Source organism: Brachypodium distachyon, chromosome 1 (assembly GCF_000005505.3).
Source record: "Brachypodium distachyon strain Bd21 chromosome 1, Brachypodium_distachyon_v3.0, whole genome shotgun sequence".
Classification (NCBI taxonomy): Eukaryota; Viridiplantae; Streptophyta; class Magnoliopsida; order Poales; family Poaceae; genus Brachypodium; species Brachypodium distachyon.
In genome coordinates, this window is record NC_016131.3 from 54,307,292 (window position 1) to 54,445,775 (window position 138,484).

At 45.2% G+C, this 138,484-nt stretch overlaps 15 protein-coding genes, 1 long non-coding RNA gene, 2 other non-coding genes and 1 pseudogene across 26 annotated transcripts in view; 10 read left to right on the plus strand and 9 right to left on the minus strand.

The window, feature by feature from the left end:
• LOC100839024 (low molecular mass early light-inducible protein HV90, chloroplastic) overlaps positions 1-79 on the minus strand; it is an 819-nt gene extending 740 nt beyond the window's left edge. Inside the window, exon 1 of the mRNA XM_003557450.4 lies at positions 1-79. This exon is cut by the window's left edge and continues 740 nt beyond it. The gene's annotated coding sequence lies outside the window, so the exon portion shown is untranslated.
• Positions 80-26,810: 26,731 nt separating this feature from the next.
• Positions 26,811-27,857, minus strand: LOC100835181 (high molecular mass early light-inducible protein HV58, chloroplastic). Its single transcript, XM_010229989.3, has 2 exons — positions 27,526-27,857; positions 26,811-27,456 (listed from the first exon to the last, which is right to left on the minus strand). Exons 1-2 carry the CDS (start codon positions 27,643-27,645, stop codon positions 26,995-26,997), a joined length of 582 nt encoding a protein of 193 aa, XP_010228291.1. The 5' UTR covers positions 27,646-27,857; the 3' UTR covers positions 26,811-26,994.
• A 556-nt stretch (positions 27,858-28,413) lies between these two features.
• On the minus strand, positions 28,414-32,053 carry LOC100835800 (heat stress transcription factor A-2b). Of its 3 annotated transcripts, none has more exons than XM_010229991.3 (3): positions 31,791-32,053; positions 31,239-31,652; positions 28,414-29,799 (listed from the first exon to the last, which is right to left on the minus strand). In XM_010229991.3, exons 2-3 carry the CDS (start codon positions 31,575-31,577, stop codon positions 28,765-28,767), a joined length of 1,374 nt encoding a protein of 457 aa, XP_010228293.1. In that variant the 5' UTR covers positions 31,578-31,652; positions 31,791-32,053; the 3' UTR covers positions 28,414-28,764. The 3 variants fall into 3 exon arrangements, with proteins under 3 accessions (XP_010228293.1, XP_024313196.1, XP_010228292.1); XM_024457428.1 differs by having other exon boundaries at positions 31,887-32,051; XM_010229990.3 differs by having other exon boundaries at positions 31,239-32,053.
• Positions 32,054-34,012: 1,959 nt separating this feature from the next.
• Positions 34,013-39,652, minus strand: LOC100837814 (ETO1-like protein 1). Its single transcript, XM_003557446.4, has 5 exons — positions 38,963-39,652; positions 37,141-38,853; positions 36,747-37,038; positions 35,726-36,035; positions 34,013-34,618 (listed from the first exon to the last, which is right to left on the minus strand). The coding sequence occupies exons 1-5, from the start codon at positions 39,085-39,087 to the stop codon at positions 34,398-34,400; spliced, it is 2,661 nt and encodes an 886-aa protein (XP_003557494.1). The 5' UTR covers positions 39,088-39,652; the 3' UTR covers positions 34,013-34,397.
• Positions 39,653-42,289: 2,637 nt separating this feature from the next.
• Positions 42,290-45,487, plus strand: LOC100837294 (protein LIFEGUARD 2). Its single transcript, XM_003557444.4, has 4 exons — positions 42,290-42,707; positions 43,236-43,349; positions 44,717-44,874; positions 44,970-45,487. Exons 1-4 carry the CDS (start codon positions 42,431-42,433, stop codon positions 45,174-45,176), a joined length of 756 nt encoding a protein of 251 aa, XP_003557492.1. The 5' UTR covers positions 42,290-42,430; the 3' UTR covers positions 45,177-45,487.
• A 136-nt stretch (positions 45,488-45,623) lies between these two features.
• LOC100836106 (protein LIFEGUARD 4) lies at positions 45,624-47,256 on the plus strand. 3 transcript variants are annotated; one of them, XM_010229992.3, is made up of 4 exons: positions 45,624-46,281; positions 46,383-46,496; positions 46,603-46,803; positions 46,870-47,256. In XM_010229992.3, exons 1-4 carry the CDS (start codon positions 46,029-46,031, stop codon positions 47,178-47,180), a joined length of 879 nt encoding a protein of 292 aa, XP_010228294.1. In that variant the 5' UTR covers positions 45,624-46,028; the 3' UTR covers positions 47,181-47,256. The 3 variants fall into 3 exon arrangements, with proteins under 3 accessions (XP_010228294.1, XP_003561356.1, XP_024313664.1); XM_003561308.4 differs by having other exon boundaries at positions 46,603-46,760; positions 46,870-47,203; XM_024457896.1 differs by having other exon boundaries at positions 46,603-47,256.
• Positions 47,257-48,077: 821 nt separating this feature from the next.
• On the minus strand, positions 48,078-58,340 carry LOC100836414 (MMS19 nucleotide excision repair protein homolog). 4 transcript variants are annotated; one of them, XM_003561309.4, is made up of 21 exons: positions 57,980-58,339; positions 57,512-57,574; positions 57,357-57,411; positions 56,760-56,857; positions 55,379-55,537; positions 55,226-55,285; positions 54,373-54,561; positions 54,224-54,277; positions 53,923-54,009; positions 53,094-53,823; positions 52,372-52,742; positions 52,189-52,262; positions 51,823-51,925; positions 50,851-51,716; positions 50,042-50,117; positions 49,845-49,956; positions 49,530-49,606; positions 49,364-49,444; positions 48,859-48,938; positions 48,672-48,779; positions 48,078-48,584 (listed from the first exon to the last, which is right to left on the minus strand). In XM_003561309.4, the coding sequence occupies exons 1-20, from the start codon at positions 58,055-58,057 to the stop codon at positions 48,764-48,766; spliced, it is 3,429 nt and encodes a 1,142-aa protein (XP_003561357.2). In that variant the 5' UTR covers positions 58,058-58,339; the 3' UTR covers positions 48,078-48,584; positions 48,672-48,763. The 4 variants fall into 4 exon arrangements, with proteins under 4 accessions (XP_003561357.2, XP_024312613.1, XP_024312614.1 ...); XM_024456845.1 differs by lacking the exons at positions 55,226-55,285; positions 56,760-56,857; positions 57,357-57,411; positions 57,512-57,574; positions 57,980-58,339 and having other exon boundaries at positions 55,341-55,537; XM_024456846.1 differs by lacking the exons at positions 55,226-55,285; positions 55,379-55,537; positions 56,760-56,857; ... (1 more) ...; positions 57,512-57,574; positions 57,980-58,339 and adding an exon at positions 54,760-55,003.
• A 1,601-nt stretch (positions 58,341-59,941) lies between these two features.
• On the plus strand, positions 59,942-66,501 carry LOC100836724 (putative disease resistance RPP13-like protein 3). Its single transcript, XM_003561310.4, has 5 exons — positions 59,942-60,661; positions 60,824-61,228; positions 62,322-65,682; positions 65,779-65,898; positions 66,016-66,501. Exons 1-3 carry the CDS (start codon positions 60,234-60,236, stop codon positions 64,288-64,290), a joined length of 2,802 nt encoding a protein of 933 aa, XP_003561358.1. The 5' UTR covers positions 59,942-60,233; the 3' UTR covers positions 64,291-65,682; positions 65,779-65,898; positions 66,016-66,501.
• Positions 64,809-66,381, plus strand: LOC100837037 (F-box protein At4g27050). Its single transcript, XM_024458489.1, has 4 exons — positions 64,809-65,084; positions 65,128-65,682; positions 65,779-65,898; positions 66,016-66,381. The coding sequence occupies exons 1-4, from the start codon at positions 64,809-64,811 to the stop codon at positions 66,379-66,381; spliced, it is 1,317 nt and encodes a 438-aa protein (XP_024314257.1).
• Positions 66,502-68,867: 2,366 nt separating the features above from the next.
• LOC100838413 (tyrosine--tRNA ligase, cytoplasmic) lies at positions 68,868-76,910 on the minus strand. Its single transcript, XM_003557448.4, has 3 exons — positions 76,349-76,910; positions 70,686-70,892; positions 68,868-69,178 (listed from the first exon to the last, which is right to left on the minus strand). The coding sequence occupies exons 1-3, from the start codon at positions 76,778-76,780 to the stop codon at positions 69,035-69,037; spliced, it is 783 nt and encodes a 260-aa protein (XP_003557496.1). The 5' UTR covers positions 76,781-76,910; the 3' UTR covers positions 68,868-69,034.
• A 5-nt stretch (positions 76,911-76,915) lies between these two features.
• Positions 76,916-81,570, plus strand: LOC104581701 (3-ketoacyl-CoA synthase 6-like). Its single transcript, XM_024457306.1, has 3 exons — positions 76,916-77,161; positions 77,470-77,653; positions 77,753-81,570. Exon 3 carries the CDS (start codon positions 79,895-79,897, stop codon positions 81,362-81,364), a length of 1,470 nt encoding a protein of 489 aa, XP_024313074.1. The 5' UTR covers positions 76,916-77,161; positions 77,470-77,653; positions 77,753-79,894; the 3' UTR covers positions 81,365-81,570.
• Positions 81,571-84,519: 2,949 nt separating this feature from the next.
• Positions 84,520-87,360, plus strand: LOC100837642 (annotated as a pseudogene).
• Positions 87,361-92,708: 5,348 nt separating this feature from the next.
• LOC100837953 lies at positions 92,709-94,392 on the plus strand. The gene has a single exon (XR_002962386.1). It is a non-coding gene; the product is annotated as an uncharacterized LOC100837953 (transcript).
• A 5,640-nt stretch (positions 94,393-100,032) lies between these two features.
• On the plus strand, positions 100,033-105,300 carry LOC100836677 (protein tesmin/TSO1-like CXC 2). Its single transcript, XM_003557442.4, has 11 exons — positions 100,033-100,207; positions 101,400-101,566; positions 101,669-102,398; positions 102,545-102,987; positions 103,085-103,156; positions 103,311-103,491; positions 103,583-103,678; positions 103,780-103,846; positions 104,322-104,484; positions 104,558-104,943; positions 105,032-105,300. The coding sequence occupies exons 1-11, from the start codon at positions 100,160-100,162 to the stop codon at positions 105,040-105,042; spliced, it is 2,364 nt and encodes a 787-aa protein (XP_003557490.1). The 5' UTR covers positions 100,033-100,159; the 3' UTR covers positions 105,043-105,300.
• Positions 105,301-107,121: 1,821 nt separating this feature from the next.
• LOC100838253 (leucine-rich repeat extensin-like protein 6) lies at positions 107,122-108,586 on the minus strand. Its single transcript, XM_010229994.3, has one exon. The coding sequence runs from the start codon at positions 108,550-108,552 to the stop codon at positions 107,440-107,442; it is 1,113 nt and encodes a 370-aa protein (XP_010228296.1). The 5' UTR covers positions 108,553-108,586; the 3' UTR covers positions 107,122-107,439.
• Positions 108,587-117,236: 8,650 nt separating this feature from the next.
• On the plus strand, positions 117,237-117,459 carry LOC112270325. Its single transcript, XR_002962717.1, has one exon. It is a non-coding gene; the product is annotated as a small nucleolar RNA U3 (small nucleolar RNA).
• A 2,581-nt stretch (positions 117,460-120,040) lies between these two features.
• LOC104581702 lies at positions 120,041-121,060 on the minus strand. Its single transcript, XR_729805.1, has 2 exons — positions 120,736-121,060; positions 120,041-120,623 (listed from the first exon to the last, which is right to left on the minus strand). It is a non-coding gene; the product is annotated as an uncharacterized LOC104581702 (long non-coding RNA).
• Positions 121,061-130,984: 9,924 nt separating this feature from the next.
• LOC100840244 (serine/threonine-protein kinase Nek3) lies at positions 130,985-135,413 on the plus strand. 2 transcript variants are annotated; one of them, XM_010229995.3, is made up of 15 exons: positions 130,985-131,170; positions 131,683-131,807; positions 131,937-132,003; positions 132,128-132,193; positions 132,353-132,399; positions 132,480-132,525; positions 132,621-132,701; positions 132,783-132,825; positions 132,929-132,978; positions 133,058-133,139; positions 133,231-133,280; positions 133,572-133,645; positions 133,775-133,826; positions 133,932-134,381; positions 134,625-135,413. In XM_010229995.3, the coding sequence occupies exons 2-15, from the start codon at positions 131,722-131,724 to the stop codon at positions 135,192-135,194; spliced, it is 1,764 nt and encodes a 587-aa protein (XP_010228297.1). In that variant the 5' UTR covers positions 130,985-131,170; positions 131,683-131,721; the 3' UTR covers positions 135,195-135,413. The 2 variants fall into 2 exon arrangements, with proteins under 2 accessions (XP_010228297.1, XP_014753033.1); XM_014897547.2 differs by having other exon boundaries at positions 134,628-135,413.
• A 728-nt stretch (positions 135,414-136,141) lies between these two features.
• On the minus strand, positions 136,142-138,011 carry LOC100840549 (probable ribose-5-phosphate isomerase 3, chloroplastic). Its single transcript, XM_003557455.4, has 2 exons — positions 137,499-138,011; positions 136,142-136,708 (listed from the first exon to the last, which is right to left on the minus strand). The coding sequence occupies exons 1-2, from the start codon at positions 137,898-137,900 to the stop codon at positions 136,271-136,273; spliced, it is 840 nt and encodes a 279-aa protein (XP_003557503.1). The 5' UTR covers positions 137,901-138,011; the 3' UTR covers positions 136,142-136,270.
• Positions 138,012-138,484: the final 473 nt, after the last annotated feature.

Below are 138,484 nucleotides of genomic sequence, written 5' to 3' on the forward strand. Positions count from 1 at the left end.
TAGAAGGTCACTTGGTTGTGTTGTCGAGAGAATGGAAATGCTGGCTGTGTGTCGAGTGAGTGATGGAGCGGCTGAAATATATAGGCTGCTCGGTTGCCTGCTGGGAGCTGGGATGAGGTGAGCGGCCAGCCAGCTGGAGCCCGTGAATCGAAATGCCCGATGGTGAGTATGTGGAGCGAGGCAGGTCACGACTCGGCGTGGGGACGTGGACGCCATGGCCACCGTTGCGCGCGTGCAGACATACGTACAGAGCTGAGGGAGGATCCATCTAGAAGAACCCAGCGGAGGGCCGGGGTGGGTGGTAGCCTATAGTAGCCAAGTAGATATTTTCTCGTTTCATAATTCTTGTCGAAATATTAAATGTATCTCGACACTTTTTAAAAATATATATTTTTATTTTTGGACAAATTTAAGACAGAAATTATGGAATGGAGGGAGTACGTCCCACACGATGCAACGAACGGCATGTCCGGGGCCACGAGGAGCAAATCTGTGTGTGTTTGGTTTATCTGAGGTGATCTCTCGTCTTGTTTCTAGTGATATGTGCTGATATGCACGATTCCTACCTTGATTCTTCGGGCTTTGTTCTTAAGCGGGGAGAGAAAGAGAAGCACACGGAGAAACACGTAGGCAGGAGTACGTGTATGTAGTAGGTATGCAGCGACTGGTCGTGATCGATTGCATAAGCGAGAGTTTCTATTTAGACTTCTCTCTTTGCATCCATTTCATTCCTTGCTGTGATTTCTCGCAAAGACTAGAAAAGGCTCACGAAGAAATGTATGTGTTCCCTTCTACTCTTCATTACGAGCATGTCCAATTGTCTTCCTAGCCGTGCCAACATTGATAGTGTACTTTCTCTATCTCTAGTGAACCGTTGCAGAGTTTTTCCCAGGAGGCCAGGACCAAGGCCTCGTTCGGTTTAGAGGTTTTATAAGAAGTCCAGATGATTGAGAATTCCATAGGAAAATTTATTATAGATGCATTCGTTTAGTACTTTGTAGGAAACTAGCAAAGTGATTCCTTAGTAATCCCATTGATTTCATGTGTGTTTTGACAGAAAATATGCATTAAATCCAATTTCTTTTCAAAATAGGAATAGGAATAAGGTTGGACAATTACTTATGATGGCAAGTGTCATCCTATCACTATCCTATGTTAGAGCAACTCTAACAGTTACCGAACCCGAGTGACCCGAACTCGGTTTTCAGTTTTGGGCTGAAAAATGCGCCAGACCAGATACCGAATCGAGCCCGTTTACCGAAAACCTAATTCGGGTCACCGAATCGCTGAGCTTCCGCGCAGTATATGTAGGGTTACGTTCGGCGTGGGCTTTTCGGTTTGCTCTCCGAACTCTCCTCCGCCGCAATCCACTCCCTTCGGCCGCCGCCGCCGCCAACTCCATTTCCGGCGAGGTCCGTAGGCAAAATGCGACCCCCAATCTCCTCCGCCGCTCGCCGCGCGAGTCTGGCCGTCAGTGCCCGCGGCCAAGGAAACCCTAGCAGCGGCCGGGGAGAGGCCCGCATTTGGGTGAGGTGGCCCTGCCGCAACGCTCGCCGGGGAGTGGTTGGGGACCGCCGCTTCAGCTATTCCGCCGCAGGGGAGGGGAGCTCGAGTAGCGTTCGCCCCAAGCCGGCGAGTGACTGGCTCCGGCTGGCTCCTCCCTCCTCTTCTTCCTCCTCCGATTCATCGGTGGAGATAGTCGGGGAGGCGCTGGCGGTTGCGGTTGGGGAGGTGGATGCGGAGGGGGAGGAGGAAGAGGATGGGGAGGAGGAGGAGGAGTGGGGGGGGGGGGGGGTGGGGGGTGTAGGAGGATGCGGTGGAGGCGGAGGCGGAGGAAGCTGTGGAGGTGGGGTTCGACCCCGAGGACACGCGCGCGCCAAGGAGGCGTTGAATAGCTCCATCGCTGACGACGATGCGCGCTGCCTCGCCATTGAGGAGAGGATGCTCGCGGAGGCCTACAACCTCTTCAACGCGGCTCCCCGCCTCCGGTGCCTGCTGCTCCCCTGGTCATCGTCCTTTCGGACGATGAGTAAGTAATTATGCATTCCGTCGAGGGGACCGGAAGCTGACGGGGCCGGCGAGGAGCAATTTTGTTTTTGGGTGTTTCCTCCTCTAATTTAGCTGTTAACTCATATATAGTTACGTGTTGACAAAAAAAAATCCGTCCTAGTTGGTCCAGATTTGTCACTCCAATCTAACCGGCCGATTCAAACAATTGAAACCGGATCAAAACGTTGGCCCGTCCCTTTGCCGTCCTGCGACAGGAGCCCGCTGCCGCAGGCCGCCTCGACGGACATCGCCGCCACGAAGCCGACCATGGCCAGCTGCCCGTTGATGCCCTCCGGCGTCGGCCCGCTGAAGGACAAGATGTCCCAGATCGAGGCCGCAGGCTTTGTGGGTGTGGGTTCCTTGTCGTTCTAGACCCTCACGATGAAGGATGTGCGTGCGCGTGGGCGGAGAGATGACGGTGTCGGTGATGTGCGCCGGGGGACCCTCTGCGGCTCCGGTCACTTGGTCCTGGCGGCAACGCCCCAGGAGCCTCGAGACGGGTTAACGGGTAAGGAAAACTGTCGAAATGGCTTAATCATCAGTTTTGGGCCATTTGAGACTATCAGACTGAAGAAGTGTGGTTTTTCGGGCAAATTAGCAAATGTGTGGTTCGTTGAAAAGGCTGACCAAGAACTGTTGTTCTTTGAAATTTACTAAAAACATAAAAAAATAAACTCAATTAGACCAAGCTATTCGATTCACTTGTAATTTAATTTTTTTATTTAAAGCGTTTACTAACAGAATGAATCGTTTAACTGTCACAATCTTCAGCAGCAGAAATTTATTGCAAGGAGACTCAAATTAGTGTAGCGCATTAATTTCAATAATTCACCAAATCAAATTTATATCCAATCTTCAGAAACTAATGCTGGAGCAAAAATTTATTGTGAATACATAAATGACCAAAAAGGAAGGTAGGTGAAATCTTCCCTATAAATACATATGTCATGATAAATCGATGGCCAAGGCAAGAATTAGCCATGGCACGCAAGGTCATTTTCATTGTGGCATCAATCCTAATAATGTCCCTCCTCGTATCTTGTGGTAAGAAGAGGATACCGAATCTCTGTTCTCCATATAAGGATTATGTGCGGTTAATCAAATTCTTTCGTTTGTGTAGATGTGGTTCAAAGAGAATGCGATGATCATAGCACCACCCTCCCCTGTGATAAGTCTGGTTCTTGTGATCCGTGGTGCCAGCACTCCGGTGACCAATATGGCTACTGCAAGGATGGTACATGCATGTGTGTGCACTGCAGGTTCAAATGAGTTACTTGGTGATGAATGGTCTTGTACTCTAGAATAAATGTGTTATAATAAATCAAAGCATTGCTTGGATGATTAATTAGTAGATTTGGTTGTCCTCGTGCTAACTAGGGTTCAAGCCCTAGTTTTGATATCGTGGTGTCGCATCGATGCAACAATTGTCGGAGTGGGACGTGAAATGTGACAGTTTGGTCATAGGGTAACAACGAAGCACCTACCATGATGGTCCACATGTGTGCATGTCTATGTTTGGACTGTATTTCAGAAAATAGAATTTGTATTAGGCTTGGTTTTCGCACCGATAAATCGACCTTGCTAGTGGCTCTTCACGCAAAAACCTAAAGTTCAGTTTGTCGCAGGGATACCTTCCAAGATTACGCTTTATTTGCAGAAAAGCCCACCTAGGCTCATTTTTTCACCGAGAAACCTACCTAGCTGGCTCTTCAAGCTAAAACCCTAAGGATCCAGCTTTCCACAGGAAAACTACCGGGAGGCTCAGTTTCTCGCAGGAAACCTTCCAAGACCACGGTTCTTTGCAAAAAAAGCCCACCTAGGCTTTGTATTCTCCCCGAGAAACCTACCTAGTTGGTGGGTCTTCACGCAAAAACAGGCTTTACCAAGCCTTGTAGGCATGTTAACCGGAGTACGAAAATGTTGACTTGGTGTTCGCCACATATATAAGATTTACGCACGACCTGACTCATAGAAGGGATTTATTTTGCTACAACAGGAAATAAGCCATTACAAAAACCATACTTTGAAATTTACCATTACAATTATTCCATACTAATTCTATAGTTCTCCCCATCAAATTAATATCCAATCTTTAGAAATTAAACATAGAGCAGATTTATTGCGTTGGGACTCAAATTAGTGCAACATATTAATTTTGTATTGTTCACCCTACCAAATTTATATCCAATTTATAAATTAATTCTAGAGCAGAAATTTATTGTGAAGACATAAATGATCGAGAAGGAAGGAACCTTCCCTATATTACATATGTCGTGCTAAATTGATGGCCAAGTCGAGAATTAGCCATGGTTCGCAGGATCATTTTCATGCATGGTGGCATCGATCCTTGTAATGTCTATCCTTGTGTCTTGTGGTAAGAAGATGGTAGTTTGTTTTTCTCCATTTAGGGATCATGTGTTGTTAACCAAATAAAAAAACTTTCTTTCAGCTGTGTAGATGTGATTCAAAGAAAATGCAATGATCATCGCACTACGACCCCCTGTCATGACTCTAATACTTGCATTTCGTGGTGCGTCCACACCAGTGATCATAGTGGCTACTGCAAGGAAGATACATGTGTCTGTGTGCACCGAGAGTGGCACGTGATGGGTTCTACTTGATCAGTTCAGATGAGTTACTTGGTGATGAATGGTCTTGTACTCTTACAATAAACATATTATAATAAATCAAGCATTGCTTGGATGATTAATTTGGATTTGGTTGCCCTTGTGCTACTAGGGTTCAGGACCTAGGTTTGATATATTATATATATCATGGTGTCACAACGATGCAACAATTGTTTGAGTGGGATGTGAGATGTGAAATTTTTGGTCATAGCCTAATAGGTTAACAGCGAGGCACCTATGATGAAGGTGTATATGTGACTATGTGTGCATGTCTGTCTTTGGACCATATTTTTTTTTAAAAGAATAAATCTTGTATGCCAATGGACTGATTTTTTGCTGCTTTTTTCCTAATTAACAGGCAGAATAAAACGATACGATCGAACTTATATACTCTCTCCGTCTAGCAAAAAATGTCTCAAGTTTCTCAAAATTTAGATATATCTAGACATGACTTACGACTTAGTGTATAGATGCATTTAAATTTAATCAAAGTTAAAACATGCTTCGTTGGACGAAGCGAGTATATACGTCACATTCTCGAGCCATGGTAATCACTAAGGCCCAGCCCGCTGCTTTGCTTTTCATACAGGGAGCAATCCAACTCTGGACGCACAGTAGGTACGTCCCACGATGGGACGCTGAACGCATGGCATGTCCTGGGCCACGACCAGCAATCTGTGTGTTTTGATTTATCTGAGGTGATCTCCGGTTGGTTTCTAGCGTACCGCGTACGTGCGTGATTCGTTTGTTGACTATTCTTTGGGGCTTTTGTTCTTAAGCGGGGAAGCGAAAGAGAAGCACACGGAGAGATGTTTCGACTTCTCTTTGCATCTTCGTTAATTCCTCGTTTTCTACTGTGCCAACGTTGATATGTAGTGTAATTTCTCTAGCCAAGTCTTTTTTTTCTTTAATTTGCTTTCAAATCCCTATTGGTCTTCTACGTGGGAGTCCGGCTGGACACCGAGCCATCTCGGCCCGAGCTCGCCGTTGGCGAGCCGAGCCCGGCTCGACCCGAGACCTGTGCGAGTCACTTTGTCCGGCTCGGCTCGGGCTCGCTCTCAGCTCGGGCTGGCTCGGTCCGGCTTGGTCCAGGAGCCATAGCAGGCAGCAGCTTAGCAAGTTAGCACAGCAGGCCAGCAGCTTAGCAGCGATCAGCACACAGCAGTACAGCAGTAACAGCAGAGCAGTAAGAGTGTAAGACAGTAACAGCACATCAATAACAGCGATCATCACACAGCAGTACAACAGTAACAGCACAGCGATCAGCACACATCAGTTTAGCACAGCAGCACGGCACGCAGCAGTAGCAATCAGTTTCAGGCTTTCACAGCAATCAGTTTCACAACAAACAACCAAGCACAGCAAGCACAGGTTAGAGTACAAAACACATCCACATTACTGGTTCAACCACATGATGAGTTAACAACTAGTTCAACCACGTGAGTACATGACGACAAGTTCAACAGCATGAGACAAGTTCAACAACATGACGACAAAGTTCAACCACATGAGACATGACGATAAGGTCTTCAACTTCCATACAATTTGACCTCCACTCCGAAGCTCCAAGCCTCCAACTCCAACCATATGCAAGGTCTATAATACATTTGTGAAATACTGTAAGTAAAAGTACCAACAGAATGCAATTTTGTGTTAGAATTTTTTTAGCTTTTGTTTTACTTACTAGTAGTTTCTTGCCATAGTGCTTTTGGGGAGTTTGATCTTCTCCACATCCTCCTCCTCATCTTCCTCCGACTCCTACATTTTGTGCAATTTATCAAAGAGATTTTGTAGAAGTAAATCTTGTAAGAAAATGACAAATTATATGAAACCATACCATGGCATTCAAGTCTTTGTGAGCCCCTTTGATATAATTTGCTCCACACACCAAGGCCTCAACCATGACCGGTTTTAGAGAGCTACGGAAGTCATCAAGCACCCTTCCATCGGTGCTAAAGGTAGACTCCGAAGAGACCGAGCCAGCGGGAACGGTTAAGAACCTTTTGGCCATCTTTGCCAACACAGGGTATCTAAGGGCATTCACCTTCCACCACTCAATAAGGTCGAAGGAAGCACTCATTTCCACATCTGGATCATTGTCGTGGTGGTGTCACGGCAGATGCCATAGGATGGCTTAACTTGGGGCCGATGGACGAAGGAGGAACCGGAGAAGGGAGGACGTGAAGAAGAACACGCACGATTCACATAAGAACACACAAATTTACCCAGGTTCGGAGCCCTCTTGTAGAGGTAAGACTCCTACTCCTGCTTTGCTATATTAGTCGAGATAGACAAGCTCTACAATGGTGCTCCTTGAGCTGTATTCTTGAGGAAGAAGAAGAAAGAGAAAACCCTCCAATATCTATGTGCCCCTCTCCTATCCTTTATATCGAGGGGTAGTGCTCTATTCATAGGCCAGACATGTCACACTGACATGCGGGCCGAGTCTAACATCACCTTGCTTGGGCCCCGCCGAGCACGCGGCTCGGTTCCCTCCAGGCAGTACCGCAGGGGACAAGACAACTTTACTTTTCCCTGCCAGCCTGCAACGGGTGCAACTATCCTCTGCCGGCTTCCGTCAAAGATTCCCTTTCGGTGCTTCTCTAGCGTGGTCACCTGACACCGGTACGCAGGCGCTGACTGCTTTTCTGAGATGATGATGGCGCTGCTTTACTTAGCACCGCGTGGTCAGGATAAGACCATTGAGGAATCTCGGCACCGCCGAGGTCGAGGGGCCCGTCCTTATCCTGCAAACTTATAAGATAAGAAAACTATGCTGGCATATGCCTGGGATGCCGGCTTATCGTTAGTTTAACTGTATGATGCCGGCATTCGTTGCTATACCGGTTTTGCCTCCGTTATCTCGGCTATAGTTGTGTCGCCATGACCCTACCCAGGGTCATCCCCCCGACACTAGTCCCCGAAGCTGTTGTGGTCCGGCATAAAAGGATGTCGGGCTGCGACAGTTTCCCATAGACAGACCACTAACATCTACGCTGGTCCAGCCGAGAAGGATGCCGAGACAACCCCAGGTCTTCCTAGCTGAGATCAATTCATTCCGGGACTCCGGGTTGGCGTGTTTATCCAGCCCTCAGCGTTTATCCAGCCCTCAGCCCAGATTCTTTCTTCCTCATAACCGACAATTGAAAACTCCCTTCCGTCGATATAGGCGCCGTCCGTGACTTGTACTCTTCACTTCTGACGGGAGGATAAGGCTTGAGTTACTGCCGTTGCGCTTTTCGGGACGAGCGTGTCGTCCCGTCAGGCAGTAAAGCCGACAGAGCCATTAAGGATAGAACTTCGGTTCCCACGCGAACACTTATCCTTCGGATCTCGCGGGATTCTTGGCGGCACGCTGCGCAGTAACCGAGCGTGCGCCTTGATGGGAAGAACTGTCCCAAATTGTGCGCAATTTTCCCATTAGCCACTAAGGTGGTGGGCTCGGGAAACCCGCGCCCCATTACTTCGCCTCGGGTATAAAAGGAGGAGGAGGGCATGGGCAGAAAACCCTTCGCACTCCTCGCTCTCCTCGCCCCTTCGTTCTCCTCTGCCTTCTTGCTACTGGCGCACTTCACTGCCATTGCTAACACCAAGCTTGCTTGCCGCCGCGGTTACTCGCCTCCAAGCTCGCAGCCGCCGGTTCGCCTGCACTGAACTAGGCTCCCGCTGCACCTGCCTGCGAGCTCAGGCCTTCACGCAAGTGCTATCTCGCAGAAACACAAACTCTAGATCTGCTTTTCCCCGATGGCATCTTCTTCAAGCAACCACGCCGTCGACCCTGCTGCTCAGGCGGAGGAGAGGACCAGCTTCGAACGCGCCGCCTGGGAGGGCTCTGATGTGACCCAGGCGGACATCCAGTGGCTCCGCCGCTCCTGGCGGATCCCGGAGGAGGTCGAGTGCCGGGTTCCCGTCGGAGAAATCGTGCCTAACCCCGAAGCTGGTGAGCACGTTGTCTTTCTCTCGCACTTCGAACGCGGGTTTGCCCTTCCGGCCAGTGATTTCTTTAGGACCTTCCTAGATTTCTTTGGCCTCCAGCCGCACCACCTTCCGGCGAATGCCATTCTCACCCTTTCGGCATTCGTCACCTGTTGTGAAGGCTACCTCGGCCTTTGGCCTTCCGTTGAACTGTGGTCCCGGTACTTCATGTTCCGGCCACAAGTTCTCCCGGATAAGGACAATCCTGGTGCCGCAAAGCCGATGACCCAATGCGGCGCCGCCACCATCGTTCCTCGCCGAAACTCGGCTTTCCCCAGGATTCAGGGTCTTGAGTCATGCAAAAAATGGCTCAAGACCTTTTTTTTATGTTAAGAAATCCTCTATGGCCGACAAGATCAATCAACCGGGATTTGAAGTTGGCCCCCCGGAAGAGAAGAGGAATTGGTCTTTCGACCCGAAGGAGAACAACCCGGGGGTCAACGAGATCCACGCCGCCATCCTCGAGCTGAAGGAGGAGGGGATGACGGCCGACGATCTGTTGGCAACATTTGTATACCGGCGGCTGTGCCCGCTGCAGTGCCGGTCACAAAAAATGTGCTTCTATAGCGATCAGCTCGACCCGGAACGAGTGTCTACAGTCCGGCTTGACCAGACTAAAGTCCGGCGCCGGGTTAAAGCGATTGAGAAGACCAGCCTGCCGGAGCAGTGGAGCTGGGGTATGCCGGCATACAACCGGAAGCACCGAGCGCCCTTGGTAGGTTTTTCGTTTATATGTAGCTTCTCCTCTCACCCGATATAAGATTATACCGGCCTTGCTTTAAAATAACTCAGCGGCACCTGATTTTTCTTTGTAGAGGTTCGCCCGTCAAGGAAATGAAGACGGGAGATCCCCAGACAAATGCTTTGCGGCTCCGTGCCTGACCATCGACCATGAAGATCCGGATTCGAAGGACTTCATGCCGATCGCTCATGCCGGCCCTTGCCGTATGGAATGTAAGAGTCTCTACCATCTTCTTGTAACCCTTATAATTCTCGTAACCAAAATGCTTATTCCTGCTTTATCCCTGAAATAGCCGACTCGGGCGAGCATGCCGCTAAGGCGCCGGAACCAGCTGCTGCTGCGGCTCCGATTCGGGAAAAATGCGCAGTTGCAAAGCGCCCCGCCGAGAAAGACCTTCTGCAGAACGTGAAGTGGAAGAAAACTACGGCGCGTGGTCCTAAGCCAAAACCCCTGATCGTCGGGTAAGGCTCTTATTACCTCAACCTCTGGTACCGGCTTCCTTCTTCAAAATCATGCGAGCGACTAAGCTTTTTATTTCTGCAGGGAGGTTTTAACGGCCACGCAATCTCGGACGTGTATCGCGTTCGAGATCCTGGCGGATCCCACTTCCCACGCCGAGGTTTCAAACCCGACTATGGGCGGTACTGAGACTGCTGGGGATCTGACATCCCCCGCCCGTGATTTCGGCCCAAGTGCCGACGCCACAGTCGTCGGCGAGACCGAGACTCCTGCGTCCGGGATCTCGGCAACCGAGGCTGCAACCGAGGTTGCCCCTTCCTCGGCCGCAGTCAAGACGTCGACGGAGCCGCCGGCCTCCAAGATGCCGCAACAGCGGGCGGCGGGTTCTCAAGAACCCCAAGGGCCTCAGCCGACTCCGACGCCGCCTCCGTCTCTGTCGCGGCAGGAGGACGCCCAACTTGCTACCGCACGGGCCAAGAAGACCAAGGGCCCTGCTGCTGCAACAAAGTCGGCAGCCCCAGGCTCCTCTGGCCCGCGGCCTTCGGGCAGGCCGCAGGAGGTTCCCCATCGGACGGCCAGCGGGCACAGCTAGGGGTCACTGGGCCAGTCCGTCATGGACTGGAAGAGTGCCGATCACTATGAAGTGAGCTCCAGCAGCGTGTAGCCAACGCGGCAGAGCCCCTTGGTGGGGCCACTACCGGCCGCGACTCCGGAGTGGATCTCGACCCGGATGTACCAAGCCAGGGTGGCTTTGTTCGAGGACGGCTGAGCCACCGAGGTATGAACAATCCTTCAGAAAACTTTAACTTCTAAATTTAGCATAGTATCTATATTCCTAGTCCCCGAGGTTTAGGGCGAGTAGGAAATAGTCGGCCTGAAGCTTATCCCGAAGAACTTCAAACAACTATTCCCCGAGATTCTGGCCGGGTTTAGAATAGTCGGCCTGAAGCTTAGAATACTTCAAACACTTATTCCCCAAGATTCGGGCCGGGTTTAGAATAGTCGGCCTGAAGCTTAGAATACTTCAAACACTTATTCCCCGAGATTTAGGCACTAACTTCCTGCTGCAGTAACCTTAACTGTGAATCACTGTTTTGCAACTCTGCATGAATAAGCGCACCGCCATCTTCAAGACTTTGCCAGTAAAGTATAAGAAGTTGGAGGCGGAGCACGAGACGCTCAAAACTGAGCGTGAAAGCCAGGGTAAGTATCTTTTACCAGAAAAGAATCTTTGTCCGAGTATCAATGTTCTGCGAGAACTAACACCTGCTCTTGTTCACAGCTAGGGACAGCGCCCACGTAGCAGAGCTATTGAAGCGCGTCGCCGAAGTCCAAGGTAACTCGTCGTCCGTATCCCGGGTTCCATCCATATTAGATATCAATCTCTGTAATATATGTCTGTTAAATAGATGAGAAGACTCGGCAGGCCGAACAGCACCGGGAAGAGGTGACCCGGGTGCAGGCGCATATCGTGGCGCAGGCCGAAGCGCACCGAACCGAGGTGAATCAACTCACCTCCGCCCTCTCTTCCCAAGCCGATGAGTAGATTCGGCTGGAAAGCAAGGTGAAGAAGGGTAAAGATTTAGCTGCCCAGCTCGAGACCCGCGCTACTGCCGCGGAATTGGAGGACGCCGAGAAGACCGCATTGTTCCGGGTCGTTCGGCGTGAACTCGTCAAGATCGACAACATGCTGACGAGTAAGTTATCTTGACTCAAATTCCTCATCCAATTCCTTGTCTGAGTAGCAGCGACAATGTGCCTGGACTCACTGCTATTTTTTTTGTTTCTGCCAGAGTTCTTCCCCACATCCCTCGAGCATGCTCAAGAAGCCGTGAAGGTCGCCCGTCGGAAGAGGGATCCGGCAGCAGCGGCGGGGGAGCCGCTCGAGTACGACTTGGTGTATTACCTGGTGAGCATCGTGAGCCGGGTTAGACCGCTCAAGTCGTTCGGCGTCGACATGCTGAATGCCATCATCCGGGCCTTCCGCGCGCTGTGGCTGGGAGAAGAAGCTCCGGCGGACATCCCGACTCTGGCGAAACGTTTGCTGGAGACGGAGTACCGGCTAAGCGACTGGCGGGAATCGGCCGTGCGCATTGGCGCCGACGAGGCGTTGTCGTTCATACTATCATGGTACGACGGCATCAACCTTGACATGCTGCAATCAATGCGTGCCGGCTCTCCCTATCTCACGGACCCGGAGCTGGTGGCAAAGCGTAAGGAGCGGGCCTATTCCTTCATCCAGTATGCCGACGTGCATACGTTTGTCGAGGGCCCAACCTCTAAAGCTGACGTCGAGATGATCGACGGGGAAGAAGAGGCTGCAGACGAGGAAGATGTTGTGGAGTCGGCCTCCACCGGAAATGCTGCACCGAGTTCCGGCACCAATCCCTCTGTCTCCTCTTAGCTTAGTTATCAAAAAACCTTAGAAATATTAGATCCCCGGAATGCCAGGCGCATATGTAACCGGCATACTTTTGCTTGTAAGACAACTTGCTTTTAATTCAATTAAGCCTTTTGCTTGTCGACTTCCCGACCGAGTCCCCGAGTTCAGTTTTTCTTTTAGTGAAATTTTACAACTTTGGTTATTTTGTCTGCCTTGCCGGTGTTCGACGTATGAATCACAAAGTCGTAAAACCACTCTCTCGAAAAAGTAACTCGAAGAATTCGCTCGGCAATAACCGAGTTAAAAAGAAAAGCCGAATTAAGATAACATGTATCTCGGATCGCCTCTTTGCTTGTTTCCGCAGTCATCTTTCATGTGCTCGGTTATTTTATACCCATCTCTAGCTGGCCATGAAGCCAGGTTGCGGACAGCAGCGAAGTCATACAGGGGTTTTGTCAATACTGACACAGTATTAGATTATCGTAAGATTACGCAATTAAGCCATGCTGACATACAAAAGACAATTGCAACAAAGCAGTTAAATTTAACTCCCTGAGTTTCTTTTAAGAACCCGGCGGATAATTTCATTTTCTTAATTAGAACATTCAACATACTGATAAAATGATACAAATACTCAGCTCTCAAGTATAGAATGGACAAAGTAACGCTACATTCCACGGCCGCTTGGTCTCTTCGCCTGACCGGTCCATCCTGTTCGCCTTGGGATCTTGTGCATCTATAAGATAGTAAGAATCATTGTGGAGTGCCTTGCTCACAATGAAGGGTTCTTCCCATGAAGGTGATAATTTGTGCATGCCGACTGTGTGCTGCACAAGCCGGAGGACAAGATCTCCTTCCCGGAATACTCGCGGGTTGACCTTTCGGCAGTGATAACGCCTTAGGTGCTATTGATAGATGGTCGACCGAGATAGAGCCAATTCCCGTGCTTCTTCGAACAGGTCGACATCATTTTCTCGGGCCTCTTTCACCTCGGCCTCTGTATACATGGTTACTCGTGGAGAGTCATGTTCAATGTCAGCTAGTAGGACAGCTTCCGCCCCGTACACAAGGAAGAATGGCGTGTAGCCTGTAGAGCGATTGGGAGTCGCCCTGAGACTCCATAGCACCGCCGGGAGTTCATCTAGGCAGCATCCCGGAGTACGCTCCAATGGTTCGATTAGCCGGGATTTTATGCCAGCCAATACCATGCCATTCGCCCTTTCAACTTGCCCATTGGACTGAGGATGTGCTATGGAAGCAACATCCAGCCGGATTTTCTTTTCAGCACAGAATCGCGCAAAAGGTCCCTCCATGAAGTTGGTTCCATTATCCGTGATGATACCGTGCGGGTACCCATATCTTAAGATGATATCCTTCAGAAATGACACCGCGGTTTTGCCGTCACACTTCTTTATCGGCTTGACCTCAATCCATTTGGTGAATTTGTCTACCATGACCAAGATATGCGTCATGCCTCCTCGTGCCCGCTTGAATGGTCCTACCATATCCAAACACCAGACGACAAAAAGCCAAGTGATTGGAATAGTCTTGAGTTCGGACGCCGGCATGAATCTTGCTGGCATATCTCTGGCAGCCGTTGCACTTCCTGACTATGTCTTCTACTTCTTATAGGGCACTCGGCCAGTAAAAACCATGCCGGAAAGCTTTGCCCACTAGCGTTCTCGAAGATGCGTGGTGGCCACACTCGCCTTCATGAATATCCTAAAGTATTTCTTGTCCTTCCTCCGGCTCGACGCACCGCTGTAGGACGTTAGTAACGCTCCTCTTGTAAAGCTCACCATTGATGATGGTGTACGCTTTCGCTCTTCTCTAGATTTGTCTTGCCGACATTTCCTCTTCCGGGAGACTCCCATCATTGAGATAAGACATTATAGGTTGCGCACAGGCCGCCACAGGACGAGTGGTGAAGATTGGCTCATCCGGCTCGTCTATCTCCATTGGCTCAACTGCCTTTTTTTTTGCTGAGTTCAGGCGCTCAGTCCCCGGGTTACCGGAACCGCTGCCACTATCAACGTCCATGGGAGTGACGTCGGCTTCTGAGCTCGACGGGATAAATATCGACTCCGATTCTGGTGAGGGTTTGATGGATGGTTTACGTAAATGCTCTAACGCCACCCCAGTTGGAATTGCCTGTCGCGTCTAACCGAGTTTCGACAATGTGTCGGCTGCTTCATTTTCCGCCCGAGGTATATGATGAAACTCACATCCTTCGAAATGGCCATTGATCTTCTGGACATGAAAACGGTATAGGGCCATGTTGGCATCCAATGCATCCCAATTACCAGAAACTTGCTGGGCGACCAGGTCGGAACCACCAAAGCACTGAACCCGACGGATTCCAATTTCTTTCGCCACTTTCAATCCGTGCACAAGTGCCTCATACTCGGCAACATTGTTGGATGCTGCGAAGTGAATCTGCAATACATATTTAAGTTGGTCGCGCTTTGGCGAGGTCAGAACTATGCCGGCACCAACCCCAATTTCATCTTAAAACCGTCAAAATGTAATTTCCAGTAGTTAGTTTCCGGGGGCGGTGGTTCATACTCCATCTCGGCCCAATCCACCAAGAAACCCGCCAAAGCCTGAGGTTTCACGGCATCCCGTTTGTCGTACTGCAGTGCATAGGGTGCCAGCTCGACAGCCCATTTTGCGACTCGAACGCTTGCGTCTTTATTACTCATGATTTCCGAGACAGGTGCCTCACATATAACTCGGATCTGATGTGCCTCAAAGTAATGCTTTGGCTTCTTTGCCGCCATATATACACCATACGCCATCTTTTGATAGTGGGGATAATTTTGCTTGGACGACGATAACACCTCGCTCAAGTAATATACCGGCCTCTGCACTGATTTGCCATTTTCATCCCTTTCCACTACAATGACAGCACTGACAACTCGATTTGTCGCTGCTATGCATAACAACATAGGCTCCTTCCCCATCGGCGAAGCTAATATAGGTGCCGTAGCAATCATCTTCTTCAGCTCTTGAAAAGCTAGGTCCGCCTGTGGTGTCCACACGAATTTGTCGGTTTTCTTCATCAGCTGGTATAAGGGCATAGCCTTTTCACCGAGCCGACTCACGAAACGACTTAGCGACGCTAGGCATCCCCTGAATTTCTGCACATCTTTAAGGCACTTTGACAATTTCATTCTTTCTATAGCAGCAATTTTTACATGGTTCGTTTCTATTCCTCGGCTTGATACCAGGAAACCGAGCAACTTTCCTGCCGGCATATCGAATGTGCACTTGGCCGGGTTTAGTTTCATTCGGAATCTCCACGGATTTGCGAATGTTTCCCGGATATCATCCAGGAGCGTGGCGCTTTTCTTGGTTTTTATGACGACATCGTCGACATATACCTGCACACTTTTGCCGAGCTAATCATGTAAGCACTTCTGCATGCACCTTTGATAGGTAGCTCCTGCATTTCTCAAACCAAACGGCATAGTGCGATAGCAATAAGCCCCGAACGGGGTGATAAATGATGTCTTTATTTGATCATTAGGGTTCAGTGGTATCTGATGAAAACCAGAATACGCATCCACAAAAGACAACAACTCACACCTGGCAGTGGAATCAAACACTTGATCGATCCGAGGTAACGGAAATGGGTATTTGGGACATGCCTTGTTTAGGCTGGTGTAATCGATACACATGCGCCATACCTTGGCAGCAGTTGGGTCATCTTTCTTCTTCTCGACCATGACCGGGTTTGCCAGCCAGTCGGGATGCAACACTTCCATGATAAAGCCGGCAGCTAGAAGCCAGGATACCTCTTCCGATATAACTTTCCTTCTATCATCGGCGAAGCGTCGAAGGGGCTGCTTCACTGGTCTTGCGTCTGGTCTGACATGTAATGAGTGCTCAGCTAACTCCCTCGGCACACCTGACAGGTCTTGAGTTGACCATGCGAAGATATCCCAATTCTCACGGAGGAAGCTGCTGAGCTCGCCTTCCTATTTCTCCCCTAGGCCGGCACCGATGATGACGGTGCAGTCCGGGAACTCGCTATCGACCTGTACCTTCTTTGTCTCCTTGGCTGCCTGAAAAGCCACACTTCCTTGAGGATTGGTCATTACTGGTAGACCAACTTGTGCTGCCTGCGCCATCGCAACAGCTTCTTGTAATTTCTTCTTCTCGCCAGCGATGACCAGCGACTCGGCCAAAGCAGATCCGGCCGCCGCGCATTCCATTGAGCGTTTGTAGTTGCCCGTGATAGTTATGGTACCATTTGGTCCTGGCATCTTCATCTTCAGATAACCAATGTGAGTAGTAGCCATGAATTTGGCGAGTGCCGGCCTACCCAACAGTGCATTGTACGAACTGCTAAGGTCCACCACCTCGAACACTAGATTTTCGGTCCGACGGTTCTCCCTGATGCTGAATAAAACGTCCACTCGGTTCTTGCCTACCGGGGCACAAGACACTCCCGGCACAATACCATGAAAAGTAGTCCGGCTGGGCTCAAGCATGTTATCTGTAATGCCGAGCTTAAGCATCGTGTCCTGGTACAGGATATTGATGCTGCTCCCATTTTCAATGAGAACCTAAGTGAACCCGAGTAATGTCGGGCCCAATGAGCGTCGGGTCGACCACCAAGGCATATCCACCAGGGTTGGGCATAACCTTGGGATGGTCTGCCCGATTCCAGTTGACTTCCTGCTCCGACCAATACATGAACTTTGGAACTGCTGGCATAACAGCATTGACTTCCATTTCTCGCCTGCGTTGACTTTGCTTGTCAGTGGGCTCAGTGATGAAAATCATGTAGCTCTGGTGAGGCTCCTTGTACTCGTTTCTCCCGGCATACCCTGGGATTTCTTGTCCCTCCACCTGGTTGACTGCATTGTTTGCCTTAGGGGGTCCTTGGATCTGTGCGTTTGCGCCTGTGAGGGGTGGAGGTGGGGTAATTCTCGGCCCGTTGCATCCAGCTGCATTGCCGCGTTGTGTGGTTCACCGGCTTGTTGGGGTTAGTCGTGTGAAAACGACAAGGCTGATCCAACATCACCTCGAAAGTATACTTCGGCTTATCCTACCAGGGCTTCTTTTGCTCCCCCTTCTTAACCCATTGCTGATTTCTTGTTTTTTGACGCTGGTTGGAACCGGCATCAGGTTGGTCCTGAACTGCAGCGACATGGGTTGGCCCATATCGGTAATCCTGCCTGTCATCCCTTCTTTTGTTGCGGTGATCTTGATGATCATTCCTCCGGAAAGCTCCAGCAGGATTGTATGTCGACTGCACCCTTTGTGGTTCCGCCGACATCAGCGATGGCTAAGTCGGATCGCCAAGCGCATACATGTCGGCGATCCTGATCATTTCAGATAGAGTGGTCGGCATCTCTCTTTGCAGCCTCTGCCATAGCATGCTGCCGTGCCGACATCCTTGGGCGAACCACGCTATGGCTTGTGATTCCACTATCCCTTCATAGCAATTGCGGAGATTGTTTCATCTTTTCAGGTAATCCCGGTCAGTTTCGTTGTCTCTTTGATTACACATGGACAACTGTTGAGGGCGGTTCGGCCTCTTGTAGGTACTAGTGAAATTGCTGACAAACGCTTCCTCGAAGTCTATCCATTAATTGATGCTGCTTTCCGGCAAATTGTTCAACCATATCCTTGCCGGCCCATGAGCATCTGGGGTACGTAACGTACTGTACATCTGCGATTGCCACCTGCCACGCTTACTGCCGTGACATAGTCTTCCAGCCAATCTTCTGGCTTAGTACTGCCGTCATACGTTTTTGTACCCCTAGGCAGCTGAAAACCCGGGGTTGCTCTCTCCCTCATGATCCGATGCGCGAAGCAATGCGGTCCCGGAGGGCCTTGCTCCTCCAGAAGCTCGGATAGATAAATTCTATCAAGCCGGTGTCGAGCATCCAGGGGCGAAACCTGCCTGTTCTCAATTCGGCCTCCGAGCGGATCGAGATTGTCGCGCTCTCGCCTGATATAACCCTCGTAAGCCATGGACGAGTATCCGTCATCGTAACAGTCATAACGGCGATCTTCACCTCGATACATGGGGTTGCGCCCGACACCCTGCTGTTCCGCAGCAGTATTGGGTGCCGGACCTTAAAGTCGGTGCCCACGATCATATGAGTAACGCTCCTGCTGATCTCGACGGTTGCCGCCGGGACACATACCACTTTGGCTATCATCAACCCTTTTGACTATCTGTCGGCCATGGCCGGGCCAGAGCGTTCCAACTGCTTATCCCGGCCAGAGTTAACGCTTTTGTCCCATTTGCCACCAGGTGAGGATGCTTGCTTGTCAACCCGGCCACCAGCGTCTGCGGCCGAATGACTGACCTGCGATGCACCGGGTTTACCGTGCACTCTCATGTATGCCTCATTCTGCTCATTAGCTGTTTGTAGCAGCTCTTTTATGCGCAGCTGCTGCTGCTGAAGTGCCTCTCCCGTAAGGTTCGGCAACTCTTCAGCCATAGCCTCGGCAACCCTGTGATTTTTGGCTGGGGTATTGTACTTTGGCTTAAGTGCTAAGGCAAAACTTGCCGATACAGCTGGCACACCCCTGCCATCTCTTGCCATCTCGGCATTGAAGTTCTTGCCACGGTTATGCACCTCCCCGACTCTGCTAGGGTTAGTAAACGCAGTAGAACTAAGACCATGAGCTCGGTTGTACTCACGAAGCGAGATCTCGATCTGTTGTCGGGTGCTGGCGACGTCGACTGCCTCTTTTAGCAGCTTCTGTCTCTCCAACTCTAACTCCGCCTGCAGCTAGGCCAGGTTAGAGTTTGATGCTACCGGCGCAGTTAACCGCTCGATGGAGGCCAGGAGCTGGGTCGGCTTCGGCGGCAGGGCCGACGTGCCGGCTTGAGCAGCGATGTTCTCCAGCTTCTCCAGGGGGAGCTTCGCCGTTCTGCCGGATTTGGTTAGGACCGCGCCGCTTCCCGCAGCGTCCCTTCCAGCGTCAACGCCATGAGCCGTCACCAAGACTTCCACACGGTCAGCGGGGCAGTCGACATGCCGGCTGCGAGCCGTGCGGATGGCGGGGGGATCTTCAGCCACACCACCTGCTCTGGGTACCTGCAAGGGCTGTCAGTAGCAACATAGACCTCGTGCATGTCGAAGTTGATGAAGCGGCCTACACATGCATGCCGAAGTTGTTGAAGCATCCCGTGTTGTTGTCGATGAAGCCCAGAGAGCCGAATCTCTGGACCAAACCGGAGACCACGCGTTCTCCGGTGACGAGGAAGCTTCCCGTCCGGATGAAAACTCCAGCCAGCGCCGCTGCTGGCCCCACAATGGGCGCCAACTGTCATGGTGGTGTCACGACAGATGCCATAAGATGGCTTAACTTTGGGCCAATGGACGAAGGAGGAATCGGAGGAGGGAGGACGTGAAGAAGAACACGCACGATTCACACAAGAACGCACAAATTTACCCAGGTTCGGAGCCCTCTTGTAGAGGTAAGACTCCTACTCCTGCTTTGCTATATTAGCCGAGATAGGCAAGCTCTACAATGGTGCTCCTTGAGCTGTATTCTTGAGGAAGAAGAAGAAGGAGAAAACCCTCCAATATCTATGTACCCCTCTCCTCTCCTTTATACCGAGGGGTAGTGCTCTATTCATAGGCCAGACATGTCACACTGACATGCGGGCCGAGTCTAACGTCACCTTGCTTGGGCCCCGCCAGGCACGCAGCTCGGTTCCCTCCAGGCAGTACCGTAGGGGACAAGACAACTTTACTTTTCACTGCCAGCCTGCAACAGGTGCAGCTATCCTCTGCCAGCTTCCGTCATAGATTCCCTTTCGGTGCTTCTCTAGCGTGGTCACCTGACACCGGTACGCAGGCGCTGACTGCTTTTCTGAGATGATGATGGCGCTGCTTTACTTTTCACCGCGTGGTCAGGATAAGATCGTTGAGGAATCTCGGCACCGCCGAGGTTGAGGGGCCCGTCCTTATCCTGCAAACTTATAAGATAAGAAAACTATGCCGGCATGCGCCTGGGATGCCGGCTTATCGTTAGTTTAACTGTATGATGCCGGCATTCGTTGCTATGCCGGTTTTGCCTCCGTTATCTCAGCTATAGTTGTGTCGCCATGACCCTACCCGGGGTCATCCCCCCGACAATCATCAATGTAGTTTCTAAATTCACTTTTTGATGACCTATTTGAGGTAGCATGCAAGAAAGTAAGGAACTCCGCATCTGAAGCTGGCATGGAGCTACTTGCTATGCTCGATGACTTTTTTGATGATGAACTAGGTCTTTGTTCAGCTTGCTTCTTTTCTGCATCATACTTTTCATACGAATTCTCCAACTCTTGCTCCACAAGGTCAATCTCAACTTTACCCCTATCAGCCCCATAGATTTGTTTTAGGCACCACTGCACATAAACCATCTTGTACCTTGGGTCAAGAAAGGTGGCAATCACCATCAGATTGTTCGGTTCCTCCCAATACTTGTCAAACTTTGCCATCATGGCTTTCCCCATAGCACGAAATGTCTCATCCGTACTCTCCTTCGCTTTGATCAATGCTATCTTCATGCTCACAATATGGGGGTAGAAAATGTTGGATGTGGGGTAATATTGACCGAAAAACACAGTGGTGACTCTAGCAAAGGCAAACAGCAATGGCTCGAGCAGCTCAAACATGGCCCATTCATTGCGTGAAGGCTCCCACTTGTAGCTGGCATCGGAGATGGCATAATTAGCTAATGCTTGCTTGTATGGAACTCCTGTCTTGATCATCCTTTAGGTAGAACCCCACCTTGTGCAAACATCAAGGTGCAAGTGCTCTCCAACCTCAATCCTCAAGTCTCTACAAATCTCAACAAACTTGTGTAGCCTTGCTGGAGATTTTTTGAAGTACTTGACCGTCTCCCTAAGATTTGAGGTCAAGTCCTCCAAACATTCTGTCCCATCCTTTACAACCAAGTTAACGATGTGAGCACAACAACGGACATGGAAGTAGTTGGCCTCAAAGTTCACCCTCCTCCGAAAAGCAAACTTCGCCTTCAAATCTCGGACAGCAACATCATTGTTTGAAGCATTGTCTAGTGTGATAGATACTACCTTATCTTCTATCTTCCATTCAATCACACAGCTCCACAAAGCATCGGCAATGACATGTCCAGTGTGTGTGTGGGGGGGGGGGGGTCTAACTCCACAAAAGCAAGCACCCGGGTCTGCATCTTCCAATTCTTATCTATGTATTGTACCACAACACACATGTAAGATATGGTTTGATTGCCCGTCCACATGTCTGTAGCGAGACCAATGTACTCCACATTTTTCAAAGAACTTTCCAGAATCTCTTTTTCTTTCTTGTAAACCCTCATACACTCAGCTCTTATTGCCTTCCTGCCAATGAACTGATAGAGTGGATTCAAGTACCTCATGACTGCGTTGAACCACTCGTGTTCCACCATTCTGAATGAGTACTCATGGACAGCGATCATCTTAGCAATAAGCTCCTTCATGGTGGCATGATCATACCCAGGTGCCAAAAGAACTGAAGAATCTGAGGCACTACGAGCTTTCGTTGGCTTGTACCCAAGGCGTGCTTGAATTTGATGCCTTGCTACATTACTCTTCAATTTCAGGCAGCTTTTCATATGCCTATTCATGCTAGAGGTACTTGAGCCTTGAGTGTACTTATACTCCTTGTCACAATACTTGCAAATAGCCTTCAAATCCCCCTCTAAACTGCCTCCTTCCTCAAGTGGTTCCTTCTTAAGTACCCTCCAACATAGAGCATTCTCTCTATGTTTGGATTTCACTTTGACCCCTCCAACTTTCACACCCTTCTTGCTTTTTTGTCCACTTCCATGCCCTTCATCTGAACTCACAGCCACAGTTTCTTGATCTACCTCATCAGTACCACAAGAAAACCCAAATAATGGATCATCTTCGGACATGACATCGTCAGATAACTCTTCATCCTCATCATCATTCATGTGCATATCCTCTTCTGCCGGCTCATATTCCTTATTCTGTTCCTCCATGCTATCCTCAGGCAACTATATAAGAAATTGTATACATAAATGCGTACATGTTGTTTGCTGTCCTATCCATTAAATATACTAATTTTGACAAATGACAACAATGGTGTATGGAGATTTCAGAAATGAGATACTTGCTGTCCATGAAAAAAATTAATGTTGACATGCTAAAAATATACAAGGTATCCATTTAAGTCCATGAAACATATTAATTTCTCCATGCTATAAAATACACAAGCTGTCATGAAACATATTAATTTTGACATGCTATAAAACTACACAAACTGTCCATGAATCATATTAATTTCTCCATGCTATAAAACTACACAAGCTGTCCATGAATCATATTAATTTCTCCATGCTATGAAACTACACAAGCTGTCCATGAAAATTAACATGATGTTAACCTCCACTAGAACACTACTCAACAACAAAAGCATCCATCCAAGAAATTACTCATGAACATGTGCCTGAATTACTCATGAACCGCATCCATCGGAAAAAAAAAAATCAATTTCTCACCTCTTCCTCTTCTTCTTCCACGGTCGTCCCTGAAGCAGCAGCACCGCGGGCGCCGGCCCTGGAGGAGATTCTGGAACCAGATGCCACCGCAGAACCAGATGCCATGGCCTGGTCAGTGGGAGACTGGCGGTGACCATGGCGAGGAGGAGGAGGAGGAAGACCCTGACCCCTACGTCGCGTTGCCGAGCTGGTGCTGCTGCTGCAGGAGCGTCAGTGAGCACAATCGTTGGGTTCGACTTCGAGCGAATCTTGCCGTCCCCAAGCTTTCCCGCCGGCGCCTTCTTCCCCACGGCCAGCTTCTTCCCCTTCAAGGCTGCAGGCTTCACCCGCATTAACGAAGATATGAGACGCTCCTTCTCCTTCGCCGGCTGGTCCTTCTCCATGGCGGTGGGCCGGTGGCCGGCGCCTGGCGCTAGCTCGCGCCTGAGCTGCGTGCGGCGGCGGCGGCGGCGGGCACTACCTCGTGGTCGGGAGCGGCGGCAGCGGCGGTGAGCGAGTTGTTGACTTGTTGTTGAGCGGCGGCCGCCGGCGGCGGGCGAGCGAGCTCGGGGTCGGGAAGGATTGGGTTGGGGGTCGAAGATAGGGACGAGACGGCCGAGTCGGGAACTCGGGATGACCTAACTCGCGTGTTTCAGGCTTTCAGCCTCGTATTGGCACTTGGGCTGGGCCGGAATGGATCGCGGAATCGGGACGTGGGCCAAACTCGGGAGCTCGCCGAGCTGGACCGAGCTGACTCGGCTAGGCCCGAATATTTCTCGGACCGTTTTCGTGGGCTCGGCTCGGTCGGAAAAAAAAACGAGCTCGGGCCGAGCTGGCTCGGCTCGCCGTTGGCTCGGTCCAGCTCGCCGAGCTGGGCTCGAACATCCAGGCGGATGTAGGAGTGCCCAAGTCATATACTTTGAATTTACCGCAAAAAAAATATGATTCATTAAGACAATCCATGTTTTGTCAAAAATTACTCTGTTAATTATTCCATATGTTTATTTTTATAAGTTTGCAAATTTGAGAAACAAATTAGTTTCAATTTTGTATACTCCTTTCGTGCACAAATAAGTGTACATTTGGATTTAAAATTTGTCCACACAAAAGAGTATGCACCGCAAGAAAAAAAAGTGCATGAAAAAATGTGTATGCACCGCAAGCTGCAACCGTTACCCCGTAGCTTTGCAGCACGCATGCTGCTTGCTTGCAAAGGCTCTACGTACACACACGAGTGCTGCAACCTTTTACCCCTCTTTGCAGCCAGAAGAAAGCCTACACGTACACACACAAGCACAAGTGCTTTCCGATCGACAGTGCTAGGAACAAAGCCCAAATCGCACGCTCCTGTGGCTCCTGTCGTCTTCTTCTCACTGGCTCCCGCATCGTCGGATATCGGTATCAGTTGGTCCGTGGAGTCGTCGTCCTCTTCTCTGAAACTTTTCTGTCGTTTTTTGGTGAGCCGACCCGTGACGACGAGCTACCCGGCTGGCCGCGACGGTGCCCACGTCGCGGGCACCTCCCGGCCGTGAACTTTGTTCTACGTGGAAGGACCGAGCGAGGCAGCAGGGGTCATAAAAAAGAGGTAGACAAATTGCAATGTCCGTTCGTAGAGGGTTTGTTCTGGGGAGAGGGCTAATTGGAGGGCCTTATAGGAAGTTCGCGGACGAATTTAGACATCCTATTTTCGAATGGTTGGAAAAGTGTTTTATTTTGACTCATTGTCATGTTTTTATTTTTATTTTATCAACTTTTAATTTTAACTTTCACATTTTTTTTATTTCATTATAATCTTTTACAATGAAGCTTTTGGGTTTTCAACTTTTCATTTTTAGCTTTTAGTTTTGAACATTGAATAGTTTCGCAGAATAAAAAAACCTTACCCTCACCACGACGTTTACTCCCAAGCCAGCGCCTTCCCGGCGGAACCCATGGCGAAAACCTTGGTACTGACATAGAGGCGGATCGGCAGTGAGGTCCACATGGACGGATCCCAGGATGCCAAGTGGATCCGTCGAATCTTGTTGTGCCGGTCTTCGACTCGCTAGCCGGATCCCGTCGACGGTGGTGGCCTCCCCCGGCGGCAACATGGGGAGAGTAGGCTTTGGCGACTAAAGCGAACCAACTATAGGAACGGGAGGAAGGCAAAGAGTGGAGAGAGAGAGAGAAGTCGGGAGTGAACTAACCGTCTTTCTTCTGCAAATTTAATGTGTACATATACTTACAAAAAAGACAAATAGCTACTTTTACAATGTACAATGCCGTTAGTTTTTTACATTTTAGTGTACATATCATTTTTTACAAGTTTCATATAAGCTTACAATTATATGTAATATTATGTATACGATTTGAGATTTTTTAAGAGTACAGGTATATGTAGAGTGTGGTACGTGCATCGTCTCCACTTCAAAACAAGTGAGAAAAGATTCCACAGACCAGATACATGCCTATAACGTCCATGACACAAAATCAAGAGATAATAGGAGAACGGCTGGTTTCATGTGATCTTGATTTTGTTTCTAGTGCAAATTGATGAACAGCATTTACGGAAAGACATGTATGTACTAAAATTTTGTTGCCCTCCGAAATTAGTAATCTTCTATCATTTTTGAAACTATCTCGGATTTTGGCATTTGAAATTTCACCAAACATTATCAAATTGCAGGAAACAAAATTTGCCTGGCACAATTTACACAAGCCAATTACTTGGTTCTCAATTAAAAAAAGAAGGAAGAACAATTAGAGAAAGTTTATGTAACTATTTTGCATCGGGTTCAAATTCTAGTCAAACCATAAATTTTAAGTGTTAGACTAAAATTTCAAGTTCCACTAAAATTTGCGAACTTTTAAACTTTGGTAGAGCTATGCCGGTGACATATAAACTACTCCGTTCCATTATTTGTAGAGAGTTCCACTTTCAACCTCTCTATTCGTGATTTTTTTGAAGGTTTTTCTACCATATAGAAGAAACCTGTCAATTTAACTCTTTTTGTAATATACTCCCTCCGTACCGAAAAGATTGACGCAACGGCCTTCACAAGTCACATTTGCAATTAAGTCCAACAATTTCAAAATAATGATGGAAGAGATCGCCCTCGCTGCCGTCGGGTTCGTCGTCTCCGCCACCAGATCCGGTCGCGCTGCCCCGGATCCGCCCTCGCCGCCGCCGGGTTCGTCATCTCCACCTCCGGATCCCGTCGGGCCGCCCCGAATCCGCCCTCATCACCGCCGGATTCGTCGTCTCCGCCCCCGGATCCGCCCTCGCTGCTGTTGGACTCGTCGTCTTCGCCCCCGGATCCGGCCATCCAGCCCCGCCGCGCGCCCCCGGATCCGGCGATTCTTGGCCTCCTTTGTCACCGGGATTCTTGGCGAGGGGAGCAAAGCAGGAGGGGAAGAAGGAGCGCAGTACAAGGGAGGAGGCGAGCTGGTAGGGAGGGGAGACGTCTGCGAGCCGGTATGGGAGATTGGGAGGGGAGGTGGAGGGTGGCGTCTCCGAGCTGAGGTGAGGGGAGCTGAGAGAAATGAGGGGGTTTGGGTATTTAAAGATACGTACCGTGCGTGGATGATAAGAAATGGCAAGAACGTTTTTGTAAAAAGACCGCAACGCCGGTCTTTTCGGAACGGAGGGAGTATCATGTAAGGGTTTGACCCTCATTTTACTGGAGTTTTCGGAACGGAGGGAGTATCATGTAAGGGTTTGACCCTCATTTTACTGGAGTGTTTTATTTATGTTAGGATATGAAAAAGCGTAGAACGGTCCTTCGATGTAGCGAGGTTGGTTTAGTCACAGTCTTCATGCAGTGAGGTTGGTACTCCCTCCGTTCCAAAACACAACTCATATACATTTATGCACTTGGACCAAGACAGTTATCGTCTGACCACTCATATTGGATTAATAATAAATGGATACGAGTAGTCATTGGTCGGGTGCAAAAATGAGTTGTGTTTTGGAACAAATGAAAAATATGTATATGAGTTGTGTTTTGAAACGGAGGGAGCAGTGAGTATACTCGAACTATTTTTTTTCTTTATAAATAAAGAGTTAACTTGTCGCGGTATACAGTATGCAACTATTCAAAAAAAAATCTTATAGTAAAGCATTTTGTGCATCAATGTTTCGGAGGTAATTAAAAATTTCTCAATCGTCTGAGATAAATGCAAAAGAATTCGAACAAGGTATAATCACAGGAAAACATTTTCGTTCGTACGCTAATCTCAGGTTCCTAAAAATCCTAGTAGTACATCACATCAGATTCCATATAACCGGAAATCTAGACGTTGACGAAGGGCGTGCCGGTGATGAACTCGGTGACGGCGAGCGCGACGAGGCCGAGCATGGCGAAGCGTCCGTTCCAGAGCTCGGCGTCGGAGCTCCAGAAGCTGGTGGACTTGCTCTCCACGCTCTGCCCTTGGAGCAGCGGCACCAGCGACGCCACGGACAGCAGCGCCGTGGTGGTGAGGAACCAGCCCAGCCCGGCGCCGCTGCCGGCCTGCGACAGGAGCCCGCCGCCGCGGGCCGCCTCGACGGACAGCGCCGCCACGAAGCCCACCATGGCCAGCCGCCCGTTGATCCGCTCCGGCGCCGGCCCGCTGAACGCCAGCGCGTCCCACACCGATGGGCTCGCCTTCACCTTGGGCTTGGGCGCCGCTGGGCTTGGGCTCGGGGTTGATGGGCTTGGGGTCGGGGATGAGGTCGATGCGCTCGTCGTCTCCTTGGTCGGGTCCATTTCCGGCTGCAGGGCATCGTGAGTCAGCAACAATAAACAAGTTTTGGGATCCTATCAGTACTCAGTAATGCTCACCTCGGTCTGGGCCCTGACGACGAGGGCGCGGCGGCGCAGGGGCGCCAGCGCAGAACGGTTGGCGGAGCGGCCGACGGCGGCGGCGCTGGCGAAGGAGCTCAAGGCCATCATGGTCGCCATTACTCGAAGCAGCGAAAGCTAACAGAAGTTGCAGGATTGCAGAGCAACAGATGAGCTAGATTGATCGATCACACTTGGCTGTGGTGGCTGATGTTTGCTGTGTTATTTATGAGCTAGAGTGGGAGCCCATTTTATAGCGCCCGTGAGGACCTCCCCGGTGGCCGCGGCCGTGGCCACGTCGGCGAGCACTTCCCAGCCGTGAACTCTCACCGAGCCGAGGGCTTGTCTCTCCTCGACGTGGACCTCCCGGCCACCGTGCAGAGGCGCTCCGGAGCTCGCCAAAAAGTGGCAGAGAAAAGTGGCACGGGACTCCAGAAATTACTACTACTCAGCTGATGATGCTTCTAGATACTTGTGCCTGGGGCCACGTGTCAGCCACGGCACGGGTGACAGCAGGAGGAAGTCAGGAAGGAGGGTGTGATTTGTGCGTTGATTTGGGAATTTGGTTTGTAGCGACCAATAACGAGAAGCCATTAGAGAGACACGCACGCCTGCGTAGAGCCAGTGATCGAGTTTTACTCTAGTTTTTTTTTTTGGGCAATTCTTTTCGCAGTTCTGCTTTTGGGTAAAGCTACTATGCCTGTTTCTGCCTCTGAGCTGGACACAACCTTGTGTGCCTTCCATTTCTGACGGTCTCAAGTTTTACGGTCTGTTCGATTCCTGATGCTGTTTCAGCCGGTTAATGTTACAGGCGTACAGCAGCCCAGATGGATCCATCAGTCCATGCAAATGGTTTCAATCGAAACAGCACTCAGAACACTAGCGAAAGGGTACGAATCAACACACCATGTATAACTCCGGATGACCATCTATAAGACTGCAGTTATACCATCAGAATGCAATGCCACGGGAGAATATCAGACACCAGCACAGATCGAAATACATATGTTCCATCAACAGCATTACCCGATTCACAGACCGACGAACGAACAAATGGCAATGGTAAGTCAGAAGAAACACTCTCCCCGACCAAGCAAGCGATGGAGGATGACGATCAGCTTCACAGATGTCCTCCTAACGGCGGAGCGTCACCGTCGTCACGGCAGAACTCCTTGGATTGCAGAGCGAGATGGATGGAACATGACGAAAGTTGCAGCGATGTGGCACGCAGAAATGGAGCTATTTGGTGGGCGTTGGGGTATCTGAGACGAGATAACCCATCTTCTCAGACAGCAGATTCATGTCTTCCATGATAACCGGGTTGTCATCCTCATCACCAAGTTCTTCATTCAGTAGATCATCCCAGAAATTATCTTTCAACACCCCCTGGGCTCTGTTCTGCTGCATTCCACAGATACCCAGGTCAAAACCATGTGGCTCCATTACACCGTTAGTCTTGATACCTGGACCCTCGAGACCAGATGGGATCCCATCAGCAAGCAGTTCCATTGAACCTTCCAGGTTAAGTGGGATCCCATCAGCAAGCAGATCCAGCGAACCTTCGAGGTCAGGTGGGATCCCATCAGCAAGGAGTTCCACTGATCCTTCCAGACCAGGTAGGATCCCATCAGCGACGTGTTCCACTGAACTTTCCATGTCAGGTGGGATCCCATCAGCAACGAATCCCCCTGAACCTTCCAGGTCAGGTGGGATGTCATCGGCAAGGAGTTGCACTGACCCGTCAGCAAGAAGTTCCATTGACACATGGGGATCAAACAGAATAGGTGACTCTTGCTGCAGGCTGCTGCTAGCCCCCATGTGATCAGCTTCAGTTCCCTGGTCGATGCGACGCCTTCTTTTCTTGGAGATAGTGTCATGGAGTTGCTTCCTCATCTCGTTCTTGGCAATCAGTTGCTTTAAGAATTCAGGGTTCCGCAAAACACGTGCCAAGAATGTTACCATCTGCTGTTGCTTTTGCTCATTCCCATGTAGCCTATCCTCCATGGCTTTTAGACGTGCCTTGGTGTCCTGCTGTTCCTGCCTTAACTTCACCACTTGTGCCATCAACAATTCCTTGTCCCTCTTCAGCCGGTCGATCTCTGCATCATTTCCAAAGTGCCCTACCTCAAGGTATGATGATCCAAAAGACTGCTGATTTGAAGCAGGATGAGCAGGAGGTTTTCGACGCCTGATGTTCTTGAGAAGGTGCCTCTGTCCCCGTAGAAACCCCTCGTTAGCAAATTCCCATCGATCCGGATCTACCTTTCTGAAACCCTGACAAGCCAAAAAACAACAAACAAGCGAGACGTTAATCCAGGAGACTTCTAGTGCAAGCATGCATCATGTTGATGCTTTCTCAGCAGGGAAAAAAAATAAGACATCATGTTTACATTTTCCTTCTATCTAGATCATAAGTGGCACCAGAGCATCTTCTGGTTACCTATGTAGAATGTATTTCAGTTAATTTTGCATTGTTTTTCGGATTCATTATTTTCTTCACTAATTAGTCAAAATTCTTCAATCTTCATCCTTTTCTTATCTTTTTGGAGGATAATTAGAAAACCACTAATTTACTGTCAATTAGAAAAAAATAAGAACTGCCAACTCTTATAGAAGGATAAACATCTTGACTGAAAAAAAAATGGAACTTGTTTTAGAATACAATCTTTATTTGGTGACAAAAGTTCCAAACAAAAGAGGTAGAATACACATGTAACCACTGCATGTGCGGAGTAGGTAACAGCACAGTGCAACGGCTATATGAGTTATCAAGTTAAGCATTTGACAGTGACATATGACCTAAGATATCACCATGCTCACCTAATTTTTGTGCTCACGAAAAAGGGTCCAAATAAAGGGTTACGCTAGAAACATTTCCAGCTGCTACTAATTCTGGGAGAGGGAGCCATGATATGAAGGCACGAGTACAAGTGTAAACAACATGTAAGACAATGTTGCAGCTGATTGTCCTGAGAAAAAATATTGTTGAGCCATAACCTGAAGGCGCGAAGTACAAGGATAAAACACATGCAAGACAATGTTGCAGCTGATTGTCTTTATAAAATTTATTATCTTCAAGGAAATATGGCACTGGCAGGGTAAGGATAAGTGAATGAGAAACACACAGGATAAATATTTTCTAGACAACTTTGTTTCACTTGATGACAAGTTGACAACTTTGTTTGTAGACTGGCACTAGCAGTCTGCAAGGAAAGTAAAAACAATATACTAAGTTTTATCAAGCAGGTCTAGCCCAATTGTTGCAGCTCTGTGAATACCTTGCCTTGTTATTCAACTAAAATTTGCCAGCCAGGGATTTCCATGCCCTTTTCTACAAAAAAAATGTAACAGGGCACATACTATTGCAATGCTCTCCTAGTTTAGTTTAGTGCAATACCATCAGTGTTCTCAAGTACAAAATGTCCCAATCACAGAAAGCAAGATATGTCCATTATTCAACCAGGCTAGTTAATAACATTCAGCAACTGTCAACAGCCAATTAGTTATCTTTTATGTACTATCTTAACCAAATGTGGCAAGGCAACACGATCTGGATGGCTACATTGCACCAAATCCCTAAAGGTCACAGTTCCACAGCATTACAATTGGGAGCTTCAAGAATCGGCTACATTCATCACTCCTCATGATCACCGCCCAAGTTCGCTCCATTGTTAAATTTGTCAAGGGGGGAAGGAGGAGGCTTAGGGGCTTACATAGGTGTTGAGCTGCCTGACGAAGCTGGAGAAGTTGCTGTGCTTGAAGTGCCTGGGCAGCAGCGAGGTGGCAAAGGCGTGGGGATCCCAGACCACGAAGCTGTTGTTGGTGGGGCTCCACGACACGACATGGTTGCTGTTCTGGTCATCGACCATGTCGTAGGTCTTCGTGAGGAACGGCGGCGGCCCGACATCGTGAAGCCCCTCCATCGGCCTCGGTACCGCCGCCGCCGCCACAGTGGACGGTCCATCCTCCGCCGCCACTGCCGCCGGCGGACTGCCTCCCCCACCCCCATGGCCCTCCTGCTCCTCTTTGACCAGACTCAGCAGTGGGTCCATACCCTCCAGGAGGCCGAGACCACCCGCTCAAGTAACCACACTGACTAAACCCTCGTCCGCAGCCGCACTGAACCTCTGGAACCGGAAATGGCGGAGTTAATTATGCAGGGAACGGCAGGAGGCCTTGGCTTGATCGGAAGGTAGGTGGCATGGCCGTCGCCGCAGGGGCACGGAGAGAGCCTGGGAGGACAGAAGATAAGGGAGGGGGCCTACCTCGCCATCATGCCACCCCTACCCGCAAGTACACGCAAGGGAAAGAAACGGCAGAGAGATTGCTGGGGACCACGGACCCAGGGCGCGCGAACGAACCAGCAAGACGTGCGGCGAGGCGAGGCGGGGGGACGGCGGAGAAGATCTGAGCGGAGCCGACGGCGGGACGGGGGGGGTCGGTTTCTCCTGTCGGTCGGCGGCTGGAGCGGCGGCGAGCGAGTGGGGTGGGGTTGGGTGGATGGCTATTTTGGGAAAGGAAGATTTTGGGAACAGGGGGCGGTTTGGACTTCGGTGAACGGGGGGCGGTTTGGCGGAGGGCGGAGCACGTGTCGGGACCTGGGCTTGCCATGGGCCTCGTATGGGCCTGGCGCGACAAGTGTCGGCTCGTCTGGCTCGAGCGGCAGAGGGGCTCGCGTGAGCAGAGCGCCGCCCCCGGAAACGATCGGACGCGGGGGTAAAAAAGGAACTTTACGCTTTTACGGCGTGAGATGGATGGAGCGGGGGAGCTTTGGGCCGCTGACATATGCGGGGTCAGTTTGACCGGGATTCTACGTGTCAGCCAGGTTTGCGAAGAATGGCAACGCTGGCAGCCACCTAGTCAGAAGGAAGGCGGAAGGAACAATGCAATGATAGTAGTACATGAATTCGGGAGGTCTTTGTAGCTCTCTTTTTTTCGCGACAAGCTAGTAAAAAAGAACTTGACAGTGGTGTACCCAACCAATGTAGGTAGAGATGTTTGCATGTTTGAATTTAAACATTGATGAAACTTTGGATTGAACATCAATGTGTTGTATCCTATGGGCTGGGTGTAGAGAGCGGAGAAGGCTCAACCGAGCGTCGAGTCATCTTACGGTCTCCTCTCCCTCTGTTCCTTGGCAGCCTCGTTGTTTATCAAACCTGGGCGGTACGATGGACAAACACAGGGCCTCCATACAATGACCAGTAGAACACGAGACCTGGAACGATTTTCCGTAATATTCAACTGCTTCTTGTCTGTACAGTTTCGTTTTTGCATTGCAACAAGATTGAGACGGTTTTGGTTACTGGTGGGGTTGCTCCAGCGACTGAGCGGAGGTAGCGAGGAGCGTTTTATTTTTTGCTGGTGGCGGCCACAGTTAGAGCTTGTCGTTCACAAGATCAGCAACAATCGACGGTGACTTTCTCAATGGACAAGTGGACGGTCGGTGGTACTGTCGTGGCAGCACGAGGGATTGTTCAAGACGCATGGTGGAATGTTGTTGGTGACTCACCACGTGTACCTTAAAGGCCTGATTGTGAAGTTTATTCTGCTTAAGGCTTTGGCTGTGAGCCTGTGACTCGAGTTGTAATATTGTGTGCGGCTTTGTCCTCACTATTTTAGTGGAAGCAAGGACTTACAAACAAAAAAGAAACATTGACTTGCCTAATCACATGTACAATGGTTGATAAAACCATCAACTCTCTCTTCTACATCAACAATTATTCTACGTGGCAACCTTAAGGAAAGGCGGACGTCACCCCATTGTACACGTCCTAAGTTATAATGAAATATTCAGACTTTCTTGGTTTTCCGATTTTTCCAGCTAATCAAGTGCGAGAAACCTGAATTAAGGAGCAAATCTTTAGTTTCGATCTAACCAGATTTGGGACTTGTTTTTATCGGTTTGATAGATCGATTCTAGATTAATATGCATCCCTGGTTGCGGCGGATACAGTTGTTTTGATCTCAACTTGTATTGCTCTGACGAACCTATTGTCTGGTGTCAACTTATATTGCTCCCATTGTTTTCTTTCATTTCAATTGGTCTCAAGTAGGAGTAACAATGATACCATACATTAATTGTGATATATTCGCGCTTTCCCATGTTCAAAATCATTTTCTTGCTCGTATGACTATATATTGCAGTTTATAGACTTTCTATCAAACAACTCATAAAACAATACTTCCTCCGCGCCTAAATTTTTTGAACTAAAATCACAACAGGAATGTAGGAACGGAGGGAGTACAAAATAACTCATATAAACAAAGTGACACAACTTCAATCCAAGAGTACCATAGACTTTGTATCAAACAACTCAAACGATAGCTAGACTCCAGCTCGGACGCCTAGAATGCAGTTCCTCATGGGTTCTCTTCACCACGGTTTTTGTGAGCAAAGAAGCTAAAGCCCGACGTTATGACCATATGTAGGAGCATGACAGCTTAGGAAAGAACATTGAAAGCTAAATGAATAGTAAATTGTTCAGATCAGTTCTGAATTCAGATGTACCATTAATAACAATTTTTTATACACCGAAAAACTGTCACAGCACCAGGAAATTAGATTCCCAATGGGGCAAATTCTAGATATGGGGTTAATGACTAGACCCTGCGAAGTTACATATGCACGATTTTTTTCCAAGAGGGAGTTCAGCCATTAGGCGTACTTTTACAAAGGCCAAAAGCCATCAAGGGCTAATTTCAACAATGCTGGCTTCTGAACTAGTCTTTTCCCCTCTTGCTAAAAACATGATATTAAGGTGATTAACAAACAGATAAAAAAATTGAATGAAGTCAAGGCTGTCCTGAGGTGCACCTAAGTGGAGTAAAAATTAAGGTGTAAAATACACGACGTTGCCACCACAGTTTTGTCAGGGCTCTTGGCTGTTCACACGTTTCTGAAGGTCGAGCATTTCTTGGTGATTTGGGTCCAAAGAGAGGGCGGCTCGACAATCACGAAGAGCGCTAGAGACATCACCAATATGTTCATGGAATGCCGCGCGAAGATGCAATAGGTGGAGGTCTGCTTTGAACGAAATTGCCCTAGTCAGCTCTGCTATTGCTTCTTCCTCCTTGTGGGTATCCATCAGTACTGTGAACCAAAATCACCAAGATATTTTAGTTAAATTAATCACAATAAATAGCAGGGCAAAATAATCACAATACTGTATCTGCTATTCAAGAGCTAATCATGAAACATATGTGCCATAAAGGTAGAGTATGACTGAAAATAAAAAAAAAGGATAAGATAAAATCAGGCTAGATAAACAACTAAATCTCATATCCTGGCCTCCATAGGAATACTGGGACTAATGGTCGAAAGACTGAACACCAAGATAACCCCCTAGATTAACATAAGGAAATTATCATGATCCACGTGTTTCCAGAATAACATGCTTGTTGTGAATATGGAACATGACTAGCATAGATATACAAGTTTAAGTCAAATTTACACTTTGTGTGTTTGCACTGTGAAGTCTAAGTGCAGGTAGTTAAACCAGAATGCATTGGATTCTCAATCAGTGGACTGAAGAAAGTGGTGGGGGTTCAAGAACCAGGCAGGGATCTACAGATCCTAGAAATTTGAGCCCAAATACCCCACAGGGTGCAGCAGAAATATGGAATATTGAACCTCAGTTAAAGCAATTTATGTTAAGATAATTTGGAGAGTGATACAATCTGTCAAAGGGACAATTACCAACATTGTAACTGTAATTCAAAACTGAAGGGAAAAAGAGTGTCTCAAGTAAATAAGAAGCATAAACAGTAAAGTAATGAATCAAGGCAAACAGTTTACATCAAAGAGCTGTGCATAAAAGTTTCTTATTCAAAGAAAAGTATGATAAGTTCAGTATTGATGTTTTAGTGAAGCACATTATCAGCCTATCCTTCAACCAAAGACCAACAGCAGCGATGAGAGAGATGAAATTCTAGGTAAGATGCAGATTATCTCCTGTCCTTCAGTCAATAGCTTAAAAATCAGGTCTGACAAAAGAAAATAGTTAACTAGAAACATGATAGATGGGAGCTAGATCTACAGACAATAAATTGTTTAGTCCAGCATAATTTTACATCTAGCGCATTAGTTACCAGTTCTCTACGCAGAACCAAGACGATATAAAACAGAGTAATCATCATTAGTGTTAAAAAATATGGATACTATAAATAACCAAGAAGATGATTTTCAGTTTGATCTAACCTGCGGCACGATATCTGTATGGATAAACACGCAATGGGTCCAATTGGGTCACCATTTGCAAATCTGACATAGTTTGTTCCCGTTCGCAATATTCTGAGCGCTTCTCATAAGCTGAAGCATTGTTTTTAGCTTTTTCTATCAACTTTGTCATTTCATCATATGCAGCATCCCTGTTGTTCCTGAGATAATGAACACGAGCAAGACCCTGATGGGCCCTAGTGTGTCGGATCTTCAACGCACTTGTGTAGCAATCAGCAGCTGACTCTAACTTCCCGCAATCAACATAGACGCCACCAAGGTTGTTTAAAGCCTGCAGTACAATTATGCACAGGAATTATTGAGGGTCTGCCTAATTACCAAGGCTGACTGAATCTGAAAACAAGCACACATAGGACTAACATTTTGGATGTTTGTCCCCAGATAATAGTTCGCAGGGCACTGGCATTAATCATTCTGGATGTTGCCTTAACTTGCTAGATCAATATCCGCCAAAGATGACGTAAAAGATAGACCTTAGGCACACATGTTTGTAATTAACTTAAGCAGCATTTTCTACGCAATTCAAAGTCTCGAAGTTCTTTAAAAAAATCTGGCACATGCGCATCACGAACAGGCATAAATACAGCATCTGTCTGTCCAAGGTTGCAATAATGAAGCTTCACCATTAATGATTAACATTCTAGGTCTAGGGTATGGCTGCAACTTGCCACGAGGAAAATGTGATTTATGATTAACCAGACAAGGTTATGTAATTTGTTTTCTCCCTCAACTCCCATTTGTCCAAGACAACAAATACACCAGCAAGAATCATGCTACCTGTTTATTTAAACCCACATCAAATGTGTTTTTTCCTAATGTCGTGTCTAACAGAACATACAGAGTGTTCAAGATGCATAGAGTTTGGAAAACCTAAACTGCCCTCCATTATACCAAGTCCGAGTCATTTGGATACTAAACTGGTTGTGCAAAATTGCAGATGGTGAGCAGAAGTGAAAAATGGTGTGTTGTACAAACCACTAACCTGACCCTTCCGAAGCCGGTCTGAAGGGCACTTCAATGCATCTTCAAGAAGTGATATAACATTTGTAGAATAAGAAGGATCAACACCTGAGTCAGCCAAAACATAGGCTTTCAGAAAGAAAGCCTCGAACGACCTTTGAATAGAAATAGATTCCTCTGCTTTTTGCAGGGCCTCCTCACAGTGTCCAGTATCATACAGAAGCCATCCCTCATATACCAGCCGTTCATGCTCAGTTGCAGCATGTTGCCTAGCCAATTGCAAACTTCGCATTGCTGCCTCAGGACAGTTCAACCTGGAAGACCAAATATTAAGCACCACTTTTAGTTAAATTGGGGATCAAAGTGTCCATAAGAGAATCATCCGAGGGATGTGCTACAGTGCTAGTAGAGGTTACCTTAGGAGAAGCAAAGATTGCCTAAAGTACAAAACCCCTTTTGATGCATCAGACTCAAGCATCTTGTAGATCACTGAAAGCGAACCAATATCATCCACTGATGACCAGCGTTCATAGAGTTGGAGCCAGCATTCAGCTGTATTCCACTGATCAACATGTGCCCCAAGAAGAGTGCCTATTTTGGACGCAGCTACACGTCCTTCCAACATCCGGTACTCGGGAGATAAAGTAAGAATTGCATGGATATCACAAAGTGCAGACTTGTAGTCTTCAAGAGCTAAATATAGACAAATTCGAAGCTCGAGGCACTCTAGTGCTAACTTGAAACCCAAAAGTCGGTTTATTTCCTCTAGGGCAAGTCTAGGGTCCTTCTTTCTCATCAAGGATGCAGCCCGGTACATGTAAGGGTAAGTAAGAGTAGGATCCAGCTCCGTTGCTTTGTCAAGGTCTGCCAACTTCCTATCTCCTTCTGAATACAATGATCTCTCGAGATGCATCCATCCTAGTGGTACACTTGAAGTTATGACTGAGCTGAGCTTCTCGAAAGCCGAAGTCTTTTTGCCCTTTACATTAGTAATTCTAGCCAGACCAGCAATGGAGTATACATGACCAGCAGAGAAGGCAACTTCAAATAGCTGTTCAGCTTCGTTGTATTCCTTTCTCAGAAGTCTAATACACCCAAGCTGATGAAAAGCAATTTGCTTCTGCGAAGGAGTAACTGCCAATTGAACTAACTTCTCTGACAAGATTACAGTTGTCTCTGTCCTTGGATCAATGTTCATCGTGACTTCACTAAGAAAGCAGTACAATAAAAAGGAGGCATGACCAGCCATAATAAGTTGTTGCTGTTCGGTTGCACTCAAGAAGATATCAAGTACTAGCTCATCAGTTAGGCAATCTGGTAGGTCCTGTAAAAGCATTTGCAAACAAGAAGCAGCCAGCACCGGTGCATTTTCATCAAATGCCAATGCCATAAGCTCAACAGCATCCTGCTTTGATGAGACAAATGAAGCCAGATTCCTATCACAAGCATCTTTTAGCTTGTCGCAGCAAAATGTATTTGCAAACACCAGGATCTCCAACAAGATTTCCAAAGGCATATCCTCTAAGCTATATGTACAACTAAACTCAGAAACAGCTCTCATGGCCTCCAACGAAATACCATTCTCTGACAAATCAACAAGCTCAAGCTGTGACTCGGTGTATGGTCCGTTAAGCATTGAGCAAAATGGGATAGATAAAGAAGCAATCTTACACCTATCGCATGTCACCCTGCCATCCCTTATTTTGAAGGTCACCATCGAGGAAATATGCGACGACGAGCCCATGACACCTGAGCCAACTATCTCAAAATTCCTCACTGGCATCTCAGAAGCAACATTAATTGGCCCAAACTCTCGGCAGCACTTCCGACATGACGCGAGGACGTCGGCTATGATCTCCTCCCCCCTCTTCTCATACCGCAGCCATGCCCCGAATATGACCTTCTCGTGCACAGAGCTTGTGCAGTGCCAAGCAGAATGCAGGCTCCTCTGGCGCAATTTTGCCTCCCCGAGGCCCCGAAACACCTGGGACTGGATCAAATACAGCCCCGGTCGCTCACTCGGGGTGCATTGCTCGAGCTCTTCGTGAATCCTCGACAACACCTCCACATAATTCAAGGGTTTATACAGAGGTACTACAGGCGGTTCGGCAATCTTGATGAGTGACTCACTACACATAGCCAAGAATCAAAATTAATCAGGAAATGCAGTCCAGTTAGCATGACACCGAAACGAACGTAAAATGAAAATGAAAAGGTTTAGGAACGGGCTCAGCTTACATGGATGAAGGCGAGTAGGACGATTTAGGCAGCTTTCCCCGCTCCACCTGCAGCCACGACTGCGGGTTGAAGCCATGGATGTGCTGTTCATCGCAGGGTGACTCCGAGAGGATGCTGCTCCTCATCGAGCACAGGAAGGAGAACACCTCCCAAATCTCCACGCTCCCGGATTTCACGAATCCCGGCGAACCGGCACCACCAACGGTTTGAAGAACAACGGCCGCAAGAACAGCCTACGAATCAGAACCTACACTAATCCTACACATTTGAACGCAGGAAAAGGAGATTGGCAACTGATGCGCTTTCCCCACTATCGGCCAGACCTCTAGGGATCCCAGCACGGACGACAGAACCGACCAGTCCTAAGTACGAACGGGGCGGAATGGCCCGCGGAATCGCGCTGGAAAACGGCCCCTCGGGACCAAATCTCGGCGCCCGTGAGACCGTGAGCCCGTGGCGCCGCGCGCGCTGGATCGAATTCGACGGATCGAGAGGAAAGCTGAGCAGGAACAGCGCAATGGCAGGGGAGGAACAGTGTGGGTGGGTGGGCTCCACGGACAAGGCTGTGCGGGCGAGCTCGGATTTGGATCTTTCGAAAGCAACTTCTCGGGGGGGATGGATGGAGACTGGAGAGGAGACGGGGAGGAGGAAGAAGAGACCGAGGGAAGTGCTTTGGATGTGGAGAGGAAATGGGAGGAGGTTAGTCTAGTAGAGGAAAAAAAAACAATTTCTTTTGTTTTTGGGGAAAAAGACAAGAACGTGTTGCCGCGAATGCACATGAGTTCACTTCCTGCAGGGAGTATTGACGTGGAGGATATACGGATAAACAAGAGTTTTTTTTTCCTTTGCGGTAAGGATTGCAAAGAAAATTACTTTTTCTTAGTTAATGACTTTTCCTGATCCTACGTGTCATACATGGCATTGCAAAGAAAATGTTGACATCACTCATTGTACATGTCTAATTCTCATGTTAATGATAAAAATGGACACTTCAACCAATCCACGAGTGTGCACAAAAAATGCTGCCCGCTGCAAAGTGTGGCGATCGAATCGAAACCAAAGTAACCGCTAACGATGTTTTGTGTTTTTTCCCCCTCTGCTTCTCCCTCTAGAGGCAGTAGTAACTAGTAACGGTACATGGTGCTCCGGCTTTATAAATTCCAAACCAACGTGTAAGGTCATGTTTAACTTCGACCGCGCTACGTGCTATACACACCATGCAACTCACAGTTTATGGCACAAATACATGCAAAATGTTGATTCCAGTTTTGTGGCGTAAAAAGTGATAACAACAGTATAAAGGTGATCACTCGTGTGTTGCTATACGAATTAAACTAAAAATAGTGCATGTTTAAAAGTGCCGAATCAAGGTGTTTAAAAGTACCCGCAAAGTCTACAGTCAAGACTCGAGTGCGTCCACCGGCCGGTCACGCATGCTTTTAAATAAGTCGTGCATATGTTAGTTGAGGTGGATGGACCTATCATGCATGGGCTCACGCCTGGATTTATGGGGTCACGAGATCAGCGCAGCTAGAGACCAAGAGCCCAAGAGGAGACATGCATCGACCGGTTGGAAAGATCGAAATATGCATGCACATCATTCAAATCGCACAAGTACAACAACCAAGTACCAAGATTAAGGAAGACGCATATTGGGTTGGCATGGTCGTTGAGCATATCATAATGTTCATCCATGCACGGTAGCAGTAGACAGCAGCGCACTTTGCCTACGTGCGTTTTCGAAAAGAATTGGTGTGCGAATGATCGATCGTGTAGTCCCTACTTGCATGCACACTCAAATTGTTTGGGCTGGCTTTAATTAGTGCATGCAATGCATCCATCTGAATTCCGTTGGCATTTTATTCCATTGACGACGTACGCTCTGATTGGACAAGCTCGACCAGAAAAAATAGGAATAACTACAAAGTTCGTAACAGGCAAAAAAAAAACTAGAGAAGCTTCTAGTGCGCTTCTTTATTTCCTTCGCGCGATTAAAACTGAGCCCGAAGGTCGGAGACTTGCAACTTGAAGAAAGATGGGATGGAAATTCTAAATTGTATTCCACGATGTTTGATGTTGTATTGATCTAGCTCTCACATGGGGTATTATAGAGTACAATGTGTGAAGACGGACTTGAAGTACAAGACAAGTTGCTATAGGTTTAAACCTTCCTATCTCTATCTTCACTTAAACACAATTGCATCTCTAACATCCCCCCCTCAATCGTAGCAGGGAGCGAAGTGGACGATTTCGATTGTATTTGAAGTCTTGTGCTTCCGTCGTCTTATCCACTTCGTCATCATCAACTTTGTCTTTGATGGTCATAGTCCATCACCTAGCACGGTGCCTGTCGGTGACGGTGCTTGTCTTCCCTTCTAGTGCCGTCCCTTATTTCCTCGTGCAGTAGTAGCGGAATCATCGTGGACGCTAGTGACGACGCAAACGGTTTGACTAGAATTGTTGCCGATGAGTAGCTGTAGATGTATCCCTAGTAGTCGATGTCGAGGAAGCTGATCGTGATGTAGTCTGGGTCGATGTCGTAGTCATCATAGTGAATGTCGCCTTGCTTCCCCACCAGCCCCCCTCGGGAGCTTGCAACAGGACATCGAGTAGGTTGGAACAGCTTGTGCGGCCGCCTTGATGAGAACTTCTTTCCCGCCAGCTGAAAATAAGTTTTATTTTGGAACAAGGAGCATGCACCTGATTTACAGCTCTCTTTTTTTTTGAGGGGGACCCGATTTCCAGCTGAAAATCATCATGGATGATTACACTGTATGGGCCATCTTTCGACGAGAAGAGAGTACCTTCTGTCTTGGGCCTGCCGAACGAGAAAAATAGCCGACATGGCAGCATAAAATAGCCCAAACTGGCCCAGCCCACTATGCGGCCTCTGTCGGCCCACCCGTTTGTTTCCAGAACCTTACATCAAGTCATCAATCGGTACCCCTCAAAAAAAAAAAGTCATCAATCGGTTCACCGCTTTACCTTCGGTAGAAAAACACAACAAGTTACTCGGAGAAAAAAACCAGGAGCAACGGGAGCAAACAGACTACAGTCATCGCCGTTGACCGTGCGTCAATCCCGCAACGATCAAACGCGTCCGATCCAAAATTTCGAAACTGCAAGGAAAGAGCCAATTACTGTGATTTCCCTAAAAAGCCACGCGAGAGAACCGCTGTTCAGAAAACGACGCGACGGTCCCACCAGTCATTGGCACCCATCTGGGCCGCGTAAACAACGACTCCACCAAAGCCATTCCAGCGTCTTTATCCTCGAATGACAGGCCGGCCCCAGGAGTCATCCACACGGGTGGTTAACCCATATAACTCGAGCACTGGAGTCTTCCTAGCATCCTAGGGGCATCATCGTCTCCGTCTCCGTTCGCTCTGCTGCTGCTTCCTCCTTACCGCCGTCCGGCACGTACACGCGAAACCCTAACCCTAGCAGTCCTCCTCGTAGTCCGGCGAGATGTTCGGCTACCACCAGAAGGGCGGCGACATCGAGGCGGGGACCTCGGGCGGGGCCGGGGCGGCGCCGACGCGGGGTCTGTACCCCGGGATGACGGAGAGCCCCGAGCTGCGCTGGGCGCTCATCCGGAAGATCTACACCATCCTCTCCCTGCAGCTCCTCCTCACCGCCGCCGTCGCCGCCGTCGTCGTCAAGGTCCGGGCCATCTCCCACTTCTTCGTCTCCTCCAATGCCGGCCTCGGGCTCTACATCTTCCTCGTCATCTTCCCCTTCATCGGTCAGTCCTCCTCACGACTCGTCTAATTTTTTAACCCCAATCTTCGGTTCCGGATTTTGTTTTCGGATTTGGTGGGGGAAAAGTAGGGTTTCCGAGTGGTGTTTGTGCAACCGCGGCACAAACAATGGTCGATATGTCGAATATATTCCTTTTTATTTATCAAATTTAGTTATGGGTGTCAAATCCCGCGAAATTTCTGGGGGATATTTACTACCAGTTGTACGCGTTGATGCTGCTATTTTAATTATGCGTCATTTTAGAGGGTCTTCCCGGAAGAACAGGACGCGCTTTCCCTTTGCGTGCTCTCGTGCGTGCACGTATGGATGCCTTCTCGTACCCGCGAAGGCAAAGCGATGGGTGTGTGTATGTGTTGGTTCCAACTCGAATCCTGCTGCATTTTGCAGGAACGCCCCTTGGGGGTCTCCTAATTCTGTTTTACTAGAATGGGATGTGCTTGATTGTGTTAATTGGGGCTGGTGTAGTGGTTTTAATCTGATACTAAAATGCTTGTATGATTTTGCTATGCAGTGCTGTGCCCGCTGTACTTCTACCGCCAGAAGCACCCAGTGAACCTGCTGCTGCTTGGCATCTTCACAGTCGCCATCAGCTTCGCTGTCGGCATGACATGTGCCTTCACTAGCGGTAATTGTCCTGCCCCGTTGTCTTCTGCTCCTACTGGCAGCCCCTTGTTCTTGATTTATGCTCCTGCTTTTGTAAATCACTAAATCAGCATTCTCTAATACGGTTCTCATTGCATTCACATCCTTGCGTTATTCATGACGTATGGCTACTAGATATTTGGAGTACTATTTTTTCTCGACCAGCAGATTCTAGCACCTGTTGGCGATTTATGATATTCTTGTCTGTGTTAGAAGCATTTGCGTATTGCCCTCTAGTAAATTACTTTTACCAATAGCTCGTTATTTGCTACTCATGGCAATGCGATAATCTCCTACCGAGTACTATTATTGTGAAGCATCTGGTTTGCGTGTGGACTGAGTTCTGAAATGCATGTGCTGTCAATTTGTGGTGCCACTCAAATGATAGGCTCTGCCAGTGAGCCCATGTGACTATTTTCCAGCCTGTGTCTATGGCCAAGCTGTAGGTGTTCATTTGCCTTTTATGATATGCTTGTCTGAGTCAGAAGCATTTGTAATTGATTACTTTTAAAAAGGATGTTGCAAAGCATTTCCAGTACTACCACCTTGCACATTGTTTTAATGTTGCTTTGTTGTGATGTTGATGTTAAGCCAATTATGCTCTGCTGTTTTCAGTTTTACTTCTAGAACTTCCAAATTAACGAACAGGACCCTTTGCTTTTCTTCAAACATTGGTTGAAATGAAACTTTTGAATTATTATTTACTGTTTGCTCCTGCCACTGTTTCTCTCAAGACACATTGTAGTATCAGTGTAACCTGAAGGGTAGTTTGGGTTCAAGAATACTGCCGGTTTATCTGGACATAGTTTTGGTAAGTGTGTGGTTTAGGTTGCTGGATTATATTCAAATTGATAACGAAATAAGAGGGATATTCACATTGTATCTGACTATTCATAGAAAATTTTGAATGCTATTCCATCCATGTGCTGGTTTAATCTCATTGTGATTGAAAATGCATAATTTATCGATGCAGGCCTAGTTTTTTTTTGTCAGGCATCATGTGATCTATCATTCATTTGTGTTTGCAGCAGGAGTTATAACTTTGCATTTTAGAATTGCACCGATTTCAGAAGTTGTTATATCTTGTAAACTGCAGGATATTGTTGAAGTTTGGCATTTCAATGCTGCTCTGCCTTCCATTCTGATTTTAGTGTGCACACATTTTATTGGCTGATTAGATTTACATAAAAGTTGCTTTGGCAAGGAGATCTACAACATAATTATAAAGCAAGCTTTAGTTCTTGTTAGTAGTTAATTTTGATTACTCTGATGTCATTTCTTAGTTGTGTTCTTTGTCCTGGTGATTTTTTTGGATAAAGAAATTGCTAATATAATTTGCTATGTGAACAGGCAAGGTCATTTTGGAGGCTGCAATTCTTACAGCAGTGGTGGTTGTTAGCCTCACTGCTTACACCTTCTGGGCGGCAAAGAGGGGCCAGGACTTCAGCTTCCTTGGTCCTTTCCTGTTCGCTTCCCTCATAGTGCTGATTGTGTTTGCGTTCATTCAGGTCAGATGTCAATGTGCTGACACTCCCTTCTCTAGTTTGGAGTCCATTTATCTGTCGTAAGTGTAGTCGATACTGATCGTGACTTTGCCTCACAGATCCTCTTCCCAATGGGTAAGCTCTCTCACATGATATATGGTGGGCTGGCAGCGCTCATCTTCAGTGGCTACATTGTCTACGACACCGACAACATCATCAAGCGCTTCACATACGATGAGTACGTCTGGGCTGCCGTCTCACTCTACCTCGACGTCATCAACCTATTCATGGCCCTGATCACCCTGTTCAGCGCGGCCGACAGTTAAGCACATCGCCCTGCCCCTGCTAGATCTATGCCTCGTGCTGTGCATACATTCTGGTTTCAAATCCCGTGGCCAAATCTCCCGTATCTTGATGAGTCTTCATGACTTGAGAATTGTATAGGTGTCTGATGTCTCGCTTGCACGGTGGAAATGTGGCCGAGTTTGAGTTGAGTTTAGTCGATCCCTACCTAGCAAATGTTAAGAAAGTTAATCACCACGTTCTATGTATGGATGATGGATGTGATGCTGGATTTAGGGGTTCTTTGACATATAATGATGGTTGGTGGTGGCTCTGCTTTATGGCCTTGTTAGAATTTTTTCTTCAATATTTTTTTTGTGTGCTCTCGCGTTGGTGCATGTTATCTCATTGCCGTGTTAGACACACTGTTTTTTTTTGAGAGATACACTGAAGTTCCAAGTTCAGGACAAGAAAAATAGTGGCACTAAAATGAAAACATCTCTTGGTTCTATTTGTGGAATCAGCCACTGGTCGCAGATATACAGCTTAGACACTGACAAAGTGACAAGGTCATTTTTATCAATTAATTATACTGTCAAATAGGAGTACTACAAAAATATGTGACAGACACCAACGGCTAAAACCCACCAAGCCCAAATAAAGCAAACTCCCCCAGCCATTAAAAAACCCGCTCAAACCAACCAAGAATAGCACAACAGCTCGCGCAAATCCTTCTCCTTCCCGCCTTCTCTCCTGCTCTGCTCTCCACCGTCAAAGCTCCACAGAGCCATCTCTCAATCCCACCCGATCGCACGACGCACCAGCCCAATCTACACAACACACTACACCGGGTGATCGAGAAGCAGTCCCACCGCGGCGGCCGGGGGCGCACGGCCATGGGGAAGCACGGCGGCGGCCTGGACGTGGACGTGGAGAAGGGCGGGGCGGCCTGTATGTACATGATCGAGACACCGGAGCTCCGGTGGGCGTTCATCCGCAAGGTGTACGCGATCGTGGCGCTGCAGCTGCTGGCCACCATCGCCGTCGCCGCCACCGTCTACCTCGTGCCGGACATCCGTGCCTTCTTCCTCGCCCGCACCCCGGCCTCCCTCGCCGCCTTCGTGCTCATCCTCGTCGCCACCATCCTCGGTCTGTTACTCAGCTCCAATTCATAATTCATTGGCCGGATCGTCCTCTGTTGATATGGCTGATTAATCTGTGTTGGCATACAATGCAATGCAATGGAGCAGTGATGATCCCCATGATGTGCCTCCGGAACCGGCACCCCATCAACCTCATCCTACTCGGCCTCTTCACCATTTGTATGAGCTTCTCCGTCGGCCTGGGATGCCTCTCCAGGAAAGGTGAGACAATGCAGCCCAACCACCGTGTGATCAACGAAACAACATCCAATTGACAACAAAATCGTGCCTGAGATGCTTTCATTTCCCCTTCTCTCAACATATACAGGAGTAATCATAATCGAGGCGGCAACGCTGACATTCGTGGTGGTCTTGAGCCTGACGATCTACACGTTCTGGGCGGCCAAGAGAAGCCATGACTTCAGCTTCCTCGGGCCCTTCTTGTTCGCGGCATGCCTCATCCTGATGCTCTTCAGCCTCATCCAGGTCATCTGCTCCTGCAACCAACTAACCATCTATCCAAACAAGGGTCGGTCTTTCTCACCAGCATCACTCACATATAGAGAGATGCTTTGTCTTATTTGCTGTGCTGCAGATGTTGATGCCGATGGGCAAAGTGGGGACGACGGTGTACGGGTGCGTCTCGGCGCTGGTCTTCTCCGGGTTCATCATCTACGACACGGACAACCTCATCAAGAGGCACGCCTACGACGAGTATGTCACGGCGGCCATCTCGCTGTACCTCGACATCATCAACATCTTCATGGCCATTCTCTCTGCCCTCTCAGATTGCTAGACATTTCTTGTTCATGTGTTGCTGCTGCTGCTGCCATGCCATGCTGGATGCGGATCACCCCAAATAACATCCGCAGGGACAAAACTTGTCGAGAAATCGCGGTCCGGTGAATGTATAAAAGTGTATGTGTTTGGCTGAACAATTGATAATGGGGGAAATGAGATATGGTTCGCTGGTCAGTCAAAAGCTATACGGTTGCATGTGTTGTGATTTGAAATTGATGCAGAAAGTGTAAATTGCACTGTGAATCATCAAACTTCCCTGCTGATGGTTCACATAGGTAACCGTTCGGAACCATTGTGACATTACATGGTTAGCAACCCGAAACTTCAAAACAATCTTAGGTATAAAAGCGTGACGAGTTGCATCGCATTTTACTCCCGGGGGCTGTCACAGAAAAACAGAAACAAGAGACAAATATGGAAACGGAATAAAAATTTATGAAATCGAAACAAAACTTTTCTTGTGAAAAATGGAAAAAGAACATTTTACGTTGGAAATATGACAAAAAATGGAATTTTCCACATTCGAACAAGCGGAATTTCGGTTATCTTCCAGTTTGCACAATAATTTGCTTCATTGTACAACCATAATATATTATACTCCTTCCGTCCAACAAAAGATGTCTCAAATTTGTCAAAATTTAAATGTATCTAGACATGACTTAGTGTATAGATGCATTTAAATTTAGTCAAAGTTGAGACATCTTCTATTGTACGGAGCAAGGAAGATCTTTAGTCCTTGACAACTGAACAAGTTTGTTGTCTTTGGTTCCATTTCTCAATATGGTCGGTCTTTTACACGTGTGTTCCGGCAAACATTTGCTTTCGTATCCATGTCTGAACTACATTCGGTCTATATTCATCTTCCCTATTCACTTCTAAGGGTTTCCTTATTCATCTCCACTTCTGCTAAAAAACATGAAAGCAAATAGAATAGCTCTTTGTTCCGCCCGTTTTCAGCCCTACAAAGAAAGATATCGAATAGAAGTTCTCGTGACCCTTTACTCACAAAGAAAGACATCGAATATCACATTATTCTCTACTATAGCTGTGCATTGCAAACAAGAACCTATGGAACTCACTCTTCAGATAAATTATGTACATACTGAACGACTTTCTATGATAGTACAACACATAATTTAATCAATGGATTGTATTTGAAGTCGTGATGGCAAACAGCATTCAGGCCATATCTGATGCTTGAATTCACCCAAATTAGAGACATGCAATGCATGAGTGCATGAGTGATTTGAGGATACATCCTCGACTGGTCCTGTAAATGTGACTATGATCCTATGTAAGAGAATAGTCCATGATTAGTAAGGAAAAAAGGAATTCGCTCGACCATATTGAACCCATGCCCCTATGCAGACACAAGCCATCCTCCCATGGTCCCCTAAAGCCCCAAGATCATCTGAAAGCTCCCCTCCATCCAGAACTTGACGGATGATCCAAAAGAAACAACTGGTTTCAAGGCACACTGTCCTCTACCACCTTACGCAATGGCACAACCTGTGTATTAAATAGGCAGCTAAATAATCTGAAAGTTTAAGACGATAATCAACACAAAACAACGAAAAGGTGGGGAGAGTGACATACCTATCATATACCTCAATACTTATCCAGCCCCTAGCAGGATCAGCCCAGTAAGCAATTCTGAACTATGATGCCATGGCAAGAGAAATACCCCCTTAAGCAAATGATTGCCTACAGGAAAATAAAAGGAAACAGGTTCATAAGGTAAGGTTACTGGCTCCAAATAGGATATAATTTTCATATATCATACCATGTTTGTCGACATCGAACAGCCTCTTGGCGAACAGCCCTTTTCTTATCATCAAGAGCCTTGCTTGCTGCTTGCAAGACCTGCAAGAATGTACCACTCTGGTCTGAGTAATCTTTTCTTCTTTCAGAAGGGAGTTTTCTTATTTAACAACAGCTATAGACCCAAAATTCCCCATACTTTCCTCTGAACTCTCTTAACATGAACTTAGTCATAAGATAGATATACACCAAATCATTTATCGATGTGAAGTGTGCAGCTGAAGCACAAGGACTAATTGTGTTCACCAATTAGGGGGCTGCTATCCATGATTACAAAGCATAGTATAGTACTCCCTCCGATACATATAAGTGTCTCAGAGTTAGTACAACTTTTGTACTAAATCTGATACACTTACTATGGATCGGAGGGAGTAGTATTCAATTACTTGAGCAACCTATGGTTACTCCAGGGCCATATTACATGCATATATTTCTCAAGAACCTATCTGCATAAATAGAAAACTGACCTGTGGCCGCATGCGATACATTTTTGAGTGGGGAAAGCTAGACATGGCAACAAAACATTGCAAGGCCGTCTCCCGAACAACCTGTAGGAAAAAGGGAAAAGGTTGTGAAATAAGCTAATCTTACAAATGGAACGAGTAGAAGTGAATATACGTAACGCTAGTATACCATCATGTGAGGATAGGAAACAAGTTGTGTGAGAACACTGACAACAATGTGGATATTCTCAAGAATGCATTCTTTGCCTGTGTAAGAAGAATAAGATGATCAGTTAGCGACTGAATCAAATTAAGTTCCATTAGGAGCTCAGTACAAAAGTGAAGAACACTGCAAACATCAAAGTTTTGCAGAACTAACAAAAGAAGATGAGCAATCTAAACTCTGATGGATCATATCCATAAATGCACATCAAACATAATTTATTGCATTAATGGCTACTAACTAGGAACTTAGGGAAGTAAAAAGTAATGTAAACAATATCACCTTTTTCATCCATCAACATTCCAGATAATACAAGCAACATATTATACACTAGATCTTTATCCTGAATATCCACACTCAATTTAGCTAAGCTATCAACCATCACAAGTAAAATCTGAAAAAGGGGGTTAAACAGTCTGTCAACTAGTATACTCTGGTCTGACAAAGGTTGTACATGCTTTAATCGAGAAGGAACATACCTGATGGGCTTCTGTTATAACTGCTGATACTGGAGCATTGGAAATAATATGCCCAAATGCTCGATATAATACCAACCTGCAGTAGATGATTATTTTTTTGGTCACTTCAAGGCATTTAACAAATAGAAAAGGCACCGAACGATGTAAACATACATGAACAGTTAATTTAATAAACGAACACTAGCATAAAGGCCATCACCTAGCAATAGCAGCAAAACTTTAACCAAAATACATATCTTCTAGAGTATTCACGAGGCAAAGTACAATATAGGACTAAATGAATGAAAGTGATGCTACTTAGTATATTATCCTGATGTGACCTGAAATGTTTTCTTTTGGGAGGCACACATAGCATCAAGAACTCATTGAGTTCTGTAAACTCATGCCAATTCAGAATATGCGATGTTATCACCAAACTTATGTTACAGTACCATCTTGATATCAGATATGATTTCATCACATTGCTCTTTTCAGTAACATGTGGAATAGGGAAAAAGTATGCAAGCTAAACCCTCAGTCATTTGGTACAAACAAATCCAAAATAAATGCACATAAGGGCCTTGTCCGAACACCAGGAACAAAAATGTTTCAAATTTCAATTCTTCCAACTGCAATGACAGAACAAATATATCCACATGCGTCCTCAAACTTACAGAAAAAAAAACAGTACAAGGAAAGATATGATAAAAGGGAGATACTAATGATGGATACAGGACCAGGACAAAGTTACAGAAACATGCTACTAGAAAAGCATATGACTGGAACCAATACAATATATAGAACAAAGTGATAGGAACATGGATACCTACTTTGTGGTCAACACAGGGGTCTCCTTAATTTTGGAGAGAAAAATTGGCATCAATATTGAGAAGAAACGCTGCTTATATAACAGCTTAATTTTTGCATGGAACTTTTTATTTAGGCAGACTTCTGAATCACTCATCATAACATGGAATGCATCGGCTGCAGATGTTGCAAGAGAAGCATCTGATGAAACATTGTCATTTTGTGTTTTCTGGTAGGGTTGAACGTTCACCGAATTCTGATCTGAGACCAGGCATTTCAGAAGAAACATTGAAACGTCCTTCACCTTTTCATCTCCTCTCATAAGCAATCCTTTACCAATCCAAGCCAAGCCACACAAGATATCAACCTTCGAACCTACGCTTCCAGACATGCTGTCTGAACAATTAGCATTATCTGAAATGGCGCCCGAAGAGTGAGATATCTTCGAATTGCTGCTGGCTAATACAATTGAGAAACACCTCCCAAGAATAACATCAAGTATTTTATCCAGCTTATTCTCATGTGAGAACTCTGAGTTATGTAGATATTTATTGAAAATAGAAGCTAATGCATGAGCAGCTGGCATTTGTCCATTCAGTAGAAACACAGCGAAGAGGTTAATCATCATGGTCATATCTTGTACAGGTGTTTGAGGCCGAAGACCAACTATAACTGAAGAAAGCATACATACAAGAGCTTTGTCTTGAGCAGAGTGTGCAGGAACCAACTCATCATCTTCGGACAAAACATGGTGCACCATTGACTTCACTGGGAGTGACAGCATTGATGATATTGTGCTGCACGCTTTCTGAATAATTAATGACTGTTGTTCCTCTGTGCAAACTCCAACTAAGAACTTCATTCCCATCATTAGTGAGTCAAGAAGACCCTGGAGAGAGAGAGAGAGAGATGATTATGCATTAAACGTTTACATCACACCATGGTATCAGCAGATCAACTTAATTGGCAGAAATATTCAGTTTTACTAGCTTCACCTGTGATATTATTCTGTCCAAAGTAGCCAAGTCACTAATCTCATCCCAGAGACGCATAGCGAAGCTCAAAGCAAAATCGTTGACACCAGCGGAAGTAAACAACCTGCCACAATGAAGATGGTTACCAAGGGAAAAGGAGATAATTTAATCAAGATACATCCTGTCCAAAAGACCAAGAATTAGACAATTAGTGTAGGGTGCAGGTATCAAGCATGCCACTAATAGCATGTGTCAGCTATCTAATTCGTCAAATATCTGCACCAATTTCTATAGCTAGGTTTGCATAATATGAGAAAGAACTTTCGAGATTACAAACTTTTATCAATGCGTGCTTGATACAGAAATACGGAGGCAAGGTTAGCATACCAAGGAAGGAGTCGACTAGAGTAACAATCCATCAAACATTCTACATATTCCACACATTCTGTTCTTCCATTAACCTGCAGGATCAATAAAACCTTTATTCTAGAAAAAAAAAACCTTTATTCAGGTTCATACAAAATGCAAGTCGGGTGAAGTCAGAAGACAACAAGAAGATTTGAGACAGGCCTGAAAAATATTGATGATGACTGCTTCTTCAAGTGATCTAGCGACCCTTAACATATAGTTCACCCCAGCAGTACCAACTTCAAAACTTGCTTCAAGTCTTAGGTTCAGAGGCATCGATGTATCACAAGATTTAGCCAAACTAATAATCTTGTCAACAACAATTCTGTTGTAAATCATTTCTTTTTGCGAATCATGGAACTCAACAGCAGATGAACCAATACTAGCCAATGTTCTCAATGACAATCTCCACAAATGTACATTTTCATACTTGTTTGTAATCACTGAGGTGAGCATCAATAGAATATCCTCATAAGCATTTGCTGGTAGAGAACATTGTTCCGGGAATGTTGCAAGTATCAGCAAACCTTTCACTGCAAACCATTTAAAAAATTGACCACATTAAGCATAACTTGATTTTCGTTCATTCTAAAATAGTACTGAAATTCACCAAGAGAAAAATGAAAATTAAGAGTTCCATTGATGAAATATTTAAAACTAATAAGGCATGCCGTTGATGTGCAAGGTATAAATACGAGTATTTAGAAATGGCAAAGGGGAACATATGTGTATTTTAAACTAGATGCATGACTTTTGCAATGTCTTGAAGAGAAATCTTCAAGCATGGACAAGAGAGTTTGGACAAATGTGTATGCACCTAATAGGTGCATATTGTCTTGCAAAATGTGCCATGTAGCAAGTTGTATTTAAAGACTTCAACTTACTAGCAGATGAAACATATTCTTGCTCGACCGCTGACTGGATAGGTTGAGAATCAATAGTCAATAATTTTCCAAGGAGATGGATAAATGGTTCCAGTTTTCCCATTAATATAAGCCACCAGGTGTTTGCTGATTTAACAGGAGCGAATTCTTCTTGAGATGTCACAGCCACTTCTCGACAGGATGAAAGCATTTGAAGACATAAATAGAGAGCTCCATAGTTAACAGTACCAGAAGATGATCCATTGCAAATGTTCAGATGTTGAGATTCAAAACCAGCTGAGTTCACCAAAATATCGATCAAGCGTGTAAAATGCGCTTGGAAAATTCTAGTGCAGAAATATGTAGATGATTCAGCAAGAATAGAAATGACACTTCCAAGGGCTTGTAGTTGATGCAGCTTTTGCGGTGAACTACAAATGGACTTCTCTTCAATTGTTACAGAATGGAAGTTATTCACAATATCATCATCCAACAATATCAAATTGATGAAAAGATCTCTATCTGAAGAATGTATATATGTAACAGCAGCCTTCAGACAATTTTTAGCTTCTGACATTATTTGATTCTTATTCTTCTCTGCATCTTTAGGTGACCATGATGATAGAAGTTGGTCTGAAGAAAGGCTAAAAAGCACTTCTTTCAATTTAGACCAAATAGCTGATGTGTGTCTAACCATTCTATCAGCTCCATAGCAGCTAATACAGTTGTCCAGATATTTTAAGGAATCAAGCTGTACAAAATATTGAAGTAATTTTTTAGCATAAAATCAAAGAGTGTTAACTTTGCTAGATCAGTTACTGGAAACAATAATGTAAGTTAAGCTGCTGACCTTTGCCAATGGAAGAGAGGAAGAAAGTTTATCTAGAAGCAATGGAATGGCAAAGGGCTCGAAAAACGGTGTTGAACAAAATGCATGCTGCAAAGATTTAAACAGGTTGTTAGACAAGAGCCCAAGAGAATAAAATAACAGGAAGCCTTCCTTCATACAATACAAGAATGGAAGCCCGATATAGTAATAGATAACTCCAATAACTGCATTGGACAAATAATTTGTAACACCAAGACATCTTTAGCTCAAAAAATCAAGCGTTCTCTGAAATTATATATCAGGCAAGATACTGTGTTCATACCATCAATGCCCTAGAAAGGTCGTCCCTTGTAGCACCTAAATTATCACTCGCTTCCTGCAATATACACGATGCAAATAATCATGATGCCATATTGGAGAAAGGAATGTCAAGAACATAATGAAAAAACACACGATAATTTATTAACATACATGTGTGAAGTAGACAGGAAAATAGTTGCTCAGAATCTCAAAAAGGTCACTTGCAAATTGGGCTGCCAAACCAGACGGATCTGGAAATAGCTTCATGACAGCTTCCACCAAATGAAAGGAAAGCTTCAGGCATTCTGGGTCCTTTTCTTCATCAATTGTTTGACAGATCCCGCATAGCAGTTCATCATCCTAGACATACCGACCAAACTTGCGTTGGTGATGTACTCATCAATTCATCATTGAATAAATAAATCCAATAGAGGGTGAAATAAAAAACAAAAAGACACAGAAAATGAGGCAACAGAGGCTCGGAAATGAAAATTCGGCCATTCTTGAATACTTGGCACTTTTGACCAAAATACTTGTTAAAAACTAGTAGACAGTTACCTAACTGAAGTTATACCTCAAGCTACCACTGTCATTATCAACTCCCACCTCTACGCTCACTTATTACCCTGTTGTTTGTTCTTCCAATATCGTCACAGGGTTGTCACATTTTATACAAACCATGATAACACCAATATGGAAGATTTGGTCAACACTGCCAGCATTAGAGAATGGAACAAGTACTATATGCTTGCTAGAGAAAGAAGCGCAGATGCATAGAGGAATAGTCACAACATCACATAGTGAACTGGAGCTACTGTATCCGCAAAAAAAAAAAAAAAAGGAAAAAAACTGGAGCTAGTGACATGTTAGAACTTAGAACGTATAAAGAGTTAAGTTGCGGTAGCACTTTTCTTTAGATAGTTGCTGTGGCAGTTAGATAGCTTGTTAACAGATAGAATTAACTTAATGATAGTAACTAAGATGGCAGTGATCCAGAGTTGTGCAATATTGAGTAGTATCATACCATTGTCTTGACAGCTTCTGGGTAGTCATTAAGTACACAGCAGAGAATTTGAAAGCACAGCTGGAAAGAAAACAGAGTAATGAAAAAGGTATCAATAGATAGACAAAGGTATAACCTTATTCGAGCATATTTGCGCTAAAGATCCAGATCAACCTTCCGGTCAGCAGCTGCTAGTGACTGCACTTGAATATATTCTAAGAAAGATTCAACTAGTCTTTTGACATCAGAAATTACAATACTACCAACAGATGGTTTTCTGTGCAATAAAGCCAAGCATCCAACAAGTGCTCCCCGTAGTGCTTGCCAATCTGACTGATATACAAAATAAAAGCATGAGTACTTTAGAGAAAGCGACGTCAAGATCACCAAAACATAGCATAGCATTCGACAGAAGTTACAGATGAATAGGAGCTATGGGTCTTCGGCAGAACAATTGGCTTCACACCATATTTTCTTGAGACAAAATTATGATTATTTTACAAGGATTTTCTAAGCATGGATCGTCTGTAAAAACATTCTTATGCACTTCTCTACAAGGAAAGAAAGCATTGTTTACAAGGATATAATATTTAGGTCATAAGCTAAATTGTAAAGACTGTCTAATTTAGGTCCAAACCCAGACACCTAGGTCAACCTTTTTTCTATAATCAAATGAAAAGCCTGATAAAACTGCTTAGTTCCACCTAAATAAATCATCACTTGTTTCGAGATGTCAACTTAAAGAAATTAGAGCAGTACTCCGCAGCCTGATAGTTAAATTGATGACATACTTGGGTTGCAACCAGTTGAGATATAGTGTTGCTTATGTCAAAACAATGTGATTAACTATTTCTCCATCTTTACAAGTTTACAGCACAAGAGGTCTGGGCTCACATAACAGTTCGGTTGCATGAAAGTTACACAGAGATAGAACTCATAACTCAGAAACCTAATATTCCCTCCGTTCCATAATTCTTGTCTCAAATTTGCCCAAAAATGGATGTATCTATTCCTAAAAAGCGTCCAGATACATGTAATATTTCGACAAGAATTATGGAATGGAGGGAGTACCTACCAATATTTAATCATTTGAATAAACATCACATGGTTTCCTGTGGTTGAGCAAGTATTCCGCAGTGCACAGCTTAACATTGCTAGAAAAAAGAAGCTTTGAATAAAAAATGTGGCTAGTGTAGATATTCGACCTTTCATTTTCAGAGCGTGAAGGCAAATCCAGCCTAGCAAAAAAAGATCTGGCATGTTTAATTTGCAGAAAGAAGGTTGCAGCGCAAGAACTTTGGTAAGTCTATAGACTACATCCCTAGATTGATGTCGTTATCCCCAAAGGTGTTTGATCTCGCTCTATGTTACAACAAGAAAGTCAAAGAGAAGGTAATATTGGCTAAATTAGTTCAGGTGCAACAGGAGAACTCATCAGACCAGTGTTTGAGAAACTGTGCATGTACTTCAACAGATTTCCTTCGTCCTTCTAATAATGAACTGCTAGGACAGTGCCTTCAGAGGAAATAACCATGATACACATACTGAAACTTACCAATCTTGATATAAAGAAGTCTGACAATGTTGCGATGGAATTTACATCTAACCATTTAAATGAAATCTGAGACATGATTTCCCCCAGAAGCATGATTCCTGTGAAACAAATAAAAGAAGATCCTTAACAAATGATACGGCACTATGTGCATACCAAGAAAAGCTACGACGCTGAACTTAAATTTATCAGGCTGAAATGTAGAGAGAGAAAAATGTTTGCAGGTCACAAAATGAAAAATGCCGGTCAGAAAATTAACCATTGATCCAAAAGGTGCAATACTAGCTACAGTTCTCTTTTCATTTTATCCTTTTTACGAGTGTGCACGTGGATATGTTCCATGTTGCAAAGTAGGAGTATACGTTTTTTAACAGAAGAAACTGCAATGATATTCACTGGAGAAAGAGAACTTGAGTTATGCATCTTCTAGAACTGTGCTAACAACGCAGAGCAACTATAGCTTATAGCACCTTAAAACTTGGCATAGACCATAAAGTTCTAACTTTGACTAGCATTAGCGAATTAGGAAATGTTCTAATAAAGAGAGGCAAATATAATTTGCAAATAACCAAAAAGAGCAAAGAGGGGGAGGGGAAAAACCTCTTGATCTAACAATGTGGTCTGTCGTTGTCAAATACATGTCCATCTTGGACACCTGAAACAATATCACCAATAATAAGATACATAGATAACAACACCCCTTAGCCAAATAATGGATCGATGTAGGATATGATCATTGTGAGACTGGGACATACCAAATCGAAGAGCGTCAGCTTGTCCTTGTTCACCAAGGCCGCAAGTGCATCCACACTTGCAGACTGTCGCACACACGCACAGCAACAGCATTAGCATCGACAACAGACTAGTATAACATTCTCGCAAAACAAGAACAAGTATAACAGGCAAAGGGTAGCATCTATTAAACATGCTAAGCTAGCCAATGGTGTTAGAACTAACAAAATCTAGAGTCCTCTGTAACATTGAAGATCATGTCCGTCACAGTGCCACCCCGTAAGCTATTTTCCCTATCAAATCGCACTATAATTTACATATACAGTGCCTGAGACTCGAAGCCATCAATGGCAAAGAGAACTCATGGCATAAGTACTCCAAGCGAACCAGGCAGGCCAAGAAGACGAATTTCAAGCAACGCCGCGAGCTAGCTTTCAGAACCCAATCGGGGGGAGAACAACAAGGGGAGAGATGGGGATGCAAGGGCGTACGTGCTGGGCCAGTGAGCGGGAGACGTCGACGAAGGCCTCCACGTGGGGGACCCACTCGCTGGGAGGGACCATCACCATTGCCACCGCGAGGTACGAGCTCTGCCTCGAAGCTCCGCTTCCGCTATCAGGGTTTAGGGTTTTGTCAGTGTTGGGGACACACCGGCCGAGAAGAGCTGGGCTTCTTAAGGCGCGACGCGAAGCGCTCGAGCGGCGGCGTGGAGGAAGGAGGGCCCGTGGCGGTGGCGGCGGAGGCCGGAGCGGGGGGAGCGCGAGCGGCGAGCGAGGCGGCGCCGGTAAGTTCTCCTAGAGCAGTCGACACATGCGTCAAAATCGAGTCGAGATACAGGGATAATTCCACCGCTGCTCTGTTTGGTCCGTGGGACCTGCGAGTTTCCCGTGCTTTGGCTCACAAACATGCATGCTCACTCTACGAATGCTCTGCCGCACGCCCTTCACCCCGGCACAACATCTTGAAATTAACGAAGTTATCACTGACGTCTTGTAGTGGATTAAGTTCTAAAAAATTTTAAGAATGCAAGCACCCATATCAAATCGGAAACTTGAACATGTGTAGGCAGGTTCCATCATAAGGAACCAACCAGCTACACTCAGTTCGCATGGCAGTTCTAACTTCTAACTTCAATTCTTCTGCTCCCTCCGTCCCATGTTATCATATTAAATGACTCAAATTTATTTAAATATGGATGTATTTACTAAAATACGTCTAAATGCATGTAATATTTCGGCATTTAATTTAGGTCGGAGCGAGTATTTTAGATGAAATTCTAGTATAAATCTTGGATTTCAAACAGACCTTCAAGCTTTGCAAGTACAATCAATTACATGCATGCTTTTCACGAAGACCTCCATCTAAGTCTTTATGGAGCAACTTATTCGTTGCATTGGAATTCATGTTTGAGCAAAAAAAAAAGAGTAAAACACACCACTAGTTCATGAACTCGGCAAAAATGAACACTTTAGGTCCATGAACTCGGAAACGCACGCTTAAACCTCTAAACTGGGCTTATTGTATCATTTTAGCCCAAAAACGGTTCGGCGGGGCTTAAACATGCAACTTTTGCTTCAGGCAGGACCATGTGCTGCTATTCGATTTTCTCAGGGGTTTTTTTTGCAAAATCACCGCACGCTGGTGGGTCATAGCCTCATAGGGGACGAACCGTTCAGCTTCCACGTCCTTTGCTATTCCGGTCCGCCCTTCTCACCATCGACGGCATCGAGGTGATCAAGAAACATGCAATCTTCATTGACGGCCGGCGAGTCGACCAGGCGATGGCGCCGCGGTGGCGACAACCTGGTGACCCGCCTCCTAGGTACGGTCAGTATCTTGGCCCTCTCCTCTTGCATTGTGGTTTGGGGTTTTGTAGGGTTTTGGATTTGAATAATCTCCACACCGAAGCCGTCGTGGCAACCATGTGGTGTGTTTAAGCCCTGCCGAACCGTTTTTGGACTAAAGTGAGACATTAACTTTAGTTTAAGGGTTTAAGTGTACGCTTTTTTAGTTTATGGACTAAAGTGTTCATTTTTGCCGAGTTTATGAATTAGTGGTGTATTTTACTCATCAATCTAACCACGTTTGAACCTCCAATGAGATGAAGATGGACATGGAGCCACCAATCTCGAGAGTTATATTTCCTCCACCCTTTGCACTCTTTGGTTGTGTGTGCCATACTCTTTCTCTCACTTGCTCTCTCTCACTCCGAGTCAGCCAGCAAGGAAACTCACGGCTGAGCAAAGGGTCCAAACTCTAAACACCATTTTTATTACTTTCTCCGTCTCATATTAAATACCGAAATATTACATGTGCCTAGATGATTTTTAGGTGTAGATAGATCCATATTTGATTAAATTTGAGTCATTTCATGATACGAGACGGAGTGAGTATGAAACGGGAGACACCGTCGCGCAGAACGATTACCGCAAAGTTGAAGTGACACTAGCACTTCCGGCGATAAATTCCGATAAAGACCGTAAGAACACGACTTTGACATTTCTTCCTTGAATCTTCGCACCTTCAGTTTGCAGGGTGGCAGTTCGGTTGTCACCTTCGCGTGTGGAAACTTTCTCTTCCATGACACCCCAAACAGAGTGCTGCTGATTCTTCGCCTCGCCGGAGTGGAAACAACGGGAGCCCCTTTCCTCCTCCGTCCGTCCGTCCACACCGCCGGGGTGGCCGCATCGCCATTAATTAGAACCAACGCACACCGGGCAGCAGGTCGATCGAGGGCCGCTAGCCATGGCGGCGGCAGGGATCCTGGTGAGCGCGTCCACGTGGGCCATGGGGTCCCTCCTGCTGAAGCTGGGCGCCATGCTGGGCGACGAGTACAGGCTGCTCAGGGAGGTCCGCGGCGACGTCAGGCTCCTCCAGGACGAGCTCGAGGCCATGCACGCGTTCCTCCTGAGGATGTCTCGGGTCGAAGATCCAGACGAGCAAGCGAAGCTCCGGGCCAAGGCGGTGCGGGAGATGTCCTACGAGATCGAGGACCGCGTCGACAAGTTCATGCGCCTGGTGGACCGACCCGACGAGTCCGGCGGCGGCGGCATCCTGAAGCTCATCGGGGATTGGGGGAATTTGTTGACGGAGATGAAGACACGCCGTAGGATCGCCAAGGAGGTCAGAGGCATCAAGGGCCAACTCAACCAAGCGAGCGAGAGATACGAGAGGTACTCGCCAAGGAGTATAACATATGTAGACGTGAATAATTTGTGTTAAAAGTTTTTTCTAATCTTCTCCCTTTATTGCCATGGATCCAGTTTATAGTGGTATTTTGGTTGTCCCATCGCGTATTATCGCGATTCCATTTGATTGGCCATTCCATACTGCAGGTATAAGATTGACGAGTCCTCTTTGGAGCCTAGAAATGCAAAAGTTGATCCTCGAATTGTGGCAGTTTTCAGAGATGCATCAGAGCTTATCGGCATTGATGGGCTAAGAGATGACCTTGTGAAGTGGATGAGCAACGAGGATCATGATTCGACAAATGGGCTAAAAGTTGTCTCTATTGTCGGATACGGGGGTTTAGGCAAGACCACTCTTGCAAACCAGGTTTACCACAAGCTTGGAGCCAACTTTGAGTGCAAGGCTTTTGTGTCGATTTCACGAAATCCTGACATGACAAAGATTTTAAATTTTATATTTTCTCAAATCCATAACAAAGGAGAGGCGCATACTGGAACAAGGGATCCACAACTCATCATTAATCGTATCAGAGAATTCCTCAAAGATAAAAGGTACGTATACTAAGCATTAAAATAATGCTTACATTAGTTCTTTACAGTATCAATTCAAAAGAAAATTAGCCGTGTTTGGAATAGATTGGCGTCCAGTCGGTAGCTACTCCGTCTCATAAAGATTGGCACGGCGTGCAAATCTTTATGAAACGGAGGGAGTACATGCATAATCCTCATAATTTAAATTACAGACTATTGTTTCACTTCCGTCGATTTATATGAATCATCACTTTCCTTCTCAAATGTTACTGCTCATTATTTTATATTGGAAAAAGTATTTCCATTTGTAATAATTAAACATGGTCCCACAAATTGATCACCACAAACTTTCCCAGCTTTGGAAAAAAAATGTGTATATACAATAACTGAGACAAAGGGGAAGAAAATAATGAAAGCCAGCCACGGCTGTTGTTGGGAGCCAAACATATGTCATTTGAGTATATAGCAAGACATAGCTTCATGCAAATCTGATGTTGTTTGTCATCCTCAAGCCCAACTTAAGGCTTTGCCTGACCCTGGTCAAGCAAAATACAATTGGACCCAAAAGTATCGAAACATTGCTTGACCATCGATTGTTGTTCCTCAGTATAGCTGTGTAAAATAGTGCCACGAGTAATAGATAAAAGAAAGAACAAGTGACAGATTTATGAAAAATCCTGAGGAACAACAATCGATGTTAACATTTTCAGATCGCTATACTACTGGCTGGTTTGAATTTTGGCTACTTCTAGTGCTACATATATGGCCCATGCAAAGATCATACATACTGTTGAAAGCCACTCAAAAAGTCATAGCTCATTTACATAAAACCATGTATATATATTCTTAGTGATCAATGTATAAAGGGGACAAGTTGTGTTCCTGAAGAAAATGTGTAAATCATGGATATAATATAAATATAAAATTGAGCAACTAAGCCTTTATCTCATGTATAATTAATAGTCTTCGTCTACACATGTACCCAGAATGCTTGTACTATGATAGATTGACACTCTCTCTTCCGAAACACAGAAAGCCTCTCCGACGAATTTTCAGTACAAATATAATAAAAATTGATTTCTAACTTATGTTTTCTTTTTGACATATATTACAGGTACTGTATCATAATCGATGATATATGGGACATACCAACATACAAAATTTTGGCATGTTCATTTGTTGAGAACAGCCGTGGCAGTAGAGTAGTGACCACGACACGAATATATGATGTAGCTAAATCATGTTGCTCATCTGATGGGGATCTGGTCTACAACATCAAGCCGCTTGGTGTCCATGACTCAAAGAAGTTATTTTTCAACAGAACATTTGGTTGCGAAGAAAAGTGCCCTCCTAACCTGAAAGAAGCCTCAGAGGATATTTTGAAGAAATGTGGTGGTTTACCACTGGCCATCAATGCCATATCTGGGTTGCTGGTTACCAGGAAAACAAAAGAAGAGTGGAATCATGTGCGATGTTCTATAATTGGGTTTGCACAAGGCAAAAATTCTGAAGTTGATGCCATGAACTACATATTATTTTTGAGCTACTTTGACCTTCCACTCTATCTCAGAAGTTGCCTGCTGTACTTGACTATGTTTCCTGAAGATTACAAGATCGAAAGGCAGCGGTTAGTACATAGATGGATTTCTGAGGGCTTCATCCGTGGTGAAAATGGGGAAGATCTTGCTGAATTAGCGGAGACATATTTTCACGAGCTCATTAACAGAAGTTTGATACAGCCAGTGGACATAGGGTATGATGGTAAGGCACCGTCTTGTCGAATCCATGACACTATCCTTGATTTCCTCATTCACAAAGCTGTTGAAGAGAACTTCTGCACTCAGCTACGTAACAATTTAAAGCCCTGTGACAGAATTCGTAGGCTCTCCCTGATGGGAAATGAAGATGAAAGAATCATCGAACAGTTAGATTTATCACATGCTCGGTCGCTTGGTGTTTTTGGGCATAACCAGAGATTACCTTCTCCTTCAAGGTTGAAAGCTCTGCGTGTGCTAGACATATGCAATTGCCGTGGATCAGGGAATCATCATGTGAAAGAGATTGTAAAACTTCTTCAGCTGAGGTACTTGAACATTTCTGGAACACGTATAAGCGAGCTCCCTAGGCAGATTGGGGACTTGAAGTATCTTGAGACACTAAATGCGACAGTGGCACAGGAATTGTCTGAGCTGCCAGAGTCAATTACTCAACTAAAACGACTAGCGCGTTTGTTTGTTCCGAATAAAACCAAATTTCCTGACAGGATTGCAAACATGACGAACCTGCAAGAGCTCGGGAATGTAAATGCCTTCGTGCAATCGCTGAACTTTCTTGAAGAGCTTGGAAATCTGAGAAACCTGAGGAAGCTGAGCATCGTATGGGACACCAGTTGTATCCTCAAATTTGATGAAGCAAGTTGCAAGGAGAAAAGGCTAGTGTCTTCCCTTTGTAAACTGGAGACATGCAAGCTTCGCTTCCTCTGCATCACATTATCTTTAAGAGAAAATGATGGCTTTGTAGGACATTTGTTCGTCCCGGATCTCAGCAGCATCCGGGAGATTAATCTCTACCGGGGGAAAATATGCTGGATCACCAAATGGCTTATTTCACTTGTCAACTTGGAAAAATTGTCTGTCATTCGTGAGGAGATAGAGCTGGAGGATCTTGAGATGCTCGGAAGCATAGCTACCCTGGTCGAGCTCGTGTTGTACTCTGGCTGTCTAGGGCCTGCCACCATCACCAGCAGAGGATTTGAACAGTTAGAGAGGCTTAGGTTCAACTTTGGTGTTGCGGGTTTGATGTTTGAAGTGGGCGCAATGCCGAATCTCAAGAAGCTTGACCTCCAGATTTACCTGTCCAAGTTCAATCCGGTTGGTACTACCAGCAATGGTTTCGATTTTGGCATCCAGCACCTTTCCAGTCTTGCTTGGCTCCGTGTCACATTGTACTGCATTGGCGCGAGAGCTGCAGATGTGGAGGCAGCGGAGATCGCCTTTGAGAGCATGGCCGAGGCACACCCCAACCGCCCCAAGTTGGAGATGATGAGATTATTCCAAGGGGACATGTTACAGGATGATTTGTGAAAAAAGGGGCCTAATCTGCGTAGGAAGCTTGCTTATATGTGTTCCAGAAATGTTCAAGTACCTCAGCTGAAGAAGTTTGACAACATCTTCAAATGATGATACCTTGATCCACGGCAATTGCTTATGTCTAGCGCACACACACAGAGCTTTCTACCTTGAAAGAGAAGTTAATCTCTGGTTATGCCCCGAAACAGCCGCTCGATGGTTCTGTCATCTTCATTTCCCACCAGGGAGTCTGTCACAGACTCACGGGGCCTTGAATTGCTGCGTACAGAGTGCAGAAGTTCTCTTCAACGGCCTTGCGAATGAGAAAATCAATCATGGACTCGAGTCGACACAATGCTGCCTATGTCCACAGGCTGCGCTCGCCCTCGTTCTGCAGTTGATTTCGGAATCGGAATTCGCTCCCCAATTGGTTTCGGATGGAGTAACTGTTGGCGATCCGGAGGATTATATTGAAAGCCACGCGAAAATCAAATCCAAAAGAAGCCTTGTTTGTTGGGGTTGGCCGGGTATAGATGGGACAGATTGAGACCAAGACGACGACCATGGAGGAAGAAGACGGGGAGGACATCATCAGCCTTCTCCCCGACTGCGTGCTGGGCCACATCGTGTCCCTCCTCCCGGTGAAGGACGCCGCCTCCACCATGGCGCTCTCCCGCCGCTGGCGGCACCTCTGGCCGTCGCTGCCGCTCGACCTCGTCGTCTGCGGCCGCTCCCAAGCCCAAGGGCGGCTCATCTCAGCCGTCCTCTCCTCCCGCTCCCACGGCGCCGTCCCCATCCGCCGCTTCCACGCATCCACCCTCAAAAGACGAGACGACGATTGCCTGGCTCGAGGCCCTCGCGAGGCGGCGCGTCGACGGCAGCCTGGTGATCCGGTTCGCCGACGGCGGGCCCCGACCGGTGCTCCCACGGGACCTCCTCCAGGCCAGCGCCGGCGCTGCCGCCGCCCTCCGCTGCCTCGACCTCCACCACTGCATCCTCCACCCCCGCGCCACCGACGACGCGGGCCTGGGGAAGACCTTCTTCCCTTGCCTGGAAACGCTGCGCCTGTCCGGCGTCGTGATCCCCGAGGCGGCGCTGCACCGCCTGATCGCCGCCGGCTGCTGCCCGGCGCTGCAGGAGCTGCACCTCGCCTGGATCTACCAGCTCCGCCGCTTCGCCCCCTGCTCCGCCACGCTCCGGAAGATCACCATCCAGCAGAAGTCGGACATCCCTCCGCTGGAAGAGATATCCTTGAAGGGCACCCCTAGTCTCGAAAGCTTATACCTCTTGCACGCTGATGTCTGGCGGCTGTATCCCGCCGTCATTGACGAAGCTGCCAAGCCACCGCCGTCGGTTGTCCTTCAACTGCCGACGCTCAACTCGAGGTTCTTCAAGGTTATGCCCAAGGTAATTCCATCGATAATTGATTTTAGCATAACTCTTCTGTAAGGTTTGTTTGTAGTAAAATCTTCTCAATTTTGCATGCAAATTTGATTGATGCAGAGGTCCATACCAATCGTGACAACACTCGTTCTTAACATCAAGTTCAGTGATAGCAATGAGCTGAGGAACGCTGCCCACATCTTAAGCCTGTTCCCCTCTTTGCAAACTCTTCACATTTGGGTAACTACACTCTCAGTTTCTGTTTATCGTACAGATGATATTCGTAAAATGTTAGAACTACTACCTCAATGTCAATTGTTGCCAGTTCGATAATCTGTCCCGGTTAATTAATTACAGTGCTTCAACTTCTTCGTCTCGGATGAGGATAAAAATGCGGCGTCTGGAGGTCAGTGCCAAATGCCGGCAGCTGGTACCATTGCCTGCCTCAATAAGCATCTGAAAAATGTGATATTGAAAGAGTATTGTGGGTCTGAATGGGAGGTGGGATTTGCAAGGTTCCTTGTGGCTGGAGCAAAAGCTCTCACCACCGTGCAAATATCCGTCCATTCTTCAGCTAACTGGAGTGTCAGCAACCACAAAGATGTGATATGCAGAGGTGGCAAAGCCTCCCCTGAAGCTCAGTTTCAATTCCAGAAGAGCGAGAACAGCGAAAAAAGTCTGAGAAAATTTTATACTTCAGTGCATAGAGTTCCTATCGTTTGACTCCGCATGTACTTTGTAAGTTCAAAAGAAAACATGTACTTTGTAACATTATTATACCACAGGAAAACCAACAGATTACAGATATGATGCAACATATATGCATGTTGCTTTCTACATTTACATGCTGCTATCTTTTTCAGCAACGACTAAACAAACTTTTGAAAGAATCACAAAGACTAAATTACAACAAATAGTGACATATTTTCGACAACATAACCTACAAAACTTTCAGAATCAGAATCCACAATTTAGTCTATGCATCATCCCGCTATAGCCATCCAATGAAAACTGTCTCCACAACACATTTATTCTATTCTATTATATACTAAAAGCAATACGAGGGATATTGAGAGGATGCTCTACATTGATCTACATCAACTCAATTATTTTACCATTAGATCTAAGATCTAAGAGTCATAGAAATATTCCAAATTTTGCTGAGTTGTAATTAGCTAGCGCCTAAGATATATTTTTGTGCTCGTGTATTTTATTTGAGCAAATATGTGTGTGTGTTCAATTGCAGGCACAAGTAACATTGTTACACAACAACAACTAGTTCAGTGGTTCAATGAGAATAATAATAATAACTTAAAGAAAAAGGAAATTCAAAAGAGATGTCCAACGTCCTGGAGTTCACACTTACTAGTTATAATGGTTCGCCAAAATGAGCCGATGACGTGCTACTGTAACCGCTCATCTATTAGAGCCAGTCTGACCTTATCGATGATAGCCGAGAACTCCTCGTGCACGTGCCTTAAAGACTAGCGTCCCAAAGCCACAGTCGTTACCGTTCTCAAATCCTTGAATCGTTCAGAAAAACCTGACACCAGATCTCAATGGGGCGCGCACGGCCAGAAAGCCTAACCTCGGGACAGCATGAATCTACCCCAACCTAATACCATCATCCCCCCATCCCTGACAAACGAAGACCTATCATCAAGCCGTTCGAACCCATTCAAAGACATCCATCGTGCCAATTTATTCAATTATTTGAATGGCGACCCTCGCTAATAGAGGGACACGACCCAATACCATTCTCGAGCATATATCGATTCCCCCAAATTGTTGTTTTGTTCTAATAGGATAAATTCAGTGATTAAGGGCTTTATGTATCTAGCCCGATTAAGTGAGTATTAAGTGGTCAAGCTTGTGACATGTTTTATCCCATATAGCAAAAAAAAAATAACCCATCTAAGAAATGTGGTTTTACCCATTTTGAGAAATTTGGTCATCCTGACAAAGTAGTCCCACATGTCAGGCCCACACCGGAGGCGCATATCCTGAACATGCTTCCCATCAGGATTTAAAATTTTGACAATCCAATTTTTTTAAGGTCACAAAAATTCAAAAAAAAAAGTCTATTTTTCAACAAACTTTAGTTTTAGGATTTTTATTTTGCTAAAATCCAGATTGAGTGGTCCCACGCCAGATATATGTGATGCTAGTTAGTGCAGCCGTCCATGAGGTGTGGTTTAGCCAGCTAGGGCACGAGCGACCGCTATCCTGTTGGAAGTAAGGTTCAAAATTGTAATGAAATTTGAACAATTTTTTAAAAAAAATCACTAATTTCAGTGAGTATCAAATCCTTCTACCTGGAAATTTTGAACTAGATTTAAACAAAATTTAAATCTTGAATTTTAAGTTCTACCAAAATTCGTTTAATTCAATGATTTTTTATCGAAATAATACAAAAATGCTTTTTGAAAATTTTCTAAATTTCGATGAACTTTCAAATTTAAGAGTCCTCAAATATTTAAACATTGATCGGAAACGTGTTCATAAGATATAGGACTACATGTTGGGCACCTCTCTGAGGAGTCAGGAGGACATATTTTAAATGCGATAAGACAGTGTCAAAAATTTCTTAAATGAGGTAAAATGTGTCACAAACATTCTTAGAGGGGATAAAAAGTGGAATTCACTTTTTTTTTAGTTAAATGGTGTTTGTACCAATTTTCACCTTTTAGTCATGGCCAATCTATTGGCAAATTAATTATATTATCAGATCTCCTGTCAAGAAAGGCAACCTCATGAACTGTGCACAGGTGTGCTCCTCCAGGTCTGACAAAGCGATTTTTGGCAAAAACATTTACGCAGCTCTAGTCATAGATAATCGAAATCACCGTTATGAAGTCTAAAGGGCAAAACAGTTAAGTAATTTTGCAAGAGACTGAGACGTTATGTTGGATGCAAAGTATCTGAAGATTGCAGTTGAAAACTAGATGTTGTTATTGCAATTATGTACAGAACCATAGATCAATCAGAGACTTGCAACAACGGAGATAGAGAGCTCCAGCAAATAAATGAGAATTTCTTGGTTTAAACTAGATTTCTTTTATTACTCCAAAATTACTACAGTATCTGGAATACCACATAAACAAGCATTTGTTTCATAAACGATGGCATCCGAAACACCCCCTCCAGAAAAGCTTTGATTTGAAGTAAAAAAAAGAAGATATGCAAGTAGATTTCGATCATAGACCCAGTTTTGAGTTATAACATAAACAACGAATGATCTTAATTAATGTAAGTTTATCCTCAGAGACAATATTTTCTTTGAAAATGAAGATTGCATTGCAACTATATTATTTTCAGGGAAATACATGATATGGGGTACAGCAAAAAATGATTAGACGAGTTCTTCAATTGAGAATTATGACACTCCTGCACCCTGCAAGGATTTGCAGAAAACTTTGCCTGCCGAGGTGCGCATGGAATGCTCACCAAGAACTACTATGCAGTTATCTGTTGTCTTAAGGTGAGGCTGAACAGCTTCCCAGATCTTTTTCTTTTGGACCTGATAAAAATACAATAATCCATGAGCTGCATTGCTGCAAAATGACTTCCACAGTAACCCATTTCTGAGGTTCCAAATTTGCAGTCTAGATTAAAGTGAGACGGTCCAGGCCTACCAAAGATTTCAAATTTAAATTATGTTCAAAATCTATAACAAGTCACAGTATTTTATGAATTATGTTCTCATGTGTGTCTAGTAACCAGGGATTGCAATGTTTTTTCTTGGAAATCCACATCAATCCCCAGAAAATCTCATCGAGATCTGTGTTTTTACTGGGAATTTTCTCTGGAAATGACTAGACGTAACAAATTGTGTACTCCCTCCGTCCAACAAAAGATGTCTCAAGTTTGTCAAAATTTGAATGTATCTAGACATGACTTAGTGTATAGATGCATTCAAATTTAGTGAAAGTTGAGACATCCTTTGTTGGACGGAGGGAGTAGAATTCTGGATGGTATCTCTCTTCAATATGTTATTTGTACTCGCCGGGTTTACATGAGCATCACCACTTGTTGAGAATAAATAACAGCGAGTTCGGGTAATTTCAGATATTAGTTTGGTGACCAACATATAATGTGGGACATGGATTGTAATTATGTTGTGCCATATGATCTCCATGAATAATGCACACATCTATTTTATTATGTTTATCATGTTTCATGCTTGGAAATTTAATGGCATTGGTCCTCACAAGTTCAGAAGAGTATGCATAATGTATTAACATCAGAGGATTCAAAAGGTATGGGTAAGTTAATATTCCCTATTAATTTGAATGGTGAACATATGTTTTTTTTTTTTGAAAGAAACTGTAGGAGAGGCTCCGACAGTAATATATTTAAAAAGAAATATATATACAGAGTATAACAAGGGGGGAGGGCCCCAAGACACAATACACAAGACACAGCACACTGGAAGAGAGGCCTAAGTTACATTATCTATGGTGAACAGATGTAGTTGAACAATGAGTATTTCAATATTCTATAACAAGAAAGAACAGACACTACAAGGGTTTGGGTTTACATTTTAAATCAACTAGTTACCAGCAACGACTTGTTATCCCATCCCTGCGGTGATCCAGGGGGGATGGCAGGGATTAGAAGGGATTGTAGTTCATTTCCCCCAAAATCCCTTACAATCCCCATCGATCCACAGGGAATTCATGACTGCCGAACGAGGCCTAAGCACGCATTAGCATTATATACCAGCCAATTAAGTGGACAAAATAAAGCCTACCTATTGTACAACAGTTATAAATTTATAAATGATAACCAGTAAAACTATCATCTCTCCAGGGTCACCTTCACTAGCTATACATTGAATTGTGTGGATAGAGTAGCAAAACAATGTTTATGACGAACAGAGAATTATTGCACAGTTCAATAGCATAAAAGCAAGGCCGAAGGAAATTAACTGTAGTAATCTGGATTACTTGTACAATCATTAACACAATTGTGAAGAAATGATGCATGGACAAATTTGCTGTGCAACTCTAAATTCCAAGTGTTACCTGGTTTGCTGTTGCAGGTTCCGACTGAAGAGTCTTTTCATCGTCCGTACCAAACCAAACCCTTTCACCAGGAACAGAACCTTCTGGAGGAGTGAGCAGCTCAACAGTCTCGTGAGAAGCATCAGAGGCACACATGAGCATGCCATTTGACTTGATGCCACGCATGTTCCTTGGTTTCAGGTTAGCAAGAACAATGACACTGCTGTCCTGCATAGATCCCGTGTCATAGCAGATGTCATCAGCATTCAGTAAAATAAACAGGAATGGGTAACCATGGATATACGAAAAGGAATTCATTTCAAACCATGGATATTCATATTCTACAAGGAAAATCAATGAACCCTATATCATTAGTTTGTTCTGACTCCCAGAACTCTCCAAGCTGGCTATATTTCTAGAGTCTGTGAGAACTCAGTCAATCGACCATAACTGAGTGCAACTCTAGAATGAAGCATCAGGATCTTGGCTTAAGCTATAATTCTATGTGATGCATACTTTTCAGAATATTCATCAAGCAAGTTGTGAAATCCACCTATTAGAGACGTTCCTCTTAATTAAGTACTAAAATCCATATTCGTCCTCATTGATATGTATAGGAGGTTAAAAAACCACTCCTGCTAATCTGCGGCCAGCTGTTTTTCAATTTGTCTGTATTTGATTTTCTGGCCGTCCAATCTGCATGCATCTTGATGTTCTTTTCCTGGCTTATTTATCAGACTGGTCTTGATTATCAGGTTTGCCGCTTGCCTTGTTGGATTTTATTTCAGCCTGTTATCTTTATATTCCAGGTTTTATTCCTGTCTTTCTGTTCCGCAGCATCTCCATTACCAGGTTTGTCTTTTTGCGGCCCGTTTGACTTATTGGATTTCATTTCAGCACGTTATCTTTCTGTTCTGGCATTTTAGGCCTGTCTTTCTGAACTTGTTTCAGGGTGTGTGCCAGAACAGAGACCGGGAGAGAGCGGGCCTATTTTTTTCCTACTGGTGGGGACGAGCCGATGGAGCGGGCAATGCCGGTGTCAGAGGGCCCCCACTTTACTTTGAAAATGGGGACTCTTGCTAGGTAATATCTGCTCGACTTGGCATTGAACCAGTGGATATAATCAAGTTGGATGCAAATGAGAATCCCGATGGTTCACCCTGGGTGGTGAGTACTTGAACTTCTCATATAAGGGTAGAACTCCCTCCGATTAATAATAAGTGTCTCAGATTTAGTACAATTTTGTACTGACTTTGTACTAAATCTGAGACACTTATTATGGATCAAAGGGAGTACTAAACAAGGCATTTCTCGGATAAGGACAGCAGCAACACTGTTTCTTTGGTTAGAAGCAATGCTCAGTTGTATCTTTTTAGTTATCATATTTGTTTCCATTTTCATCACCAGTCTTCTATCTTTATCATTATGAATGATGTCCTTCATTATCAGTGATGTTCCTTTATCATTATTACATTATTAGTCTTATCTTTCACAGTGTCAGTCTTGTTTCTTTATCTTTTTCATTATTTTCTTGATTTTATCAGGACATGGTTTATTAGACCAAAATGTAATGCTGGCTTCTAGCTAGCTAATTGTAAATTCCTGAAAGAATCTGCATAACTATCAATGTTGAGATAAATTATCAGTTCATAATGATTTTTATCATTATCACCTGATTTTTTGGCTATTCAATTTGCTTGGGATTCGTGTGGTTATCGCTGGGTTTTCCAATCTGCATGAGGCCAATTATCGGTGTCATGAGCATTGGGCAATAACTCAATGGCATGAAGCAGCGCCAAGCTAGGAGTCATCCCCATTGCAGTAATTACTATTCGCGTGAACAGTACCCACATGAACAATATCGTAGTCAATCAATTAAGGCCCAGTTCGGTTAATCCCATCCCGGTGGGGATCAAGGAGAAATGCTTGGATTGCAGTTCAATTACCCTCCAATCCCCCTCAATCCTCCGCCTCTCTAATACCTGCAGGGAATTTTGAAACCGAAGAAGGCCTAAGGAGATTATATATTTAGTTAGGAAAGAGATTGGTTAGTTAAGGAAGATAAAGATATGGTGTGTGGTTAGAAAAGTTAAGATTCTATTCTTAGGCACCAAGTCAAGCCTTCCCTAAAAGGGATACCATTTACCCCTTATGGATTATCTAATTTATAAGAACAAACTACTCCCTCCGTCCCATATTAAGTGACTCAAATTTGCCTAAATATGAATGTATTTATGTCTAAAAAGTGTCTAGATACATGTAATAGAAAGTCACTTAATATGGGGCGGAGGGAGTAGCAAAAATCTAATGCCCATCCCCAACCTCTCCCTCTCATCCCCTGCACCATGGCCCGCCAACCCTCGCTCCTCAGAGCTGTACCCCCAACCGTGTCACACACATCAGTCTTAAGACCGCGACGGGCCGTTGTGTGCCCATTAAACTTGTTCATTCTAGCTCTTTTCGCATGGATGGTCATATCTGATATGGAGAGAGTGGCGGCCCTTCGATGGCGGCAGGAAGCCAACCAAACTGCATGGGCAAATGGTGACTGAAGCCTGAAGGGTCTGCTTCGGGCGTTGGTGGTGGTTGATTTCTAGTTGGCGTTGCTAGCGCAAATGTACAGAACACACAGGTGAACTTTTTTCCTGTTCATTCGGGGATTTCTGATATCTCAAATGCATCCTCTTCTCTCTTATGTTGTTTGAGATTCCTTTACTCTTTTTCTTAGAGAACATGTTGTTTGTAATTCTGTGAGGGACAAGTTGGTGTTTTTTCAGGCCTGGTTTTGAGGACAAAGCGTGCTGCCAAAAGAGGTTGTTATTCATGAAACTTGTTTCAGAATTCCACCTTAGTTTCAAATATGTGCTCTATTGTCTCTATGTTTTGAAGATCGGTCCGTTGATGGCTAAACTATTGCCTTTGGTCAGAAACATGATACACATTGAGAAAGCTCTAAAAGAAACTTACAGATGGGTTACTTAAAAATCCTAAACCAACTAACCATATCATACTGGAGAAGATTTATTTCATTTTGCACATAATTTTCATGTGTGGATTAAATGTTGTCCAGAAGATTTCTTGGTATAGTACTTTTTTCTGTCTTCTGAGATCTGACCGGTTTATGTTCGACACGTCTGGTTAGTTTCACATGGATTTGTGTGTCTCAGAGTTATAAAGAAAGGAAGAGGGTTCCTATGCTTGGAGTTGAGTCATGTGGGTGTTCCCATTTTTAAAGATATGCAAGTTCTTTTAGTCAAGGATAAGTTTGTCTGTAGACTGTTTTGAACATACTGTTAAAAACAAGAAAGCAGATACCAGAAGTACAATCAATGGTCTACAATCGAACTGTCCATTTCAGCACTTCAATTGAACACTGCAACAAAGTTATCACCTGCTAGCAACCTATGCGTCAATGTGTTGAACAACATTGCTGAAGGTTATCCATAAAAAAACTCATGCTTTATGTGTTCTTTATTCGGTACAAATGGGAAAAATGTTGTTTTCTGTTTATTACTTCGATGGTCACACCCATTCAAACAAATCCAGCTAGTGTGTTTTGAAAGTAATGAGAATGCTGTGTTCTACTGTTTCTGAGTAGTCTCTGAACTTTAGAAGTTTACTGTCTTTTTTTCTTCCAGTTATGACGTGTATTCATTTCCTGTGATTTCGGCTTATGGAAGAGCTGGTGTCTGGTGATACACAGTTATACCAATACTTGGTAGAGAGTATACGCCGGATTTCACATCTGGTGACGGTTGCCAATGGCATGAGGAAACGGCCCAATCTTTTTTCCAGACCCGTTACATCTTTTTGAGCTGTATACATGTGGATGGAATTATACTAACAAAATATGACTGCCAGCTAAAACAGAAACAACTCAATGCTAATTAGACACTCTCAGAAAAGGCAGTTATGCATCTGCTGAAGCACAAAATTACTCCCCCCGTTCCTAAATAAATACAAGATGTTCTAGCTTTGTGCTAAGTCTTCAAGTTTACAGAAAAATCTAACAACAACTGTAACTCTAAATTAGTATTATTAAATCCGTCATGATATATATCTTCATAATATGCTTATTTGATATTGTAAGTATCAGTATATTTTTCTATAAAGTTGGTCGAACTTGAAGAAGTTTGACTTAGAACAAAGCTAGAACATCTTATATTTAGGAACAGAGGTAGTGCATGCTAAAAATTAAGCATACTACAGTCTATTATGCATTATGTTGAGAAAGAAACAATTGCCCAATAGTCCAATATCATGTGGAAACAGCTCGATTTTTTTTCCAGACCCGTTACAACTTTTTGAGCTGTATACATGTGGATGGTATTATACTAAGGAGTAATATAAAATCTGACTGCTAGCTAAAACAGGACGAGCTCGATGCTAATTACACCCTCCAAAAACAAGGCAGTTATTCCTCTGCGGAAGAATGCAATTAGTACATGCTAAAAATTAAGCATACTACAGTTTACTAGTAAAACGCCCGTGCGTTGCTATGGAACAAAAAAATTGTCACGAACACGTCAAACAAGACACATGCGTTGAAAGAAGATTTTATCATGTGAGACACGAGTTTGCCCGCTTCTCCCTGTCTATCACTGTGCTTTTCCTTCTGTCTGCAATTTTCTTGACCGTGGCCTTTGAAAAAGAATCCGGATATTATATGGATCAAAATTGAATCTCTACTTCTCTTCCTCTCATCCTCCCAACTCAATTTTGCCAACATGGACACATTAGAAGCCTTCTTGTGCCCCCTTCTGGTACTGCTCTTTGAAGCTTTGTGAGGACTCGTGGTCTGTGCTGGGTATGGCTGTGGAGCTTGGAGTAAAGGGAGGCAGGTCGACACTGGTGGACTGCGGGCTGCGGGAAGGGTTTGGGGACGGGATGACAAGGTAGGTAGGTTCCTGGCTCAGTGCAGTGCGGTCGTTCTGGATCGGGAGTTCACGTTTAATTAGGCGAGTCCGGTGCGGACTCGGTAACTCAAGGCTTCAACGAAATGTACAAGAAGATTAAAAATCAAATTACCGAGTCCGACTTGTTTTTTTAATTTTCTTGGGCATGTCGCTGAACTTGGAGTTACTGGGTCCATAAATCCATATGGAAATACTCCAGTTTTTACTAAGAGTCCTGGTGGAAATCAATTAGGCAATTCTCCGAAAAGAAATATCAATTAGACATGTCATTTGTTTCTATACGTGACACATAGGTGATATTTGTTTCTATACCTGAAACGTACATGCATGTCGCTGAACCGGAAGTTACATGCTGAGGGGGAAAAAGTAATCTTGGATGGTCAGGTCCTTATGTTGGGATGGGTTCGTAGCAATGGCAGCATCATACACATTACCTGGAGTTGGTCGAGGGAGAGGTACTTGACAAGGCCGCTGCAGACGGTGCTAATATAAAATCAGCTGAATACATTACCTTTTGAGCTGTATACATGTGGATGGAATTATACTAATATAAAATCTCACTGCTAGCTAAAACAGGATGAGCTCGATGCTAATTACACCCTCCCAAAAAAAAAAGCAGTTATCCCTCTTCTGAAGAACGCAATTACATGCTAAAAATTAAGCATACTGCAGTTTATATGCCTTATGCTGAGAAAAAAAAAAGAGTAATCTTGGATTGACAGGTCCTTATATTGGGATGGGTTCGTAGCAATGGCAGCATCATATTACCTGGAGTTGGTCGAGGGAGAGGTACTTGACGAGGCCGCTGCAGATGGTGCGCGGCTGCTCCTCGCCCACGTCGACCTCCTCCACGTACAGCGTGTCCGCCTCCGGGTGCATCCACGCCTTCACGATGCGGCCCACGCGGATGTCCAGCAAACCCGCGAGCTCGCCCGCCGAAACCTCGCGCTTCTCCTCCTCCGCAGCCACAGCCGCCGGCGCCACGACGGCCTCGGCCGGAGACGAGGAGCTAGAGCAGAAGAGGGCGGCATGGTTGGTGGATCTTGCAGCGAATGGCAGGGGCAGGAACGAGGTGGATTTGGCTAACCCGCCGAAGCCAACTCGGGGGGTCCTGGCGAGGATTGGGGATGAAGGCGTGGAGGGCAGGAGGAGGTGGGTGCGGACGCAAGAGGCGAAGGACATTCTCGCCGCGGCCATCATCGCCGCCGCGGTGCTCCTGCTCCCAGGTTTCGGTCGCCGCCGGTGTCCGCCTCCGCTGGCCTCTGGATTCTCTACTGGATGGGGAAGGAAGGGCCCAAGTGTTCGCGCAGCAGCGCACAGGCCGGCCGGTAGTCATGGGTTAATTCATTTTTTCTTTTCGATAGGGTTAAGTTAATTAGACGAAATGGACCTGCGTGGATTTTGGGCCCAGTTCAGCCTATGGGCCCAGTCAGCGGTGCCGTCCGGTTGTATGCGCAACGCCTCCGATCCTCGTCCATGGCGGCGCCGCCTCCTATGTCCTACCTCGTCCTCGCCTTCCGAGGAGATTGCCGTCGAGAGGTCACCAGCCAGCTTCGGCGGCGGTGAAGCAACGCTTTCAAGGTATGTCCCCTCACTCTCCGGTGCAGTGGATCTCTTGATTGCTCCCACACCTAAGCAGAATTAGCAATAACTGCCTCCCAGGAATTCTTCTTTAAACTGCTGCCTTCAATTTGGGCTTTAGGATGTGGAATTGGAGAGGAGCATAGCTAGGTTGTACTTTCAGTTGACTTCTCAAATATGGTGTATGCTACATTAACTGTTAATGTTATGCAATGCAAAGGCATCATCCAGATTTATGAGGGCATCAGTTTAGTGAACCTCATCAGAGGGTACCCAATCTGATGAGGTGTGCACGGTTCTCTTTTCAGGACCGAATTGCTTGGCATGGTGAAGAAACACGCACATGTGGTTGGATGGACGGTGGTTGAGGCTGAAGATGAATGCATGCGATGTGAGAATGGATGATAAATTCGCTTGATCTTTCCTTCATGCGTGGTAGGGGTGTCAAAGAGCAGAGAAGAGGACGACCTTGTCTTCTTTGTCCATAGCATGGTACTTTCAGTCCTGCTTATTTCCCTTATATTTTTCCGACAAGTCGCTACTGTATGCAAAATGCATCTCACCATTTGATTGCACTGGGTGTCAATGCAGAAAACACATGGTTTGGAAGATCTACCTCCTTTTTTTTTGTGCGGAGATTGGCTCCTACGGTAAATGAGGCTAGGCTAAATCTTCTTTGCTTCAGCTCAGCTAGTGCATTGTGAGGTTTTGTTTGTAGTAGATTCAAGGAAAATCTAAACATTAAACATTCTACCTTCACCTTTTTGTTGTATCTGTATGTCTTGTACTGTTGAGCTGATTCAGTTACAACTTACAACCATAACAAGGTGTGCTCTTATTCTCATCCGAATTCTTTGTACTGAATATTGGAACATCTGTTATTTCATCCATAATGTTTCTTGTCTTCATTTTATTTAGCCGATGCAGTATTTTTAGTTGTTTTCTTTCACTGACACGATAAATTCTTGTGTGGAATAATTAAAGAGATAATTAAATGCCTACTATTATCCAGAATAACCAATAACTTTTGCTCTTACTGTTACAACAGACTTGTTTTGAGGGAAAACGTTCATGTTATTTCAGTGACCCTTTGTATATTGGAAGATTCATTTCTGTTCATAACTTCTGTAGGAGATGTTATGCACTTTTCATATGTATAACCATCTGAACATTCAGCGGTGCAACTTCTATATTTGTGATTGGCATGATGACAACGTTAGACCCCATTGCAGTTTTATGCTATATTTGTTTAACATATTAAAGCAAGTTAGTTTATAATTTTGTATGCATGAACCATTAATAAATGAATACACAGTACTGCAAAATACATGTCAAGACAAGTGTCAGTGCCAATATCCTAACGATAGTTCTTTATGTGCCTTATTTGTAAGATACTATTAGGTGGAGAACCTCTGATAAGAAGAATAATTTTCTGTTGAGTTACTGGGCTAATTATGTTCCTTTTTTGCATTACCAGCTTGAAAAGGTATACTGTCACAGTGCAATATGCAGGTACATTTCTGTAACATTTTTGCTAAGAGTTTACAAGTTTTTTATACTCTGAACAATTGGATGTAGTTATGTATATGAACAACTAAAATCCTTTTTTAGTGATCTAATGAGGTAAATCATCTGTGGTATTAATACGGCACTTCTGGCATGCATGTTACAACAACAACCAAGCATTTTGTCCCAAGCAAGTTGGGGTAGGCTAACAGCACTTCTGGCATGTTAGCCAATAAATTCTTTCCAGATTTCGCTTCTTAGGACTTAGGTTCTTATCCTTTGTTGAAATGTGATACAGTTGGCATATGATGATTGCTTTAAACACTGTTCTCTTTTCAGACAAGTGGTTGAGAAAAGTGTTGCGCAAGTGCCTAGTGGTACATTCACAGTTTGTTCATTAACTGACGGAATAATGTATGACCACATAATTATCTTTTAGCATGAGTTTGCGCTGGAATATTAGGGTGCTCACAAAAATTTAGTGCCAGTAGTCTTACTGGAATATTAGGGTGCTCACAAACCATTTTTCATATCTTTCCCTCAGTAAATATCTATGGCTTGTTATGTTCTTCTTATAATCTATTTCCACAGCATTGGGGATTTTCTTTGAACAGCCATTGAGCTTGATGATAGAAACCATGAGCTTGACCAACCCGAAATCGGAAGTCCCTGTCTCCCTGACAATGACTCCGTACGTTGTCGGACAATAAGGACTGACTTGTGAACCTGCAATTTTCAGTGTAGTAGCACCTTACGGCAATATAATAGTTACCAGATGTTGCCTGCATACACGGTTAATATGCATTGCCATTTACAGAGCCAGTCTTCATTAGTACCTGAACCCACGATAGTGCTAGCTTCTGTGTCATGCATGCGAGAAACATGGTCTAGTACACTCTTGTGCAGTTGTGCAACATGAAAAACATGGTATCAAATTATACACAAATCGGCAAATTAATGCACATGGTCCTGTTTGTGTGCTATTGCAAATTTATTGAATCTAGATGTTCTACGGAGACATAGTTATTCATGATGTTGCAATACAATAAGCATGTCAATGTAAAGCTCCGATCAACAGTACTAAAGTCCAGACAAAGTTAACTGTGCTGGCATCGACTGTTTAATATAAATCCCCAGCCTTTGTTCAGATCCCTCCTCAGCTCCCATCCCCTCATATCAGTCACCTCTGCATGCATATATAGGCTGCTACAGGATATCCAAAACAACATGACCTTGTTGCCGCCTGACCTCAAGCGCCTCAAACCACTATACTATCTAGCAGCTGCCAACAAATTCCTGCTCATGGCCACAGTCATGACGCTCGTAGCTGCCATACTCCTCCTACAAGCTGCACAAAGAATTGCCAGTGTAGACGAGCTTCTTTCTGGACTCCATGCTCTCCGGCCCATGCACCTACTCTTGGGCGCCATTCTTCTGACCACCACAGCTATTGTATACCTCCTGCGACGCCCTAGACCCGTGTATCTTATCGACTATGCTTGCTTCCAACCCAGGGAAATTTGTCGAAGCCCAAAGGCCCGCGTCCTCGAGCATGCCCGTCTCTCATCGTTCTTTTCCGATTCTACTGCTGACTTCGTAGAACGCTTGCTCGAGCTTTCCGGCATGGGTGAAGAGACATGCCTGCCACCTCCGGTTCAGTACATAGAGCCAGACTGCAGTCTAGACCAAGCCCTCGCTGAGGCGGAGATGGTCGTCTTCTCGACAGTTGATGACCTACTGGCCAAGACGTGCATCAGCCTTGATGCCATCGACGTCCTAATCACCAACTGCAGCCTGTTTTGTCCAGTGCCATCCATGGCCGACAAGATCGTGAACAGGTACAAGCTGCGAGATGGCATCCGCGTCATCAACCTCTCTGGAATGGGGTGCAGCGCGGCGGTGACCGCGGTGGGGCTTGCGAGGAACATCCTGCAGGTCCTCCCATGGGGATCGCACGCGCTGGTGGTGTCGACGGAGACCATTGGCTCGAACTTCTACACGGGGAACTGTCGTTCCATGCAATTGGCCAACATCTTGTTCCGCATGGGTGGCAGCGCCAAGCTGTTATCAACTTGTGGGCTCAAGGCTCGGTTCTGGCTCGCGCATGTTGAGCGAACTATCTTGGCTGCCAATGACGCTGCTTACCGATGCGTTCATGTAGAAGAAGATGACGAGGGAAACAGGGGGCTCACGCTATCAAAAGACCTCATGGCTATCGCCGGAGATGCACTCAGAGCCAACATCGCCGCAGTTGCTCCACGTGTCCTACCGGCCTCAGAGATGCTCAGGTATTTCTTGCTCTCTATGGCAAGGAAGGTGCTCCGTGGGAGGAGGATCAGGCCGTACATCCCTGACTTCCGCATGGCCTTTCAGCACTTCTGCATCCATGTCGGTGGACCGGCGGTGATAAACTCGGTACAGCTCGGTCTCCGACTATCGGATGAGGATGTTGAGCCCTCGCGTATGACGCTACATCGGTTTGGGAACCAATCAAGTCCGTCTGTGTGGTATGAGTTGGCATATATCGAGGCTAAGGGCCGGATGAGAAAGGGTGATAAGGTGTGGATGATCGGATTTGGTGCAGGTTACAAATGCAACACCGCCGTGTGGGTGTGCACCCGACCATCCTCCAATGCCAGTGGGCCATGGGACAGTTGCATCCATCGTTACCCGGTGGCGGTCTCCAAAAAGGGCTAAATTAGCAAAGCTTTATACAATAATAAAGACAATATGTACTAAGTGCAACGCGTGAAACCACTGTTCCATAGGCTCTGCCTGGAATGCTGTATTTGTAGTGGGAGGAGTTGGTATCTAGTTCAACTCCCCTTAAACTTGAACTAAATTTGGCAGCTGGGTGCTGTAAATTTGGCAGATTGGTGCAGCAGCCAAATCTGCATTAAAAATGTCCATTGACGGGTCAGCACCAACAAGATGGTGACACTTCCTCTATTAACTCATCCAGCTGTGTCCTGAATTTCTGATACGCAAATTCTGCTGCTCTAGCGCCAATGTTTAGTTTTTCCCTCGACCAAATTGGGTGCCTACACGCACACTAGTTTGCCTCTTTGGGTGCTGGATTCATACCTGTGGTTTTACCAACTTCTGCTTGCTAGTATTAGGACTCACATATTAACTACTCCCTCCAATCCTAAATTCTTGTTGTTGTTTCAGTTCAAAGAATTTAGGATCGGAGGAAGTACACATCTAGAACAAGATAAGTATGTATTTGATGTTCTATTGCTATTGTTATGATGCCCTGCGGTCCTGAAATCATGTGTATTCGAGCTACAATACTGCTTATTCGTGTCAACTCCAAATGCATACTGTTATGATCATTTCACTTTTAGTAATACATTAACTTCCATCAGCTCAAGATTGTGTATAGGCCTGGGGAGAAATTTAACCTTCGAAATTTCCACCATGCTGTGGAAAATTTGCCTCCTTCCTGAGCAATATGGATCTGCCTTTGCATTAAGAAGAGGGAAACAACAAGTTACAAGCTATAACATAACAAAACAGGAAAGTTCCGAAGCTATGAAACAATATAGCTCTGCTGTACAAGGGGATCTGTAACTACTGGAGGTATGTCTTGGATGATCTTTATATCAACTGATGGTCTCCACTCTCCACAATCAAAACGAGCAAATTAAGCGGCATAAACACAGTGAATCTGTGTGTTCTTTTTAAAAGGGGGGGTGCTCTTCAGATAGAAAGTTATCAGACATGCATTTCTTGCCTGCAGATGTGTCATTAGCAAATTTGTTTATCAACAAAACGTGGTTTGTGTGTGATCAGCATCAATAATTTAATATTAATCAATCATTTTCTGGTGCTAAGATCCCATTTTTTAGATTTATTGAGTTCTTAATTAATGCTAATCATGTGTTTAGCCCTTAAATGAGCATATTTACATGCTAAGTGTAATTATTGCAGGATATGTGCGTCTAGGCACAATTTCTTCATCTTGGAAGGAAGAAGACCAACTAAATCATCAACTACAAGTCCCTTGCTGGATCTACTTGAGCAGATATGAGATAACTTGAAGGGCTTACCTGTAAAAACTTCCGACCACTCCATCTTTGAGCTAAAAGGCAGCTGCTGACTGAGAGAGGGGGGGCTAGAGAGAGAGGGAACTAGAAAGAAAGAGAGGAAGAAGAGAGGAGAGGCGATGGAAGGAAGAAGCTCCATGCTCATGGTGATGAAGACTCAGAAGATCCACCTCTTCCCTGTCTGCTCCCTGCTTCCCCTTCACCAGCAAATCGATGACGAGCTCTAGGGTTTCATCGGCGACAAGTCGACTTCGTCCCTGTCTAATCCTTGCTCCCCTTGCTGTACGAAGTTCTGATCTGAAACCCTAACTGTAATCTCTCCCCTTTCCTGCTAAATAGTGTTTAGATCAGTATTGATGTTGCTTTGTCTGTGATAATTGTTGCTCTAGTTCTTGTTTTAGTTGTTGAATTCAGTTTCCTTGCAGTAAATTGTTCTAGTTCAGTTTGTAGTTGCTATGATGTTAGATCTTGCTGTTTTCCATCTGATCTATGCTCTTTCCTATCTAAAACAACTTGCTTCTTCCGTGTCTTGGTAATTTGCTGGTTGTAGTTCTTTACTTTACTTTAGTTTGTGTTAATTCTACAGTTTTATAAAACAAAAACAACTAAAAATAGTGGATCCAGCAGCTTTTAGTGTTTATTTCAGTTCTGAAATCCGCAACACCTTTAAGTTGTGAGTCTAGCTTTGAGAATTAGTTGGAATTCAGAACTCACTCCTTGTGGAAAACACGACATAAATCTCAATATTTGCATCGATCAGTGTGGCTGATGACATATCCAAGAAAGTGAGTACGACTTGTATGTCCACAAAAAACACAGAATCTCTCCGAAAGGGATTGATTTCATGTACGGTTGTTGCGCATGTGGTTTGTGTGGCTTCTTCAGCTGCTCACGGGGCTTCATCGACCCGCTGATCAGACAACTATTGTGTATTGTGATAATGTTCCTTAATTCAGTGCATTTGTCCTATAATCCTGTTCAGCATCATAGTACAAAACACATAGAAATAGACATCGCTTTGTAAGAGAGAAAGTAGCATTAGGTTCTTCGTGTTCGTACAAGTCAGCAGTTTGCAACTATCTTCGCCAAGAGCCTCTCCACAGCTATCTTCCGAGTTAGTGTTGCGGTTGCTACACCCTACTACTATGTGATTGCAATCATCTCTATGGTCTGATTATCATGTACAGAATGCTGAAAATGACCATTTCTTACTTCACGGCCAAATCAACAACTTCTTTCCGTTCACAAATATGTAAACATATTGACAGTTTTCTTCACAAAATAAAAATAAGTAAACATTGACAGTTTGACACGGTCTTCAATCCAAATATTTTGAATAACGTTAGTGGCCAAAGTTTTAAATTCGGAAAAGATTTCCTATTCTGCATGTTGAAACCCTCCATAGAATGAGGAATCATTTGAAAATTCGAGCAGCCACGTGTAATCTTGCACACTAATCAAAATGCAAGGCAGAGAGGAGGCTTGGCTTGACAACCAGCTTAATAACTAGAAGTAGCTAACTTTTTAATCTAGCAAATGACACGTCCCTTTGTTTCTTTACTGAAAATGCATTAATTCTGAAAATTCACCTTTTTTTTTGAGAGGTTCTGCAAATTCACCTGTGCCATGCAAAACTAAACTGGAAAGCAACAAAAACGCGCTCCAAGCAAGAGGCCCCAAGAGCAGTAATGCACGAAAGCCCGGCCCATCCCAGCCCACTCGCTCCGCTGCCCCTACCACTGCGGGCTAAAACAACCGAAGACTCCTCGGCCACTCTCTCTCTCTCTCTCTCTCGGGGTCTCGTCGGCGGGCGGCGACGGTGGCGGCAAGCGGCGCAACGACGAGTGGTGGCGGAGAAACATCCTGGGGAGTCCAGCCAAAGGTAAGCCATGATCCATGATCCACTGATAGGAATAGATGGCGGGTTGTTTTCGCTGTTGGGTTCCAGGGTTTCAGCAAACCCAAGGTTTAGGGCGGGCGGCGCATCGGGGCTATTAGCACAGCGACGTGTGTCCGCGGGGTTCCCGACGGCGCGCGCGACGACGACGCGAAGCGATTGAAGCTAGGGCAGCGCATTCGTCCTTATAATCTAATTTCCTTACCCTGTAGACTTGTGTCGATCCCGACCTTCGATCAGAGACGAAATGGAGTATTGGGTGCAAACATTGTCTAGGTTTTGGGGGCCTTGGTGACCATCCATGACCGTGAACCTTCTGCTTCAAAGCAGAGATCCCCGCCCGTGTGTGGTTTGCAATTGGCTTCAATGGACAGATGCCGCCAGCCCGCCAAGCCTTGTCATGCATGTCTCTCAAGTAACTCCTTCTGATGCTGTCGTCCCTTATCTCTTTATCCGGGAGGGACGCCCTCGCCGATCATGCTTGCATCCCTGTTCCCTAAGAACTGGATAAGTGGGCATTAACATATCTGGAAGAATTTAGCTGAGGAACTGGAGAGATTTTGGGATTAGAGATAGGCGAACAAGAGCTTTGTTTTTTAGAACTGGAGTTTTTCTTTTCCGAATTTTATGGCAAAATTACAGTTGAATATTGTATTAACCACCCTAAAAACAATTACTCCAGCTTCATCTCCTTTTCTGCCTTCTATATCATCGCTTCCTCTTCAGTTTCGTCAGGTAACCACTCCTTCAGTATGCATGCATGGCAAATCCACATGTCCAGGCCTGAAGCTTCTGAAATCTTCCTTTATAGAATTCACTTGGTTTTGGCCCTGCATACAGAATGTGCACTTACAGCAATCAGATAAAGACTTCATTAATGGGAAATGATCTGTTCAGGAACTCTGCTTCTTCTGTTTACCATATTTAGTTCCAAGGCTCTATGTACTTTGCTCCTCATAATGAAATCTGGCGCCCTGCAGTTCCAGCAAAGAGTAAATTTCATGCCTGGATCATGGTTCAGGGCTTGCCTTACAGCCGACAACATTGCGAAGCAGGGGTCACTGCTTCATGTCATTTACAAGTTCTAGAACCACTCCCTCTTCTCATTGGAATTCTTGAATCCTGGAGGATTGATTGCCTCCATGGCATGCTTTCAGCAACGAAGTAAATGCTACTAAAAGTGACACAAGTATTGTGTGAAGAACTGAAGATGTGTCCTTAAAGAAATTTGGTTACCTGTGATAATGACCATGATGTAGTAGATAGCTATTCTCAACTACGGAAACATGTTCATGTGAGATTGTAGATCTACCGAACAAGTATTTAATCTATTAGCCCTATTCTTGTAGCAATCGAACAATTGAACTATGAGTTTTTTTAGATGGTTATTGCCTTACTCTCAGCTCATAGGTTCCGTTGCTTGGCAGGGCAATGGCAACTTTGGAAGAAAGGATGGGCTCCAACTGGGCATCGCTGCATGTTGATATGCTCGAGCTGATCGCCGACCGGGTTCTCGCTGGCGACTTGCTGGACTATGTCTGGTTCCGTGCTGTGTGCAAGCGGTGGCGTGCTGCAACCCCTTCCATGGTCGGCCGTGGCGTGGTTGACCCGCGCTTTCACCCCCGCCAATGGACGATGTTTCCAGAGGGCAGTGGACTTCATCCTGGCCACCCTGCATTGAGCGGCTACATCCATTTCCTCAACGTCTACACTGGCGTCTTCATCCGCGCACACCTCCCGTGCTTTGAGGACCACACCGTGCTCGACTGCCCTGAAGGCCTCCTCCTCCTGCAACGCAATAAGGATGCTGACATCTGTCTCCTACACCCTTTCATGGGTGATGTTGTTGAGTTTCCGCCCCTTGCCTCCCTCATCCTGTACATGAATAAGTTTGGGGTCTTCCTGTGTGACACTTATGATTTTCGACTACGGATGGTCCACGCGGCTGTCTCCGTCCATGGGTTGGCACTGTTACCATCATGCTTGCTCTCAGCCACCTCGACCGCATGGCATACGCATCCACTGGTGACCGGCAGTGGACTTGTGCGAGCTGGATGATGAGTGGCATGAGGACAGCAGTGCCATTCCGTGGCAGCCTGTACGTGATGAGGGGCGGGAAAAACAAGCCATCAGACATCATGCGCATCGATCCACCAGAGAGCTCCAGTTCCTCCTCATGGCATGATACTCCTCCGCAAATGGTTGTGACTTGTCCAGCCGAGCAGATAACCAAGCCATACCTGGTGGAGTGCAATTCTGAGCTTCTTCTGGTTGGTTACATGCATGGAAAGTCACGGCTTATGGTTCACCGGCTCACTGACGTCCTGCTTGGAGTCCCTGCCCCTGCCATGCCATTGAGAAGCATCGGCGACTATGCCATTTTCATCGGCACTTGGAGCATGACCGTCAATTCCAAGAACCTACCTTCTGTCCAGGGGAACTCCATCACTGTCCTCAACCCATCTAGCAGTGGCCGACTGGGGCAGTATGATCTGGGCAGAGGTACCTGGTCACGGTTGTGTGATGGGAACTTCTGCAGCACCAGCGGTCCCATACCAAGGCCATACAGTCTTGTGCACCATGTTGTCAGCTGCTGCCAACGTCTTTTCTGGATCACTGGGAACATCTGGACCCGCCACCATTCGTCTACTCCTTGTTGGCCAAGGGCTGCTGCGGAACACATAATTGTGTGTGAACGATGCACTGATGAGATGAAATTAGCCCGCATGTCCGGTAGCTACATCTAAAAGATTTCTTTGATTTGCTGATTATCCCATAGCTTTCACATGGTTGCTGAAGGTTCAGGCTGTAAGCATGGTATGTTACCTTGACGATGGACCCTCTCGTGATGACATTTGAGTATCCTCCTGGTTGCTTTTGGAAGAATTTAGAAATATATGCTTCCTTTGAACTGTGTACTTGCAAAACTAAGAAACAGTGCTTCCTTTGAACCTTGTCCCTGCTCAACTGAGAAACATGAATTCTTGATGATGCTCGGCTGCTGGTAACTTCCATCTTTTCAGGCCAGGTGCCCAAACTCGTAATGAATTCCAGATTCATGTTGCTCCTGTCCTACTTGCCCAGGCCGTTTTATATGACGCATCCTGAATTCATTCCTACACACTTCGCTGTGTGGAAGAATTGTCTATTCTCCAAAAATCTGGATGTGTCTCCAGATAGTTTCTGGGATTGCATTTTACAGACATCAATATTCAATGGCATTCTCACTTGAGTGACAAATTCTGCTCGTAGGTTACAGCGAAAGAGAAATGATGTCATGGAGCATGGAACAGTTTATGAAAATAGGATAGCACAATATATGTAAAATACTACTCTCTCAGTCTCACATAGATTGACAAGACCTAGTTCTAATCCGTGACAATCTTTATGAAATAAGTGACGGAGGGAGTAAAATCTCTTCCTCGGTACACTATTCTTTTGACCTTGCTGATGAGCTGCGCAAATTGCGACTTAAGGCCTTGATTCTAGCGAATTCACGTCCTTCCGCTATTACGGATATTTCGTAAATTTGCAGTTCTACTTTGGGCCTAGTTCGAGACTTTAATTATGGTTCCATGGACAGGGCTAGTAGACTAAATAACTACGGTCATCTAACCTATTTTAATGTACTTATATTATGTGTGTATTCAAATAACTTTTCTTTTCTATAAAAATATTATCGTAAACCTCGCCACAAAGGCATGCGAACCACAATTTGTAACCTTGTTGTACCCCAGAATGAATATGGTTCCTCCATTTGTACCGAGCCAGTGATGAGTCCACGTGGTATTCTGACATAAGTACTAGAGAATACCATCTAAAAAAAATCTGGAATATCTTGAATTTATAAGAGCCAAAAATGTAATCTGTTGCATAATTTGCAGGGGTGCTATATATTTCTTTTTTATTTCACATTTCAGTGAGCAAGCATGGCGTGCCCGTGTGCCGGAGAGAGAGGTATGATCGGGAGAGTGCGTGGTCATTCACAAGGTAGCACTGCGGCTTGCTCTACCATTGGATGGTTGAGATGTGGCAAACTTCTGATGTTTGTCAGACCATGAACTCAGATCTCAGTCAGACATACCATTCCAGTCAAACAATCTGAAACATGCATGGGATGACCCATGAGGTGCTTTTCCAGCATTACATCTTATTAATGAAACAGAATCCATTTTTTTTCTTCAGCATCTTGTTTTTTTACTTATGGGGAACCTTTTAAATAGATATGTGCCCTTTTCACACAAAAAGATACAACTCATGTATGAACGGGAGAAAGTGGTAAACATTATATGCACAAGTCTGCATGTGGGTTTCCTTTGTACTCAAAGACTTAAAAGACTAGTTCTAAAAAAAAGGCTAGGAATATTTAGAATAAGTAAAATTCTTCTATCCCTGCAAAAAAAATACTTCTATATCGAGCAACAACAATGACGCCCGTTTTTTCTTAAGGCCTTGTTGGCACTCACATTTTATCAGTTTTTTTAATGTTTTTTTTCCGGCCCAGCCCAGAAACACCGGAAAACGCAACTAGGCCGTTTGGTAGGTCCAGTCTCGGCAGATCTAAACCCTAGAAAACACGTGAAGACACGTCGGGTCCGGGTGACACCGAGACCGCCCCCAGCACTCGTGTTTCTGTGCTGCCCGGCGCTTTGCGACGGCACCGTCGCCCGCCTCCGCCGCTGCTTTTTTAGTCACCGTACCTCCCCCTTAACCAACAAATCACCTTCTTCCCTAGTCGACGAGGACGCCACTATCTTTCTCGCCAATGAGTTTCTCCTTGTCCTTCCTCTCCTCCTTTGTGGTGTTTCCATTAGATTAGGCTATGTTAATGACTAATTCGGCAATTGTTCGTCTAAAAAATGCAATTCGGCCATTGATTTTATTAGTCCGTGTGGTGTTTTGATTTCTTGTTTTCTTGATTCGACAGAGTTTGGTCTAATTCCCCATCATGGTTAGCTAGATTTGGATGATTTGAGGATTTGGGTTATCAGGAGCCCGTCAATTTTGAACATAGGAACGAGGCGTGGGGGAGAAGGGGATAGACCGAATCGGGGGGACGAAGGACAAAAAGGCTAAACCGGACATCCCATTGCTCCTCCAAATTTGGGGTAGCCCATTGGGAGATGTTTTTTGGGCCAATATGTCTGTTTGTACTAAATAAGACATTTGGCATAGCTTTGAGTTATCTCACATTAGATATGCTCTTAGACATGGGGTTGGGTTCGGGTAGGAAGTAAGGAAGCCCGGACACTTGACAGGTCGTATGGAAATAAATCTTATGCGACCTGGTCGCTAGCTCACAGGGTTGAACCCGAATGGGAAGCGATCGATTCAATCTTAAAATAAAGGTCAGACAATCTTAAAATAAAGGTCAGACCGAGAAAATCCAATCTCTCAAAAGCCGAAATGCGCGCTTCCTCGGTTTAGGTGGCATTTGCTCGATTGGGTCCAGGGAGCGAACCGGTCGTATAGGATTATTTTCCTGGTTGCATCGAGAGAGAGGCCCCTGCAGATGCTTTCTTGATTTGATTAGGGCCAATTCTTTAGCCTGCCTTTCCAATTTCCGACAACGCGCACTAGTAGTTTACCTCTTGCTCTAGTATTTCTGTAAGGATGTTCTCTGCCTGCAGGAAGACTACCTCTTGCTGATTATTTTCATCTAACTATCTGTTGTCATCTAATTTTTTTGTTGTCTGTAGTTTTTCATCGAATCATTTCTATCTTATTTCATCGAATCTTGGCTTGGATGAAACATCACTGCCTTAGGATCTCATGCTGGCACCTAAATTTGGTATGTAACTGCCTTGCTACTCCTGTTGTTTATTTTCTACATGCCTTGAGTTAATTGTTACTGAAATTGGGTGCCTAGGGTAAACTTGCCTATATGTTTTCTTGATTGTTTTTTCTTGGCACCTAAATGAATCAAGAGGCACTAGAGCATGTTAGGAGAGGAAAGCTAAAGATGATGGTTGTACATGCATCTAATGGAGAGTAGAGTACCAATTTTAAATAGAAACATCATAGCTCCAACCTGCATGGCAAGAAAAGAGTTAGGGAACTCATGAATGAGCATGTTAAAAATTGCTTGACATCATTTAGATGGAACCACACATCTTTAGGTGGTTTGCATCCTATCTTACAAGGCATGATATCAGATTCAAGAATTAAGGTATTTAGGTTACCTTTCTTATTGTACTTTGATAGGACATAATGGATCATTTGAAGATCTTCAAGTGGAGTTTCAGCATAGTGGGTGGACTTTTCACCGGTACATCAAAGAGTTCTTCCACATCATACAAAAAATGCATGGTGAAATTAATTGAAGATTTGACCAACTACTCCAATCTTGCACAACCTAATAAAAAACTGCGTGGTGAAAATGATGCTTGGTTTGAAAACCAGCCTAATAACATAGATGCAGCTTTTCCTAATCTATCAATGATAATTGGCTTTATTTTTTAAGAAGAAAATACTTCCTCTGTAACAAACTAAATTAACTGGTGTAATTTTGCATAAATTCTTAAACGAATGCACATCAGTTAATTCGGTATGGAGTGAGTACAATATTTCTGAAAATACAATCTTTTTGGGAAAGCAACAAAGACACGTGTGACCATTGCCTTCAGAACTTTGCCTGGGCATATTCGCATATGTCAGCCCATAACAATAATGCACAAAAGCCCGGACCACCCCAGCCCAGTCGCTCCCCCTACCACCGCCGACCAAAACAAACCGGACACTCCTCCCTCTCTCTCTCTCTCTCTCTCTCTCTCTCTCTCCCCTCCAGCGGGCGGCGACGGCGAGCGATGGCATAGCAACGTCCTGGGAAGTCAAGCCAAAGGAAAGCCATGATCCACTGCATTACTTATGTAAGAATAATTGTTGGGTTGTTTTCTCTGCTGGGTTTCAGGGTTTCAAAAAACCTAAGATTTAGGGCGGGTTTGCGAGGGCGCATCGACTGAGAAAACGGCGACGACGATGCGAAGGATTGAAGCTAGGGTACCACATTTCTTCCTGTAATTTCCCTATCTAGTAGACTCGTGTCGATCCCTGACCTTCAATCAGGGACGAAATGTAGAGTATTGTTGCTGATTTGGGGGGGGGGGGGGGGGGTTTATCCGTCAGGAACTCCCTTGCCAATCATGCTTGCATCCCTAAGCACTGGTTAAGTGGGGGTCAGCATATCTGGAAGAATTGAGATGAGGAAGGAACTGGAGAGATTTTGGGATGAGAAATAGGCGAACAAGAGGTTTTACTTTTAGGAGCTGGAGTTTTTCTTAACCACCCTAAAAATAATTAACTTGTCACGCTCGCCATGCTTCGTCTCCTTTTCTGCCTTCTGTGTCATTGCTTCCTGTTCTTCACTCTTCAGTTCCGTCAGGCAAACATTCCTTCAGTATGCACAGTATGCATGCATGACAGTCCGCATGTGCAGGCCTGAAGCTTCTCATATCTTCCTTTCTAGAATTCACTTGGCTCTGGGCCTGCAACCAAGATGTGCACATGCAGAAACCAGATAAAGATTTCAATATTTCATTACCGGGAAATGGTCTGTTCATGGAACTCTGCTTCTTCTGTCTACCATATTTAGTTCCAAGGCTCTATCTACTCTGCTCCTCATGATGAAATCTGGTGCGCTGCGTTTCCAACAAAGAGTAGATTTCATGCCTGGATCATGGTTCGAGGCAAATGCCTTACAGTCGACAACACTGCGAAGCAGGGGTGACTACATGATGCCAGGGATATGCGGAGGCTAGAATACTGTCAAAGCTAAACCTCCCCCTATTCTCACTAGAATTCTTGAATCCTGCTGGACTGATTGCCTCCATGGCATGCCTTCAGCAGCAAGAAAATGCTACTAAAAAGTGAGACACGTATTGTGCGAAGATGCATCCTTATATAATTTTGCTTGACTAAAAATTATTTACTCCATTAACTAAGGAATGCTACTAAAAAGTGAGACAAGTATTGTGCGAAGATGCATCCTTATATAATTTTGCTTAACTAAAAATTATTTACTCCATTAACTAAGGATACATTTGTCCTATTCTTGTAGCAACCGAACTATTGAACTATGATTCTTTTTTTATTGCAGTTGCCTTACTCTCAGCTCATAGGTTCCGTTGCTTGGCAGGGGAATGGCAACTGTGAAAGCAAGGATGGGCACCAACTGGGCGTCGCTGCATGATGATATGCTCGAGTTGATCGCCGACCGGGTTCTAGCTGGCGACTTGCTGGACTACGTCTGGTTCCGCGCCGTGTGCAAGACGTGGCGTGCTGCAACTCCTTGCCTGGTCGGCCGTGGCGTGGTTGAACCGCGCTTTCACCCGCGCCAATGGACGATGTTTCCGGAGGGTAATGGGCTTTACCCTGGCCACCCTGCATTGGACGGCTACGTACGTTTTCTCAATGTCGACACTGGCGTCTTCCTCCGCGTGCACCTCCCGTGCTTCAAGGACCACTCCGTTCTCGACTGCCCTGAAGGCCTCCTCCTCCTGCAGCGCCATAAGGATGCTGCCATCTGTCTCCGAAACCCCTTCACAGGTGATGTTGTTGAGTTTCCACCTCTTGCCTCCCTAGCCCTGTACGTGAACAAGTTTCGGAACTTCCTGAGCGGCAGTTATGATTTTCGACGACGGATGGTCCATGCAGCTGTCTCCATCCATGCGGGCGGCACTGTCACTGTGATGCTTGCACTCAGCCACCTCGAGCGCGTGGCATACGCATCCATTGGTGACCGGCAGTGAACTTACACGAGCTGGATGATGAGTGGCATAAGGACCGCATTGCATTCCTTGGCAGCCTGTACGTGGTGAGGGGCTCAAAGAACGAGCCATCGCACATCATGCGCATCGATCCACCAGAGAGCTCCAGTTCCTCCTCATGGCATGATACTCCTCCGCAAATGGTTGTGACTTGTCCAGCCGAGCAGATGACCAAGCCATACCTGGTAGAGTGCAATTCCGAGCTTCTTCTGGTTGGCTTCACGCTTACAAAGTCTCGGCTTCTGGTTCTCCGGCTCACTGACGTCCTGCTTGGAGTCCCTGCCATGCCATTGACAAGCATCGGCGGCTACGCCATCTTCATCGGCACTTGGAGCATGACGGTCAATTCCAAGAACTTACCGTCCGTCCAGGGGAACTCCATCGCTGTCCTCAACCCATTTAATGGTGGCCAATTGGCGAAGTACGATCTGGGCAGAGGTGCCTGGTCATGGTTGTGCGATGGAAACTTCAGCAGCGCCTGCGGTTCCATACCGAGGCCATACAGTCTCGTGCACCATGTCGTCAGCTGCTGCCAGCGTCTTTTCTGGATAACTGGGAACATCTGGCACCGCCACCATTCATGTAATCCTTGTTGGCCAAGTGTTGCCGGGGCACATATAAGAGTTTGTGCACGATGCGCTGTTTGGATAAAATTACTCCGTCGTTCCGGTAGCTACATCTGAAAGATGTCTTTGCTTTGCTGGTTATCCCATAGCTTTACCCGGACCGAAACACATGGCTGCTGAAGGTTCAGGCTTTAAGCAACGATGGATCCTCTCTTGTGATGACATTTCAGTCTCCTCGTGGTTGCTTTTGGATGAGTTTAGAAATATATGATTCCTTTGAACTGTGTACCTGTAAGACCGAGAAACAGTGTTTCAATTCCTTTGAACCTTGTACCTGCTCAACCGAGAAACATTAACTCTTGATGATGCTCAGCTGCTGGTGACTTGCATCTTTTCAGGCCAGGTGCCCAAACTCGTAATGCAACAGAGTTCTGCTCACCATGTTCCATATTCATGCGCGTTGCTCCAGTCCAACTTGCCTATGCTGTTTTCTTTCTGTTTGTTTTAATCCGTCCGTCAAACTTGACGGCCGCTCTCCATTCAAAAACATAAACGGAGCACAAAGTCTTACAGAAGTTTTAAACAAGAGATTTAAAGACTACAGGTCTCTAATAATGCAGTAAAAAGAAAGAACAAGGAAGGTAAATCTCTCTCAACTGAACAAATCAGCTGACCACGCCCCAAAAACATTCTCGCGAAGTCTCGCAAGCATTTCCATCGCCGAAAGACATCACAGCATTGAGAAGATAGAAAAGAGGACATCTCAGCAGAGCAGCATCAGCCTTGCGCGGCACCCAGGGTCTTCTAGCTTCCAGGTTCTGTAACAGCATCCTCCAGCATCTTTGCTTCTTCACCCGCATGTATGCCCAGCGCCACTCGCTGAAGAACATGTTTGATTTCTGTTTCAGCTTGATGTGTATTGTTCTCAAATTTCTCGTGTTGCCATTTTGGTGCACGCAGCCTGAATTCATGTCTACATGCTTGGCTATGAGGAAGAATTATTTATTCTCCAAACATCTTGATGTTGGCTTGCGTTTTACGGACATCAATATTCAGCCGCTAGGTTACAGCAAAAGAGAGAAAAGATGTCATGGAACATGGAACAGTTCATGAAAATAGGATGGCACAGCAAATGTGCACATTTGCACTTCCGTGTAGTTCTAAGACGATGTTTGATACTCCCTTAGGCCCAGTTCGGTTAATCCTATCCCGGTGAAGATCAACGGGGAATGCTCGCATTGTAGTTTAATTTCTCCTGTAGGGACATCCGATGCAAGGATTTTGAAAAAAGGAACGAGTCTGTCATCGCAAGAATTGGTCAACTTAGATGTTCGTGGACCGTCTAATTGGCCTGTGACCTGTCGAGCATGAGGCCGAGCACGTCGTCGTTGATCGAGGAGCCCCGCGAGATGGGCCTGTGGGAGGCGCTCGCGGAGGCCGCGGCCGGTTCTGGCCCATAAGCGGACGTCGTCGCAGTTGGGCCCGCCTCCCGAGGCCGGACGGCCCCGGGCTCCGGGCCTTGTCTACTTTACCTCGCATGTGAGCGTGTCGCGGTCTCGCGGTAGAGCGCGACGAAGAGCTGACGCAGTCGTCGATTAGGCCCATCACAGCTGGGCCGCCAGCATGGTCTGCTGGTCGGGGCCTGGGCTGGATCTGCTCGGCCGCGACAAGCACGACAGGAGTATCTACTAAAAGAAAACATATTGCTCTAAAAAAAGAAAAACTAAGAGAAAACATAAACATATATTTGGCACGATTCATCGATTCCTGATCTCTCACGAGACCGGATGCTACTCGCAGCAAAATTCCAATACATCCAGGTCGGCAAAAGGGCAGTGTCGTTGTTGTCAACCTCTGTCCGACCCGGGCTCTGGCAAAAGGTCGTCGTCGACGCGCGCAGCCGGCCAAGCCAAGCCACGCCACGCCCACACTCTCAGATTCTTTTGGGCACTTTGTTGGGTAGCGGACGCGACCCCTGCAATCATTTTACCCTCAGCGGGGCGCAGCACGGCAGTCTATGGCTTAGCAGTCTGCCAGTGCGTGGAAATGCGAGCGCGCTTCAGAGTGGAGACTCAAGAACGGGAGGGGGACAGGAGTCGCGTCGTAAAGCCTCTGCTGCCTGCCGCCTCGCGAGGTCTCCTCCGGAACCGGGAGCGCTTTCTTTCGCTTTGAGCAGAGAAAACTATACACTCCTATCCCCGTCTCGGTCTCTCGATCGGACAAAGACCCCAGGCGAGGCACGCACTGTGGCTCCTCTTTTCTTCGCCTGGCCTTCTTTACCCTTTTCTCGCTTGTCAATTTGTCATCACTCATCAGTCCACCAGTCACGGAGCATGCATGCTGACTTGCTCGCTCTAGCCAGCTACGGCCAAAAGAGACGGAGAAGAAAACGAGCGAGTTTTTGACCAAGACGTACATGTAGATGTGAACCGTATATCCAGCCGATTGATGGGGCAGCCGGCCGACATGATGCGATCGCCGCGTGCTAGCTAGGCCAGGCCACGTACACGAGTCCCAGACTCCAAGAAGACGTTTCCCGAATTATTGCGCTGCTCTGCCGTAGTATATCCTGCAGGGAACGGTTATGCTCCACGTCAGCTGGCCATCACACATTCACACATCACGCCCCTGCCATGCCACGGGCTTCAATTCCCTTTCGATTTGATTATCCAAGGGCGCCTTCACGTGATGGTGATGCGGACGCGCCGCAGGCGGTGGTGGTGGCCGGCCGGCGTAAATTCGTCGCTTCATTGCGCCCTTCTGACAATCGCATCGCCTCAGATCGACCTGCTCCTTCTTTTGCAGTCGCAGGCGCCAAAATTCCCCAGCCGGCCTCTGGATCTGTGCTAGCTAGCTGCAAACTTGCAACGAAAAAATGGGCGGGAAACGGAAGGGAATGTAGTAGCCCTGTGCCTGTCCCTCGCGGGTCACGCAAAACACTGTCCCCTTCGAATTTGCCACCTGGCCCGTACGTACCTGTCGCTTCGACCGGGCGGACGGTTAATTTGTTACTGCCTGCTGTAGCTGCTTCCTTTCCCCATGTGATGTGTGAGGGTGCGAGCGATGGGCGGATCTCACTGCTCGTTATTGGCGGCCATGTGACCGATCGATCGTTCTTTTTCTTTTCTGCCGCGTGTTTTGTTTCGTGTGTACGTCGTCGCCAGCCTCCGGGAGAGGCCCCGGCAATCAATTATATGAGCACGGATGGCGGCATAAATAATTTCGATCAGGGATAGGTCGACGCTAGCCAGCCAACCGTGGCCATGGATCTCGGTCAGGCAACGCCGTTAAGCAGCCTACGTACGTGTACGAGGGCTGGCTCGATCGTGTCAGCAAGTTATCCCCTCGATCGATGGCCACTGCGCTGCCGCCGCCGGCCGGTTTCCTTTTATCTTCTTCCAGCTTCACTGCACGGAGCAGCATAAATGCTCAATTCAACGCGCTACGCGTGCTGCTTGTGGGGCCAATTTCCGGGATGGCCACACCGATCGCGTGCAGGAGATCCCCCCGGCCTCACGCTCGGCCAAAAGCCGTTAACGACCCGCGCAGGCGTCTTCGGTCCCATCCGTCAGCGTCTCGGATGAGCCGGCTGGCGCGCGCCGTCTACGTCGCCTCATCTTCTTCTTTTAATACGGGCTCGATGGATTAAATTATCCAGGGTGGCGTGTAGCCGTATTGTCTGTCTGTCTGTCTGCCCTCCCTCTCCACTTCCTTGGGTTTTAATTATCACACTCACTCCGATCCGGTGTATTTAAGACCCGGTAAAACGGTTTGTGTACGTTAACCGCGCGCGTAACTCCCGCGCGAAATCAATCACAGTTCCCTGGTTGCACGTACGAATGCATGGCTGGCTAGGCGCGGCCCCGCCTACTTTAATTACGCCGGCCGACGTACGTACCACGACATGAAAAAGGGAGTACCGGTACATTTGGTGAGGCTCTCGAAAGGAATTCTTGAGATTCCAAGAGTCACGTCACGCTCTTTCTTGCCGCGTCGGACATATTTTTGGACGTTACGATACGGTATGCGTGTTTGTGTGCGGAGATAAGATCTAACGTCCACCCATTTCATTCCAAATCGCATGCATATGGATTTCATATATAGATTTCCGCGCATGAGTACGGATCAGGATGGTGGACGTATACAAACGAATTAAACTGGACCACCTCTTAGAACGACCGAGAATCCAATGGTTAATTCGACCGATCATCAGCCGAGCCATTATAAAATGATCGAGCGGCCATATATCGCTCCAGAACCCCTGCCGGCCGCTACGGCGACGGCGTCTGACAGGTGGGCAAAACCCAATAAACTGGAAGTGGTAGATCCATTGGGACTTGATTGGGAGGAACGACTAAGCTTCGATTTGGTTAAGTTGGCGCCAAGACGGCACAAACTAATCAACCGGCTCCGTTACCCGTTCCCGTCTCAACTGCTCCCGTCCGTTCCCTGGTTCGGGGTCGTCTCCAAATTTTACGCGCGCGGGAGCGCACCGCTCGCGCGTCTGTCACGTGTTAGTTAGGACTTAGGAATACTCTGACCGGGCCTGTTTGCAGTTTCCTTCCTTCGTCTTTTTCGTTTGAGCTTTTTCCTTCTTCTCTTTGAGAGCCTGCAGGGAATTTTATGACCGAACAAGGCCTCAAGGAGGAACATAGGCATATTTGCAGAGGCCTTCAATCCCGATGAGGAAGTGATGATTTGGCAAGGCCAGACCCAGACAGATCAATGATGCTACGCAAGTGAAGTATGTGTGTACTTATTTTTTACACGCTCATAAACTAGGATACCTCATGTTTCTCTTCGTAGAAACTTTCCTCGCGTCCCTAGGTAGGAGTGCCATGCATGGCGGCATCAATCTATACGAAACATGATCCAAACAATCTCACCCGTCCATTCAGCTCTAATCTAGCAATAGATCATGGATTTATTAGAACCGTTGTGAATCTAGTTTCAATGTTGCAGATATAATACCAATCGATCATAAATTGCGATGACCATGTTATGCTTCGTAGATTGCCCGGTCATCATTTATGTTAAATTGTATAGATTTTTAAAGAGCATACATTTATAACCACGATTGATTGAGCATCGGATTTTTTTTTGGGAGTTTATAATGATTAATTATGATGATTCTGTGTTTTCCGTGATATGATAACTTCAAATTTTTCCTCTAAGAAAAGGAAACATGTATTCGACCCGTGGCATATATGGTGGTAGAAAAACGTCATCATCATTATCTCGAAGAAAATATATATGGTGATAATAAAAACCTATTAACAATTATATTGACCAATTAATGTTTGCGTGTCATGCACGCGGTGGCTAAAATACAAATAAAAACAAACGATAAAAAAGATCACATCCATTGCGACCGAGAAAAATGGCAAGTTCATTTTTGAAAATTAATGCGTATTGAATAATGAACCTGGTCTTCATTCAAATAAAAGGTACAGATGCGTCGAGCAACAGCTGGAGCCGATTTGAGCATTCTAAATCCCGAGTGAATTGTTATCTCTTTCTACAATTGCCCATTCCGAGAGCACACGGTTTGTCCAGAAACATTGCAATGCCAATTTATACCATAACCACAAAAATAAAAATCTGAAACGTGTCTGCATTGGAGGAATTTTGTTTATTTGCTTGGGTATTTAATTCAAATTTAAACTACTCAAACCAAAATTTCCAGAACATGCTCTTATACGTTTTGGTTAAAAAAACCCTGCATCTAAACAGAGTAAACGAGGCCCGCTGTCACAGGAGAGACGCGGGAGGACCCATCTGTCAGCGCCCGTAGAAGAAGAGGAAACTGGGCATGGGCCAGGCCATTTCCCAATAGAGAAAGACGCGGGGACTGACTCGTCATGACTCCCACGGGGGACCCACCGACGCCACGCCACGCTAGATTGGATCAGATCGCACGCGACAACACAGCGAGGAGAAAAGGAAAAAAAAAAAGGAAACCGAAAATGAAGCGCCCTTCCCGCCCTTGCGCCTCTTAAATTTATTACGGGCGGAGAGAGAGAAGGAGGGGCCGTCTCGTCTCGTCTCGTCGCGTGGCACCCGCTCCCCTATACAACAACTCACAAGGGACCTACTCCTCCTCTTTCCTCCAGAGCGAGAGAGGGAGGCAGTAGAGGACAAGGAGGAGAGCGGGGGGAGGGAAGGAGGAGCGGAGAAGAAAGGAGGAAGGGGACTCTCGTGGAGGGGGTGCGGAGATGGACACGCCCGACCGCGCGGCGTTGCCGGCGTCATCCAGGGCGGAGGTGACGGCTGCTCTTTCCCTCCTTTCCTTTTCTCTGTTCTTCTGCTTTATCGGAGGGATTTTTTTTAATTTGTGTGATGGTTTTATCTCTGCCGGTTTTGGTTCCGTCGCGTTTCCTCCGCGGGGGGGACGGGATTCACGGCTCCGGCGGCCGCGCCGGACGGTTTGCTAGCGGTTCGGCGTTTTTTGTGTTCTGTTTTTGCGGGGGAAGCGCGGCTGGCTTCGTCAGTCACTTCCTCCCCCCCCCCCCCCCCCCCCCGCTTCGATTCCGGTGGGCGCGGATCGGTGGATCTCTTGCGCGGCGGAGGGTTTCCTTTCCGCCGTGCAAATAGTTGGTTGGTCGGTCGGTCGGTCGGTCAGCGCGGTGGGTTCCTGCCGGCTTGGGATCGGGGTTCGCGTGGGCTCTCGCCGCCAAATCGCTGGGCTTTCTTCCTGCGGGGGTGCCGGATTGGCGCTGCCGTTCTTGCCACTGGAGAAATCTGGGGGGTATTAATTGTTCCCCCTGTTTCTGTTCTTCGTATTACTACTGTCGTTATGGTTGTCTTCCCCGGGGACTCAGCGGTTTAGCGGAGTTGGAACCACACAGCACGAGTGCTCTAGATCTACCCATGGTAGTATCTTGTAGATGAGTGCATCTTGGTCTTGTACTTGCAATGTGGAGCAGGCTTTGTGCTTTTGATGTGCCACTTGACTTGAGAGGGGTTTAGGATTTCCCTGGCCGGAATCAGATACCCCTGGAAATGCGTAACCTTTGCTAGCCTGAGATAGAGTCAGATCCATTCTGGTTGAGCGTTTGACTTGGGATTTGTGTTCGATTGGGCCATTTCGCGTACAAAATTTTGCAGTCATGGTATTGTTGTGTAACCCCAAGTTGGATGGGGGCTTTACTTTATTAGTGTTAGAAATACGACTTTGACAGTCCAATCAGAACCCATCCGTTCTTAATGATAGAGAGGGAGGACTCAAAATGTGTAGTTCGCAAAAAAAAGCAAGCAAAGAAAGCAGTTCAACGAAAAAAGAGAGATGAATCTGTACAAATTGCAGCATGTGTCGTTCATTGGTAACTGCATTAAGTGGAACTTTACTTTACTTTTGTGGGTGCACCTTTCTTTACGATGAGCGGTTAGTTTTCACATTCATGGGACTTGATCTACTGCTATGCATCACCTGATCTCTTGTTCCTCTGAATGCAGGACTCGCCGCTTTTTGGATTCATCGATAGTATGTCGCCAATTGAGCCTCTCAAGTCGGCTTATTCCACAAATAGCCTCCAAGCATACCAGTCTCTGAGCATCACCTCCATTTCCTCCATCTTCACTTCTCCTCATCACAATACACAGAAGGAATCTAAACTTTCCAAGTAAGCTTGTGCCATCTTTTCTTCAGACATACATGTGGACATTGAGTGTAAATATTTGTCATGGCAAGCTAATCCTGATGTTAGTAATTCTTGTTCTGTCAGGAGCTCTTTTGCTGATTTCAATGAAAGTGAGGTTTGCACGGATCACAGTGATAAAAATAAGCCACCCAGTTCCTCGAATGCTGTTAGATTGTTTGCCTGCACTAGCAGCATTACCGAAGAGACCCACACAGCTACCAGTTCAGTAAATGAGGGTATTGTTGATCCTGCCAAAGGGCCCAATGATTTGCCTCAACCTGGTCGATTTGAGTCTGGCAGTCCGGATCACAACACAACACCTTGCCACGGTGTTAGATCAGATCTTAAGCAGGACAAGCGTCGCAAATCGGAAGCAGTGCAAACCAACAAAAATACCTTGGAGAATAGGAAATGCTTATTTTCCTCTAACATCCAGCTCCCTGATGGCTGCCAGCCTGAAGAAGGCAATGGTGAGGTGCTTGGTTGTGACTGGGAGGACTTAGTTTCTGCAACTTCTGGTGAGCTTTTAGCCTTTGATGACACATCAACTGTTGAAGATCACGGAGGAGTTCGCCTGGCAGTAAATAATGCTGAATCATGTGGATTTTTGCTCTCGGAACTTAATGGAGGTTGTGACATATCGGACAGAACGCACCCTATTGGGACCAGTCAAGTATACTATCATGAGATGGTAATGGAAGAAGATAAGACGGAAAATGCCCAATTCTTTTCTGAAGGTCAAAAAACAATGTCAGGTGAAGAAATGCAGGATAATCTTAATGAAGACAATGCATGCATTCCATTAGGCTGCAAGGTACTTGATCACTAATTGTTATTCCACCCATTTCTGATGCTATGGCAATGTTGCTCACCAAAAGTAGATTGATGTAACTTGATCTGTTATAGCTATATGTTCTATCACAATATTCTGACTCTTTTTCTCCCTGCTGGCATGTTTAGGTTGAGACTCACCAACAACGTGGGACACGAAAGCGCTGCCTGGTTTTTGAGGCAGCTGGATATTCAAACAGGACTGTCCAGAAAGAATCTGTTGGCGATTTGACTGTCTCAAAATTGAAAGGCAAAAGTGTTGCACAAAATCACACAAATCCAGGAAAAACTCCATCACCACGTGTATTGCGTGGTATTGGTCTACATTTAAATGCTCTTGCATTAACATCAAAAGACAAAATCGTTTGCCAGGACCCTTTGTCTACTGCTTTGGTTCCATCAGTCAAAACTGAACAGGATATGCATGGGAACTTGTTATCTGCTGGAGAGAATTTCGTCCATTCAAGTGGCGAACTGTTAGACCTTCAGATGGATAATGATGATTGTTTAGCTGGAGGTTTTCTCGGAAATGATCATATTTCAAGTCAAAGTAGCAGCCCTCAAAAGAAGAGGTTAGTTTGTGCTTGTGATTCATTTTTGGAGGGTTATAGCTTATTTGTATGTTTCATTATATTCCAGTTACCTGACATCTAGTTTGATCAAGAGCAGGCGTAAATCAGATAATGGCGACGATGAATCATGCAAGCGCTGCAGCTGTAAAAAGTCCAAGTGCTTGAAACTGTGAGTGTTTTTTCATAGTTATGGTCACTTCTCGACCTAATTGCATGATGCCTTCTTTAAAATGCCCGGGTGTGGAAGTTTAAGCTACCACACCACTATTTGTACTGCCAATTATATGCCTCTCATAATCTGTGTACAATGTTGCCATGTGCAGTTATTGTGAGTGCTTTGCTGCTGGCGTGTACTGTTCCGAACCTTGTTCATGTTTAGGATGTCTTAACAAGCCTATACATGAGGAAATTGTTCTCTCCACTCGTAAGCAGATAGAATTCCGGAATCCGCTAGCATTTGCTCCAAAAGTGATCCGCTTGTCTGATGCTGGTCAGGAGACCCAGGTCGGTGTTTTTTTCTATTAATAATTCCGATCTATTTATATTAGCCATCACACCCAATCACTTGATGCTGAAATTGTTTAATGGATTGCAGGAAGATCCTAATAACACCCCTGCCTCTGCTCGCCACAAGAGAGGATGCAATTGCAAGAAGTCAAGCTGTCTCAAGAAATACTGTGAATGCTATCAGGTATTATATTGCTTTGGAAACTGATATTGAAGATAATTTCGTTTGAAGCTGTACAGAGTCTGGTTTCTGACTTATGATTTAACTTTTTGATTGAATAAAAGGGAGGTGTTGGTTGCTCCAGCAACTGCAGATGTGAAAGTTGCAAAAACACTTTTGGCATGAGAGATGGTGAGCATTTTTGCTTTTCTAATCTGTTCAACCATGCTATGCTTTTCATTTTTCAGACTTGCTCATCGATTTTCTAGAGATAAAGCATGATCTGTTGCTTCCTTTCCCGACATGTTGTCAACTTGTTGTATTAAATTTCTTGCAACGAAGGTCCATTAAGTATCGGATTGTCACGCTTCTAAGTTACAAATTCTTATTTGCACGAGCCAACGTTTTAACTTTTAATCACGAGATTCAGGATACTATGCTAGTTTTATTTCCTCACTGCAAACACTTGGTCTTCCCAAATTTTCTAATGGTCAACATTTGTATCTCCAATCAATGCTACAGTACATGTTTGTTTTCCTTCTCGTCTATAAATTATAAATACGGAAGTACCTGATGTGTTAAAGTTAACCTGAACTGGTTAAACGAACAGAGCCACCCTGGATTTTGGTTGGTCTACTTCTATCTGACATCGATATCCTGTTGGTAGGTGCTGTATCAGTTGAGAATGAAGAAATGAAGCAAGGAGGCGAACAGACTGAAAGTTGTGGAAAAGAAAAGGAAAATGACGAACAAAAGGCAAATGTACATAATGGCGATCACCAACTCGTTGAACTTGGTGTCCCAATAACACCACCTTTGGCTATTTCCAGGTTTGCCAATTACATTTAACCTGTTTTGTTAGCTGCTTTGAACATGTTTTAATAGCTGTACAATATTTTCCAGTTCTTTGCTCCAACAGCCAAACTTCTCAAATGCAAAGCCACCAAGACCTTCTAAACCCCGCACGGGGAGTTCCTCCCGTCCTTCAAAAGCCGCTGCATCAGTTCTCTCTCACAAAATTCCCAAGGTTGCCAACAGTGTGTTCAATGAGGAAGTGCCTGATATTTTAACAGAACCTGCTTCTCCTGGTATCGTCAAGACTTCTTCACCCAATGGAAAAAGAGTCTCACCACCACACAATTCACTCAGCATTTCACCAAGTCGAAGAGGAGGACGGAAACTAATACTGAAATCCATTCCCTCATTTCCGTCACTTCTTGGAGACACAAGCAGTGGTTCTGCAATTAGCAATTCCAACAGTGCATTTACCGAATCATCTCTTGCTTTAGGTAAGGCTTATTCATTATCTAGACAACTCATGACTTTCTTTTTATACCAGTTGCATCATCTTATTTGTATGTTTGTCCATGGAATCAGGTCCACCTTAAAGTCTGGGAAGCAAATTACCTTCAACCGGAGTACAACTTGTAGTCCGATACTGTACCCCACACCTTAGTCAGCGTCAAGGCTCGAGGTACTGTCAGAGAATATTATGTTAGAAATTAAAGATCAGGTAGTCTATTTGTAATATATGTAGTGAGTGAATAAGCTGTATGTAAGATGCTATTATCTTATGAAGTTATCCTTATTGAAATCTATTAATACTATATAAATCACCTCTGGTGAGTCAGGGAGATTCAGTTTCATGCCGCTCCATCCATGTTTTTCTTCAAAAATTCTGTCAGTGTGTGTCAGGTCACCTCCCTGAACAGAATGAACACATCACCAGGCAGATCAATTATGATTTTGTTAAGCATGGAAACTATGTCTCAGTTGGTCATGCATCTCTTTCCTGCATGCATGTGCCCTTCCCAATCCCATTCATGCACACAAAGGTAAAGGAGGTGGTACTAACTGCCATCAACTATGTCTCAGAATAGTGTAAATGAGTGTTGAGATGTCAGGCTCTTCCTCTTCCTGACCTAGTACCACCACTACCAAAGTTAAACATTTCTCTTCATGGTCCACCTAAATCAGACTGTTAAGTGGAGTTGCTGTTTATTAAGATCTAGCAAGAGTCTGTCGGACGCTGATTCCGTTCAGTTACACATGACCACAATGGAACAGACATACATCGATGACAAGTTGCCAAATGTCAGATGATGATTTGAAGGAACAAAGAGGTAGCACCAGCCATCATCAGTACATGTTTCTGTATTAATGTACAGTAAAGTCTAATATTGTTGTGCTGAAGAGTTTCATTTATGTATGCTTGCTAGGGGTGGGTTGCTCGTAGGCTCTTGTCACTTGGTGGGCAAGAGAGAGCAGAGCACCACCCTCTGCTTCTGTCTTCTCTCCATCAAGCCATTGCTGCCAATGGGACAGTGCAGCATTAGGCCTACCTGCTATGCTACCCTTGCATTATTGGAATACTGCTATAACTAAACCTCTCTCCTTCTCTCTCTGACATAAATAAACATGGCGCTAACTAACAGTGATCCTGTCATCCACCTGACATGGCATTTGTTTAATGGGGGCAAGTAGGCATGTTATTTCCTAACAAATACATAATGGCGAACGGCTGGCAGGATCGATACCGTTTGCCATTTGGTCACCTTTCGTGGGTCATTTTGGTCACTTTTGTCCAGTTCTTGGCCGGCTGGTTCCCCCTTCCAGCCTGTCTTCCCAGCTGACGACGAAAACGTTCAGCAAAAGATTCAGACGGCAACTGCTTTGCTCCTCCTTCCACATGTTCACCCCCACGTTGTTGTCGCCATCATAGCCCGCCGCCGTCGCCGTCTCGACGTCCGGTCCGTCGCCTCTGAACTCCATCTGACTGCCGTGTTCTGCTGGGCATATACCTGCCTGCCTAAAACCTACGAAATTTGGAAGTAGCGGCAGTACTGCAATTTGCTCACCTCTTGCTTTTTTCTTGTTTTAGCAGTATTGTTGATGTTTATGTGGGTGTAGATGACAAGGACATGGATATTGAACAGAACAGAGTAGGAGTAATGCAGCAGCAGCCACAGCAGCTAGGCTGTGTCTGTATCAACTGTAGTGTATGTAAGCTGGAGCCAGGCAAGATTGATGTGTGCATATGTATCATTTCATCTCTTTGCAGCTGGAACCCATGAGCAACTACTGCTTTAATTAGCTTAGTTTAGCTCAATTTAATTTAATTTGGTACAATCCAATCCACCTAGCTTTGACCCCATCCTTGTCAGATGTGCATGGCATTGATTCTTCTTCTCCTGCTTGCTCACCAATTGGTGCCCTTTCAACTGGATTATTCCTGATAAATATTATTATCATGCCGTCCTTGACCTGACTGCGTCCTACCGTTGATGATTGGAGAGGACAAAATTAACCTGTTTAATATTACTGTATTGATTAATTTGGTAGTGGTGTGGCATCATCATTCATGTTAACTCCCTTTCAAGCCAAGGAAGCCAACCAAAGTACTAAAAACATGTAATCTCCTTGCTTTTCTAGGTAAATCAGTTGAAAATTAGTGGAGTGTCAACTAATTTTCATCAATGTAACAACCATTAAACTGAATTCTACTCCATATGAGTACATAGCATAGAAGAAGCACTGATCAGTGGGTTGCTAAAAGAATAAATAAGAATAGTGTAATGTAGGAGTATGTCTACAATTCCATTATTACCAATACCCTCTCTGTCGGTCTGTCAACAAAACCAAAAATAAAAAAATTACAGTGTATATATATACGATGATTGATTGATACTACTCTCTGTGTACGAATTTACCCTTCCAATTCACACACCAGAATGGCAGAGCCTCTTTCTTCCATTCCACCGATGGAAGCAAACTCATCGGCATGATCAGTAGTGCGCGAAGCAGCCGTGCGGGTCGCAGTGCACGGGCGGGCGGTGGAGGAAGGCGAGGCACTGGTCGGCCGGCCGCTGGTCGGGCCTTCCGGCGATGCAGTTCTGCCGGTCGTCGTTCCGCCTTAGCGCGGCGCACCGCTCCGGCTCGCCGCAGAAGTAGTTGAACGAGTATGTGAAATTGGCCAGCCTGGGCAGCGCGCAGATGGCCTCCGGGATGTGTCCGGAGAGCTCGTTGTGCGCCACGTCGAGCTGCTCCAGCGACCGCAACCCGGCCATGGATTCCGGGAGCGTCCCCTGCAGCTCGTTGAAGCTCAAGTCCAAGACAGTGAGCTCCCTGAGCTGCCCGATCTCCTGCGGGATGCAGGACTTCACGCCACTGTTGAGGATCACGAGCTCGTTCAGCGTCCCGGCCATCTTGCCGATGCTTGGAGGGATGCAACCGCTGAGCTTCCCAAGGTTTGCGAGCACGATGACAGAAGCCGGCGAGTTGCCGAGATTCTCCGGTAGCTCGAACTCGAAGTGGTTGTTGTTGATGAAGAGCGCGTCGATGTTCTTGTCGAAGATGGCGGGCGGGACGGGGCCGCAGAGGTTGTTGAACCGGATGTCGACGTACTTGACGTTGGGGAGGCAGAGGATGTGCTGCGGGAAGCCGCCCGAAAGGCGGTTGTTGCTGACGTCGAGCTCGTGGAGGAGGGACAGCTTGGGGAGCGTCTCCGGGAGCGTGCCGGCGAAGCGGTTGGAGTTGAGGTGGAGCACGGCGATGTCGGTGAGCAGGCCGAGCTCGTCGGGGAAGGTGCCGGCGATGTCGCCGTGGTTGAGGTCGAGGCCGGCCACGGCGCGCGAGCAAGGGTCGTCGAGGGCCGCGGCGCAGAAGACGCCGTAGTAGGCGCACACGTCCGGGCCGCACCAGTTGGAGGTCAGGTTCCTGGGGTCGTCGGTGATGGCGTGCTTCAGGGCTTGGAGAGCGGAGTAGGCGCGCTGGAGACGCGGGTTGTTGTCGGCCGTCTGGTGCGGCAGCGGCACCGGGCAGCCGGAGATGAGCTGCGCGGCGGAGCAGAGGAAGAGCACGGCGAAGGCCAGCACGGGCGACACGGCGGCGGCGGTCATGGTTGTGTGTGCTTCTGGATGGAAATGGAATGTGTGTGTGTGAATTGGTGTGGGCTGGGTTGAATTTTGGGTATATATATAGGGCGGCATCCTTTATTGGTTTGACACGGTTTCGCGTCTGCGTTTGCGCGTCAGGATTTTCTTTACGTTTTTTCTTCTTCTTCTTCTTCTTCTTCTTATACTATGTCTTTTTTGTTTGTTTATTTATTTTGGTTTCTTGCTTGCAAGGTTGACCGCTGGCTTTCCAATTTGTCTGTGGCCAGCCTTTTTGGTTTTTGTATTTTCTGTTTTGGGGGGAATTGATGGAAATGTGCATTGTATTTTGGGTTGATTTATATGCTTTTTTTCGTGTGGTTGGAGTCCCTTTCATGGGGTTTTTGTTTTAGAGACTAGTCATTTTTGGGTTAGCTAGCGAGAGAGCTAGCTAGTGGGGGGGGGGGGGGGGGGGATGTCATGTGATTGGTTGTGATAATTAATCACATTATTACTTGATTGGACCTCTTGGAACGAGAGATGACCGGTACAAATAGGGGTATTGATTCATATATTTAACAGTTTTTTATTGGTTCATTCCTTTGCATTTCTAGTTCATCATCTCCGCTTGCCTATGATAGCAAGATTAAACGGTATTTTGGTGGCTCAAAGGCCCCTACGATTCCACATTTAATTTAGTTATACTGATTTCCGATAGTCAGTTTTCTCCGTAAATCTCTATGATCCGAAATTATTACAAGACATAGCATAAAATTGCAGGATTGGAAGTTTGTAGTGTCAACATAATGTAACAAAAGCTTCTAGTCCATATATACTTCTTTTGTTTTGAAATGGAAGTCCTTTTAGAGTTGGCGTAGAAATTAAGAGTGTGAGTGAAATATATGCAATTCGTCTCAAGTCACTTTCATTCCATATGTATCATTCCTCCTCACCGAGGCACTAAATTTTAATGTTTTCCTCTGCAAAGCGTGGTTACAAATTACAAAACAAGAGGATTTAATTGGGCTGCTGTATTTTTATTTATCAATTAGCACTTTTTTGTGACATTCACGAGGGATAAATTAAATTAATGAAATGGCTAAAACTGCGTTGGAATATGAAGAGGTTAAAAGATATCTCCTCCTTCTATTTCTTTTTACCTATATAAAGATATTTCAAAATGAAGAGTATTTTGGAACAAAGGAAGTGCATTGCATGAAGCAAGATTAAGACATGGACGGTTGGCTATTGATCCAAAAGCTTACAAAGGTGAGAGGCGAAAAAGGCAATCCCCTAGTTGAATGGAGCACCTAGGTCGTAATTCTTGTGCATAATTGCTCTTGTGAATCCTCCATGATTGAGAACTTGATACAATTCCACTTCAAACCCCCATCATTAGGCGCGTTTCTCTCAACTGTGAAGCTCAAGCAACGAGGACCAATTAGCGCCCTAATTTGTTGCACAAGTTGCATGATGAACCAAATCCCAAATGAAATCTCTCCCTTTTTTTCATTCCCAATCCAACCAACTGATTACAACGCCACTCCTTTATAACAATCGAACAAACAACAAAGTAATGGCCCGGCCCCTTCAGTCTTCCCATTTAACTAACCCAAAAGCAAGGAAGAAGAAAAGGGAAAGAGAGATTAATGTTGCGGTTGTTGGCTTTGGCAAAACCGAAAATAAAAAAGGCAGTTGTTGTATCTATGGCACTAGCGTTTGTTGAGTTCACATTGCTGGCCTCTGCTTCTTCTTCCCTTTTGGCCCGAGATATATTCTTTTCCTCTCCGGCAGCAAAGAAGCAAAAAAATAAAATGCTCCCTGCTTTCATGGATGCTGTCTTCTATCTATTCCATCGTCTTTCCAGTCTAGTTTGGAATAGTACAGACTACGGAGTGGGCTCCGGCCGTTGCTTTCGTGGACAAGTGTGGTCACCGGTTTTCCCAGATTCGTTTTTCTTTTCCCCAGGCCCTCGACGTGCGTTTGAGTGGAAAATGACACATTTCCATTGGACTCAACATGCATATGGTCACACAGCGTCACGCCATGAACAGCGTCATCGAACTGGCAATATCGTACAACTCTGAAGGCGGCACCTGTCGCCGTCGGTTATCTTGCCCGGATTTCTGCAAAGAAAAAAAGGGAAGCGTTTTCGGTGAAACTCCTTCCTCCAATTACAGTATTCAGGATCAGAGAAGATGTGGCTCAGTTCAAGAATGCTTTTGGGAGATAGGCAGATAGCTAGATTTTTTGTACAGCTGAGCTGCTCCTTGGCAGCTTAGAATTTTTATTTTTTGTAATTCTGTAAACAATTCCCCCTTCTTAATGCAATCACAAAACACCTGTCTTTTCCTCGTAAAAAAAAGTATTCAGGATCAGATTACACCTGTTAGCTCACCTGAATGGTAATGGCTGAATCTATTGGTAAGAAAAATCAATGGCTGAAATCACACTTTTACCCAAAGTTAAAGACGCTAATCGCATCTAGCAGTATAGGCCCATTTGCCTCGTGAATGTTATATTTAAAATTTTCACTATGATTGCTAATAATCGTTCGAATGGTGTGGCGTACCAAGTTGTTCGCTCAACTCAAACGGCTTTTATGCAAGGTCGCAATATTCTCGATGGAGTGGTGGTTCTTCATGAGACCATTCATGAGCTTCATCAGAAAAAATTAAGCGCAGTCATCTTTAAGATTGATTTCGAGAAAGCTTATGATAAAGTTAATTATATTGGTCGTTCCTATTCCAGACCTTAGGGATGAAGGGCTTCTCCTCCAAATGGTGTTCTTGGATTGAGAGCTTCGTCTCGAGAGAAAGTGTAGCGGTCAAAGTGAACGATGTTACATGCAAATTTTTCCAAACTCGAAAAGATTTGCGTCAGGAGGACCCTTTGTCCCATATTTTCTTCAACATTACAGCATATATGTTGGTCATTTTGATTGAGAAAGCTCGCGAGCTCGACGGAGTGGTTCCTCGTCTTGTTGATGATTTCTGGCAGCTTCTTACTCCTGTTCGTATCATTGCTATGGATAAAACGCCCTTGCTTCCCTGCATGTTACACCATCAATTTCTCGTCACTGACATGTGGGACAGAGAGTGATGGCCTGATCGGTGGGCGTTGAAACCGCGTCCGTTGGATCACTTGCGAGCTAGCTAGAGAAAGCTGTCAAGCACACACGCGCTGACAGGCCACGGCTACCACTGGTCAAGTCGACCATTCTTGACCACAAAGGAACTTGGGAAGAAAAGAGAGAATTAAAACCTTGACCAAGGAGTATTTGCTGGATGCTGCATTTGTGCCATTGATTCAGACGTTTATTTTTATTCTGGTGAGTGTGCTGCATGGCACCAAATCCTGCGAGGTTGCTTGTTGATTGGTGTGGTGGGTGAGCTCCCTCACCCTCCAGAATGATATTAGAATCCCTTCATGATTCACGAATGTCTGAAGAAATGTATTTCAGGGCCGCATGTTTCGTTGAAGAGAACTCACACAAATTCCTCAATCGTGGCCCATGAAAAAAAAGACAAAGCTTCAAATAAAGGCTCTACAATCCTTATTAATGCTTGGAGAATTTTGAAACCGAAGGGACATTTAGGGTTTTCACCACACTTACTATTTTTGCTAGAAAAAAGACTGCAAATATAAAAAAAACCCGATGTAATTATTCATCTTATTTCGACTCTGTTCTCTTCAAACTTGAATGTAATATGGATGCACAGACGCACCCAACGGTATGGCCAGTCTATTCGCCAAAAAAAAAGATGTAATTGTTCATCTTATTTCAACTCTGTTCTTTTCAAACTTGAATGTAATATGGATGCACACGCGCACGGCGCACCCAACGGCGTCGTTAAGTCGAGCCTAGCTAGGCAAAGCCTCACAACCTTAACTAAAATATATACCGCATGCCCATGAAAACATCCTCTTGCCCTATACCATTATTAATGGAAGTCCTTTTTAGGGTAATTAATGGAGGTCTCAAAGGCCTTGTTCGTTTCTAACAATCCCTGCAGGGATTGACAGGAAATTTAGGAAAATTGAACTGAATTTCAAACTTTTCCTGTCAATCCCCACCGGAAAGGGCAACGAAGTGGCCCTAAAAGGGAAGAGAGGGGAGGGAGGGTTACTAGACGTAGCATGCACCGGCAGCCGACAGACGCACTCACCTAGACAAGAACCGTGGAGTTTGGAGTTTGATGAAGTCACTAGACTACTACTCTTCGCTATCGAGAGGTATTGAGGTAGACCTTGTTCCACTAAAGGAATTGACCGTCTGATCGATGACATAACACGAAAAATTAAACCTAAGGTTTAGGCCATAGCCAGTGGTATAATCACCTCAGTGACCACACCCAAGTAATACGAGGTATAAGCAAAGAAAAGGAGGTTACGAGAAAAATGAAGAGACGAAGCAAAGAAAAGGAGGTCAGAAAGGATAATAGGTGCTCCCTCTGTTCCGGTATATGAGCCCTCCACGCATCTCTAGTTTGAAAATCTAACTAATCTAACATGAATTTTGTATCAAAAAAATTATATGATTAGAAACTTCAAATGTTCTATTTTCTAACGGTGTAATTTTTGTGACATAAAAATCATGTTACATTAGTTAAATTTTAGTATACTCCACTATTTTTTAGAGGAACAAACAAACTTAACAGTTGACTGCCCCGTACTAGTGATTGGATTATCGGGTCCACGCGACGACCTGACCCAGCACTCGAACTGTAATTATGTACCAGGCCCACACAACCGGGTGGTCCTAGCGGTAAGTCACACCCTGTCCATTGTCCCCTCAACATCACGGGTTTTGAGCTCACGCCACCGAGCTCGGATCGAGATGGAATGTGCCAAAATCAGATTTAAAATCGTTGCATGCATATGCCGACGGAGAACACCGGAGATTGCTGTAAATTAATTATATTTTACACCTCGATCGATCGACACGCTTGAAAATTGCTGGACATGGAATACAGGAATTAAAAATCAGCGAGAGCGATCGATAAAAAAAAAATGCGGCGGAAAAGAGCTCCAATTGCAATCACCAACACGAGTGCATGCATATGCCGCCGACGGAGAACCATGGTGAGCAATCATTTGTGTGGTCTGGTCACGCAATTAATTAATTATAATCCACGATGAATAGGTTAAATTAAGCGCGGCAGGGGTCTCATCGGTGCCGGAAGGAAGGAGGAAAGAAAAGGCTTCATCGGATCACATCACCGCCGGGGCCCGGCCGGCGACAAGGTGCGTGCATCGTTTGATCGAAAATTAGCTCCGACGGCGACCGATGAGCGCGCGTCCGTCCGATCAGATCAGATCGGGTCAGGCCAGGCGACTGTTGTTGACCTCTAGCTGTTGGGTTCGCCCTTTCTGATCGCTCAGATTCATGACATTTTATCCCCACGTCACTACTCCATGACCTCCCTCCGTGACATATTTTTTATCTAAATATCACTTGTAGCTAAATGTTTTTTTTAAATGCATCTATTTTTAGATTAATTTGAGATGAGAATTAGAGGAGTAGTAGAATTTACGGCACGCATGCAAGAAGCAAAATTACACAATTGAAATCCTCGCTCCAAACTCAAGTTTTCTCGATCTTCGCCGATGTGCGTGCCACGGCCGCCTTCTCTTGAAAGGCGTGCATTTCTCTGAAGGATTCTTTCTCTGGTTAATTCTCTGCATTTCTAGAGATCCCCGCGTGGTACCGAGCAGATGAGAATGTCACTAAAATCGTGACGACATGCATGTAGCGTACGTTCCACAAATTGATATGGACATGTTAGTCATGGATACGACCTTTGGTACCCTATTCTATAATATTTGACAAGATTTATAATCAGGTGAATTCAAGCAGTAATTGTTTTCATTGTCATATTTATGAAGAGACGGAGCTACTACTATTTTGTCTCGTTTTATTACGTAGGCATCTTGTCGAACTTTTCAATTCCAAGGTCAAGATGAGATACGATGGAGGCGAACGGGAGGGCCAACAAGAATCAATCATTCATACAGCTGAGATGAAAGGATTTCAAGTGTACTTTCCAACAAATCAAACGGCACATGATTCGGAACTTGCTAGAGAAAGATATCACGAATTAAAGTTGAATCCGATTCGGGTCCGAGCTGTCAGGAGACCCGAATTTGTTTTAATCACCCAGGCTGCATCCGGAGTCCAAATCAAGCAAATAAGTACTTGTTGGAAAGGTAATTACAAGACCTTTCCAACGGATCTGGCCCAATCAAGAGATTCGACTCGTGCTGACCGTGATGGACAAAACAAGCTGACGGATCTGTTTTTCTGTTTCCTAAAGAGTTGTAGTTTGTTAGAAAAGTTAGAGATAGAGTTGGATTTCGGCCTCCTTACTCAAGGTGGACGAAAATATCTCTCCCTCCTCCTTTATATACCCCATGAGCCCCCCCTAAGGAGCCTTGGATTTTGATTAGATAAAGTTTAGCCATCTTTGCTACTTTCGTGTAATCGCGTGTGTCGGTTAGACCACCTGTTTTACCGTCGTCAAGACTCCAACTTATCGTCTCGTTGAGACATTGGTTTGATATAGTATACTCGCAATTTTAGATTGCATCCGCTATTTATCTTGTTCTTACTTGTTCTTCGATTGCTTGCAGGAACAAAGACCTTCGTGGTCAGGTTGATCGTGCCCCCGCGTGATCAATAACCCTCTAGAGTTGGTGTATCGATTGCTAAGGCGCTGCCATGGAGGCATGTACCATTCACTCTCACTTGAATAAACTCAAGGGGAGAGGGATAGAGTGCTCCCTCTAAAGTTCGCTCTCGCGCGCTGCTCTCGACTGAAAGTCGATCAGCCTCGAGGAAGCCTTCTAGGGGACTCTAGTTTCGAGCCTCCGAGCTAACCTTGGTTGGTACGAGCTCGAAGAAGAAGGGGTTGGGTTAGAGTTTCGAGATTATCATAACCTCAATACTTGGAAAGATGCGTTCAGTCCAAGTACAAGGCGGCCCCAACGAACCTCTCGCCAAAAAGTGTCTCGGGAAGATTTGCTCGGCCCAAGTCCTTGGCTAACAACCCCCTCGAAGCCTTTCCTAACATAGGATTAAGTCGCACCCACACGGTCGACTGAACCTATTCAAAAATATGGACATGTCAACTCGTCCAAGTGTACGACGACCTTTGCTATAAAGCCGGCGTACACGCCCTACTTTTATACCCGCACTTGTGCCATCGAGCATTGGCACCTCTTACTCTAATTGTTGTCGAGAACAACAACAGAAGGTCATGCGCACCTTTTTTTTTGCAAGAGTGTATATGGGTTATCTAGCTATTCAGTTGCGGCGTGCATATTGCAGAAACAAATTCTTAATATATCACATAAAAAATATGTCGGTACACGTCATTCGGCACAAAATTATCATCTCAACGAAATGTAACTTGTCGTGTTCGAAGAGAGATCGTACTAACACCGGAAAGTTCGTTGTCGTTTGAACGACACTTATGGGTTTCCTAAAATTCAGTGGCTGATACGTCTGATCCTAAATTCTTAATTCAAATTTGACCAAATGTGAATGTATCTATTATTAAAAAAGTCTAGAGACATGCAATATTTTGACAACAATTTATGATCAGAGAGAGTATATCTTATCGTCCTGTGAAAAAGTCAAAGAGCTTTGCGAAAATTACGTGGCGTTGGTTTTGTCAAAGGAACAGGTATAACCATGCGCATCAGCGCATGCATGACAACATCTAATCAGCAACTTTTTCCCATGCACATGCACACATGTGTACGTACAAAAGGAATAAAAGGATGCATATGTCATCCTGAAAACGTTGCTAATTGAGATCAGAGTCCTTCTCCCATGCACGATGATCTTGACGTTAGTAATTATTAGACGTGCCGTGTAATGCTTGGACATGCACTGTCACTTCATTTTTTGTTGACAGCAGGAGCTCAATTCCGGATAAAAGCTAGTAACTTGAATTTAATTCAATTTTCTTTTTGGGTGGGATATAATATTATCTATTTATTTTATTTTTCGAGAAGGGTGGGGGGATCTCATTTAGACCAAAATGAACTACATTCGACCTGCATATGCAGCATAATGTATTGGATTATTTTTTCCTTCTTCCCATTTTCTATACTGATGAAAAACTAGTTGACTAGTAATGCCTTATATTTTCATGAAAGTTGTGTCCAAATGATACAATATGACGTTTCTTACGGAGTGCATAATGTATTGGGTTATTTTTTCCTTCTTCCCATTTTCTATCCCGAGGAAAAACTAGTTGACTAGTAATACCTTATACGTTCAAAGTGGTGTCCAAATGATATAATATGACGTTTCTTATGGAGTGTACACATTATCTAATTAGTCAACTTCTGTTTTAAATGAAAAAAAAAGGCACAAGGAGTAATTCTTTTTTAGGGAAGGCAGAAGGAGTAATAAACAAGAAAAAACGGATGGACCTTAAACGGGCTGCTGTTGGTCTATGGCCCAGATCCCCTATTCTCCTCTGCGTAAAACAACCTTGAACGGCCCAGATCCCCTATTCTCCTCTGCGTAAAACAAACTGGCAACGAGGTCACATAAGAATCAGCGGAACCTGTCAGCCCATCACGGCATACTTACCAGCGAGAGGAAACCAGGGAGTTGGACGCGGATGATTAGTACCACCTCGCTTGTTTAGTTGAAGCTACACCTGTTTAAATAGCTAGCTGCTGTGCTATGATGCACGACCTTACTTGAACAGGATCTGTTCTATAGGATCGTTCCGCTATATGCTTGACCAATAAGGAGGCAAGCACTTAATCTTGGTTGATGACAAATGACCTGTACGCCAGAGCGTGATTAACGGCTCAGATCGCTTCCCTGTACTGCGATCCCATTTGCTGTAGAGGATCGTTCCTGGTCGGCTTCGGGCCGCCCTGGGTGGCCTACAGCTTGTCTGACAAGCCCATCCTCTCATGCATTCGTTTGGAGATTTCGTGAGCATTTCGGACTAGATTCCTTTTTCCTCACTTTTGGAGTGTCTGGCAAACTCGCGAAGGACACAGAGCGAGTACTCTCGCAGTCTGGAGTCTAATCCAGTGGGGTTTAATTTTCTTGCTTTTCATGTCTGTTTCATTGAAAGAGATGCTACGTGGCTGCCCATCTATAGTTTCCAAACACATGATTGGATGCTAGCTTCTCTCGTATTCCATTTTTTTATCAACATGTATCCATGTTGAATAAATGACATATATATAAAGTCAGTTGGGTTTACGCTGTCAAGATAAGTTTGTTGATTTTAAAAACAAACGACAAGCTATGGTAGATAGATTTAAGAGAAGGATTGAAATATTCTAGAAAAAAATACTTTTGGTTATCTTATATTTCAAAGTGGTTACCAAATGATATAATGTGACGCTTCTTAAGGAGTACACACATTATCTAGCCAATCTGCTTTAAATAGAAAAAAAAGGCACCTTAAACGGGCTGTTGTTGATGGTTATTGGGCCTTGAACAGCCCAGAATCCTTATTATCTTTCTCTTACGAAAACTGGCAACGACGCCCCATACTAATCTAGCAGAACGCGGTGGCCCATCAGCCCAGCGAGAATGAGAGTATGGACTGACCGATGAACTTTAATGCTTGTTTACGTGTCGAGATACCGGTTAAAATAGCTAACTGCAGCTCTCAGGAGCACAGGGAAGTATCAGGTGAAAACATTGATCTGGTGCAAATCTGAAAACCTCATACCTAAGCCGTTGGATCTTGAACAGACGGACCAGATGAAAGGTGGGATACCCTCAGGCAACTTAATCGTAGTTTACAAGAAAACACAGAAAGAAAGAACAAAAACCAAGAGAATCAGCATTAACAACGATTTTCTCATTTGCTCCGTCGTTGAAAAAAAAATACATGCAGGCATCATGGGCTGTTATGGTGAATTTTTGTTGGGGACTGCAACAATCTCTACGGTAGGACAAGAAGAACAACATCCCAAGGTATTGTTGTATGTTGCATTAAAAAATCTTGAATGAAAAATTCTCAGCAAAAGTTGTAGTCCATTTGACATTACCTGTTAGCATCAGTGGCAATTCTATGCCTGCGCTGCCTGATCTGCTTAGGCCTGTATGATAGAGCAAAAACATAAAGCTACAGCCACACAAATCAAAATTTGTAACAGGACCGCTGCAAAGATGTACAAGCCAATCGAGAAACACAGGGGACCAATGAACCTGGGATCGATCCATGCTACCTTTCACAGGTATTCCTTTTAGCCTTTTGCTTCCTGCATTCCAGAATTTTGTTGTTTGCCTGATGGGAAAAAATATATAATTGCAGGATAATCATGTAATGAGAAAAGAAACAAAAACACTGATATCTCTCTCTAATGCTTTTACATGGCAAGAACGATTTTGATACAAGCAAAAATCAAGAAAATGTGTTTGAAGATTTTCGATCCAGGCTTGTACCCTGAGGCAAAACAATATGAAGGCAAATGCAGCCAGGATAACAACATCTCAGTAAGTTTCTTATTTGGTTTTTATCCTATAAAGTAAATGAAATACATTACAAAAGCAGCTTAAAAAAACAAGAAACTATTGACAATTCACTCTTCCTTTGGCAGTGCAAATACAAAAATGCTGCAAGCAAATCACCAATGACTGTGTCTGGAGATGATGATAGTTTCCTAGGACCTATTTATCGCTCTTTCACTAAGATGCTACAGCAGCCCGTATTTCCACGTTACAGCCATTTACAACATGAGCCTATGGGGACTGAGGTTAAAACTATTTTCATAATCCTTACTTTATCTAAGATCTATGAGCTTCAATATTTATACATAAACTTGCTTTGTTGGATTTTTCAGAACAGGATGTCATGATAACTGAACGTGATGGGTGTAATGACATTTCTTGTGAACAAGAATATGAAGAAGATATTGAGGAGGAAGATGACACACAGAACACTGCAGAAACACATCGAGTCTATAAATTCTGAAAATCTGTCAACTATTGGCTCACTCCTACAAGGGCGCAGAAAAAGCAAGACTCAACTCTGTTCGTATGGTTTGTAATGCTGGTATATGCAGATATTGCTGGTCTAGCTATACAATTATTGGCGCTAGAAACAAAATAGAAAATAAAAATACTTGCGCACATAGAGTTAACAGAAAGGACTTTATTATACTGAAGCAAAACGTACCTGAAAAACATATGAAGCATATAGATCCTGTCTCTGTGATTTGTTTCTTCCTTGCTGAACTGTGAGCATCAGACGTACAAGTATTCTGTGGTGGGGGCATATTATCAGTCGAAGAAAATTAAAAATAGATCTGCACAAAAAAAATAAAAGAACACGAACGCGGGGAACCTTATGCTGCACTCTGTGGTGTCTATCCACATATGAGCATTTGTGTGTAAGCCCTCCCCCGTTAGTTTGGTCCGGACATAAACAAAAAACAGAAGAAAAAATAGACTAGCAGATAATTTGTAGTAACATATAGGGTGAAGTAAAGTACATGCAGTTCAACAAGCGCGTATGGTTTGTGTCCCATGTAATATGTTTTTGCGCTATGAATTTATAAACTCATAGGAAAAAACACACACGACGAAACACAAGTTCGCGTTGTTCAGCGCACAAAAAGAAACATACAACAGCTGCACGTATCTGTAGTACAAAAGACCTAGTATGTTTCTACAGAAAGAAGTACAGCTCTTGTATCTATTTTATTGCATCACATCCTTGTGCACGAAGAGCGCCACTTCTTCCCGGCAATCAGCCTTGAATGTACAGCCGGTTTAGAAACAAAAAACGTACAATGAAAAATTAATAACCACTAGACGCCTAAAATTCAAGTAATTGTAAGAAAAAAAATCAAAGGCAAGTACAACTTACTGATGAGTTGAGATTTTGAACCAAGAATTTTGATTGTTCAATTATGTTTGCAGCACAGAAGAAGAGCTGGTTGCAGAACTTGATTCTTATTCTTGGAATTTCATCTTTTGAGAAAGAACGGGATATTTGGTTCCCTAGGGTTCCACTGCTCCATATCTCATCAGTCTTGTCGGTCAGAAGATTATAGGTATATCTAAATTTCATTTCTCCTAACACTTCCGCTTGTCATGAGCCCTGTGATGAATTAGACAAAAAAAATTACTCTCTCCGTTCCTAAATACTTGTCGCCATTTTAGTGCAAATTTGTACTAAAACAACGACTAGTATTTAGGAACGGAGGGAGTACCAATTTATAAATTGGGGTGAGTTGCACATCATTTGTTGTTGAGGGGCACCTAGGACAGGGCCGTCCAAATTAAAGTTGCAACTACAATAAAAAGAAAATTCCAGCTGCAATTTAAACAAATCAAAATTGCGGCTGCCAATAACCATAAAATTACAGAGGGGACCAGATTTCAGCTTCAACTCAAGAATTGAAATTGTAGAGCTGGCCAAATTTAAGTTGCGGCTGCAAAAAATAAGAACAAAATTGCAGCTGCAAAAAGGCGACCAAATTGCAGCTGCAACTCGTGAATAAAAATTGCAGAGCCGTCCAAATTTAAGTTGCGGCTGCAGCAAAAAAACAAAATTACAACTATAAAAAATGCAGCTACAGCAGCAATAACCAGAGAAAATGCACACGCGATCAAATTTAAAAATTACAGCTGCTACTCACGAGTAAAAATTGCAGGGCTGTCGAAATTAAAGTTGCAGTTGCAAATCAGAACGAAGTTGCAGCCGCAATTTAAACAAATCAAAATCGCGGCTGCCAAACAACCATAATTTTGCAGAGGCAACCAAAATTGCAGAGCGACTTGCGAATAAAAATGGCAGGGCCGTCCAAATTAAAGTTGCAACTGCAATAAAAAGAAAATTGCAGCTGCAATTTAAACAAATCAAAATTGCGTCTGCCACTAACCATAAAATATAGAGCGTCCAGGTTACAGCTGCAGCTCACTAATTAAAATTGCAGAGCTGCCCAAATTTAAGTTGCGGCCGCAAAAAGATAAGAACAAAATTGCAGCTGCAAAATGACCAAATTGCAACTGCAACTCGCGAATAAAATTTGCAGAGCCGGCCAAAATTAAGTTGTGGATGAAAAAAAAAGAACAAAATTGCAGCTGCAATTTAAACAAGTCAAAAATTGCGTCTGCCAAATATAAATGGGCTATTGGGAGGTTGCTACTTGATTGAAAAAAAAAACATACTCACTACTCTCATGATCTAATCACAAACAGTGATGGTAGCTGAAAAAGACCTAAACTTCACAGCAGTACTTCTGAACAAAACATCTCCATACATGGTTGCTCCCCCCCCCCCCCCAATCCACGTCCTATCTTTGAAGATTCGCGCTATCAAAAACTCGCGCACTTGCTAACCCTACCTCACTAGAATAAGCCAGCAAAAAACACAGAAAAAATCACACCGCCTCTCCCCCTGGCCCAAACCCTAAAACACAACGGGGTGAACAGGCGGAATCTACAATCGATAGATCGATGATGAAGCGCGCGCCCCCTAAACATCAACAGAAAAAGCAAAGATGGGGCTCGGAAAAGAACCCTACCGCTTCCCCCACACCCACGACCTCTCCCACCACGCTGCTAGCAACATCGCAACCTTTAAGAATGAAACCTGAATACGAGCGAAGGAAAGCACCTGACTGCAAGAAGATGAAAACCGAGCACCCTCGCCGTCAAGATCTAAACTCAGCAAAAATGGGCAACTGGAGGCGGCGGCGGCGACAAGAAAGCTTGAGGACGAACACGAACAGACGGTGTGCGGGGTGAGGGGCAGCGGAAGGAGAGAAAAAGGTCACAAGACAAAGACCAAAATAGTCAAACCCCCCACCGTGTGCCCTGCACCCTTTCATCCACCATCCCCTGAAACCGGACAGCCGGAAGCAATCTTAAATACAACACATACATGCGGCAGCCAGCAGCAACAGGTTTAGAAGAACAGAAGTGCAACAAACATTTATAAGGACATGTTATACGACCGAGCAGTTGAAATCTGAACAATAGTACAACAAATAGATTACCAACAATAGTTCATCGATTGAAATTTTGAAGCATCGGAATCTATCTGTTGTATGATCTGAACAATGATCATTAAGTACATAAGTTTGTCCATTTTACTTGTACACTTAGGCCATAAAAGACTAGCTAGCAACAAAATCCAAAATACTATAGTCAACCCTGTGAAAAATACTGGTCAACATTGTCCAAAACAATATCTAACAAGTTTGTACATGCTAGAGAAGCTTCATCATAAATATCACGGGTGAACAAATCTCCATAATACTACTTACCATCTAACTTGCTAACATTTTTGTTTCTTTTCCTCACATCAAACCCTGCACGACCCCCATATGCAACCCAAAACACCCAAGTTTCGTCTGGATTTTTGAACCGCATACCTACTTGAGGCATCCCCTTATCAATTTCTCCCATCACACACAGGCAAATGCACAACACTCACAAAAGAGTAAAATACACCTGCGGTCCCTATTCTTTCGCGAAAGTGTCAAGTAGGTCTCTCATCTTTGAAAATGCACGTTTGGGTCCCTTATGTTTGTTAAGTGGTTCATCCCAGGTCCCTCGCGTGTATGCACAGGTTCGGCTGCGTGACGTGGATGCCACCTATCCTTTGGGCCCACACATCGGGCGACGACGTGGCATGCAATCTTACAGAAACCCCCCCAACCTATTCTCCTCTCATTTTCGCTCTCTCCTTCTCCTTCTCCCCCGTTCTCCTCTGCCTGTGCCTATGCGAAGCGCCGGCAACCCTAGCCGCCTGCTGCCGAGAGTTCACTAGATATCCCCCTGCTGCCGGCAATGAAGAGAGGAAGGAAGGCAGGACCAGTGGCGCCGCCACCAGAGCAGCCGCTGCTGGGAGTTCACTAGATATCTCTGTTGAATAGTCCCACAATAAGTTGTATTGCTTCAGCTCATCTCCATAGATCTGCTTCATTGCTAGCCTTCTTGCTCTTGCAAGCTTGCTCCTAGATGGGGTCATGTTGTAGTCTGCTTGGACTATTCTAGCAAAATTCCTTAGTGACATCTTATCATCTGCCCTGAATTTTTCCAAGTACTTGGCTGCTAGGTACTTTGCTGTAAACTGTGTCAGTTCCCATTCCCTAGAACATGTGTGCTTCCCAACATAGGACTTCACAACGCAACTGTCTGTCCTATTGTCAGGTGAGGCAAATAGAAACCAGGAGCAGTCTTCATCACAATGAGCCCTTATCCTCTTCTTGTCATTCTTTGCAAACTTGATAGGCACTCTATTTTGTATGATGTATTCTTGTATTGCCTTCCTAAGATGCACAACTGTGGGGAACACCATGCCTAGTTGGAAACTCACCTTTTTCATATTCTCAGCCTTGAATGTTGTAAGCTTTACTTTCTTTTTCTTCTTCTTCTGTTTCTTTCCTGCTGCATCAACTACTGTGACTTCTTCATTCTCTGATTCATCTTCTTTGAATGGCAAGTCCATCTCTTCTGAATCATATTCACTTTCAGAGTCTGCTGCTTTCTTCTTTCTTTGTGCACTCTTCTCATACAGGTCGTGATCTACACAATCTTCAAAAAGATCATCATTATCTTTCTATAACTCATTGTCAGAGTCAAACCATTCGGATCCACTGTCATCAGAACTGCTGCCACTGCTATCTTCTTCAACATCTGTTGCAAACATCTTTCTCTTCGCTCTTGGGCTGCTCCTTTCTGGAATGTTCATGCCAGGCTTCATTGGGCTGATAACAGCAGGCAAAGTTGGTGACCCAACTATGCAAACATCATCCAGGACAATGTTGCTATACAAATCATCTTTATGGTCCACATACAGTGAGAAGGACTGAAACTTGGGAACCACAGATGCCATGCCTAAAGTGTCTATGTCACGGTCAATGATGCGCAACCCATCATCAAGATTCTTCCCAGGGAGCAACCAATACACCTTGCACTTGGAGTGATCATATCCTAGCTGTTCTATGAAATCCTTAAGCCACAGAGGCGACCATGTATCCACCACACATCCATCAAAGTAGTCAATTTGTCCATCTACATAGCTCTTATTCATGCCAAATCCGCAAAAGAACCCCCCATGATGGATTTCCACAGAGAAAATCATGTCACTTATTCCTACCAATGAAAAGGACAAAATTTATGTTACAAATTTGTTCTACTCATCACCCACTACAGGAGAACCGACCAAATCGAAAGGACCGACGAGGTTAGGGTTTGGAATCGGAGAGATTAGGGTTGAGAATAGCCGGATTTCATACCCTACTGCGGTTGTGGTGCCCCTGGCAGCCGGCGGACTGGTTCCATCTCACCGGCGGCGAACTCTGCCGCCAAGCAATCGCGCCAGCGCCGCCAGCCCCCTCCACCGCCTAGTCGCCTCGTCGAACGCCGGTTTGGGGAGGAGGAGAAGGAGAGAGCGAAAATGAGAGGAGAATAGGTTGGGGGGGTTTTCTGTAAGATTGCATGCCACGTCGTCGCCTGACGTGTGGGCCCAAAGGATAGGTGGCATCCACGTCACGCGGCGAACCTGTGCATACACGCGAGGGACCTGGGATGAACCACTTAACAAACATAAGGGACCCAAATGTGCATTTCAAAGATGAGGGACCTACTTGACACTTTCGCAAAAGAATAGGGACCGCAGGTGTATTTTACTCCTCACAAAATACAAAGCGCAATAATCAAATCCTGTGAAATTGCACAACAGATCACCCCAATCAACAAGAATTTGCACAATTAGGTAGCACACACATCACTCAATTGCAGAGCACATCACAAATTTCAGAAAAAAAAACAGAAGCAAAATACATACCTATGGCTGCTAGAGTCTGGCGGCAGCGGGCGGACGAGGCCGTCGGGGCTCGGAGAGGCAGGGCGAGGGAGGCCGTTGGACTAGGGCTGGGGAGAGGCGGGTGGGGTGAGGGATGCCGTCAGATCGGGGCGGGGCAGAGGCAGGTGGACGAGACCGTCAGGGCGGGGAAAGGCGGGGCAGGCCATCAGGCGCGGAGAGGCGGCGCGAGAGGGGCCGTCGAACCGGGGGCGGAGGAGCCATGGGCGGGCGGCAGAGCTTCTCTCCTCCCCATCCCGCAGCGACGGCAAGGAGAACTGCAGTTCCCGACACGAATCCCAGCCAAAGAAAGGAAAGGACCACACACGAAAACAAAAAAAAAAGCCAGCACGAATCTCAAAAACCATCATAGGGTCGGAAGAAAATCGACTGAGAAAAACAAAATCTCAGGCGACTGAGCCCAAGCAATTCTGTTTTGTGAGATCAAGATAGGCAATCAGAAGGGGGGGTGAATGATTGCGCGGAAGCAAATTAAAAAATTTCTCGAAAGTTCAAACCCTAAATCACCTTTCTGTCCGTGATAGTAAAAGAGACGTAACTTTTGATTGGATGAACCAAAAAATACGTATGAGTATGCAAAAGAACAGTATTGAAATTGTCTAACCAACGCAACAAGAATCAGCTCAATCGGATGTACCAATCAACAGATATGATCAAAACAGTAACAGCCGACAGAAAGTTACGAGGATTAATATAAAACCAATTTCGAGGAATAATAAGAAAGATGAAGTAATCGCGATCTTTTCTTGATCTCGTGATAAACCTGTAGAAAATTATTATGAACTCGTGATGAACCCACAACAAAGTGTTAGAAAGATCTAGCACGAAGAATTCACGAAGATCCGATAAGAACAGAGATGACACCGCCAACGAATCTCTTTATTGCAACAATGTCGATCGATTACAAAATACTACGCATCCAAGAACTCTTCAAGAATTGACCTAGATCTAAAGTTCTGAGTTACCTCACGTCCTTGCTAAAACCGTAGCCTAGATGCCCTTTATTTATAAGGGAAAATTCGTGATTCTAAACCGAGTTCGAATCCAACACGAACTCCTCTGTTCCGGTCCATATTCTGCCCGTGGAGCCCACATGCGACCTCGGATTGAGATAACTCCAAAAGCAAAGTTGTTCGTCTCGATGACGCTAACAACTTTCATGTGGAGAACTTTTCCATCGGACACCATCTTGCGGACCCTACCGTTCAGTCTTTAACAGCTCTCAACCAGACAGGACTGGACCTAGGTTTCGTCACGTCGATGCCACTTCATGCCATCAACTCTCATTGTGATGTCTTCGAAACTCGACCATCACGTGTCGAATAGTATTTCCAATACCGTACATCTCCGGTATAGACAACATATGACAAACCGGTACCCTCCCGGATCATCGTAAACTTCACTTCCATTTTTCCTTCGCATGAACGTCCCGCATGAGCTTGATCCCTCGACCTCAGCTTCTCCCAAGTTTCGTCCCTCGATCCCATCATCGACCACGTTCCTCTAGCTCCGGCAACACCTGAAAGTGAACACATAAATAACCAGTACGAGCACAAGTCCACGATTTGACTCAGGAAAAGTTCCACACAACTCAAGTCATGTTTTCACATAAGAAAATAATGGATCAACACACCACTAGAAAAGTAGTAAGTCCAAAACATGATACATGTCATCACATAAGTATTTATATTATTCAAAGTATCCACATCAATATTTCACTTAAAATATTTGCCAATGTTACACATCACTTATGATTTCACACGTTTTTTTTTAGATTTCGTTTGGATTTGGGATTGCGATTTCCCTTCTTCAGCCTTGCAAATCAGTCGCAAACTCGCCAAAAGCATCGTCGGGTGAGTATTCATGAGGAAAACCCAATACAGTTTTTCTTGCTTTTGATGTCTGTTTCATTGAAGAGGAAAGGGATGCTAACGTGGAGAAACACGAATCTGTTGTTCGACATAAATTCCGGTTCATGATTGGACGCTACTCGTATCCCATTGTATTTACATGTACTCATTCTAATAAATTAGAGTAGAAACATTCTTCATGTTTTAACTTTTTACGAAGTCTCTGACTCAGTGCTAAGAAAGGATGCTTTCTCGAGTATAGTTGTGTTTTTTAAATTTTTTTTCTAAAAAACACAACTATACACGAGAAAGCATGATATATATCGCTCTCCATGCACAAAGCAAACAGCAGTACGTCAAGATATATATGATGCTGCATCACATGGCTAATTAACCCTGTTGCAATCACTCCCATTCCTTTGTCTCTCTCAGCGAGAGGAGTGGAGAATAATTAAGTGCTCAATCGATCTAGGCCAAAATCACGGATACTTATCTTGATCAGGCGACAAAAGAGGAAAGCCTTGATGGCGCTGTACTAACAGAAACCCCTGGCCTACACCTACTCATGATCACTAGCTTAACGAACCCATGATTGCTTGATTAAGCTAGGTCGCCTACAGGTCGTGTCACAGTTGCTTTAATCATCGCACGTGTGGCCTGTAGCTCTCACATTGAATATTTGACAAGATGGAAATTCCCAATGCAGGTCTATAATTTAGGGATTGGTTAATCTTGTTTACAAAGTTTGGAACCGTTTTTCTTGAATATTTTTCTCTATAAAAATGCTTATTTTTCTATAGTAGTTTCCTTCACGCCAAAGACGAGAACTACCCTGGACATGAACACACTGTGGTGGTACGTAAGCAGTTCCCTACACAACAGATAAATTAAAAGATATTTTGAGAGCTAATCATGTAAATGGATTAGTATATACAATCTTGCACAAGGTCACTATTAGCATCGCTCGAGGAAGAAGGGTTTTCTTGTACGTTATGGACATCAAGATTTTGTTGTTTGGTTCGAGTTAGGTGAATGAAGAAATCAATTTCTAGTTAAAAAAGGTGAAACATTATTTCTTTATTAATATGTGCAAGGAAATTGCATCCGTACAAATGACAGGTTCAAGGGAAGCGTAGACATTTCTATTTTCTTTTCCGAAAAGGAAGTCAATCAACCCTTCAAACTCAGCCACATGGCATTTCTGTAGCGTACTACTACATTCTAATTAAAACATACTCGCTCCGTCCAACAAAGGATGTATCAACTTTGACTAAATTTGAATGCATCTATATATTAAGTCATGTCTAGATACATTCAAATTTTGACAAACTTGAGACATTTTTTGTTGGACGGAGGGAATATCATATTTAAATGGCATGGAAAATCATGCTTATAAACTATCTACAATTGTAATACAGAAATGATATAAGCACCTTCAAAGTTTTTTCTAAATCAGTAAAGCCTATATATACTTGTTTGTCGGCGCGACAAGATCGGGTTGAGCATCGATATGTCTACTGTCCATTTCAGAATAGGGAAAAATCCACTTTATTCTCCCTAAACTTGTATCTGAGTTTAACTTAAAACTCTCAACTTTACTATGGTCTATGTGTCGCACCAGTGCCACCCGGGGTACCACCATTGCGCAACGCATGGGTCGCGTCACTTGCTCCCCGCAAGGACTGCACCCCGGGCAACCCGGTGCAAACTGCCCGGGAAGCCACCAGCCCGGCAGGACTAGCCGGGCTGCGAGGGTTGCCCCGGATGGCAGCACGAAGGTTCCCGTCAGGGCGCTCTTCGAGGAGGTCACTTGCCGGGGAGGGTGTTCCCTAGCGTAGGCGCTTACAACAAGGCCGGCGCCTAGAGCAAGCAGAGTATTGGCACCACATGGCCGCCCGGCAGGCACCTTTTGCACAAGGCTGGTCAGGGCGTGGAGTATGGCACAAGCAAGCATTAAATGCTCCGACAGAAGGGTGATTCCCTGTCAAGTCAGCCCACAGTGAGTGGCCCACTGTGAATCCGAGTTACAGTGCTTCATACCATGCATGCATGCCAGCGCAGCAAGGGCAAGCTGCCTAGGGTTTTTGCCCGACACTTGTCCTCCATGCACCGAGGCACCTGTGATATCCCCTTGAGTATAATAGGAGGACCAGCGCCAACGGTCGGGGGGTTGGATTCTCTCTAGATTGCACTTCAGTGGAGTTAGAGTTCGGGTCTTTAGCCGAATTTAGCAAGTAGCCACTTAGCAGAGAAGGAAGAGAGCGCCCGGGGACTCCCCCGGCAACTTGTAAACACTTATTCATTGGCTAATACAAACTCAGAAGTAGGAAGTAGGGTTTTACACTTCCAGGTGGCCCGAACCTGGGTAAACAGGCCTGTGCATCGTACGCTCGTCATTGGCCTCGCCGGCGATCGCCGGAGCGATCCCCAACGCCCACTGTCGAACCAAAAAGGGGGTGCCTCGCATCCCCGGTGTCTAAGCCCCGGGCTACGACACTATGTACCTAATCAAACTCTCAAAACCTTTTAAAGAAAGAAGTGTGCTTTACAACCACGAACTATTTCCCAAGTTTAACTTACAGCCTTGAACCTCCAATATTGTTTACTTTACCCATGAGGATTGGAAGGTGGTTTTCTATGAGATGACATTGCACCAAACAAGTCTTTGTTGACATGGCATCTTAGGCGGCAAGAATTAAGAAACATAGTTGTCTGTCCACGCGCGCGTCATACTGAACCCAACCTTATCCTCCTCTCTTTGTCATCTCTCACTTTCCCATCTCTCTAAGTAGGTCGGTGGTCGTCCCTCCGCTGAGTCCCAAGGATAGGGAAGATGGGTGTGGCTAGCTAGTAGTAGAGCTAGGCGGCGAAGAAGGAGGGTTTAGAATAGTGGAAGTAGGGCTACACCCAAGCACCAACATTGGCAACAAGCACCACTATTGGGATCCCACAGTCAATTGATCGAGCAATCTTACTGAGAACAGTAAGTGCCAATAGGGTAAGCGAGTCAGGTAGGTACCCATTATAACATTGTGGAATTGGGAGTGGAGGCAAAAGGGAGCTTGGAGGGTGGCCCACTATGCCAGCGTCGATGATGAGGACGCAGCGTGCCGGGATGAGCGGAGAGGAGATGAGGCGGCGCATGAGGGAGAGAAGGCGGAGGAGGCAGAGAAGGGGGGAAGGGAGAGAGGGGTCCAGTGCCGTGGAAGAGATTTTTCGCCAACTTTGCATCATGTCTGCACTAATCTTTTGCCCAAATCTTGAACTTGTATAGTAAATATGATTTATATCTGTAAAAAGAGAGAGTATCAGTTAATTTTACACACCAAGAATCATAAATTACTTGCTTAATTTCATGCTTGGGCTGGTATATTAGTTTTTTTTTTGCGGGGAGGTATATTAGAACTAAATACCCGGCTTCTTCTCTCTTTTTGAAAGGGAATACCAGCTTCTTCCACAGCATTCTAGTCAGGCCCTAATGCTCACCTTTTTTTTGACAGGGCCCAACGCTCACTTATTATGCTTAGTTTATTACTGGTATCTTTGGAAAAGAAAAAAACGCCCCTTCCGAATTTGCCCCCTATACGCTTCATTTTCCACGCCTTTATAGCCGGCTTGTACAGAGAAACGCCGCGTACGGACTCCGCTATCAGGAATCGGAGATACGATTAATAAAACCACATAAAGAATGCTGGGTACACACGGAGCATCAAGCCAAAAAAATAAAAAATGAACTAGTCAAATCTCCCTAGCAGTGTTTGTGCGGCCCCACTCTCTCTCTCCGCACTTTCGAAACTTTGAAAACCTCTTGCGAGCGAGCACGGACGGCCAGCCAGAGCGCCACAGGACACACACAGGCTTCCTCTCTCTTCCAAAAATGGGAGGAGGCAGGCGACGGAGCTAGGGAAGGAAGAACACGCGCGGTACGGCGGCCTTCTTCATCGTCCATTAGCCGCCGAGGTAACGATCATGGGCACCGATTTCTTGCTGTTGCCACGAGTTCCTTCCTGGGCGTCGTTTCTTCGCTTCGGACTTTTGAGGGATCAGACAAATTCGGTCTGGCCTCGGCTTGGTCCGTTGCAATTGCAACCCTCGGGCTCTGTGCGAATCTTCGTTAATTTGTACCATCCCTTTGGCTTCTGGGCGGCGTTGATGTTCACTCCAATCTCCTTGTCACCATGTCACCATGTGTGTGGATCAGGAATTGCACGAATTAGAAGTGGTTCGTGTTCATAGTTTATTGGGTTACAGTATTAAATAAAAAAAGAGATTAGTGGGGATTTTTGGATTGGGGGAGGAGAGTTCCAGGAACAATTCCGTTGCCGCCTGTTGCCTTTGAATTGGAATGTCAAATCACTTTGGAATTGGGGAATTTGGGGATGGTTGGGTTGGGCCACATTTTTACCAATCAGTTTCCTCGACGAATTTATTGCACTTCTCCCTGTCCCTCATGGCCATAATTTTCTTTGCAGGGAAGAAAAACATCTTGGGCTGGAACAGATTAGGGGCAGATGGATCAATATGAGGTGTTGGAGCAGATTGGGAAGGGGTCGTTTGGCTCTGCACTCCTGGTGAGGCACAAGGTTGAGAAGAAGAGGTTAGTAGCTTAGTATAGTGTAGATTTTCCAGCCATGCTACATAAATCCTTGTGCTATGAATGGATGGATTGCTCTCTAGAATCTCTGCAACATGGTGCCACTGATCTCTGAAGCATCACATGTTTCAGGTATGTCTTGAAGAAGATCCGTCTCGCCCGTCAGACAGTCAGGTGCCGCCGATCGGCACACCAAGAGGTCTCCTTCACACCCTCTACTCCTTTCTCCCATGTGACACAATTTTCATTCAACTTAGCTGCTTGTTTGCAGAAAAGATGGTTAACATTTCCATGAATGGGCCTCACCTTCTTTGTTCATACAGATGGAGCTCATTGCAAAAGTAAGGAGCCCTTATATTGTGGAATACAAAGATTCTTGGGTGGAGAAGGTGAGCATGGTCCCCTCTCTTCTCCTTTGTGGGGATATTGGCAGGGTCCTTGAAACAATCTTTCCTCTCTTGTCCTGTCCTTGCATTTTTCAATGGTCCTATCGAAGGATTTATATAATTCATCATTGACTGAAATGAATAGCTTTTTTTTGTTTCCAGGGGTGCTACGTGTGCATCGTGATCGGTTACTGCGAGGGAGGGGACATGTATGTAACCTGGGAAGTAAGCTCTGAGTTGTATCTGGAACCTGTAGTGAAATTCTGATTACTTGTTTATCATTGTGTAGGTCAGAGGCTATTAAGAAGGCTAACGGCAACCATTTCTCAGAAGAGGTTATTAATTATTCTGAAATACGTCTTTTTTCAGTAGCCGCAAATTCTGCTTACTGATTTTTGACCCCTTGCTCTGTCCATTTTTCTCCATGCAGAAACTCTGTGCGTGGTTAGTGCAGCTCCTAATGGCACTTGATTACTTGCATGCTAATCATATCCTTCATCGTGATGTGAAGGTCATTATATTCACAATCTTTCTGTGCTACATACAATTAACTCAAGCCGGTTACTCACATTGGATTGTAATTATTTGTCAGTGTTCAAATATATTCCTTACGAAGGACCAAAATATAAGGCTCGGTAAGTAAACTCTAGTTAAATTAGATAAGAAGCATCCCTTTATTACAGTGCTTCAAACAACTGATGGCAATATCTTATGTTTGGAATATGTTGTCTAAAACAGGTGATTTTGGGCTGGCTAAAGTATTGACTTCTGATGATTTAGCTTCATCAGTAAGTTTCTCTTGATCAAGCCTTATGTGTTTATCTCTTTAAGTTGCTCATGCTCTGATATAATGTGTTCCTTCTTAAGGTTGTAGGAACTCCCAGTTACATGTGCCCCGAGCTTCTTGCTGATATTCCATATGGTTCCAAGTCCGACATATGGTCGCTAGGTAAGTATTCCTTTCTAATATCCAGTTGCATCTCTTGCTCCGTATGTCCCATAGTTCTCCTGGCTAAACATCTGCAGTTTTCACTTTTCAGGCTGCTGCATCTATGAGATGACTGCCCTGAAGCATGCATTCAAAGCATTTGTAAGTAGCATGACATGCCATTTTTTTTACTTGAATGGCATGCCATTTCTTACTTGAATGACATGCCATTTTTAAGTGTAGTTTCTTCTCATAAGTTGTACTCCCTCCATCTCATATTAAGTGACTCAAGTTTGCCCCAATATGGATGTATCTATACCTAAAAAACGTTTAGATACATGTAATAGAATGTCATTTAATACGGGACGGAGGGAGTAACATACTAGTTTCAACTGATACTCTTCAATAGTTTCACCACAAGTTGCATCTCAGATGACGTTCTTTTCCTACCAGGATATGCAAACGCTGATAAACAAGATAAACAAGTCTGTTGTCGCTCCTCTACCGACCATATATTCGGGTGCATTGTAAGGCCTTACACCACATTAACTTGCATGCAGTCCTGTGCAACATTCTTGAAAAATTATTGAGTATAATATCCTTTTGGTTTTTCCATGTCTGAAATATTCATGATATATTTATTTTCTGTCATGCAGTAGGGGACTCGTCAAAAGCATGCTGCGTAGAAGTCCAGATCACAGACCAAGCGTATGTGTTCTTCTCGAGTGTATTTCTTTTATTTCCTGTTTTATGAATACTTGTTTTTACACTCATTTGCGCAGCTCAGTGCCTCATGTTGATTTTAATTTTCAGGCTGCAGATCTGCTTAACCATCCACACCTTCAGCCATATGTGATGGAAGTTCAATCGAAGTCGAGTCCTACTCGCAATATGTTCCCAGCTAAACTTTCTACCAGACATGAAATAAATAAGATATCATGTTCTGATGAGGACAACTGGAAACCCCGATATAATAAGAGTCACTCATTTAAAGTAGAGAGAATTGTAGAACTTGACAATGCCACTGCTAAACATAGCTCTCCTGAATCTACCAGAATAGCAAAACATTGCCCAGAATTGCTTAATCAACCAATGGACCAGTTATCAGTCCATGTGACGAAGAAAGTTGTCGAAGAAGTGATACATGATAAGTATTCAAAAGTAACAAGATCACCTGCCCCTACTCCACGAAGGGCGTCCTCGACTCCTAGGAGAAGATTAGAACCTTCAAAGACATTTCATGCTAGAACAGCTCATAAAGAGGTACGCAGTATCTGACCATACAAAATGTTAAAATCTTGTTGACAGCCTTAATATCCACTATCCAGCCATTGTTCATTCTCACAAAAAAACCACATTCTGTCAAGATATTACTTTTAGGTTCTAGTCTTCTTGCTGCCTTTGTAAGTGCATGTTTGAAGAACCTCTTTTTACCATTCACATAGTAAGTTGTGCGAAGCATTCTTGTACTTGAAGAATTATAAGCTTGTATTGTTTTGACACCAGCAGCCTCCCCCGTCAAGGTCTTCAGTGGACCGGACAGGTCAAGCTACACGTCGAATATCACTCTCCCCACACACGTTCAAAACTCCTGAAAAGAGGCGGGGCGCCGACATTCTCACCAGATTGAAGTCCCCTGATGTTTCAGTCAACGCTCCTCGAATCGACAGAATTGCTGAATTTCCACTTGCATCCTCTGAAGATCCATTGCATCCCATCATGAAGCTCCCACCACCATCTATAGTTGACCAATCAATCACCAAGGACAAATGCACTTTCCAAGTGCTCCGGAGTGATAGTGGGAACAACACCGACGCTCCTGATCTCAACCTGCTCGATCTTGGCAATAGTTCACCCAGAAGCTCATCAGATTGGAGGCAGAAGAGGTTTGACACGACATCATACCGGCAGAGAGCTGAGGCCTTGGAAGGCTTGCTTGAGTTCAGTGCCCAGTTGCTACAACAGGAGAGATTTCAGGAGCTGGGGATCTTGCTGAAGCCGTTTGGACCCGGGAAAGCATCTCCGAGAGAGACAGCCATATGGTTGTCAAAGAGCTTCAAAGAAACAGGATTATAACTAGAGGCCTGCTAATGCAAAACAAACCTAAACGCAATAATTTGCATCTTTATTAGCTTCAGGTACCCTGTACAGTTTCACTTTTTTTTACCCTGAGGTGATCTTTGTGGAGTGCTAATTCAATTTCTTACCTGTAATGGTCTTGTGGATAGAATTCCATAACTATCTTGATAGATCAACATCTTGACATTTCGAGAGAGAAAAAAACTGCTTATCATATCTTGTACTCCCTCCGTTCCTAAATACTTGTCGTGGTTTTAGTGCATTTAGAAACGGAGTGCATTTAGAAACGGAGGGAGTAGGATTTTATTGATATCTGGCTACAGTTATGATTAAACTGCTCTATTTTTTTATTTCTGCAGCAGAAAGACTGTTTCCAAGTTGCTTCTTGCTGTCTTGCACGATCACATGGACAGGCAACTGGCATTTTCCCTAAAATAAACAGCTTCATCAAAGCTGCACTATATTTTGCTAATTTGCTTGCTTGAGAATGGAGAATGTTAGGTAATGATCTCTCCAATCATATGTTGAGGAGAAAATGATTAACTTCACCATTTGCTACTGCGGCTTACCGCTGAATGATTAGCACAAGAAGTCAAATTATAAAATTCAAAACACACAAACTGGCATCTGGTCCCTTCCCAACCCATGTTTCACAACATGGAAGTCAAGAGCCTTGTCAAATTTTGGTTCCACGACTTATAACTGGAACAAGTTTACTGAAACTGGCAAGATTGGCAGTTCATTTCAAACTTCCAGTTCTTTAGAGCAACACTATGCCTGGTGCATCCTGCTGCCAATTACATTACTCGGTTGAGTTGCATTCTGGTATATGATAGGCAGGGAGTGTATATGCCGGCTCCCCGTTTTGAAGATCAATGGCATTGCAAGAAAGTGATCAGATCAAAAGGTTTCAACCAGTTTTTCCCATCATGAGATAATTCAAATAAAATGAGAAACAGTTCAGAACACATGGGTAATATATTAGTTGAAGAATATTATTTCCTCCATTTACACCGATAGTTTATTTATCAAAAAACCATAAATGCAACACAGGAACAACTGACCCAAAAAACTCACTTTGTTTTGACACTGACACCGTCTGAGCCAGCAATGATCACTGAACTCGCCATGTTCAAGAACAACCCATGCTCAACGACACCTTCCAGAGCTGCAATCTCCTTCCCGGCACCCAACGCGTCCTTGATTGGTGTCTTGAAGTATAAATCTACTATGTAGTTCGAGTTGTCAGTAACATAGGGCTTGCCATCTTCGTTCAATCTCAGCTTTGCTTCACATCCTTCTTCGTTAAATAGATCCTGCAGTCTTACTTGATTGTACTTCCAGCAGAACTGCACAATTTCAACTGGCATGGCTAGACCACTCCCTCCTAGGCCAGTAACTAGTTTTGTCTCATCAACAACGACAATGAACTTGCCTGATGCAGCCTCGACCATCTTCTCCCTGAGAAGGGCTCCACCCCGCCCTTTCACAAGGTTAAGATCTGGATCAACCTGTTTAGTACAAAAATTGGATGTAATTAGTCATATAAAAGTTGTTCCGAAAAAGAAGCAGACGATCCAAACCTCCCAAAAAGTATTTGAAGAACAACAGACCACAAAAAGTCCAAATACTTGAACATAAAGTTCGCCTAAAAAGTATTAACCATTTTAGATTGACCATCACAGCTAGATTACTGGTTTGTTCCTAGTTACTATCCAACCTTAAATCACAGAGACAGAGGGACATGACCACTCAGATTGTCAAGGCCAATCCTGCTGATAAGTAGCATTGTGCCTTCCACATCAGGGGAAAATACAGAGACAGAACAAGCCCACAAGGAACAAATTTTTGCAAGACTGATGAAGAAGTAGAAACAAATTATACAGAGACTGCAACTGGCATGCATAGCTTTTGCTACTCCCTCCATCCCGAATTAACTGACATGGATTTGTCCACTTCAGTTAATTCGGGACGGAGGGAGTATTAGACTTCTCTCTGAATAACAGTTTTTCTCCTAGGAACTCAAACACTGAAGTGAGCCAACTGACATGCAAGCTAAAATGATAGCTCCTTCAAATCATCTAAAATGTTAGGTCCTTCAAGAGCTACCAGAGCCACAACAAGCTTTCTGTGATTTTTCCTACTTCTTCCCCAAAGATACTTAGCGAGAGTGCAAGACTGACTCGTCTTTCATGCTTCACTTCGAAGGCACAGTAATTCTAGCCAGAAGTGATCAACTTTTCCTACCAAAATGAACAATACAAAGATAAAGAAGCAACGACGCAAAGAGAGAGGGTCCACCTCGTCGGCGCCGTCAATGGCGAGGTCGATGACGGGGTGGTCGTCGAGCGTGGAGAGAGGGATCCCGAGCGAGGTGGCCTGCTCGAAGGTGCGCTTGGAGGTGGGCACACCGACGATGCCGGAGAGCTTCCCGTTAGCGAGGAGCGCGCCGATCTCGGCGACGGCGAAGGCGGCCGTGGACCCAGTCCCGAGCCCCAGCACCATCCCGCTCTGCACCTGCTCCACCGCCCGCACCGCCGCCAGCCGCTTCAGGTCGTCCTGCGTCAGCGCCGTCGCCGCCGCCGGCGCGGCGTCCGCGCGCACCGCGAAGCGCGCCGCGGCCCGGCGTGGCGGGGCGGCGGCGCCAGCAGCACGCCGCCCGGCGGCCTGGTGGAAGCGCACGGCGGTGGCTGCGGCGGCCATGCTGGGTTGGTAGTAGCGGGAAGTGGGAAATTCGTGGAGGGAATTGGAGGTCGATGAGGGGATGGGGAGCTGGTGGAGGAGGAGATGTGCTGCTGGTGATCAAAGGGTTGGGGGTTGGTGGTGACTTGGAGGGCTAGGGGATTTTCTCACTTCGATTTTCTTATTCTTGTAAAAAAAAATTATATTCGGATTGCCTATCCCACAGTCGAGCCAGAAAAGGTCATTTCTCAGAGACATCACAACCATCCTATCTATTAAGATGTTCTCGTCATTCATATTTGTATCGGACAATTGTCACCATCTCTCAATCGCGTTAGAAATTAGCAAAACCGATTTATATATAGGTAAAATAATAGATGCTTCATGCTATCAAATGCAAATAAATTTTGAAATTATTGAATATGGATGGAATATGAACATTGAGGTAGAAAATGATAAAAATAAAATAAGTGAAATTAAATAGCAAGAAGAAGAAGAGGAGGTCCATCATCTGCATGCATGTAAGAAGACAAAGGCACCAGGTGATACTCCCTCCGTTTGGGTTTACAAGGCCCACGCGTAATTTTAAGCCAAACTTTGACCAA

Bases quoted from the DNA above. Each gene is read 5' to 3' on its own strand.
- LOC100835181 (XM_010229989.3), bottom strand. From the start codon at position 27,645: ATGGCGACCATGATGGCCTTGAGCTCCTTCGCCAGCGCCGCCGCCGTC. The intron at 27,457-27,525 runs GTGAGCATTACT...GATGCCCTGCAG, and splicing joins TCGTCAGGGCCCAGACCGAG to CCGGAAATGGACCCGACCAA.
- LOC100836106 (XM_024457896.1), top strand. From the start codon at position 46,029: ATGGGGAAGCACGGCGGCGGCCTGGACGTGGACGTGGAGAAGGGCGGG. The intron at 46,282-46,382 runs GTCTGTTACTCA...GCAATGGAGCAG, and splicing joins CCTCGTCGCCACCATCCTCG to TGATGATCCCCATGATGTGC. The intron at 46,497-46,602 runs GTGAGACAATGC...CAACATATACAG, and splicing joins GGGATGCCTCTCCAGGAAAG to GAGTAATCATAATCGAGGCG.
- LOC104581701 (XM_024457306.1), top strand. From the start codon at position 79,895: ATGACCTTGTTGCCGCCTGACCTCAAGCGCCTCAAACCACTATACTAT.
- LOC100840244 (XM_010229995.3), top strand. From the start codon at position 131,722: ATGGATCAATATGAGGTGTTGGAGCAGATTGGGAAGGGGTCGTTTGGC. The intron at 132,526-132,620 runs GTTATTAATTAT...TTCTCCATGCAG, and splicing joins GCAACCATTTCTCAGAAGAG to AAACTCTGTGCGTGGTTAGT. The intron at 132,702-132,782 runs GTCATTATATTC...ATTATTTGTCAG, and splicing joins TCCTTCATCGTGATGTGAAG to TGTTCAAATATATTCCTTAC.
- LOC100837294 (XM_003557444.4), top strand. From the start codon at position 42,431: ATGTTCGGCTACCACCAGAAGGGCGGCGACATCGAGGCGGGGACCTCG. The intron at 42,708-43,235 runs GTCAGTCCTCCT...TTTGCTATGCAG, and splicing joins CGTCATCTTCCCCTTCATCG to TGCTGTGCCCGCTGTACTTC. The intron at 44,875-44,969 runs GTCAGATGTCAA...TTTGCCTCACAG, and splicing joins TTGTGTTTGCGTTCATTCAG to ATCCTCTTCCCAATGGGTAA.
- LOC100838413 (XM_003557448.4), bottom strand. From the start codon at position 76,780: ATGATGGCCGCGGCGAGAATGTCCTTCGCCTCTTGCGTCCGCACCCAC. The intron at 70,893-76,348 runs GTAATATGATGC...GGATCTATGCAG, and splicing joins TCTCCCTCGACCAACTCCAG to GACAGCAGTGTCATTGTTCT. The intron at 69,179-70,685 runs GTAACACTTGGA...TATTTTTATCAG, and splicing joins AACCTGCAACAGCAAACCAG to GTCCAAAAGAAAAAGATCTG.
- LOC100836677 (XM_003557442.4), top strand. From the start codon at position 100,160: ATGGACACGCCCGACCGCGCGGCGTTGCCGGCGTCATCCAGGGCGGAG. The intron at 102,399-102,544 runs GTACTTGATCAC...TGGCATGTTTAG, and splicing joins GCATTCCATTAGGCTGCAAG to GTTGAGACTCACCAACAACG. The intron at 103,492-103,582 runs GTCGGTGTTTTT...AATGGATTGCAG, and splicing joins ATGCTGGTCAGGAGACCCAG to GAAGATCCTAATAACACCCC.
- LOC100836724 (XM_003561310.4), top strand. From the start codon at position 60,234: ATGGCGGCGGCAGGGATCCTGGTGAGCGCGTCCACGTGGGCCATGGGG. The intron at 60,662-60,823 runs GTACTCGCCAAG...TCCATACTGCAG, and splicing joins GCGAGCGAGAGATACGAGAG to GTATAAGATTGACGAGTCCT. The intron at 61,229-62,321 runs GTACGTATACTA...CATATATTACAG, and splicing joins GAATTCCTCAAAGATAAAAG to GTACTGTATCATAATCGATG.
- LOC100836414 (XM_003561309.4), bottom strand. From the start codon at position 58,057: ATGGTGATGGTCCCTCCCAGCGAGTGGGTCCCCCACGTGGAGGCCTTC. The intron at 57,575-57,979 runs GTACGCCCTTGC...TGTGTGCGACAG, and splicing joins CCCGCTCACTGGCCCAGCAC to TCTGCAAGTGTGGATGCACT. The intron at 55,286-55,378 runs GTTGATCTGGAT...TTTTCTTTCCAG, and splicing joins TAGCAGCTGCTGACCGGAAG to CTGTGCTTTCAAATTCTCTG.
- LOC100835800 (XM_010229991.3), bottom strand. From the start codon at position 31,577: ATGGACCCACTGCTGAGTCTGGTCAAAGAGGAGCAGGAGGGCCATGGG. The intron at 29,800-31,238 runs GTAAGCCCCTAA...TTGGCTTGTCAG, and splicing joins TCAGGCAGCTCAACACCTAT to GGTTTCAGAAAGGTAGATCC.
- LOC100837814 (XM_003557446.4), bottom strand. From the start codon at position 39,087: ATGAGGAGCAGCATCCTCTCGGAGTCACCCTGCGATGAACAGCACATC. The intron at 36,036-36,746 runs GTTAGTGGTTTG...ATTGTACTGCAG, and splicing joins ACCGGCTTCGGAAGGGTCAG to GCTTTAAACAACCTTGGTGG. The intron at 34,619-35,725 runs GTTAGATCAAAC...TTTGGTTCACAG, and splicing joins ATACAGATATCGTGCCGCAG to TACTGATGGATACCCACAAG.
- LOC100840549 (XM_003557455.4), bottom strand. From the start codon at position 137,900: ATGGCCGCCGCAGCCACCGCCGTGCGCTTCCACCAGGCCGCCGGGCGG. The intron at 136,709-137,498 runs GTGGACCCTCTC...TGTACTAAACAG, and splicing joins CCATTGACGGCGCCGACGAG to GTTGATCCAGATCTTAACCT.
- LOC100838253 (XM_010229994.3), bottom strand. From the start codon at position 108,552: ATGACCGCCGCCGCCGTGTCGCCCGTGCTGGCCTTCGCCGTGCTCTTC.
- LOC100837037 (XM_024458489.1), top strand. From the start codon at position 64,809: ATGGGACAGATTGAGACCAAGACGACGACCATGGAGGAAGAAGACGGG. The intron at 65,085-65,127 runs GCATCCACCCTC...GCCTGGCTCGAG, and splicing joins TCCCCATCCGCCGCTTCCAC to GCCCTCGCGAGGCGGCGCGT. The intron at 65,899-66,015 runs GTAACTACACTC...AATTAATTACAG, and splicing joins TGCAAACTCTTCACATTTGG to TGCTTCAACTTCTTCGTCTC.